This window comes from Vigna angularis, chromosome 3, assembly GCF_016808095.1.
Source record: "Vigna angularis cultivar LongXiaoDou No.4 chromosome 3, ASM1680809v1, whole genome shotgun sequence".
Taxonomy (NCBI): domain Eukaryota; kingdom Viridiplantae; phylum Streptophyta; class Magnoliopsida; order Fabales; family Fabaceae; genus Vigna; species Vigna angularis.
The window spans coordinates 8712172-8820184 of record NC_068972.1 but is presented as its reverse complement, the minus strand read 5'-3'; the positions used below and the strand labels follow the sequence as shown (position 1 = coordinate 8820184).

Here is a 108013-nt window from a genome sequence, read left to right as displayed (position 1 = left end):
TGTCTCATAATTTAACAAAGAATTCTTAATAAGATATAAAAAAGTTCATCATATACACCACATCTCAAACACTCATTTGAAAAAGACAAACCTATGTTGTAAAAACTGGAAAGGGGGATAGATGCTTGAAATTTAAGGTGAGTTAGAAGTCTCACACTGAATAAATTTAGGTAATATGACCAATATATAAGTAGGAGTACAAACATTTTGTCTTGCGGTTTTTAGTTGAAAGTGGTGTTCTAATATTTTATATGAATTTGTTCACTATTCATTAATAGTGAATACTAATTTTATCTTTATTTTTTGAGTTTTTTAATGTTACCGTAGTTTAATCAAGTTTCAGTTTTCATTAATTTTTTTCAATTTAGTCCTTTTTTCTAACACCTTCTAAATATTTAATGGCATGTAAATAACGTATTTATGTGATTTTTTATTTTATTTTTTTGTAATTTTTTCTTAACTTTTAAAAAATGGTCCACATATATTGTGTCACATGTTAGTGTTGGTGTCACGTGGTAATATTAGTGTCTTATATCTAATTTACTCTCAATTTTCGTTAATTTTTCAATTCAATCCTAATTTTTTAAAAATTAAACAATTTTATTCCTTTACAAATTAAGACCAAAATTAATTTGTATATAAATGTTATACTGGAATTTTTATTAAATACTTTTGAATTGTTATTCAACCAACTTTAATTATATTATCATAATATAATTATTATATTTATATTTGATATTTTCTACATGTAAAAAGAATATGATTACAGTTTGTTTAAAAATAATGAAAAATTTTCCTTCTATTTTTAAACTAGCTATAACCCTATTTTACAACTTCTAATGAAGAGTTGTAACTTTGTCTACTACAAAAGTTGAGTACATGACAACTATTGAAACTTGTAAAGTTATTTGGATTTCAAGGTTGATGGGAGAACTCAGACACAAGTAGAAAAAACTTGTTGTATATTGTAATAGTTAGAGTGTCTTGCACATTGTAAGAAATATTGTCTTTCATTATAGGACTACATAAGTTAACACCACCACTTTGTCTCAGAAATAATAGAAGATGGAAGTGTGGATATACAAAAGACTCACACTAATAAAATCTAACAAATATTATGACAAGGCCAATTAGCATGGTCAAGTTTATATGAATTTGATCATACTACAATCCATCAAAAGAATAAACAACACGATGGCAAAGAATAAAACATCATGTGAAAATTTGATTAATTCATACAAATTTTCAAGTATGAGAACATGTTACATTAAGAAAAACTTACCTTAATTTTTACTTTTTATGTTATAAAAGAAACACGCTATTTTCTTAAGAAGACGTTGTAAAATCTCTTCCCTTTCTTTTATATTACTTTAGTGATCAATAGAAAAACTTAAAAAAAGAAATTAGTTTCTCCTTTAAGGTTCTCAATATAATTGTTTTTCTTATTTCTAAGGAGAGAGTGTTATTATTTCTCCTTTGAGCTAGAGAGGATAGTAAGTACTTTTCTTTTCTTTTAATAAGACTACATCATTGTCTATTGTGTGATTTATTTTTTTTCTGTCTCTTATTTTAGTTGAGTATTTGTATTGCTATTCTAATATCAAACACTAGTATCAAAGTTAGAGAGTTAGAAGTCTCGCGTTGGATAAAATGAATAATATGAACACTATATAAGTAGAAGAACTATAAACTTATTGTTTTAAAATTTGAAGTTAAAAGTGATGTTCTAATCTCTTATATGAATTTGTTCATGATTCATTAATACTATTTTTTTAGAGTTAATAACTTCAATTTCTTTTGACATACATGTGTATTATATATGCCTGAGAATATCTCGGCCACTTAGACTAAGATGTACTCGGTCTAAGTATACTCAGTCAAGGTGAAGTCATATTGACCATATCATTAATATTGACAAAATGATATTAAGTTAAGACAACCTAAAACATATTAGCATGGTATTAGACAAGTTAATCGAGGTAATTAGTTATTGTTAAGACAATATCATATAGGATCTCTTTATTTTTTAAGTTTAACATAAGAGTTTAATGAAATAGTGCCTATAAAAATGACCATCCAGGATAACAAGCTAAACATTATATATGATTAAACAATATCCTCAATGCAATATTTATCATAAACGCTAAAGAGAATAGTCTAGCATAAACGACCTATATTACTTTAAATGCAATGATTTGATAAACAGACTAACATAAACACTATAGTACATGGACCATGGTAAACACTATAATGAGCGCATAATGTTTTAAATCCAAATGTACGAATAATATTTTTTTGTCTATTATGTTGTTTCTCTTTATTTATACAGATACACAAAGGACAAATATTTTATTCAAATGTACTATGCTGATTCAGAAGAACATTAAGATATATGAAGACATTCTAAGATTGTTTCTTCAATGTCTTTTATCTGCCTAACCCATACAAGCAACACAATTACATTCGCAAAAGCAAAGTAGCATCTGATCTAGTACAAAAGGCTACAACACCTACATTAATGTCAATGTTTTTTAGTGACGAATCTTTATTCACATGAAAAGAAAAGAAAACAAATTTTGCATATACTCTTGCGCTTTCTTTCTCTTGTGTCGTTTAGCTCTTTGAAAAAAAAAACTTTATAACAAGTTTGATAAGTTTTACCAATAAACTTTGTATTGACAAATATCATCTATAAGAGAGTGTTTCTATTTATACTTGTTTAAAAAATAATTTGTTGTTTTTGGATAATCATAAGTGATTTAAAACATTTGGTTGTTTAACTTAGAAGGACTATTTTATATTAGGAATGGTTATTCTCGTTGTAAACTATGAGTGATAAAACTCACTGTATCTTTCCAAAGAAGGTGGAACCCTTTAAAAGTGTTTAAAGCAGTATAGAACGAGTTCGAGTGAACCAGTATAAAACAAGTATTTTTCTATTATCTTTTAATGGCTTTCTGAACACTTTTTAAAAATTCTTAAATATTCAATATTGTATGTAAACCATCTAACTCCTGCAAACAAGGTCTAGCACTAAATTGAGAACAAAAAATTAAACTTTAATTGAGAACAAAAAATTAAACTTTATTCAAAACTCTCTTCCCCTTTATAGAGTTCACCGTGTCAACACTATCTTTTACATGTACACTCTCTTTTTGACTTTGAAAAAACAAAAACCTAATACACCCCAACTTAAAGAGATGAAGTTAACATTTGGAGTACCAATGAATAATTTACAAAAATGTTTTTAAGTTTTGTAACTTTCATTTATTATCAACATACAAAATCATTAATATATATATGTTTATACAATTTACCATCTTTATGTCATTCGTCAAACAGAAAAGATAGGTCAAATTTTAAGAAAATAACCATCCCAAAACTCCTCCAAATTTTATAGATCTAGCAATGAAAAAATTTTGTGCAAGCTATCTTTATTTTTCAAACGGGACAGGAGAAGAAAACATAGCATTAGATGTAGACTAATTAATTTTGATATATATATATATATATATATATATATATATATATATATATATATATATATATATATATATATATATATATATATATATATATATATTATGTAGTAAGATATTTATTATATAAAATATCTTAGATATTATATTTATTACATAAAATATCTTAAACGGTTAAGATATTTATAAGTAACTCACCACATTTTTAGCTAAGGTGGTTATTTTTATTTTGCTTATAAATACAATGACAGGGCAAAAGCAGGTACATTCTCTTTATGTCTAGAGACCCTAAATAATATTTCAGAGCAGTATCATAATCACTCTCTTGAGAGTTGAGGCTCCATAACTCACATCTGACTTGAGCGTCGGAGTATCTTTGCAGGTACCTCCCCCTCCTTTGGCAAGTATGAACAACAACAATTGGAGAAGAGCAAGCGTCCCAGACAGCCAGGAGCAACAAAGACACACTGGAAAACATCTACACCGAAACATTTTGGCGCCCACCGTGGGGCCGAGTGCCAACCCAAAGAAGCCACAAGAGGAGTCTCGGCCTCGATGAATCATTTCTTCGGATAAAGCTACTCCATCACCGCCAGAAGTCTCCTCCGCGAGCCATTGACGCCAGCACGAGCACCTCTGCGAAATCGCGCCAGTGAGCACATCAGCGAAATCACACCCCTTGAAATCACACCCCTTTGTGGGTCAGATCCAGCGCAAAAACATGCTTAAACTCATCATTCACCTCCCTCAACAATGGTGGACAAATGAGAGAAAACTTCTTTCACTGCCTCTTTTAATCTCGACGTCGTCACCCCAGTTTTTCCTTCCATTTGGAGGAAACAACAATGTCACGATCCAATTATTCAAGAACGAGTTGAAGATTGTTGCAGGGACCGTGACGCTTCGGAACAATATCTAGTTTCACCGTCTCCTTTGTCGGTAAACACGGGAAATCCTCGTCGGAGAGGGCTGCCGCCTTCATCGTCGCCGTTGCGAAGATCGAAACCACAATTCCAATCAATGAAAATCCAATTACAACAGAAATCCCTAATTTCCCAATTTCCACAAACCCCAATCCCCAAAATCGGAGAACAACAGGAACCCTAAACCCAAAGCTCAATGTCGCCGCCGCTTTTTCCAATCACGGCGTCGCTGCCCTCCGCCAAGAAGCTTAACCAGGAGGACCTCTCCCATTATGGCTTCTCCTCCGTCCCCATTCCGCCCAACCCCAACCCCCCGTCCTCGCGGCTACGTTTCCAACCCTCCTCCAAAGAGAGGATCCGGGCTGCCACTTCTGCAGCTAGGCGGCAGGAGGAGTGCCACCACAAATCCGCCAGTCCATCCCAAGCCTGGGGACTCCATGGTCTTCCATCACCTTGGATCGCGGTTTCCGTCGACGACAACCTCAGGATCGGCCGGTCCACAGTATGGCTGATTCTAGGGATTTTTGGGGCAGAAAGGGATTTTACAGAGAGGCGAGAAGAAGACGGTTGTCACCCAGGGTAAACCCTTTCGGTGTCTTGTCAGACCCATTCTCCACGTCTTCCGCAACCCTCGCGCAATCCACGCGTCGTTCGGTTCTGCCTCCACGTCATCCAACCCAATTTCTATTCCCCAAACTTCAAACTCCGAACGACCTTCGACCATTTCCGGGTCGACCATCAAGAATGAGCCGCCACCAAGGTCGTCCACCTTGGTCGACCGACAAGACCGAGTGTCGACCGTGACCGATCGACAAAAACTTCTTCATTGCCGTTCGACCATTTCCTGGTCGACCATCAAGAATAAGCCGCCACCTAAGTCGTCCACCTTGGTCAACAGCAAGACCGAGTGTCGACCGTGACCGATCGACAAAACCTTCCTCATCACCGTTCGATAATGTCCAGATCGACCATCAAGAACGAGCCGCACTCCAAGGTCGTCCATCTAGGTCGACCGACAAGGGCGAGTGTATATCACGACCATTCTGTGGCCACAAGCGTTCCACTACTCGTCCGTCCGGCCTCAACTTTTGTCGGTTCTTCATCCTCAAATACTCCAGCATGCGGACGCTCGGCTCAATCAGCGTTCGGTCATTCGACCAAAATGATGCTCGGTTATTGAGCGTCCCTGACGTTCGTCCACTCGGTCCCCAACGTTCGGCCACCCGTGGCCTCAACCATTCGGCCACCCGCCTCAATAACGTTCGTCCACTCGGTCCCCAACGTTCGGCCATCCGTGGCCTCAACCATTCGGCCACCCGCCTTAATAACGTTCGCCCATTAGTCCTCCCTGACGTTCGGCAGCTTGGCCTCAACCGTTCGGCCACCCGTCTCAATGACGTCCGGACACTTGGACTCAACCGTTCAATCATCCGTCTCATCGGCGTTCGGCAGCTTGGCCTTGACCGTTCGGCCTTTCGTATTGACGTTCGGTTTCTACCGCTCGACCATACACCCACACGAGCGCTCCAACATTCGGCCATACTCACGATCGGCCTCCTGACGTTCAGCACCTGGACCTTAACCATTCGACACTTCGGCCTCCCTGGCCATTAGCCATTCGGCCTCCCTGGCGATCAACCATCCGGCCTCCCTGGCGATCAACCATCCGGCCTCCCGAGCGCTCAACCTTTCGGTCATTCGGTCTCATGTGTTCAAACATTCAACCTCGAACGTTCCTGCTTTCGGCCACTCAGCCTCATTGACTCTCGGTCTTTCGGCCTCTACCGCTCGACCATACATCTACACGAGCACTCAAGCATTGGGCCATTCGACCCCACTGATGATCAGCCAGTCGGACTCAATAAATGTTCGTCCGCTTGCCTCAGTCGTTCAGCTGTAGGTCTCAATGACGTTCGGCCGCCTGGCCTCCACCCTTCGCCTCAGTCGTTCGGCGATTTGCGTCTCAAGCATTCCAGCATTCGTTTTCACGAACGCTCGGCCTAAAGCGTCCAACACTCAGCCTCACTGACGTTCGACAACTCAGCATCTACAGCTCGACCATCTAGCGACACGACCGCTCCACCATGCGATCCTATTGACGTTCGACCGCCAGGTTTAAAACGCTCTATATTCTTATATATATATTATATATCTTATGCAGGTCAACCGAAAACCGAGCGTTCAAGCATTTGGTCGTTCAGACTCAAAGGAATTTGCCCTTTGATTTCAAGCGCTCGACAATCCATGTCCACGAGCGTTCTACGGGATACACTCCCTCTGGTAGTTGTTCGCCCAAGAACACCCAGAACATCAACCGCTCGACAATCCATGTCCACGAGCGTTCTACGGGATACACTCCCTCTGGTATCTCACCCATTTCTCACTGTACCTTTCATTTTACATATTTGTCTTTCATTTATTAAATCATTTATTAAAATCAAATAAAAATTAATGATGAGTTAATGATTTTGTAACTACCAGCAACCCTGCATCTCATTTTGTTGTCCTACATGCACTCACTTCCCTCTTCTTGTTTTTTGACTTTAAAATAAAATAACAAACAAATCAAAAAATAAAAAGATATTCCAAAAACATATTTAATAAAATATAATATGATTTAATCATAAAAATAAAATTTACAAAATATATAAATATAAAATATTAACAAAAAAACTATATAAAATATTAACCAAAATAAATTAAATATACTAACATAATATTTCATACATATATTTTTTAAACAAATTTAATACTATAAATAAATATCAAAAATATTAAATAATAAATAATATAAAGAAATACAATTTATAAATTTTAAACAAATTTAATTAAATATAATAAAAGAAAATAAAGTAATAAAAAACCCTAAAAAAGCAAGTGGCGCAGTTCCAAGTGCGGCCACCGTAAACCGCAGGTCGAAGTGCGGCTGGCCTCATCCGCAGTTCTAAGTGCAGCTGCACGCAAAAGTGTCGAACGCCAACCGCAGGTCCAACTGCGGCGACCCGTCAACCGCAACTCTAAGTGCGGTTCTCATCCCTCCCAACCGCACTTCCATGTGCGGCGACGCCTGATCCGCAATTCCAAGTGCGGTTAAGGTCCCATAGATCAAATACGAAACAAAGAGATAAAAACGAAACAAGCACAAATTTTATCACACTCAATGCATGACCTTAAGGAAATCTATCCTTGAAGTTAACTCTCTGAGAAGAAGAAAATCTACACCGTTGCACCAGAATAACTTAAAAACAAATGAAGTTGATGATGAGAGAGGAGGAGAAGAGTGAGGGAGGAAAAAAAATGTGAGCTTGAAATAAAATGCGACAAGGAGAGTCAAGGAGGAGGAAGGGGTGTAAGGTTTACAAAATAATCTGAAATACAGTAAAGTTAAACTCAGTTAGGAAGAGATGTAAGGTTGCTGCTTCAATTTAATCATTAAATGGGTCAATTTTTTTTAAAGTAAAATATTTTTTCTGAGAAAAATAAAATTATAAATAAAAAAAAAAAAAAAGAGGTGCAAGATGATGTTGGTGAGGTGCGTATAGAACCTCTCTACATACAATATAGCAGGAACATATTTGGAAACTGTGATAAGAATCCCAAAATTTTCCTAACAAAACATTAATGGCAGGATAAAGTTTTTCCTTGAAAATAAGAAAAAGATGGAGAGAGAAGGTCTCCTGTCCAATACCCTTGATAGGGTTAGAATCATGTAATTTGGATTCCAACTAATAAATGAACAATAAGAGTCTGCACAGTAAAATACTACTTGTTTAAAATTATCACACTTAATTTAAATATTTGTGAATTTTCAAATGAAAGTATAAACAAAAATTAAGATGTTAATTATTGTTATAAAATAAAAAAATTTAAGTCTTGTCAAGAAACTAAAAATATGGAAATTGAAATATATATTTTTGTCTTTCTAATATTTTATAATTTTGTTAAAAAAGTAATATTAATTAAAATGTTTAGGCATTTGTGTACGTAAAAGATAAAAAAAAATGAGAAAAAATAAACTCAAGAAAGGAATGAATCCAAAGACCCTTGAAGCATATGCCGAACAAGATTTAACACGTCAGCCCTAATATGCAGAGTCACGCGCTCTGACACGACGGTGCGATCAAGCAGTTCATCGTCCCAAAAGACCCTTTGATTTTGCCTTATTTGCAAATATGTTAGGCTGTAAAAAAGTGATAAAATAAAAAGAAACAAATTGGAATAATTCTTTGTTGTTGGTGAATAGGTTTTGATAAAATGAATAAGATTATGATGTTTAAAAATTATAAAATAAAAAAAATGTAATTAATAAGATAAAATGTAACTTTCTTTTTATTATATTCATCAAATATAATAAAGTAAATAAAATATAATATTATTTTATTTTATTTTCTTCTTATCTTTTTCATCTTTAACAACTACACTAAATAATAAAATTATATGAAAATATTTTAAAAAATATTTTTTATAAAATATTTTAATGTAAGTTGTAACAAATATTATGCAAATAATTAAAAAAAAGTTATTCTAAATAAATTGTAAATGAGAAAAATAATAACAAGAAACTATGCAAGACTTAGGGTAAAAATAAAATATATAGATATCATCAAAATTAAAATTAAAAAATGCAAAAAGTCAACGGAGTTATTTGAACTTTACCTGCTTAATGAGTTCAGAACTTGTAATGTTATTAACTTATTTTTAAAATACACTAATTTTACTATACAAATATATTAAACTTAATATAATTTTAAAAATATAATAGGAAAACAGTTAAATAAAATAAAATCCAAATTTTACTTTCAACTCAATTTTTTCAATAATATGTTTGTGATGTATCAGTATATTCTTAAGACTACAAAAATAAAAATGTAAGCACAGTAATTGAGTAGAGTGACAAGTGATTGTGAGGATCTGTCAAAAAAAAGTGTTACTAAATTTAAAATCATTTTTAATGAGAATTATTTTCTTAATAAAAAGTATTCTAATATAATTTTTATAATATAAGTCTTTTAAAATTAATATATATAAGTAATTTTTTAATTTTAAAAAATAATATTTTATTGTTGTTAGACAGGGAAGAACATGTATCTAAATTTGGTGAATGAAAATTCAATGTGGAATACGGAGTTAACGAGAGTGCATTCCTCCACTGGAGTTGATATTTATGTAAGAATGACATATTTTGGCATGTTTAGTATAACATTAAGAGGATTCTAGGGTTTACATGTTAATAATTTCAGACAACTCAGTTGATACTGTGTTCTTTTTATTTATTATTATGTTATGAAAACTCAAAATTTGACAAACATGTCGTGTTATAAATGATAGAAAAAAAAATAGATAGAAAAGTTCACTAAATTATAATTTTATTTGACATAATGTTCTCTGAATATGCTAACTTTCTTAAGACTTCATTGTATAAGAGAATGTTTTCATATTTAGTTAACTATATGTTAATTTATTATTATTATTATTATTATATATATATATATATATTCAGCAAATATTTATCATTGTCTAAACGTCCATATGACTTCAAATTAATCAAAATTTATTTGTGGTAAAAAGAGGAAGAAAGTTTTGCATTACCTCTTCTAAACTTAAAGTATTAATTGGAATATAAAAAAATAATTAACTATTTTACAACTGTGTACATTTTTTCTTAAAACACCAAAATATACTTAGCATTTTAAAAGCCTGAGTTTAGATTTGAGTGAAAAAAATTTAAATTATTAATACTAAAAACAAGTCAGAATTAATCTATCAACATATCCTAAATCCTCTATTTTAACTCAAACTTTTAACTTTAGAATTTCACTAGTAAAAACTCTAAAAATAATAAAAAATCATACAAACTCAACTTATTAACTATCAATCAGTTCACATCATATTTTACTTAACTTAAAACTTAAATAAGTTTCAAATGATTATAAAACAGATTTAAAAACACAATTTTCCTATTTGATCATTATTTCAACTTTTCACCTGTACAAAAAAAAAAACAGCATAAATGAAAAAAAAAACGAATAAATAACAAAAAAAAACTAAAATCTCAAATAGAATAAACTAATCATATATAGACAAAAGGAAAAAGTGTCATTAAAATACATATTTTTGCATAATATTAATTATTTGATTTTTAAGCCTAACACGTATTTATTGTGTATATAACTTTTTATACAAATATACATGCTAAAACTATCTTTTTCTACACTAAAATATACATTATTTTAAATAAATTAATGAAAACACATACTTTATATTATATGTGTTGTTTTTTTTATAATAAAAAATAACTTTTTTATTAATTTTATTGTTATTATTATAATTATGAAATTAAATATAAATCATTTGTATAATTTTATTACAAATAAAGTTTTTTATTTTATGAGTAATTTTATAATTAAAAAACGTTTAAATTTAGAAAAAAAAGATTAAATTAAGAAAACACAGTTAAATTTTAAAAACAGTAAAACTTTATTTAAAAGATAAATTTTAAAAAAAATATATGAACAAAATATACGCTTTATATGTACAGGTATAAGCATTTAAATAAATTATCCTATAACGTATATTTTAAAATAAAAAATTGAAATATATATTATTATAACAAACGTCTCTTAATATAGTACCCTATTAAAAAGAAAAGAAAAATTATAATTGAATTAAAATACACATTAATTTCTGCCTATAAATGTTTAAAATTACCAGTTTATAAACATATTTTAAAATAGAAATTTAGAATTAATTAATGTAATATTATCTTGTTCCAGTTAAAATCCAACGGTTTGTAAAATGTAACGTCACATATTATATATAAATATATAATATAGCAGTCTACATTTTTAATATAAGAGAACAATTAAAATAAGACCGTAAAATAGAGTATTAAGATTACAATCATCTAAAAGAAGTCATAATTTAAAACTTAAACACATTAGAGTATTTCAAAATGATAGGAAACAACTAAGAGTCCTAACTAGACTAAGCTCCAGCATAATCTCCCTCCAAAGCCTGCTTCAAAGGCACCTCATCCACCTTTGCTCACATCCAAGTGGATGATCATTGCAACAGAAACACGACACAAACAACAAACAAACACAAGGAGAAAGATGAGCTAGATATACAAAAATCATGTTATAACAATCACACACAACATGCAAGTTTAATTCAAAGTTAATGAATCATACAACATCACTTGTTACACTTTACACTTGACTCGTCCGGACTTAGAATGATTGTCGAGCTATGGTGGGTCATGCACTCGTGGTAGCCTCTACTACTTTGCAAAGTCATTGCCAATGAGTTTCACCCTACCACACTCACGAGGTTAGTCCGTTATCACTCACCTTGGGCCATATTGGAAGCACCCAAGACTAGGACCTCTTGCTACTACTCACGACATGATTCAATCCTCTCTACTTGAGAATGATTGACCATTGTAGTTTCAGGATAACCCCAAGACTGAGCTACCATGCAAATCATTCTAAAACATACCAAGGGCACCACCATGAATCCTCTCCTTGAGGAGCATGGAATTACGTCGAATAACCACACTTTGTTACATTCAACCACCAAACATGTCTTATACATTCACATACTTTCAATATAATACATTACCACCAGCATACTATGCATTCCAATCATTCCACACACTTAATTCAACCAAAGCAAGAGCAAAAGAGAAATATGGACTCAAAGGATTCGTAGAACGCATCCTACTCGCAAGGCGAGACAAGAGAATCTCGCACAGCGCACCCCTTAATTCGCTATGCGAATTAACTCGCTGAGGCTACAAGCCTCAGGTCTTCTCGCATAGCGCACCCATGTCGCTAAGCGAGAGCTTAAAACATAGAGCACACCCCCAAACCTCTTCGTTTTGCGCCCTTCTCGCCTTTCAAATTAAAATGGCAGTGACTCCAGGACACCACCAGTCGCACAGCGACTAGATTCGTTATGCGAATCACCAGACAGAGAGCGACACTCTCTAGTCATTCGCACAGCGCACCAGCTCGCACAGTGAATGACCCAGACAATGAGCACTCTCTACAGGGACTTGCTATACGAGACAACTCGCATAGCGACTCTGCATTATCTCCAGAACGCAAATTTTGTAGAATCATGCACTCACACCAACCCTTACCATTTCTAGGTCTTTTCTCCAAATTCTAACACCCTTAATTCTTGTTTTACACTTAATTAAACCTGTCCAGATGATTATAAACGTTCCTACTACAATTCTAAGGTGATTTGGACTCAATTTCTACTATAGAACACCAAAATCAACAACTTATTGACCCAAATTAAATTTTACCACTTGGAACTCGTTTTAGACCAGTTTGATGTTCCTAACAAGTCAAAATTGACCTATTTGAACTACCCAAACAGCCCAAACACAAACAAGATCTCTAATGCCCAAAAATGCTACCACTACCTCCAATTTGCCCTAAAACACTACAGTTTCACTTGACCCCTTATCTAATAACCTTCATAACATCTATACCTCACCAATGAACTCAATCACGGCAATACATTTTCCACAGATCAATTTACAACATCAATTCACAGTTCCTCGTTTGCTCATACAGATGCATACAAAACAAGGTCACTCTAAACACAAACTTGTTCATCAAACAGCAGAATATTACAGATTTCAGCACATGCATTGTTCATACAACCCATAGAAAAAGTATATAGCTCCCCTAACCTTGGAGTTGAACAACACAACTCATTGGAATGCCCTAACAGTACCTCGAGTTGTGAGAAACGTAGACAACACCCTACACACCACCGCGTAGTGATTAAGAACAACTCTTAGAGCTAGAGTTTGACAGAAACAGGAAGAAGTACATTTATAGTCACATGCAACCAGCAGAGATTGCATGTGCTAGGTTCAAGAACGAAGAAGAGGCTGCATGCAGGGACTTACTAGCCTAAAACCCGAAATGAATCGGTCCGTTTCGAAGCCCTCTACGTTGCGAACGTTTGGGCGCCACCTAATCGGAGATCCAATGGCTCAGTAAAGAAGAATGAAAAAGAGAAGACAGAGAAAAAAGGAAAAGCTAAGTTCTATAGAGATAGTGAAAGTAGCTAATGAACCAGGTTGTTCAAAAATCTATTTTGTACTAAAATAAAAACCTGATTCTATTAGTCTAATACACTAACACCTTCTTTTAAATCCCAAATGTTGGGTTCTCACATAAAACATTATTTAAAATATAACTTTAAATGTATTATTACATTACATGTCTCTAATTTCCATGTTTGTGTTCTTTAAAAGCGTTTTAAGGTATCTGATTTTAATTAAAAATCAATATAATTTATTTTTACATGTTGAAACTTAAATTTTATACCATTTTAAATTGTACGATTTGACACATTATTTGTTTAGGTAATGATATCTTTGTTTTAAATCAAAATTTGATAATATTTAATGTTAGACATTAATATATTTTGATCGTGTTGTTTTTAAAACATAAAAATATTTTATTGTTATAACATCTCATTTTAACAAATTATTACCATAAAATAATATTATAAAATTAATAAAACAAAAATAAATTATATATATATATATATTAAAGATAATTTTGTTAACTACTAGAAACTAAAGAATACTACTCTGCATCATCATCGTCTTTCATATACACTCATCTACAAAACACTATAAATACAAAAATAAACATGTTTACACTCATCTACAAAATACAATAAATACAAAAACAAAAAACAAAAGTGTAAGTTGGTGTATAAGAGAAATATCCTAAAACATTTAAATCATATCAAATATAAACTAAGCATGAATTAAATACAATAAATCATATAAATAGTTGACATGAGACTCAATTATCACAATACATGTTTTTGACATAGTAACTCACTCGAGGTGTGTACTACTAGTGGTTTCTAAGCTCCATAGAGCCATAGCCTCAAATGGCTACCACTCAACCACACACAGGGTTAATTTCCTTTACGCCTAAAATAAGATAAAATCAATAAAATGTGATCTTCTACTACTCTTCACCACGTAACACATTATACTTTATTTGAGTGTGAATGATTATTAGAACATTAGAATATCTTCTTACTGATCTCATGTATCAATGAATACACTATCACGACAAAGAATTTCTCCTTGAAGTCGTCTTCAACAACATCACCATACATGTCCACAATCATATTATCACATCAATTGATAATACACAATATTATAACATACATATCACAAATCTATCTCAAACAACCAAAGAAGAAAACATGTCCAATCATAAAAACTAACACACAGATTTGGCGCTTAGCGTCAAAGCTTTAGCAAACAGTGGTGCTTACCGACATTACTAATGCTCAATACCATTCTTCTTGCAAAGTTTTCACTCAGCGCACTTTCTAGCACTCTGATTCAGACGTGTAATACAAAGATGACGTTCAATAGTGTTCTACTACCACTCAACACCAAAACATTCACAAGAAGTGGCGTTCAATGGTATAGTCTGCCACTTAGTGCCCTAGAGCTAAAATACTCACAAACTTGCAACACAAATTGACACTCAACACTAATTGGGTTTTATGATTTTAAGCAAACTTTAACCTAATTAGTTGCTCAAATTGGTATTCTTTTCTTGCATTGATTCAAAACAATTTTAAACATAAAAACTTTCAATCACACAAACCCAAACACAAAATCATGAACCAATCACTAAATTTAAAATAATTATACATAGCAATCAAATTCATCATCATGCAAATCATCAAATTATCAAACTCATGTACACCAAAACAATTAGCATCCCTTACTTGATCAATAACTTACAAGATTCTAAACACTAAAACTCTTCCAAACTTGCAAGATGTTTTATCTACACATAAAAACATCACAAAAAGAATAAAGACATATTGTTATAATCATTAATCAGTAGAAACTCATATATATGACTAAAACAATGCATGAAAGTGGAAAAACACTCACCGTATATCATATAATAGAAAAATACCGAAAAAGAAATTCAACTTATGCGAACTAAAAGACTAATCCGTCCAAATTAAAAAGCTTATAAGAGATATCAATCTTATATTCTCGATTTTTCAATCAAGCTATCAAAGAAAAAATACTAGTAGAATTAAGTTAAAAAAAAGTGATTTTTATAAATATGGTTCGGTTTAAAATAATAAAAGTTATTTGTAATACAATTATTTATATTAAAAAAAATAATATAAAATTATTTTTAAACCATTATGATTTCTAAAATATTATTTTCTAATTGTTTATTATATATATATATATATATATATATATATAAAAGCAAGCATAATGATTTAAACACATGATTTTTTTTAACAAATTTAAACACATTGATTTAAGTTATAATAGAAAATTATATTTAAAAATAATAGAAATTGAAAATTGACTATAATTTTGAAGACTTTTTGTTGACATTTTGTTGAATGAGAGTGCAAGTATGATTATAATTATTACATAGGAGAAGGGTAAAACGGTAAAGTGGGAAGGGCGTTTACTGCTGGCGTAAATAACGGCCGAAAAATGGGCACTTTGATTACCCGAGAGGCCCATACAGAAAAGCTGATTGACGAAAAATAAAAAAATAAATAAAAAAGTGAAAGATACGAAAAAAGAATAAAAAAAAACAAAAGGAAATATTATATGGGCGGAATCGAAAGGAGTTTGAAATATGGTTTTATGAGAAACGCTGAGATCCGGTTCCACACTTTCTCTCTCTATCTCTATCACCTTCTCTCTCTTCCCCCTCTCTCTCTCAAGGTTCTCTTTGTCCCTTATCACCTCACGTTCTCACTTTCTTGCCCCCATACAGGTTTTCCACCAGCCAAGAAACGGATAGGAAATTTTCAGAGGCACCACCGTTCAGAGAGCACATCAGAACAAGACTCTCTTTCTCTCTCTGTCTTTCTCTCACTCTCAGCTACATGGCCTCACTCTTCGATCTGAATCCACGTCTCTGAACTCATTCCGTCGCCGTTTAATCCCTTTAACCTCTCCAATCTACGCTTTCTTTATATTACCGTGTACGAGCTCCGCGGAAGCCCTAAATTGCTGTGCGGCGCGCCGATTAGGCTGCCGCGTTTGATATCGTGTTCGATCTCGCCGAACGGCGTCGTGTGGCTCAGCCCTGTGAACCCTAGGTCGTTGGATCTGGAGGCGGAGGTCGCGTTCGCGGCGCTGCGGTTTGCTTTACGGTGAACCCTAGGTTTTTTTTTCTGTGGCTGCCCATGCTATTGGGTTGGTTTTGATGCCGCCTGAACCATTGCCTTGGGATCGAAAGGACTTCTTCAAGGAGAGGAAGCACGAGAGGTCTGAGTCACTTGGGTCAGTCGCCAGATGGAGGGATTCCTCGCACCACCGCGACTTCAATCGCTGGGGATCCGCCGAGTTTCGCAGACCGCCAGGTGAGTTTTCAATCCATCTTTTCAATCGTTCCTAATTTCTTTTTGAGTTAAGGTCTTCTACCCCGGAACACGCCGGAATAGGCGCTCCTCGGTGTTTTGTTTAGGTTTTGTTGTTTTCTTTCTTGGTGGGAGTTTCTGAGTGGTTTATGATTTTGAGGGATTGTTCATTTTGCATATTTGGTGCGTTGTTGAGGGTGAACCTTGGTTTATTTTTTGAAGATCTGTGCCTGCTGTTATTGGAATATTTTAGTCAAGCTTTTAATAGGGTTTTCTTTTTTCGCTAGTTTTCTGTGTTCGTTTTTCTCTGTCTATGGCTTTCTGGGTGCGATAATATATACTTTGCTTGTTTTGATTTTTTTTGTATTTTTCTTTTTTTGTTTGAATATTTTCTGAAGGGCATGGTAAGCAGGGCGGTTGGCACCTGTTTTCTGAGGACTCAGGTCATGGGTATGCAATTTCTCGGTCAAGCAGTGACAAGATCCTGGAGGAAGATAGTCGGCCCTCGATTTCACGAGGTGATGGGAAGTACGGCAGGAGCAGCAGGGAAAATAGAGGACCCTTTGGTCAGAGAGATTGGAGAGGGCATTCGTGGGAACCCTCCAATGGTACCGTGAATTTACCCAGAAGGCCGCAGGATATGAACAATGATCAGAGGGCTGTGGACGACGCCCTAGGATACTCTTCTCATCCACATTCCGATTTCGTGAACTCTTGGGATCCGCATCATCTTAAAGACCAGCATGAGAAGATAGGTAGTGTCAATGGGTTGGGAACTGGCTCCAGAAGTGACAGAGAGAACTCTCTGGGTGACTGGAAGCCGCTTAAATGGACCCGTTCTGGAAGCTTGTCTTCTCGAGGCTCGGGTTTTAGCCACTCAAGTAGCTCAAGGAGCATGGGAGCAGCGGATTCGCTTGAAGAGAAGGCTGAGTTGCAACAGAAAAGTGCAGCTGCTAATGAGTCACATTCAGGGGAAGCCGCTGCTTGTGCGACATCTTCTGTGCCATCTGAAGATACGGCTTCTAGAAAAAAGCCAAGGCTGAATTGGGGCGAGGGACTTGCAAAGTATGAGAAGAAAAAAGTCGAGGTGCCTGATGCAAGTGCAAACAAAGATGGTCCTGTCTTGTCTGCTAGTATCACCGAACCTTGTAATTTCCTCAGTACCAGCTTGGTTGACAAAAGTCCAAAAGTTACAGGATTTTCTGAATGTGCATCTCCTGCAACTCCATCTTCTGTCGCCTGCAGTTCCTCTCCTGGTATGTTGCTAGACGTTGTCTTTTTTCTATTCTAAATCCTGCTTTGAATGATGTATTTGAAAATTGCAAATTGATGAAGGGCTTACTATTTGCATTGCAGTAACATGCGTTATATCTATGTATATAGAATTACAGTGATGTGTACTGTGATAATATGAGGTTTGAATTGGTATTTCATACAGACTTGTGGCGGAATAGTAGTCAGATATCTGGCTAGACAATTCTCTATGTTTCATTTTTGTTTACTACATGTGTTTCTCTGTCGATTAGGTTTCTCCTTTTACAAGTATTTCCCCTGACTCTATCTTTTTATTGTGCGTAATATCTCGCATATATGTTCCTTTATGAGATCCATTTTCTATTGAGTGTCCCCTTGACACTCTTAGGTACTCCAGTCCTTTAGTGCATGTGCTTTTTTGTTCATTGTTTGCTAATTTAGATGGTTTTTTTACTAAAAAGTTTTATGTACAGAAAATACCGTCAGGTACTATTTTGAAAACGTTTGTAAAGTGTAATGTTTCTTGACAAACTTGATTGTTACTGAGTAGGGCCTAAAAGTTACTTAAAACATAAAATGTCTGTAAAATGTCGGTTTATCAATGTAGGTAAGAATCAACATTTCAGCAGTTGCATGCTGCTCGAGGTTTTTTTACTATATTTGAGACCATGTTTCTTGAACATTTGTGTTCCGGCTTTTGTTTTCCTTACTGTTTTTTTAACATTTTCCTCTTAGCTTAGATGAAAAATGCCAACTAGGATATTCCCCTCGTTTTTCTTGTAGTACTGTAATTGTTGTATTTTATTTGTACATATTTCCCTTGTGTAGAAAGCTAACCTCAATCTTTTTACCAGGTATGGATGATAAATTATTTGGAAAGACTACAAATGTAGACAATGATGTTAGTAATTTGACTTGTTCACCCGCCCCTTTGTCGGAAAATAATTTGCAGAGGTTTTCCTTTAACTTAGAGAAATTTGATATGGGCTCCTTGAATAATTTGGGTTCTTCAATTATTGAGCTGGTACAATCTGATGATCCAACTTCTGTAGATTCTGGTCCAATGAGGTCCAATGCAATTAATAAGTTACTGATATGGAAAGCTGACATTTCAAAGGTGTTGGAGAAGACCGAATCTGAAATAGATTTACTTGAAAATGAACTGAAGTTGCTGAAATCTGAATCTGGTGTTACATGTCCATTTGCGGTATCCCTGGGCTCCCAGATGGTAGGTAGTGGTGAAAAATCCTTTGAAGGACATGTTGGAGTCTCTGATCAGGTCACCCGGCCGGTACCGTTGAATATTGTTGATGATGCCAATACAGAGAAAGTGCCATTCTCAACTAATTTACACAGTGTTCATGAAAATGTAAAGGAAGAGGATATTGATAGTCCTGGAACAGCTACTTCTAAATTTGTTGAGCCTCTGCCTGTTTCTTGTGGTACTGGAGGAGGATATGTTAATTTCTCCCAGGACTTGGATTCTGTTCCATCTGCAGCTGTGAAATACTTAATTCCCTGTACTGCTAGGAAAGATGTTATTGTACCTTGTGTTGATGGCAAGACTTCTTTGGAGGTAAATGATAGCATGGATATTTTATGTGGTACAATTATTTCTTCCAATAAAGAATGTGCCAACAAAGCTAGTGAGGTGTTTGATAATTTATTGCCCAAAGATTGTTGTAAGATTGGGAGGATGGGAACCAGCAGTGACACATGCAATCAGACCTTGATTAGGGAAAAGTTTGTTGAGAAAAAGCGACTTGCTAGGTTTAAGGAGAGAGTTATTGCACTTAAGTTCAGAGCTTTGCATCACTTGTGGAAAGAAGATATGCGTTTACTTTCTATCAGGAAATGCCGACCAAAATCTCACAAAAAGAATGAACTAAGTGTTCGAACTACCTGTAATGGTAACCAGAAGAACCGATCATCCATTCGATCACGTTTTCCCTTTCCTGGTATGAATATTTTCAAGTTTTTTTGTTTGTCCCAGTGATTTTGTGGTCTTTCTAAGCTTGATTGATTAGTAAAATATATATTTTTTATATCGGAATAAGCTTTGCTAATGTTTCAAGAAGGTGGTTAGTTTTCTATTGTAGTTTGGATTTTTTGAAAAAGAAAAAAATGTTAATTTTGATGCTATTAATCCGCTGTATTTTTGCCGCTTACTTGCTTGGTTTTATATATTCCCGTGTTCAGAAGTAGAATAGTAACCCCCAGTCCGATGTTTCTTGGCTGTTTGTAAAGTAAGTCGGAAGGTTTAAGCTCAGGCAAAATGAGTGGCTTTTGGTTTGGATAGCTTCACTAATTTTTGTTGGTCTGATTAGTTAGTGAAATTAACTATATCCATGCATAGGGTTTAGACTACTTTTCTGGCAGTTCGCACATGTCATACCGTCTAGTATCTTGTTAGTCATGACTAATTTGAAAAGTCGAAATTAATTGTGGCTAGTAAGCAATCTAAACATGCATACCTGAAAAGTCTGATTGTAGATATGGTGATTTATTTTGTGGATTAAAATTAATAATTGAATAAAAATCTTTTCCAGTGTATTCAATTATATGACTTCTTGTTTAGAACATATTTTGTCTTGATAGGGATTGACTTGTACATGTGAAGTGAAGGGCATCTGTTCAGTGTATTATTTTATATTTATCACCAAACATTCAGGATTATTTAGTGATCGTGCTGTAACACAAGTTATCTTCAATGTTTAATTGTGTTATCTGTGATAGTTTTAACTTGCGCACGACATCTTATAGTTTGTTCATTTCTTAATTTATTTGCCTTTATGTTTTGATAATGATCATGCTTTCTTTTTTTCCTCCTTTCTTCTGTCGGCAGCAGGAAATCATCTGAGCTTGGTTCCAACATCAGAGATTATTAATTTTACAAGCAAACTGCTTTCAGAATCTCAAGTTAAAGTGCAGAGGAACACTTTGAAGATGCCGGCATTAATTTTGGATGAAAAAGAGAAGACGATTTCAAAGTTTGTAACTAGTAATGGGCTGGTTGAAGATCCATTGGCTATTGAGAAGGAAAGGTCTTTGATTAATCCTTGGACACCACAAGAGAGAGAAATTTTCTTGGAGAAATTTGCTGTCTTTGGAAAAAATTTTAGGAAAATTGCTTCTTTTCTTGACCACAAGACAACTGCTGACTGTGTTGAATTCTACTACAAAAATCATAAATCTGATTGTTTTGAGAAACTTAAGAAGCAAGATGTTGGTAAGCTGGGGAAGACATATTCAGCTAAAACTGACTTGGTGGCATCAGGTAAAAAATGGAATCGTGAATTGAATGCTGCTTCCCTTGAAATTTTGAGTGCAGCTTCGCTGATGGCAGGTGGCATTGCAGGTAATAAAAAAATCCGTGCAGGAAGCTCACTTTTGGGTGGATATGGTAAAGTAAAGACGTCGAGGGTTGAAGACTTCATTGAGAAATCAGGCAGTTTTGACATTCTTGGGGATGAAAGAGAGACTGCTGCTGCAGCTGATGTATTGGCAGGTATATGTGGTTCTCTTTCATCCGAGGCTATTGGTTCCTGCATAACAAGTTCTGTCGATGCAGTAGAAGGTAGCAGGGATAGGAAGTTCCTGAAAGTAAACCCTTTATACAAGCTGCCCTTGACACCAGATGTAACTCAGGATGTTGATGATGAGACTTGTTCGGATGAGAGCTGTGGTGAAATGGATGCTACAGACTGGACTGATGATGAGAAGGCTGCCTTTCTTCAGGCTGTATCTTCTTTTGGGAAAGATTTTGCCAAAATAGCTCGATGTGTTGGGACAAGGTCCCAAGAACAGTGCAAAGTTTTCTTCAGCAAAGGCCGCAAATGTCTTGGATTAGATCTCATGCGCCCAATACCTGAAAATGTTGGATCCCCAGTGAACGATGATGCAAATGGGGGTGAGAGTGACACTGATGATGCATGTGTCGTGGAGACAGGCTCAATGGTTGAAACTGAAAAGTCTGGCACTAAAACAGATGAGGACCTGCCTTTTTATGGAACAAAAACATTCAATGACGATTCCAATCCTGTGCAAGCTAGGAACATGTCTGCAGAATTAGATGAATCAAAGGGGACTGATGGGACTGAAGTAGATATTGAAGATGCAAATGTGGTTTCTGATGCATGTGCAATTGATATTGATTCTAAACTGGGCTGTGATGTTAGTAAATTTGCCTTGTGTGGTTCTGTCAGTGGACAAACAACTGTAATCATGTCGAATAGCACAGAAATTAGAAGAGATAAAGCTAATAAATTGAAATCTGTTCCAGATACAAGTAGTGAACCATGCGAGATTAATTCTTTTGTTGAGGATAGAATGGTGGTTTCCGAGGTGTCTTCGGGAAGACCTGGTAATGAATTGGAGAGGCAGAGAGTGTCTTCACCCCGATGTCATGATGATAGAGATAGTAAACAAGAAGCTGATTCGGGTGTCATAGTTGATTTGAAAAGCCCTGTGCACATTCTAAGCACTATGGTAAATGCTCCCGTCTCGTCATTTGGAAATTCCTGTTCAGGATTGACTTCTAGTACTGAAAATAAGCACGTAGCCATTGGACAGCCTCATACCTCCCCGTTGTCTGTGGACGAACATCAAGCATCTTCAAATTCATTTTTACAAAATACTGTTGCTTCTGATATTCAGTGTGAGAAAACAGCTAGCCAAGATAGACTATCTTCTACCTGTGATATTCAGGTTAGCACGGATGAGCAGCCCCCTATTACTGGGATTTCATCAGACCATGTTGATACCGGAAGTATTCTCCAGGGCTATCCCATGCAAGCTCCCATTAAGAAGGAGATGAATGATGATATGAACTGTAGCAGTTCAGCAGCAGAATTGCATCTTTTGTCCCAGAAGATTGAACAGCCTGATGATCAAACCAAAAAATTACAGTCGTTGGATTCAGATAAAACATCCAGAAATGGTGATGTCAAACTTTTTGGGAAGATACTAACCAATCCTTCATCAGCACAAAAACATAATGTGGGTGCTAAAGGTAGTGAAGAAAATGGTACCCACAGTCATAAGTTCAGCAAACCTTCTGGTGTGAAATTTACCGGACATAATGCAGATGGGAATTTGAAAATTTTGAAGTTTGACTGTAATGATTATGTTGGCCTTGAAAATGTTCCCATGAGGAGTTATGGTTATTGGGATGGGAACAGAATACAGACTGGACTCTCTTCTTTGCCAGATTCTGCTATCTTGCTAGCAAAGTATCCTGCAGCCTTCAGTAATTATCCCACCACACCTTCTGCCAAATTGGAGCAACCGTCATTGCAAACATTTTCCAAGAATAATAATGAACAGCTCCTAAATGGCAGTAATGCTGCCGTGATTGATTATCAGATGTTTAGAAGGGATGGTCCGAAAGTGCAGCCATTTATGGTAGATGTGAAGCACTGCCAGGATGTATTCTCTGAGATGCAGAGAAGAAATGGTTTTGAAGCAATCTCAAGTTTACAGCAGCAGAGCAGGGGAGTGATGGGAATGAATGGGGTTGGAAGACCGGGGATTCTTGTGGGAGGATCGTGCAGTGGTGTCTCAGATCCTGTGGCAGCAATCAAAATGCATTATTCCAATTCTGACAAGTATGGTGGTCAGTCTGGGAGTATTGCGAGAGAAGATGAATCATGGGGAGGGAAGGGGGACTGAGCGGCAAACACCTCTTTTTGCCGCCCTCTGTATTATAGTTTTTGTTATTGCTTAATACAGTGTAGGGCGATTTAATGGTTCTCAAGCCCGTCTTTTTGGTAAAATATTTAGGTGCTTGTAATATGGCAGCAGCTTTGTATTTGTTGTATTGGATGAAAATACAGAAATAATCTCTGAAAAGGTTAGGAGGGGCGATTGCCATTACCATTGCCAAATTCTGGATCCTTGCCGTCTCACTACTCATTTTGACGATCTTTTCGAGCTTCTGGATCCTTCCAGAGATGGCCTTTACAGATCAGATGCTTTATTTCAACTCTGCCCGTAGTTACTTTATTTCGGTAGGCATTGACTCTGCGGCGTTTCTAATTGTAGAATTAGGGAATTCGGTATAAATAAGTGTTGAGTTACTGGTTATTCAGCTTCATCCAATCATGCAGAAATTTTTTGACACTGTTTCGGACAAATTCTGCAATCAATTCCATCCACCTTCAATCAGTTTCTAATCAAATAGTAAGTCTCACATAAATTTTAACAAATATGTTGAGCAATTGGAGGTCATTATCATACAGTGAAACAATTTCGTGAAGAAAATGAGGATTTGTTGAGATATCAAGTAGTTGTGTTTGATAGAACTTTTGAATACAAATGTTGGCAAGGAAGATAACACGTCGTTACTTTGGCTTCATACATCTTTCACTTAAACATCTTGAAAAGTCTGCTCCATACTAGCAATTTCCTTTGCCTCTTCAGGTGTCTGGAGGGTAGAAGGAAGCGGTGCAGTGATTTCAATTATCTGCAAGAACCCAGAGTTAAATTTGCAACCGAAACGAAGAATTATTACACCCAAATATCAACTAAGTATAAAAAGCCATATTACTAATAGCGGAATTATTTTACAGGAAGGCATCCACGTATAGATAACAACATCCTGAAGAAACCTCTGTTTTGAAGGGCATGACTGTAAATTAAACTGCTTCCTGAGCTGTTTTTCAAATAATATACACAAATGGAAAATGCATAACATAAGTGTAAATTTTGACACTTCAATCAACTGATTATAATAGTTTCAAAAATCCAATTTATTTCAATAATCAGCCAAAAAATTATGTCATAAATTTTTAGATTCACAGAAATGATTCCATATAAAACAGCAAATAATTTTCGATGTACCTCGTTAGTTAATGGATGAGACAGAACCAATTTATGTGCATGCAAGTTATACCCACAATCTCCAGGAACTGCTTTTATAGGCCTTTGATAACCCCTACACAAGGAACAGCCGAAAGAATTTAAGGAGTACAGGGGCAATCTGGAATTGAATAATTGAGACTAAAACTAAGTATCATATCTAAAATTGAATGTCAAACACACTTTTAAGTTTGGTCGCATAATATAAACACAGTTCTATTTAAATATCACAATGCCGACACAGAAGCAAATCCCCTAGCATACATATACTTGTATTTAAGAGGGAAGCAGTCTATATTCCAGAACACTGCACTTAGAAGTTACTTGGATTCATTGTAAGTTTCTTCTGTTAGAGTTCGATATACAAGTAAGATGAAGGAAAGTTCATTTCCCAAAAAATTGATATTATTTAATACCGTTGGAAAATCGTGTTAAGTGAATGATTCTCGGAAACCTATAAAGCATTTACCCATCTTCAGCAAAACTCTCATCTATAGAGTCACAATCTAAGCATTTAGGTTTCCCGCCGACATCATACAGGGGATCACCTGCAAATAAACCAAAGGAAAAATATAATGTAGTCAGACAAGACTAACGAGAAGAATGGCTATGCCCCAATAAAAACATGTTACACAGAAGTTGGAACGTGCATCAAATTGAAACCTCAACAAATAATCATTTCATTCTCCATATTAAGTTGGCGTTGGCTTTGCTAAATTTAAAGTTTGAAAGCAAAAATGAAATATTTCCAGAAAACATATTTACTAGAGGGGTAGAAATTGAAATTTATTTATTTATTTTTTAAATTTTATTTTAGTGGTGTACATCGTATATGAATTCTAGCTTTATTATTTTACGTGGAGCACCATGAACAATTTAGCATTAAATATTTACCTAACAGAGGATGCCCCATGAAAGAAAGATGAATACGGATTTGATGTGGCCGTCCAGACTGAATCTTAACCTGACAAACAAGCCAACCAGAAGATGTTAAAGAGTCTGGATTTCTGATTTAATGTAGCATTTCTCTTTCTTTTATTGCCTCTTGAAAGGGATTCACAATGGGCTGAGTATAAGTAAAACTTTGGGCAGCAAAACGATTACATGTTGGAATACAAGCAAATAATTTTTGAATGACTATTCCCAGAGTAAATTTGATGTGACATCAGTGAACATTGAATAATATCTATGAACAGAGCAATGCTGCAATTTTGTTAATTAAACCCACTCTAACGCATACTATTTTTTACCTTTTTTTCAGAGATTTAGTTTCATTGTTTTTGTATACATACATTGTACCCTAACATTGTAAAACCATCGAAAAAATATTATCTATCAGAAATAATATTTTACTTTTCTTCTATTTAAAAAATTACCAACATTTTATATGATGTTTATCAATGCTCAAGTATTAAAATAATGGTATTTTTTGTTAATGTTTTTACTGATAAAAGTGTCTTACAAAGTAATTTAATTTAATTTTAATTTAACTTTACAAAATCGATTTGTTAAATGAAAATTGTTTTTATTTATATACTTAATTTTGATACTATTTTCAGTGGATGTGAGTCTTGGGTGGGTCATTTCTAGGATCCCAGGTTCACTTGGTTGTCATAAATGAAGTGGTCCTGAGCATGAAATTCAGCTACCTGGACCAATGTGCTGTTTTCTTGTACGTTTCTCTCCAGAATGCTCACCACACTGAGTGCTGGTTTTCCTGGTCCAATGAAAACAACTAGACATGATTAGATGATCAATATTTAGAGGGAAGTCTTAGAAAGAAGAGAAATGGAAACATCATAACCAAATCAGATTAGTGGAAATCAATAAGCATAAGCATGGTTTCCTCTGGAACTCATCCATCTGAAACAAAATAGAGATTGAAAATAACCTGATTCAGAGGCAACGTATAACCCTTTAGCAACACATGGATATTTAACTACTCCAATTGGTTGATTGATAGTCACCTGTAAAGCAAAACAACCTTCAAGTTATACATGCAAAATTTCCCAAACTACAGACTCAGCATCAAATTATTCCATATAAGCACAAAATAACAACTAAATAGTCCCTTGATCTTGATAATAAACACAAGGCAAACGGATTAGTCATGATAGATATTCAAGGAACAATAACAAACCATGCTTACTCAAACGGTTACCATTTTTTTGAACAATTCAGAATTTACTAAAAGTGAAAAAGAAAGCAATAGGCAATATACAATGGAAAATCAGTTATAAAAAGATCATGACAATGTTGAAAAGATGAAGCATCGTTAGCTCATCTGGATTCTATAACAAAAAATAATCAAAATTTTAGAAAGTTGAATCATGGGTTCTAGACATCTCTAATTTTCCAAACTGTCAGTCTTTTTCTCCAGAAATTAACAGTCAAAAGAATTCAGTCCCCATGCAACTTCACTAAAGGTTAATATAGCTTCTAACGTGAGCCTCTGCTTTCTGCTGACTCACCTTGCTACTTATACAGCTGTTAGGCAGCTAGAAGGTTAATTTCAGTTAGCTGTCAACGGCCTCACTAGAAATGTATCACACATTCTCTCTTGTGGTTAAGTTTATTCAATTACCATTCTAATTACGGAATTTTATAGCTTCAGTTTCTCTCTAAACATTTTCTTACTTGATCAATGTCATTGCCTTTGTCAAAATGCCAAATTGTGTACATTCCAGCTCATTCATTTTTTCTTTTCATTTCAAAAGGCATATATGATTGTAAGAATATAATATCTCCTGCGGTATAAATTAAATTAGAATATTACTGAGAGTTCTTGCAGCTGTTTTTAACATTCACTATGAAAAGGAAAAACGAAATATTCCATGCTTTCTTAATCTGGTACACCATTTCTGATCATTTTACTTTTACTCGGGTGGTGGGTGGGTTGGATGCAGCTTAAAAGCACTTGTTAATATTGACAAGGGGGAGTCATGTCATGTCACTTGTTAACAGTGCCTATAAAGAGAAGGGAAAAACTATGTCACCATCACCTGGTCATTCTCCACTATCCCACTCGCAAGTCCTCGGTATATCTTTGCAATCTTCCCAATTTCCGGGTTTGTATCTCTGCTTCCATAACAGCAGTGTACACAACAGCAAACAATGAGCAAACAAGGTAACTGAGTATGAAGTGCACAATTTCAACTTAAAATTTTTAACCATTTTTTTCCGTGCTCTACTTAAGTGTCTTCAACTTAAGATAAATAACAGGCTAGAAGGTAAAGCATTTCACAAGTGAATTATAAAATGCAAAAAACAAAAAAGGTAGTCCTTTCCTAACCTTTTTCCTTCAATGTGAGAAGTTCCATCAGCAAAATAAGACGCAAGACGAACTCTGGCTAGTTTTGTCTTTGCACATAACAAAATTCCTATGATGCAATCAATCAAAATCCAAAACAATTGAAAGTATCATGGGCTAATTATTCCTAACATTAGAAGGGTATTAAGCAAAGGATCTAGTCATACTTGTATAACATTTCTGGTAAGTAATGAATATAAAAATACCACTAACACTTGTAGTTAAACAATCAACTGAGCAAACGGTAATTAAGTAAACTTTTGACAACAGACAACTATGTTTTAGACAATATTAAGATAAAACCAGTTTCCTGTCAGAGTTCAAACAAGTTTTGTGATAATTAAATTTTAAACTATGCAACATATTACAGACAGAATCTACCAATTTCACTTTTCAACCAAAATATTCCGTATAACCTGAAGTTCCCCTCCCTAGACGATGTACTGGGACAGGATGAGGCTTTTTGTGCAAGTTGGCTTTCCACTGAAGCTGTGTCAAAACTGTCCTTTGCTGGAAGAGCCCTCCTGGCAGAACTTGCAAGCCAGAAGGTTTATTTAGAGCAATCTGAATTTACACCAACACCCCAATCAAAAGATTTATATTTAAGACATTCTTACTAGAATAATATGTTTTAGTAGGGGTAACAGAAACTCTGTAGTCTAAATAGCTTCCTCTAAAGATCCTCACAACTCATTTTAAACACTCATCGGAAGCAATCAGCCAGACAAACATTGTTAATTTACTTAGGAGACAGTTTCCATCTTATGTTTCCATCTTTCTCATGAACCAAACATATTTGAATTTTATTACATTAATATAAGTATAATCTCAATTGGATTTTGTAATTTGCATTCTAAAGCACCACTAGCAAAGAAAATAATTTCATATATTTGATTTACATATTTAATATAATTTATCAGAATAACAATCATATTGAACAAGTAGAGATATAAAAAGTGGTGCATATAAAGCAACACTAACCATGTCATCATCTTCATACAATACTTCAATCATATGTGGTGCATCAGGTTCCTTCCATGGAAGTCTATGATAGACTAGCTTTGAGCCAACTCTAATATGAAGATAGGAAATATCATAAACAGAACAAACCACGCATTAGAAAGGATAACAAATTTCTATCAAAGAACCTGAGGACTGCGTTGGAATCAGTAACAACTCTTCCATCAAATGTTATCTGTTGATGACACACTAATTAATATGACAAACAGCCCAGATGGAACATTCCTTGTAGTCAACTATTTCAGATTCGTTGATGATCAAACCTGCCCACTTTTTATACGCTGCAACCAACTGTTAAAAAAATCAGTACGTACGATTCCCAAGAGTAATAATGTTACCAAATCGAAAAAAAAAAACACAAGAGAATCAACAATTTTGCCAAAACCAAAAATTGCTTTGGGAAAGAGAAATGCACGAAAATAGCTCTCCAATACCTCGGCAAATCTAACAAAAATTAACCCCATTACCAAAGCTAATAGAAGCAAAAGACCATTCAAATTTCCATCCCCAACAAATGCAGCGGAAGATACTGCTGACTAAGAACTCATAACCCAGGTTCAATTGTTTCATAGTTGGCAACACCAAATTTGTATTCCTATCGTATTAACTATCAGCTTAATGCATTCCATTCCCCCTCAGCTCTTAGGGACAATTCAAAATTTCAGTTAACAACATTTGGCTAGGTCATGTTTGTTTTTCATCAATGCCAACCCTTTATTAAATTCTCAAAACAGAATCTCAAATTCAGTAAAAAACGAAAATAATTAAAACGTAACTTGGCAGTTGAGGGGTTAACTTACCCTTGTAAGGGAGCAGAACTTTTGTACTTGGTAGAGTAAAACTCTATCAGAGTCAACCCTGAAAATTGATAGGGCGTAAAATAGAACTGAGTTGCAATATGATTAGAAAAAAAATGAAAGGGGAAGGAGGAAGAAGCATTGAGAAGGAGCACTGAACCGGAATCAGAGGTTCGAACGACGTCGTCGTAGGAGAGACCGTCGTTGCATTCAGGCCAAGGAATTCCAAATTTCCTACGGCACGCCATGGAAAAAAAAAAACTGAAAGGCTGAATTTGAAAACCAAAACGACGTGAATTATCTGTTTGATTGAGAGATTAATTTGAGGTATGCTTTATTAAATTGATTTCCCCCCTCATAATTAAAAATAAATTTTCAATAATAATAAGTGTTTCGAATATGGGACAGAGGTCAACAATTTGGCAAAATCATTCCATAAATTGGAACGTTACCTGCATGATACTCGAATCTTTAAGTGAGTAAAGATTGTGTTATATTTAATATAATTATTTATCTCCTTATTTCTTACTTATATTTATATTTATAGATTTTAAAATAAATTTTTATTAATCACAGTCTAATTATGATTTAATTAGTGATAATTATATTTTATTTTAAATTGATGAGTATTAATATTAAGTTTTTTTGTTGTCCGATGTTTAATCTTAGTCTTGTGAAAAAATTATTCAATCCATGTCATGGACTAGATCATTATATGGTACAGTAAATATTATAAAATAAAACTTGATTGAGATTGAATAAATATGAAGTATATTAATGTCAAATTTAACCATTTTAAAGCAGGATTTTTTAGATAATTAAATATTTTAAAATTCCTAAAATTTTGCAGTCATAAATGGAGAGGAGAAAAAAAAAGTGTAGTTCGAGGGTTAAAATGACTTATCACAGTCGTTTTTTTATACTTCTAACGTCAATATTTTTCTCTGTAAAATAGTTTGGGAGAAATCGAAGTTTTTTTTTTAAATGTACCATATGGTTGAGTTATTCTAGGTAGATTATGAAATAATTTTATTGTTTGAATTTTAGAAATTTGTTTATAATATATTGAAGGTGAAAGAAATTATACGTAGATGATCTAAAATCTGAAAGTAACATGGTTATTAAATTTTGATATTTATGTATAAATTATTGTTGATTCGAAATTTGTTTAAATGCTTAACGTTGGTGTTGTTGGAATGATGGTATAAAATATTTTGATAAACAAAAACAACATTCTCACTTAATCTCAATTTCTATCAAAAATAGCTCAAACGAGAAAAGTTTTACTTAGTGTCATTTCTTTCACTACCTTTACCGCTCCTATTAGGTTTTTGATCAAAATATTTGCTCTTTAATTGATTGATTATTTATGTTTTTATAAATGCCAAATGAACATTTACTTTTTCATTGATGAAATTGTATGGTATAGGATTATATGTTTGGGATTGTGTTAATCATTGTTTGAATTATTATTAAATATCGATATTTATGTTATAACACATATGATTTAAGCTGCACAAACTAAGATATCAGGTGATGAAGTTTAAGGGAAAGTTTTTACATACTATAACATATGAAGTTGTAATACTCTTGAGTTTGCTTGTAAATTTTAGTCTTGAATTGGATCATATGTTAGTATATAATAAAACATATTTAATATTAATTTTTTAAAAGGTGTAATTGATATTTCATTTATTAAATATCCACGTCTAGATTCATGTATGATATATATACTTGTTGTACGTTTGTTTTAGTCTTTGTTTGGTATTTTTCTATAATGCATTTGACAATTGTTATGTATTTTTATATATCTTTATGATACACAATTTTTCAACATAAATAACATTGATGTTATCAACATCTCCCTTATTTTTAAGTGTATGCTCTCTCCTCTTTTCTCTTCTTATTAATAATAACAACTTTTAATATTTTCTATAATAACTCATTGATTTTGTTCGTTTAACCTTTGCCCTATCTATTATTAGGAAAAACATACAATTTTAAATAAAAGGTGTATTTTAATTCATTGGCTACTACCTTAAAGATATTAGATTACAAAAAAATAGACTAATTATACAAGATTGCATAATGATTCGGTACTTTAAATTTACATGAAATTTTTTTATTTAATCTTATTTTTTGGATTATGAAAAGTTGTGTTGCTAACAAATTCAGTTTGAAAAAAAAAACTATTTTATTTTAGTGAAATGCAAAAACTAATGTTAATGGCTTGTGATTGAAATATCTACAAATGTCTTTCTCGGGACTCTGTATTTTTTACGATGTGTTTAAATAAATAAGGTGATTTTTATTTTTGTTTGTTTTTGTTTAATCTGTTAATTTAAAAAAAGTAATATTTTTGTTTTGTAAGAAACAAAATCTATCTACCTCTTAAATAAGTGATTTTTCTTAAAAAAGACTTATTTTACGTTTAAATAATATGATTAAAAAAATTAATTAAATTTTCATGTAAGGTAACTCTTATGATGGAGGTGTTGAGTCGAAATTAGAATAATACCCTATCCAAATTTACTGTTAACCCGAATTATTGTGGGTTTGTATGAACGTTTGATACCAACAATCTACAAGAGACATTGAAAATGCTTAAGTCGGTAAATATTCTACTAGAGTAAATATCATTTAACACAAGCTAAAATCTCAAGAAAATAAGATACTCATGCTGAGAGCATAAAAATAAAATTTGGTGCAACAATAAAAAAAAAACATGAAATTGATTTTGAAAATTCATTGCATAATCTGAAAATTTGTCTCATGAAAAATACGAGTCCAACTAATTCTACTACAGCAATTTAATCACATAAATGCGTATTTGTAGGAATTTAGATTAGTTTGATTTCTTAATTTGGAACTTTTAGTAAGATAGAACAGTTATCAATCGTTAAGCTAATTTAATATCACATATATTAATCTATTAATCACTCAATTTCCTGCCAGTTTCAAATTCATTACTCTCTACATGTAAATAAATACATATTACTTAACAAATAATTCTGGACGTGTGTTAACCTCAAGTGAGATATCACTTCACTAAATATCATATAAGAGACAAAGGAGAAGAATTGTGTTGGACTTTGTTACAGAAAACACGTTCATACACAGAACATGAATAATTATAACAGATTTTATTGTCTCTATGTTTGAGCATACTTGAGGAAAATCCATATGAGAAAACATCAATACTTTTATTATTGCCAACTGAGGCATTCAGAGTGATATGGGAGGACCGAATAAGTAGTAACAAATTACACACATAACAAATAAATCATCAGCAGAATACATCAGTTGACGAAGTTGCTGCCAGCTGCAGAGAAACAGCATTCCAATCCGCAGCATCACCGCAGTGCTTGTCTACTGTTTTGGGCAGTGGTGGATGGTGAGGACCAACACCAGAAGTTTCTGCTATAGACACCTTTCCAGCAGCAACTGCCTTCAGCCTGTATCTCTCAGCCCTTGAACCAATTACTTGGCCTAACACTGATGCTGCAATAGTAAATGCCATTGCTGATTTAGGCATCAAGATAGACTTCCTCAGCATTGCTATGAATGGAACAGCCGCATGAACTGCAGCAAACCATGCTGGTGAAAATTTCTTAGTATGTTCTCTCCATATACCCAAGGGAACATTAGCCGCCATGCCCAGCATTCCAATCACAAGAACCTTTGTAGGCAGGGACTGAGGGCGGAGGTTCTTAGCAAATGCAGTGCGTGCTATGGCTGCCCGCGCTGCAACTACAGCTGGTGGGCACTTGTATTTCATGCCTGGAGGAGGCTGAATAACCTTTGCAACAAGTGGAAGGACATTACTAACTGCACGGTATGACTTTGCTATTGGGCAGTTCCCATTTTGCAACCAATCATTGCCTGCCTCATGCTTTGAACCATCCTGAAATCAGTTAAAATGCACGTCAGAAGCAAATATCACAGTTATTCTCTTCAAGTACAGGATCTTGTAACCCTCCCCGTTCCGATCCAGAAAATGGAATGTGAAAATATCAAGGTAGGAGGCCAAAACTTGTGATTCATAAAGCCTTGCTAAAAAAGTTCTTAAGGAAATCTTTCTAGTAAATAGACAGCTGATTGAATGTAATGTATACCTGTGAAGATGGTTCGTTCTTTGATGATTTTGATTTTTTTTTCTGGTTGTTCCATTTCTCAGAAAATGAATCAAAACCAAAAGGCCCGCCAAATCCAAATGATGACAAACTAATAGTTGCTGCCTTTGCAGCTAAAGGATTGAATTGGGATTTGGGAGGCTCTGGCTGTACTTTCTTCTCTGAATGACGGAAAGATCTGTCTGATAAAGGTACTACACCATCACTCCCATGGAAAAGCCTAAATGCCAAATCAAAATTGGGGCCATCTTCGAAAATTGGACCTTTAGCTCCACGAACCTGAGTAAGAGGTGGAAATTTGTAAGTGTGATGGTAAATGGTGTGCTTGAAAGATGAAGTCCTAGCATTCAATATTGCATGTAAGATTTAAATTTAAAAGGAACAGACATCCAGCTTAAAAAAACACATAATTTGTTCCATAAGACATAAACTTTTGTTCAAAGCTATATCTCTTGGCCTGATTCAGTAGATAGATCTAAGAAGAGAAAGATCTGACAGGAATCTTAAGCATTCCCACTAAACAAGGTCAGACCTGCTCAACGGATCCAATAAGTAATAGGCATCATTCACATTAAAACAAGCTATAGGACAGCAAAACCCATACATGCAGGATAAAGTAAAAGACCATATGAGAATTATGTCAACTACGGAGGAAAACTTACAGGCATCGGTAAAGCCAAAGGTGAAAAGAATGAGAAATTAGTAGGCTCATTGATGTTCCTCAAGAATGGACATCTAAGCATAGAGTCCTCATTTATGTCTCTAGTAAAGAAGTCCATTCTCCTGCTTCAAATCAAACTGCAAAATGAAGGTAGACATACATAAGCATACTTCGTGTATTTAGACTAAAAGGCACAAACGGGGAGGACTCAGTGAGTTCGATTCTAAGAATTCTGACAAATAAAATTAAATGAATCCTGGAAAGTACATAAAAGGTTAAAACCTTTAAAATCAATCTAAACTTCTGAAATTTATCTACTAAAGGAAACTAATGACATGTCCACACGCCCGCAAAGTTAACACCAAGATTGAAAACCTAACACAACACTAAATCCTTATGATACCATGGAGCAACAACAAACGATTTCAATCTTCTTCTTTTCATGATTTTTGCAGTCCAGGTAAAGAGAAAATCTACATTAAATATCCATTACGAAGTATTTAAGCAAGTTGAGCATTCCCACTACCCAGCTTGCAACGATTCAGAACCCCAGTGCATCAGATTTATCTGATACCCAAAAGTCAACTCAAGACAAATCCAATGAAGTTTTACGATTCAACCTCCACATCAGAACCCATATTAAAAAATTTTCAACCAAGCGAAAAACTGAGCATGATAACTCAAACCCATCCAAAAAGTCGCCGGATTATTCGGAAATGGATGAAAACAAAATCAAAACTTTCCGACAATCGTAACTCACAACAACAACAAAAAAACACAATAGAAAGAGGGAAAAAAGTAGGGTTGCATCACCCAAATTAAAGATGAAATTTTTATCCAACTATCCTCACCGCAGAAACTGGGAAAGAATGAGCAGCAGCAGCAACAACACAAAATAAAATAAAAGAAATTAAAGATAAAAAAAAAAAAAAAATTAAAGCATCTATTATGGGAATAATACCTTTGGGGGATTGCAAGAGACACACGCCAATTGAAGAATGAAGCAAAAGAAGAAAAGAATGCAAAGAAGGTGTTAGGTGAAAGAGATTGAAAATGCAAATGCCAATAGTGCTCAAGGCCAAAGAAGAACTTGTTTTATTTCTCTCTCTTCTCCTCCTCCAAGATTATTATTGCAATTTGATTTTGCAGAATAATAATAAAAATAATATCAAAAGAAGGAAGGATGCATTATTAATTAAATAAATAGAGTCAATTATGGCTGTGGTGTCCACACGCCATCAGAATAGAAACTACCAAAGTTGAATTTTATGCTTTTTCTGTCATATAAATTAGGTGGAAAATATAGATTAATCTTTTCAGCTATTATTTTATTTATTTATTCAACCATTTTTATTATTGAGAATCTGATCATAGTATCCAAAATAATTTTGTATACGCAGATTATTAATCATTAGATCAATTTCTTTTTCATATTTTAAAATGACAAATCATTTCAACCAGAAAAATATTTTAAAAATTGAAAAATAAAACAAAATTGAGGGAATATCTCCCAAAATAAAATTTGATACAGATTTAAACTATAAAATTGTATTATAAAATAAATAGTGGGATTTTAACCTTTTCTGGTATTTTTTAATAATTTTCTTCCTCCCTTGTTTAAATGTATATTTCATATATATATATTTTTTCATAATTTATGTTGTGTACATTACTCATGCAACTAATTAAAAAAAGAAAATCTTTCAACTATTTGAAGAAATCTTTATTACTGATAATCTTCTTTAAAAACCTATTCCTTATCTTATTTCTATCCCTAAATTAAACTTTAATATTTATAAAAAGGATATCAATAAATTAAAAGTAACTCTATATCTCAGTTTGTAGGATTTATTATCCATTGTAATGGTTTGAGAAAATATTTATTGTATAGAAAGTTGAACCTATCATTCAATACATTGACTGGGTAATGAAATTGAAAATTTAGATATTAATGATTGTTGTTTTGGTTTGGTTTGGTTTGTGAATTTGGAAATGAAGATGATGGTGGGGTGAGATTGGACTTGGTATTCTGCTTTTGGTAGGCACACTTCTCAAAATTAATATTTAATTATCTATTCTCTTCAACCACTTATTCTTAAGCTTCTGTCTCTTCACTTTACATTATTTATATTTTAGTTTATTAAAAAAAATAGTTTAACTGTGTTCATATTTTGGAATATTGTGTTTTATTTATTTTTTAAATAGATTTGAAAAACAGGATCTCACTATTGTTAATAAAATGACTTCTTAATCTATTTTAGAATAAGTTTGTGTACAGAGATTCATGAGATCTTATACTAATGTGGAAATTGTATTTATTTCATTGGATAAGAAGGGTTAGGTTGCCTACAGAGACATTGTTAGTAAAAGTAATAAATGCATTAGTTAATGAACAATAAATTATCTATTGAAAAAATACAATGTTATTTTATATTATTTTTATAAGTTTTTATCTAGATGATTGAAATCATTTAGGTTACCTCTTATACATAATGTATACTTTTTTTTTTCAATTTTAAAATGGATCAGTTTAAAAATACTGTCTTTATTAATTTGTTGTTTCGAAAAGGATAAAATCACTAATTTTTCTTGTTAAATAATATCTTTTAGTTTACATCATGTTCTACTAGTATTAAATTTTGTTTTGGAAGCAATTACTTTTCACATCTAGGATAGCACAAATTTTTTTACACTTTTTTTTATTGGTGAGGTACTGTGAAATAACTCGGTTAATTGCCAAAAAAAATAATTATCTTCACTAAACTTTATAATAATGTATAATAAAATTTTGTTTTTAATTTTATGTAAGTATTTTACAGTTTCATTTTATTTTTAATCGTGTTTTAAAATTTATAACTATATAATGAATAAATTTAATAATTTTATTTTACTCTTATTTATATTTTAAAATTAAAAAGTAATATAAACTACATTTTCCCACTAATATCAATAAAACAATTTAACTTTAAAGACTTTAAAATTGAAAAAATAAAAAATTAAAATCTTACTTATCTAATCTATAAAGATTTTTAAATTATTTAAAAACTTAAAAGCTTATTTTTCAAAGCATACTTTTAACTATAAATCCAATATAGAACACATGTATAGGATGTAGACTTGAAATTATGCTTATCAAAAGCTACATTTTTTAGTGAATAAACCAAAAATAAAACATCCATGGTGTAAACTTAAGATGAGACTGATCCCAAAACATACTTTTGTCATCAAAACAATAGATAGAATGCATGTGTAACATTCTCTAAAAATGGAATTGTTCATTATTGTCATTTATGTGGACAATTGATGTTTTTATATGGTGTAAAGTAACATCCATGTTTTTACATTTATATAGTTAAATAGCTTTTTATAGCATAAGAAATTAACAATTTACCATTAAATTATAATTTTTCCTAAAGTTAAATAAGCTTATTTGGGCAAAGTTTCTTGCACTTCGAAGTCTTTGTTTAATTTAGTTTTCATATTATGCAAATTTTATAGTGTATACATTTATATTGTATTTGATGAAAAGTTTTAAAAATGTTAAATAATTTGAAATGTTTGAAGTAAAGACTTTATATTATTATTATCTTATATGACTTTATAGTAAATTTGTATTGAGTCATATGGACACATTATATAATATATCCATCTTACATAAAAAAAAATCATTAATATGAAATTCTATTTAGAAAAGATACAAATATATATATATATATATATATATATATATATATATATATATATATATATATAATTGAATAATTTAAGTATTATTAATTGTTGTTTTGGTTTGGTGAATTCTAAAAGCATGATGATGGTTGGGTGAGGTTGGACTAGGTATTGTGCTTTTGGTAGACACACTTCTCTGATTTCATCGACAATAATATTTAATTATCTATTCTCTCCACACCTCTTCACTTTACATTATTTATATTTTAATTTATTTGTTTGGTTGGACACATGAGTCACACAAGTATTTTAACTGTTCATATTTTCGGATCATTGTGTTTTTTTTCTCAATTGACACAATTACCATTTGAACATGGAATTGTGGGTTTAATTATACACTTTTTATAGTTTTTTTTTTCTGTAAGTTTTCTCTTGTATAAACAATTAGTGGAAACATATTTTAGTTGTGGACACGTGTACATGTTTGTATTAATATTTTAAAAAATATAAAAAATAAAAAAATGTTGTAGACATCAAAACGAAAGATCTATACAGTTATTCTTGGATTAAGTAATTAGAAAAATATTGGTAGATTGAGAGGTTGTGTGCTATATATTTTATTAAATAGTAAAATTATTTAATTAGATGAAATAGTATAATTAAATGACATGAAAGATTGTTAAAAAAAATAGGATCTATTACTATTGTTAATAAAATAATAAAATGACTTGTCCATGGATTGTAGAATGTATTTTTTTTTCAATTTTAAAAGACATCAGTTTTAAAATACTTCTTTAATTCATTTGTTATTTTAAAAAAGATAAGAACACTGTTTTGTTTTTTTAATCGTGCAACACACTGTAGTATAAAATAATGAAAGTGACTAATGACAGTTTGTATAAATAAACAAACTAACAACAGCTGTATCCAACTACTTAAAGACCTATAGAATTATATAAGACTTATTTTTTAAGTGACAACTTAATTTTTGAGTTTTTTTTTATAACCATTAGTATCTTAGTTACTGTATAATCTTATTTGTTCAATCATATTAACATATAGTATCTATATACAATAAGCTATTTTATTACATAATTATGAGTTTTTTTAAGTTCTATGCATTGTTTAACTCAATTATTTAGAAAAATGTACGAGCAATAAATTGTTTAAACAATATTTACAATCACTATCTTATTTAAATAGCTTTCTTTTTAAATTAATCAATTTCTAATTTAACTTATTTAAATTATTTAACCAAGAAAAATATTTTTTAAAATTTGAGACATATTTGCCAAATAAATTTATTTTATCTATTCTTCACTCAAAATAACAATCATAGTGTAATATTAAATATGATATATTTAACCATTTTAACCATTGATAATTGTAATAAGAAAGTCAGTAAAAATTGTAAATTGTTTTCAATATTTAAACTTACATTTACTATACTTTATATTTAATTTATATTCCTCATTGTATTGGGAATGTCACATGTAAGTATTTATAATTAATTTAAATTATTTACATGGTTAAATACTAATTTCAGAAAGTTAGGGTTTCACAATAAAAGAGTAAATAATAATACATTCATTGCAATATCTGTAATGAGATATACAATATGCAAGTGATAACCTCATTCCTAATTATATTCCAAATCCAATAAAAATAGACGAGGAAAGAAAAAAAAGGTTGCATAATCTTCACCACCACATCAAAAGAATTCATACATCTTGGTTCAGAGATAAAAGCAAGGGATGGCAAGGTGCTCATGTGAGGCCAGATTGAGATCAAAGTATGTTCAGATAGGTCCGACACCCTCTTTGGAGTGCATGGCAAATTGGCAAATTTTAAAAATTATAGCACTCTAACACAAAATTAATCTAAAATAAAAATAAAAAATAAACCACGACCTTGAAGGGATTAAATACAAAAAACACAAAATTACTCTGGTAAAAGTGATTAAATACAAAAAATATTTAATTACTCTGGTATTCAAAATAGTATCAATAAAAAGTTGTAGAAAATGAAAGTGTAAAAAATATAAAATTACAATTACAAACATTGAAGTGTTTATTCAATATCTGATATAAAGACATCTAACATAGTTCTCATACTATTTGGCTACTGTTTACAAGTGTTCGTACTTAAGATCCTCAGAGGCAACAATATTCACGTTTTTGCATAGAAGACAAAGGGCTTGCCATGAGTTATCACACTTCTAAATTATCTGGAACTCAGAACGATGATATTTCTTAAAAGTGTAAAATAACCAACCTGATACTTCTACTGATTTTTCTTAGCAGAACTGGGTGTTGAAAAGGATGATCTTGATTTTTGACTGAATTTTTTTGTTCTGTTGGTATCTGCATTTGAACTTCTAATAATGAAAAGGAAAGTTTCAACAAACATGGCACCAACCAACCCCAGAATTCCTCCAGCAGCATTCTGGAAATAGAGACAACACAGGAAGGAAGGAAGGAAAGAAAGGAATTAAGAGATGATGAAAGCTCAAAACTAAAACACTAATCGACGATAATGACAATGAAAAGCATATTTAGACAGTACCATGGCAGGACTGTGATTAAACAAGGCTCTAAATGCAGCATATCCTAGAAGATAGCCAGTAAACATGGTAACCACAACATGTAAACCTGGAAAATTAAAAAAAAATATATCAAATAGAGCTTACTTCAGAGCACAAACATTATATAAATGTGACAAAAGAGATACTAAATGTGTCAAATCACATCCCTAGAAAATACAGGAGGAAAAAAGACTAAAGATTTCTGTCATCTAATTTTAATTTCTCTATATCTTTGTGAGAGTACAAGAGGATAACTTTCAATTAACACCACTACTCCGATAATAGCCAAAGAAAAGTCTTCCAGCATAAGAAAATTGAAGGTATTATATTACTTACTAACCGCCACCAGCAGAAAAAATCAGTATATGTTATCATAAGGATTACAAGTTACCTTGGGAAAGGTAAATATAAAAATGAACTACCTAAAGCACAACTGAAGCATATGTACACAGCTCTTCAGTTTTATTTTCAACCATCAAAACTGTAGATTCATAAAAACTACATGTAGGATAAAAAATTTTCCGCTTTTGTAATAACAAAAAAAATCATATCCAGAGTAATTTCTAATTGGATGACAACATAAATCCCTTTATACTAACAAAAAGATTGAAATCAAATTCTGTTACTATTATACAAATAAAGAGCAGATCAAACATAATCAAGAAAATCTAGATTATATATGTACAATTACAGGATATTAAATCTCCTATATTAATTTTATTTATTCTTTGTCTAAAAAACACACTGTTTCAACTTAATGTCTCTCTCTTTCCTATATTTAACAAACTCAAGTATGAATACCTTGTGACTATGTATACAATAAGTGTCGCAGTCTGTAGTATGTACATATAAGTAACGTAATCATTAATCCATCAGTACCATCAATAGCCTATCCAAACAGAAATCAATTCCACTGAAGACAGGAAAAGAGGCAGAGAAGATCTCAGTATCAATGCCAGAAGAATATTTCTTCACGTGTGGTTAACATTAACAAGCATTGGAAAAGAAAGGCCGGAGGCAACATCTATGCATGAAGTGTCATATATTCAATAATGCATAACAAAAGATGAAGATCAATAAAATGTAATATCTCCTTTTCACTTCCCTATGCGTTTCTCTTTACTACTTTCATACAAACATTATTTCTTCCACTGTCCAGTTCAATTGGGAAACATAAAGAAATAAACATATTACCATGGATGTACATAAAACAAGCAATTACACCCAATATTAGACTGCATTCAAGTTACATTTTGCAGCAATACAAATAATTTTGTAAAAATTATAAGAACTTCGAAGCCAATCTGAATTACAATGTTTGAGATAACTTGGTTCAGCAACAAAACCTGGTACTGTGAAATGAGATTGTAAAGCAAAATAAGCTACCCAATCTAGCAAAGGGTGTTCAAACTAAATGAGAAAAATAAGGGACAAAACCTGGTACTGTCAAATGAGATCATAAAGCAAAATAACCTACCCAATCTAGCAAAGGGTGTTCAAACTAAATGAGCAAATTAAGCATCAAAGTTTCAACAAGTAACGGCCATTAGTTTAATTTTCATTCGATACATAGCAAAGATTTTACGTTGCCAACAAATTAGAAACTGCTCCAGATATAGCTTGTAAATTTGTTAGGACAAAAGTCGATATCTTAACATCAAGAGTGATTAATGCACTATAATTATGATGAAAGTCAATATGTTAACGTCAACAGTGATCAGTGCATTGAAATTATGGTAAAAGTCAATATCTTAACATCCACAGTGATTAGTGCATTGTAATTAAAATTCATTTCTTACATGTATCAACATGGTAAACTAAAGTGAAGAAGAATTTACCAAACCCTAATTGATCCTTGTAAGAAGAAAATGGTTCCGGAACATCCTTAGGCGGTGCAATATCCTTCACAAGTTCTTGATACGCTTTCCGCTCCGCTAAATCTTCCAGCTTTCTCAGCCTCGCTTTCAATTCTTCACTCTTCACACCAATAACAATGTTAAACATAAAATTGAATCGATCAACAAATTTTGGAGCCACCGAAACAAGACGTAATCATAATTGAAGAGAATTAGAAATTGGGAAATTGAAACAGAGAGTAGGAATAGAAAACTAACCTTCTCCCTGGGCTTAGGGCTGGAGAAGATGAAACGGGTGCCCGAAAAAAGTCGGGTCAAGTCGGGTCTGGTGGATGGATCAGAGGACATCCACACAGCACGAAGTGCGGCGTAGGGTACCTCCGATTGGAGGAGCAGGTCGGAGGATGCTTGTCGAAGTTCATCGGAAAGACTCGCGTCTTTTGACGCATCGGAGAGGAAACCCCGAATCAAGGGTGTGGTGGATATAATCAACCCGACCCGGTTTGGCTTGTCGGTACCCATTGCTGGATTCTCTGCTACTACTGTTTCCAGCACTCCATTCACCAGCTAAATACTATCTTCACTGCAGACGCAGAGTGGCTGCTTTCCTCGCGTAGAGGGTACTTTTTCTTTCTTGTTTTATGAAAAATAAGAAAAAAAAGAAACTTGCAAGTTTTCTGAACTCTGGCTGATAATAACATCATCTAAATTTAATATTTGTTTATTTAATTTTGTTAATAATACAAGTTACATCTACTCCTTAGTCAAAATTAAAATGTACTGAGACTAAAAATAATCCTCATCATTTATATAGATTGTGCAATTTAGAAATACTTTTTTGTTCTAAAATAAAACTTATAAATTTCACAATTTGAAAGTTAATTCCTCATTGAAAAAACTTATGAATTGGGTAATTTGATAATATTTTCTAGATTACATAATTCAAAAATAATTTCTTTCTCGCATTAAAAAATTTAGATTGCGTAATTTAAAAAGTTATTCTTGATGTCATAAGAAGGGGTCATATGTTACCTTTTCTAGATAGAGAAAGAAAGCTTCAAAGATAGAAAGTTTAAAACCAAAAGAAAACATCACTAGAGAGACAGCGAGAGAAAGAAACGAGAAAAATCCAACGACAACTTATACAGAGATGATAGAATTTAAGGATATTTTTGTCTTTTACCACTTTGGCAACTACAAATGACAATAATGGATAACTTTTTATTTATTTATGTACAAATTTTCATATAGTATAACTTTCGTTAAAAACTTGAAGTCTAATTACTTTTAGAATGTTCGTATTATAAAGTCCTATCTCATAAAAGAAAGTTTGGGTAAATTGTTTTCTTCAAAATTAAGGTTAGTTTTATAAATGCACGTTAAATTAATTAAAAACACTAATAAACATTATAAAACATTCATAATTAGTAGTTGACAAATAAAATGTCACATTTAGAAAGTAAATTTCATTGATTAAAAAAATCCTGAATTGTTTCATACTATGAATAACTCCATATATTAAAAAACATTTAATCCTGAATTGATTCATACTATGAATATTATAATCTGACAGATCAGCATTCACAGATCAATCCCAAACCTAAAAAAGAAACATTTGAATTAACTTGTATCAATATTAGCTAAAGAATGTGGGTAAATATAATTATTTTGGGTCTCAGTAGAAGTTTTCATTTAAAAAACACTATCAGGTTTTGAGAGAGAAGTATTGAGCACAGGAGTGAGAGACCATGAAAAGCAAGAAATGACAAGGAGCAAACAAAGCAAGAATGAATGCCAAGATCAACAACGACATTTCACCCTGTTTCAAATCTTGAAATGGATAAGAAATGGATAAAAAATAACAACATAGCAAAAATAATCATATTCATGTAACTGCATGCCAATTCCCTGTCAAACCAAAGCCATGTCACTGTAAAACGTAGTATTAGAAAATACATTTCCGTCCAGAAGTTATCATCTATTTTTAGATGCTAGGAAATAGGAACCAACTCTTCATGTTTGAACTGAGCTATTGCTCTTGTTCTCGGAAGAATTTTGCTTCCTTTCTGCTTGCAGAGACCGGCATAATGATTCAAGTTTTTCTTTCTGATTTTTTGTTTTCTCCAATTGTTTCTTCAAGCGCTCACGCTGCTCAGACAACAAGACGTTGTAAATAAATTAAGAAATTTATTTTATGGAAAAACAGGAAGTAATAATATGAGCAATGAAAATGCCAAAAAATAAATGTCCAAAGCTTAATGAAATATCAATGAAATTTGAAAAGAAACAATAGAAAATTGAGAAGCCTAAAGTCAATATATACATTTTGAAAAAAGCATCACCAAGAAACATTCTATCTGTAGAAATTCTTCAGGAGCTTACTTAACCTAGCACTATTTTTTCTTTAATCATTTCGATATATGAAATGTTGGAAGCTTTCATCCTGTGAAAAACAAAGGGCTCAGAGGTGGATTACCAATTTGATATCGATTAGTTTTACATATATTCCCTCAAAGAAGCCTTAGCAGGGAACTAAAGCATTGTCGGTGTTAATAAACTGAGCAAGATTCATATCTATGCGTCAGCTTAAAGGAGAGTGCTACAGAAAATGGCATGTAATAAATGTTTGAAACATGCAAAGGTACTTGAGCATCTTGGGTATCTTATAATTTCTCCGGGTAAAATGGTTTGTATAGCACAATGAGGCCAATTAATCTCTTTATCTATGTCTCTTTCTTAATTCTTATAACATGCTAAAATGGTCAATGATCAAGAACAGGAAACAAACTATATACCTCATCAACTAACTCTATGAGTGTAACATCAGACTTCTCAGATTTACTCTTCAAGAATTGATTCTCCTTCTTGAGTTCCTTGATTGATTTTGCCATCTGGTTGTTAACCACAATAAAGGAAAAGACTGGACTTTAGAATTACACTCATCCGATATATGATTCAGGAAAAAATACTCCTCCTGAACAAATAAAAACTGCAACGGAAATTAAGTTTACCTTCTCAATCTCTTGTTTGAATGTTTCAAAAATCTCATTGCTCTTTGACAATGCTTCCTGAAATTCAATGCATGCGTTAAGCATGTGTGATCAGAACAGTGTATGAATGGAGAGATCAGCCTCAGAACATTCTAAAAGAGGACTTGAGCAAGAAGCAAAGCCAAAGCCAGAAAAAGCAACGAAAAAGAGGAGCCAAGTTGTACAGTTTAGTAAACTTCTCTATGAGCACTTAAAAAAGAAGAAAATAAATTAAGCTAACCCTGTAAGCAAAATTAGTTTATAACAAATTAAAATCAGCTTTTAGGCTTGTTATCCGAACAGGGACCAGATGTACTTAGAAAACAAGTTATCAATTACATGCCTAAAAGCAAATAGTTGAAAGGAGGGTCAAGTTAGTCAAATAAAGATAAAAAAATATCATGTGCGAAAACAAGAAAGTTCAGTTAGCTTGGACCAGTTAACTGAAAGAGAATGAAAGATACAGAATTTGTGTTAAGATATTAAAAATTACTAATATCTTGGGAAACAAAACCCAGCACAAATAATTACAAGTATATAATCTTAATTTGTGTTCAATTGTCATAAAAATAAAGTATTGAGGATGTGAAACCATATCACAATTAGAGTAAGACGTTTATGAATCCAACCACAAATTGTTTATCTCCACATCATATTGTTACAAATTATAAATATTTAGTAAACCAGACCTTTATGCAAACAGTGAGCACATTGTAGCCAAAGAGGCCATATATTCAAATTGTGCAAATAAAAAAGAGAATAAAAACAAAACCTGAAATTGTTGGAATTTTTCTCCATCAGTTGTCAACTGCAATCTTAAACTCTTTTCAGTTGCTAATAACTGAGATACTTGTTCTGCATATAATTTTATCTGTGACTGTTCCTGAATCAATTTTTCTTCGTGCTGCTTAATTTTTAAATCAGAAAGCTGGAGTTCCAAAGACTTTTGCTTCAACTGTTGAACAAATACAACATTAAAGTGAATAAGTAACAAAACTTTATAAACACAACCATATTACCAATGTAAACCACAAGAAAAGAAAAAGCATCACCTTCTGTGCATATTGTTGCTCAGAGAGTTCATACTGTTCAGCAAGCTGCTTTAGCTTGTTTCTTAACCTGTATTGAGATTTAAGGCAACTTATTTTGTGTTCATCCAGAAACAATTAGAGGATGAGGAGGAATCAAAATAGTACGGGCACAATTTTTACCAAAAGTTACACCGATCATATTTTCTATTGAATAATGTTTTTATATTTTTCTCAAAGTTCACTGTTAGATTGAAAATTCCTTTTACAAAGATTATAGATACAAAATTTATATTACTATAAAATTGTTTTATACTTCCTTTATATAGATAAAAATTGACATAATATACTATTCAAAATATAATAAAATATGAATAATTTGTTATTGTTGTTATTTTTTAACAAAAATTGACATGGATAATCATGATGATATGAAAATATAACTTAACGGTTGGATATGCAATATTTTTTATATAAAGTTATTGACAATGTAATATTTACCAAAAGTTACATTAATGTAATATTTGATCTTCCACCTTAGAGGATTCTTCTATAAACAAACATTGCCTACATTAGTTATTTTTTTAAACAGAGTAAATGTTTAATGGCTATTATGGGAGTTATATATTTTTAATTTAGATTGAAAGTTCCTTTCACATAGATCATAGTTACAAAATTATTTGATGTCTCATTTAAATATACATACATAAAAAAATATGTTGTGAAAATAGGATTTAGGAGTACCAAAGTAAAAATTTACAGTGACATTACCATCTATAGTGATGAACCAAAAATATCAAACCAAACACAAATAGAAATGAAGATTTAGCTTGGTAAGGAAAGGGCAGTCAATAAACTGTATTAAAGATTACCATATGCAAAAGGCGGCAGGCAATAAAACACATGAAGTCAACCCAAGTTCATTGAGAAATAGCAAGAAGCAAAGCAATAATACACGTGGGAAAAATAATGCACCCCCAGCAAATTAATAACCAAAATAATAAGACTTGCATTCTACACTAAAGCATAGCAGAGAAATTGATAACCTATAACCCACAAAAAAATACCATATGGCAAAATAAAATACTCAAGCATGAACATGTGTTATATGTATAGCTGAAACATATACATTTGCTGATACATTATGGAAAGCTATAAATTCTATATTCACAACTTGTCAGGGTCTTACATGTCGTTCTCTTTAAGCTGAGAAAGGCATTCATCCTTGCGTTCTTCAAGTTTATTGCTGACATCCTGTAGCAGAGGGAAACTAGCATTAAGTGGAGGAAAAAACAAGAAAATTGAAGCATGTGATGTAATCGCAAAAATCATCTCAGAAGAAAACAAGCATAAGTTTCTGAGGTTATAATAAACACTGAAACATATTCCACCAACTTGAAGCATAACTCAAATAATTATTGAAGGAAAAACAACAGATACAGTAATTTATGGTAGTTTTTAGCTCATTTCAGTAAGAATTGATAGACTATGCTATAGGACCAGCTAGATGAGATATTTCTTGTATTCTGAGATAAAATTCACCAAATTTCAAACCACAATGAAAACATTTAGATTTCCAGATAAGTGTCCAGTATCACTTGCTTTTCCATATAACTTCTCAATAGCTATAGCAGCATTCCATTTATACCTGTTGGCTACTGGCCAACGTATAGAATGCAAATTTTTATATAGTCAAAAAGATATTATAATAAGCATGAACAAAGGGTACCAAAAAGAGGCAGATAGGGTGTAAACAATAACTAAGTACTGTACAAAGAAAATACAGCCAAGTCAATGTTTTAAGTCCATACAGTGCAACTGCCTCTGCATATCTGACAAGAGATACTGATCTAAAGAAGTCACCCACACAACACCAAAAAACATAGCAAGAAAAGAACCTTATTAGATGGCAAGTCTAAAACATGGAAGCCCCCTCCTTCAAAGAAAAGATTTAATTCCAACCAAAGTTTCAGCCTATTTGTTGAGTATTAATACAATACAAGTAATTAGAAATAAAATGACTGTTTTCATAACCACTTAAAACCACATTCCACTAATTAAATTTAAATGATGAAAGCACACCCAATGCACACTGATCAGAATATCATACATTCTAAATTCTAAACAAGACAATGTTCGAACCTTGATTGCATCCTGAAACTTGGTTGACAAGTCCAACCTTAAATTTTGCCCCTCAGTTGATACACGTTTGCATTCTTCCTGAAAATGATCGATAAATCTTGTTCTTTTTGTTAAAAAGCATCAAGATGTACTTTTTGAAGTAAGATGAATCAGATCCCAACCATACTATTTCATGATAGTTAGAAACAGATCAAAAAATAAAATATAATGAACTGGAGAAAAAAAATCAGGTGGAGCCATTTTCTAATAGATTATAATCAAAAAGAATTAGAGTGTAGACCCAATGAGAGTCCTATGGATCATAATCAAAAAGTTAATGGCTAATCGAGGTGATGTTGATTGGCCAAGTTGTCCTATATAGCATTATGTATCTGTTGGAGGAAATCTTATTTTTTGGAGGAGCAAGAAACAAAATGTCATTATCCGATCAAGTGTCCACAATATGGCTTTGATTACATGTGTAAACTTGTGTGGATGAAACAACTTCTACAAGAGTTGAAATTTTGTGAAGTCCAACAAATGAAATAATATTGTGATAATTAGGCAGACCTTCATATAGTTTCCAATTTAGTTTTTCATGACAAACAAAAGCATATTGAGATTGTCATTTTATTCAAGAAAAGTAGTTATCCAAAGAGATCAGTATTGAATTTATCAACTTTATTGATCAACTTGCAGATATTTTGTCTAAATCCCTTAGAGGGCTCCAAATTCAATTCATATGTTCCAAGCTAGGTACATAGAATTTATATGCTCTAGCTTAAAGAATGTAAATATGAAAAAAAATCCTAAGAGAGCTTAATTATCCCTTAGCTGATCCATTCATTTATATGGATTCTTACATCAGAAAAAAGCAATGGAGATTTGATGATCTACACATAAGTGTCAGATAGTTAATACAAAAGATGAGTTAACCTATTCTAACAAGTTAACCCCTTCACATAAGTTAAGAACTTCTGACAAAGGGGTATTGAATAATGATTATCTTCTATTGTGTAACTTTTATGAAGTTGCTTTTGTTTGTATCTAGTATGTCAAGGTCTAGCCTTTATTTCTGATTTCTCAGAGTTGTACTTTCAGTTATTCAAAATTGCATATATAAATATACATACAGGAGAGCAAGAGAACACAATTATTTTCCAAAACCTAAAACTCGGAACTCTTTCTTAAAGGAATGTTATCCAGCAGACTAAAGTTTTTACTATTTTTTAGAATAGATAGAACTTCTTTTATTGAAAAACTTAGTTCCAATCAGGAAAAATTTAGCCTCCCAGCAAAATTTGCATAAATCAGTACATCTCAATTGCATATAAGAAAGACAACATGTTGAGGTATATCAATTCCACATCTAGGACTACTTATATATTATAAATCAGTTTAACAGGTAACAGTCCAATAAAAAATACCATCAGCATTTTATTTTGACGTTGTAATTCTCTACATAGTGACTCAAGCTTATCTCGGACGGCAAGAGCTGCAAAAAGAAAGGCAAAATTTGACAAACAAGAACTACCATCAATGTGGCTATAGATTAGATGCTGCCATATACTTAAGATTCCAGAAAAGAAAAGAGTCATAGATATAGTGTTTTAATTGATACTATTTCAATAAACAATGTGTAAACAACTCAAAAGTCTACCCAACCCTCCAGCAACCTAACCCACACTATTAAAAGAAAAAGTTGTTAACGTGTTTAAATGGTCATTTGAGAGAAACAACCTGCAGAGTACACTTATTAGTACAAGAGAAATGATACACGTAAAATAAAAGGAAAGCCAATACAGAATAATACAATACCAATAGAAGATATTATTTGATTGCTCAATTACAGAGATATTGATGAATATTCCTTAAATGCCAAGGTATTACTTTACACTAGCATAAATAAGAACTCCAAAAATTTGATCAGAAACTTCACAAATGCTTTCCATTTCCAACTTTATAAAACAGCATTGAACATATTCATTGCAACATACCTGCATCTCTTTCTGCCAACACTTGTTGATAATTGAGTGTAAATTCTAAAAGCTCCTTCTCTGATTTAAGAGTACGCTTTGCACTTTTTCGCTTTTCACCAGTTTCCTGACAAATTAAGAAGCTCAACTATTCAGTCTTTCCTAGATGTAGTTTCATATACTCATAGTGACATGACAAAAGAATGAAGGGAATTTGGTTCATGTTGATCAAAATGAGATAAATACAGTTCGTTCTATACCATTTGTAATTCAAATATTATATGCAAAATCATCCTTTTATAGTTACTGAGACATTGAAACGAATGAGGTGAATCACATTAATGACTCGGCTCATTTTATAATATGAAAGAGGGTTTTCTACAAAGGTTCCTGAATATTGACCTAGCATAATACTGGTGTGCATCAAAAGTATATTACACTCTATTCAACCAGTGATCGCACAAAACTAGTAGTGACACAACCGATGTTTTTGTTTGATTTTGATGTACTCACTGACCTCAACATGACCCTAACTGTCAAAAATTATGAACTCAACATGACCTAAATTGTTTGCTGTGGAACAATTGTGATGGTCCATCCAAATTTCCAATTCAATAGAGCCTAATCAAACAACTAGCCCCAATTATATTTACAATCAGAGTATATTAACTTACCTTCTTTACAAATATACTGCTATAAACAAATTAAACAGTTAAAGCATTACAAACTGCCAACAATTCAGAAACCATGATCGATCCCGTTTATGAATTCCAAGCTATAACTTGTCAACCAAACAAGGATAACCTAACACTTCCAATAACATTCTTCAAAATCCCCTACAAACTTGTCCATACTGTTCTGACAGAGATAACCTAACAACACCATAATCAATCAGCCCAGCCTCATTACTATTCTTGAACTGGGTGAAAGTACATTATACTTGCAAGCTCACAGCTTAACATAAAAAATGTTAAATTTCTTTTTTATTATAAAGCAAAGAGTATTGCTCTGCCTATTTCCAGTAAACTTGATCTAGACCAAGTTAATGTCCTACCAAACCCAATGCCCAAAAGGCTAGTTGTGGATCAAATATGTTATGTCAGTTGAACATACAAGGACATTTTTAATCAACTGTTACCAGAATTTAAGAGCTAGAGGGAACACAGACTGAGAAATATATAGCAGAAAATACATGCAATAATTCATGTGCACAGTAGAAATTAACACAGATAACTGACTAACCGATTTTTTGTTTTTTGAAGAATCAACAGTCTCTGATGAACACACATTCTTTACAGGCAATGCTTTTGCCTCCAAAGGTACAACAGTTGCTGCAAAAGCAATTAGCAACAACACAACCACCACGTCAAATACTCAGAGAAATAAGTAGAAGGCATCGGTAATTCAACATAGAGATCCAAAAGCTTGCATTTTAATGGGTTTGTAGTCATGTCTAAGCATGCAAGGTAGTCCATTGATTATGTAAGTTTAGATATTCCAACCATTTAGTACATGACTAGGAATAGTATCAATAAAAGTAACCAGCAATGCAAGAGAAAAAAAAATGTAACTTTAAGAGGTCATTTCATCTTTCCAACAGACAAATTCTTAAAATCATGTATTTTCAATTTTCTTTTGCATGGAAATATTTTTAATCCTAAAAAAGGAGTTGCTTGATCGATAAACAGACATATAATATGTATAGTTCAAAAAAAGAAAAAAAAAATTACCTATTATGCTAAGAACTCACACCAGCTGTATATGGTCAAAGTAATCCTTCTAATAATAACAAGGGCAAGTTGACCCCCACCCCCTGAGCTAGATTTTAAGATGAAGCAAACCTTGTATGCTATTAATTCTAATATATTATGGTATTAGGTCCTATCCCAAACCTAATATTTCAGTCACCCACAATTCAGAAGTGTTCAATACTGCCAATTTCACACTTCAGGTGTCCAATCTTGAGTATAAGGGGAGTGTTACAATCCCATGATGGGTAGAAATATAAAGTACTACTTACAATGATATAGACAATCCTCCTACGATCTTGCTTTTACAATCAAGTTATGCCCAGTCTGTTCTTAAATTTAACAAGGACAGTATAAACTTTGGGGTCCATAACAATAGAAATACCTAATCCACATAATATGGAGACTGTTCAATGTTTGAACTAGAAAACTAAAGACAAGGAAGGATTACAAGGTTTTCCAGTGACATCCACCATACACACACAAACACCAATAAGGAAGCCTCCAATTTTGAAATTTGTGTATACATGATGACAAGTTGCCCCATAGAATACAGAGGCATTCTAGAAATCATTAGGCAACCAGGGACTATTAGTTCCATTTAAAGGAAAATACATATGCAGAGAAGAAAATTTTGCATAGGTATGCCAATAGTATCTATAGGTGAATGAAGGAGAGTTATACTCAATAGTAAGGAGTCACACAAAAACGAAACCTGTCTGTAGTCAAGATCAATCCATTACTTGTGTAATTCCCATGAAACTAAACAAATATTAGCATGTAGTTACTAGCTCCAAAATCTACAAAAAGGGAGATAAAGGCTTAGGATAATTACATCCATCTGAACTTTGGCATTCTCCTTGTTGTGGCTCCTTTACCTCGCAGCATCTGGATGGTGGAGACTCGGGAACAGATACAGCTACAGGAGGTGTAATCTGTACACCTTCATTCTGCTGCATACAGCTACTAGAGGAAATCTCCACCGAGCAGTCTAAGGCATCAAAACTAAGTGCTTTAGATAGTGGAACATGAAAAGGTTTTTATCGCTGACTGATCTTGCTTACCATGATTGGTTTGAAACTCTTTCGCTCCAATGTCGTTTGATAGTTCATTAGAATGAATAAGGTCGGATGAATCATCATCCTTGTAACTATTCAGAGGCTTCTCTTGCTCAGGAGTTGGAGTTGCAGGAGCAAGAGGCTCTGTAGTACTCTCAACAAACCCATCTGGCAACGAATCAACTTCAGGAAGCTGATTTGCATCTGAATTCTGCATTTCGCCTGCATCTCAAGCACCCTTTCTTAGAATAATTTAACTACAATTAAATGTTAAATTGTTTAAAGAAATACTGGGAGGATAAGTAAATCACAGTCACAAGAGCTCTTAAAATTATACTAGCATCTACAATTACATTGCAGAATTGTCATTATAATTATAACAAGCAAGGATATTTTCTGTCAGAATCACCTGAACTAATTTTAAACTTTATCAAGGATTGACAACATTATTTCTACGAAACTCAATTATAAATTATTTTTTCAATAAAATTATAGCAAGTACAAAAACAATATTCCATGAATCTCAAATCGAATTCCTTATTGTATCAAACAGAGAAATGCCCTAGACAGACCCAAAAAAGTTGTTGAAAATATATTTAAAAATGAGGAGAGGAATAACTTCACCCACGTCATTCTTTTATAAAATAACGAAAACATTTTCCACTACGACACTGAATAAAACACGCTCATCATCGTTTGAACTAACAAATTGAAGATTGAAGAAAGTGGGCGTATGCAGGACAAATAGCTCATGTGGAACATTGAATGATGGGGATGATTAAGAATTATAGTAAAAATGGAAACTTTAAAAGAAGGAATTGAATTGGGAAAGGGGAAATCGAAGGGAGTACCTAGTAGGAGGCAGAAAATAGAAGTAGAAAAAGATGAAGTGAGAAAATGTATCGTCTGAGAAGCAGAGGAAGGATCCAACAGTGGGTGTGGTAGTGGAGCTCCAGCAAACACTTTCAAACCACCTGCTCTTCGCTTTCTCACACCAAATTTCTCTGTTATTTCTTCTTCTATAAATTTGTACCTAGGTATACTTACGAAGCCACTTTTTGTTTGAGTGTTTGTCTCAAAATTTCAAAATGTCAGATTTAAATGTTTGGATAGTTATTTTTACCATAGAAATTGTATTTTCAAAATATGCTTGTTAATATTATAAAATTGATTTTATTCTTTAGAATTTAAGATATAATATAATATCTCATTTTTAATTTTAAGGCTTTCATCATATTATATTAACATTAATCTTTTATAAACTTTGGATCTAAGTTTAAAGCACTCATTAGAACATGTGTACTAAAGATCTTGTAAAAAATTAATCACCTGATTCTTATGATTGATAAGTTAAAATTATATATTAACTACTAAACAATATATATATATATATATATATATATATATATATATATATTTTAAAGAAAGTGATATTGCTTTAAAAATTACTCTTGTATTAAAATCAACAAATTTAAGTGCATGAATTAGCTTTAGTAATACTTTTTTGGCTGTATTCCTTTTTAACTACATGACTGGTCATTGCTATCTAGAGCACACTCTTGTCATTCAAACAATTAATAGAAATTGTTGCTTGTTTAGGAGTTTAAAAGGTGAACAAGGATAAATCTGTAAAACAAAGAAAAAAAATAACACTAAATGAAATCTTTCAACTATTATTAGAGATAGTTGTCATCTTAATTAAAAACATTGAAATGTTGTTTAAGATAAGAATGTTTTTTTTCTAAGATGAATACTCTTATATCCTTCAATCATCAAGTCCATTTGGTACGTGTAGATATGATCATTTGTGTGGGTTATAGGTAAACACTCCATTATTTAATCAAGTCCCTAATTAGTTCATGCAACAAACAAAATAAATTACTTTTAATCTCGCAAAACAAATCTAAAGAAAGTTTAGTTATGTTTTTACTATTTTTTATGTTCTAAGCTTTTAATTTCAAAAATACACATATTACACCAATGACATGATTCCTTTAAAAAAATATTCACGTTCTGAGATTTCTCATCCAATAGCAAGAACATACGCTATACTTTCAATATAACAACATTCAAATTCGAAATGCTACCTATGTTTTCATCCAAGATGATGGCTGCAAAGTAACTTCAACTGCACGAATGATCCACCAAAAATTTAAAATAAGAATACAATGATATAAAGTTGACATTCAAAATCACACCTGCATCATAGGACAAATCCTAAGACTCGTTGTACCTCCAGAGATACAATTATTCTCAAAGACACAAACACATCATAATAGAAACAAAGCAAAAAAGTAGAAAAAGGAAATAAACTTTGCCACCGTCGATCAAGAACCCAGTTCTGAGAACAATAGTTGCGGGATGACGGAGCAAAACTGACACTGACACATGATATGATAAACAAGTTCCCGACATGAAGAAAAGTACTACTACGAAGAAGACAACATTTATCATAGTCATGGTAATAGAGATTCCTTAATAGACCATCCGGCACTAGTCATTTGCCCTTCTTCTGTGCAGCCTTGGTGACCTTAGCTCCAGTAGGGTCCTTCTTCTCCACGCTCTTGATGACACCAACAGCCACAGTCTGACGCATGTCTCTCACAGCAAAACGACCAAGTGGAGGATATTCAGAGAAGGTTTCAACCACCATGGGCTTTGTGGGAATCATCTTCACAAAACCAGCATCTCCGTTCTTCAGGAATTTAGGCTCCTTCTCCAGCTCTTTACCAGACCGCCTGTCAATCTTGGTCACGAGTTCGGCAAACTTCACGGCAATGTGGGAGGTGTGGCAGTCAAGAACAGGTGCATAGCCATTTCCAATCTGCCCAGGATGATTCATGATGATAACTTGGGACGTGAAATTTGCAGCCTCCTTCGCAGGGTCATCCTTGGAGTTTGAGGCAACGAAACCACGTTTCAGATCCTTCACAGCAACATTCTTCACGTTGAATCCCACATTGTCACCGGGAAGAGCCTCAGTGAGTGCTTCGTGGTGCATCTCCACGGACTTAACTTCAGTTGTCAGTCCAGTGGGTGCAAAGGTAACAACCATTCCAGGTTTCAAGACACCAGTTTCAACACGTCCGACAGGCACAGTTCCAATTCCTCCAATCTTGTACACATCCTGGAGGGGCAACCTAAGAGGCTTGTCTGATGGCCTCTTTGGCTCATTGATCTGATCAAGAGCCTCCAGAAGAGTTGGACCCTTGTACCAGTCAAGGTTGGTAGACCTCTCAATCATGTTATCTCCCTCAAAACCAGAGATGGGACAAAAGGGATCTTGTCAGGGTTGTAACCGACCTTCTTCATGTAAGAAGAAACTTCCTTCACAATTTCATCATACCTTGCCTTGGAGTACTTAGGCGTAGTAGCATCCATCTACTCAAGAGAGCCAGAGACAAAGAATTGAGAATTTCAAAAGTTAACTAAAGAAATCAACAACAACTAAAGATACTGCTCTGACATTAAAGACCCAACACAATTTTCACCAAATATTGTCCTCACAACAGTGTAAAATATCTAAATGCTACATCAAATAGGTTGTGTGCATGTCTTTCAAAGTGCATGAGATGAAGGTGAAGATTATAGTTTACTGTACCTTGTTACAGCAGCAAATCATCTGCCTCACACCAAGAGTGAAAGCAAGGAGAGCATGTTCACGGGTCTGTCCATCCTTAGAAATACCAGCTTCAAAACCACCAGTGGTGGAATCAATAATAAGAACAGCACAATCAGCTTGGGATGTCCCAGTAATCATATTCTTAATGAAATCCCTGTGTCCGGGGGCATCAATGACTGTGCAGTAGTACTTGGTGGTCTCAAATTTCCAGAGAGCAATGTCAATGGTGATTCCTCTTTCACGCTCAGCCTTGAGCTTGTCAAGAACCCAGGCATACTTGAATGACCTCTTGTTCATCTCAGCAGCTTCTTTCTCGAATCTCTCTATCACACGTTTGTCAATACCTCCAAGCTTGTAGATGAGGTGACCCGTGGTAGTGGACTTTCCAGAGTCCACATGGCCAATCACCACAATGTTGATATGAACCTTCTCTTTACCCATTACTGCTACAACCTAAAACAAACAGTTATCATTTTGTGTTGCATACACTAAAACATTGATTTATACAACCACTACAGATACATTAATCATTGAATAAAAATACTACTTACAACTACTCTGTAAAAAAAATCAACACCTACATACATATATGTACAACAACAATAGCAACACCCAAAAGGAAACAAAATTTACACGATTTTCTCACGATCAGGGTTTGTAGCAGGCACAGAAAGTCATAAATCCCAGATCAAAACCGTTAAAAGACAGAAGAGAACTGGTTATACCAACATAGTAAATTTTATACCCTAAACTGAGTTGACAAGTCTATGAATCAGTAATATATTAACAATCCATCAATAAGAAGACAGAATTGAGATAATAACCTGTCAAGAAGAGAAAGAGTGTGCGTGTAGCAGAGAAAAGTGCTTTTTTGAGAGGGGTTAGAGGGGTTTGTTTATAAACAATATCTAGCCTTGCGTACCAAGTTATATATACATAAAAAGACCATTCTTTTTTCAGAAAAAGTCATAAACAATATCTAACCTTGTCTGGCAAGTAAATAGAATATTTAAATTCCACATTTTTTATCACAAAAATAATATTAAACAAAACCGATGTCAACCCACTAACATTATTTTAAGTGAGTATTAACTTTTCAAAACATGTTCGTTAAACACGAAAACGCGTTAAAATTGTTACTAATTTTATAGTTTTGCACAGGTAGTTTGTTTCATTAACCTTGAATGCCTGCTAGCAATCTTTGTTTTATATTAGAAATTTATAGTCAGTAATATAATATGTTTGATATACTGAGAACTTTAGTTCTTGGATCAAGACCATGAAGATGGCTCTTATTGGCAAAAACAAGTTTCTGTAATGGTTCCATTGCTGAACGTGATTCAACATACTCATGTGGAATGGCAACTCATTAACAAGATGAATATGTCAAGGCTTCTCAATTCTCTCACGCAAAATTCGAATCTGTTTGGAAGATTTTCACTAAAACTACAATCTGCACAATGTGGAGGAGGCACTCAATCTTGAACTGAGTTTCACAATATGGAATTTGTGATATTATTTCTAATGGGACTAAACGAAGCATTTTCTTTTATTTTAAACTTAGCTAAATTACTGATAAAGAACGTGTCTTTACCAAATTTAGATTGACGAAGAGTTTCTGAGATGAAAGTACGAGGTCTTCAGGGTCGAACTATATTTTCAGTTGCAAATGACTTCTCAACGTTCACAAGTAAAAGTTTAGAAAGTAATATAATAATATATTGAATGGTGAAAAAAAAAATTGAGTATGGATGTGTATTTATAGGTTTTGAATCCTTGAAAAAATACTTAAAATATAATTAAGATAAGTATAAAATATAATTAGTTATTGAGTACATGTAATAGAATATTATAACCAATATCTCATATCAATAAATATATATATATATATATATATATATATATATATATATATATATATATATATATATATATGTGTGTGTGGGTGTGTTAAATTGTGTACGTTTTTTTTGTCAGTTGATATATTTTAGTAACGGGTACCGAGTTTTAGTAGATAAAAATACTCTCATATATTATGGATTATAAGTTTTAAGACCAAGGGTATTTGAATAATTTTCATTCTCAAAACAACACAAAAAACAAGAAACTCTCAAATTCTTACTGACCTCCTTTATTCCTCTCAACCTTTTCTCTTTCATCTCTCTCACTCCAACCTTTCCTCTATCATCCTTATTCTAGCCCCAACTGAAAAAATCAAAAACACTCATTCAATCCCAATTCACCTTCCTCACTTATCTAATTCGTTTCTCTGTCATCTCTATACTTTCTCTCTCACACACAACAATCCGCGACACCACAATTTGTCGTTCTTGCTCTGTTCGTTCATTTGTTTTTCACTTTAATAATAAAATAGTCAAATAAACGAATAGAACAAAAACAACAAATTGTAGTGTCACGGATTCCTTTTAATTAAGTTATAACTCTTTTCAGATTTGAATCTAAGAAAAAGATTAAACAACTAAGATAAAAAAGAAGAATTCGAAAGATTTCGTTCCAATTTAATTGAATCTAGTACAAAAAGAATACATGGATGTGAAACTATATTTCGTTTCAAATTGCCATTATTTTAGTTTTTTTTTTAAGTATTTTTTATGATATTGTTGTCCCAACCTATCCATGAATCTAAGAAATAGTGAGAATTCTTGATTTCTCTCAATATCTCTCTCAATGTGAAAATCCAAGATTTGAATTGATATCCTTTCTATTAGAAAGATTTCACTTCAATTGGAATTGTGTGCATGAAAGAGAGAGTATGGAGATGAGAAAAAACAAATTGAATAAATGAGGAAGATAGATTAAGATTAAACGAATGTTTCTGATTTTTTTCAGTTAAAACTACAGAAAAAAAATTCACCGGTACATATTCCTATATATATATATATATATATATATATATATATATATATATATATATATATATATATATATATATATATATATATATATATATATATATATATATATATATATATCAAAGTTTTGTTATTTAGTTTTATAAATCTGTTTTCCAAATATCAATAACACTAAAAATAAATAAAATATTTTGTTATTTCTCTTGTCTAAATTATTTTTTATAATATTTTAATATAAGTCGGTCCAAATGAATTGAGTCGATCTCTTTAACCAAAGTATTAAATTTAGCTTTTGCGACTAAGAAACACGTGATTGAAAAAATGTCATGAAAAATAATTAACTAAATGTATTACGATAAAAATGATAGATAAATTTATCAAAAGAAAAGGATCAACAAAACAACTACTTGTAAAAGAATAAATTTTAGGATCAAAAGGTATATTTCATCGGTCTCTTTGCAAAACCGAAAGAAGAATTAAAATAAAATTACAATCTTATTACTACTCTGGGTGGGATACTGTTTAAAAATTAATGAAGATAAAAATATCAATTTATACTTTTTTTTTCTCAGAAAAGCTAAAATTCGAGTTATAAAGTCTATCCCATAAATGTCATCGAGTTACAACCGCTAATTCAAGTTATTGATACATTTATTAAATTTAAATAACTAAAATATATTTCCACATTAAGGAAAAAAAACGTTAAAGTAAAATAATTAGTATAAAAATTTAAATGATTATCAAATTATCACACAAATTTAGTTCCTGTCGATCAACGTAAAGTGCGTCTTCAGTTGTAAATCAAACTAAAATTTTATAAATATAAATTATATTTTAAAACCAGAACAAGTATACCCATTATGCATCATGCCAGGTTACCATATGAAATACCAAATGAGTCGCATCGAACTAATATAAAAATAAGAACAAAATATAAGCCGACATTCAAAACCCAAACTTGCAATATATAGTCCTAAATCTCACTGTATCTAAAAAAACTATAACCGTTCTCATAAAAACACATTACAACATACCGCATAGAAAAAGAAAAAGTCTAAATCCTAACACCATCGATCAAGAAACCAGTTCTGAGATCAAAATTTGAGAGATGAGGGAGAAAACCTCAAACGGAATCCGCAAAACAATATCCCGACACGAAAAATAGCAGCGTCTACAACAAGACACCATTTAACACAGGCATAAAAACAGATTTCCTGATAGACCATCCTGCGCAATTTACTTCTTCTTCTGTGCAGCCTTGGTAACCTTAGCTCCAGTAGGGTCCTTCTTCTCCACGCTCTTGATGACACCAACAGCCACAGTCTGACGCATGTCTCTCACAGCAAAACGACCAAGTGGAGGATATTCAGAGAAGGTTTCAACCACCATGGGCTTTGTGGGAATCATCTTCACAAAACCAGCATCTCCGTTCTTCAGGAATTTAGGCTCCTTCTCCAGCTCTTTACCAGACCGCCTGTCAATCTTGGTCACGAGTTCGGCAAACTTCACGGCAATGTGGGAGGTGTGGCAATCAAGAACAGGTGCGTAGCCATTTCCAATCTGCCCAGGATGATTCATGATGATAACTTGGGACGTGAAATTTGCAGCCTCCTTCGCAGGGTCATCCTTGGAGTTTGAGGCAACGAAACCACGTTTCAAATCCTTCACAGCAACATTCTTCACGTTGAATCCCACATTGTCACCGGGAAGAGCCTCAGTGAGTGTTTCGTGGTGCATCTCCACGGACTTAACTTCAGTTGTCAGTCCAGTGGGTGCAAAGGTAACAACCATTCCAGGTTTCAAGACACCAGTTTCAACACGTCCGACAGGCACAGTTCCAATTCCTCCAATCTTGTACACATCCTGAAGGGGCAACCTAAGAGGCTTGTCTGATGGCCTCTTTGGCTCATTGATCTGATCAAGAGCCTCCAGTAGAGTTGGACCCTTGTACCAGTCAAGGTTGGTAGACCTCTCAATCATGTTATCTCCCTCAAAACCAGAGATGGGAACAAAAGGGATCTTGTCAGGGTTGTAACCGACCTTCTTCAAATACGAAGAAACTTCCTTCACAATTTCATCATACCTTGCCTTGGAGTACTTAGGTGTAGTGGCATCCATCTATTCATAGATACCAAATATGAAAGCGTTAATAAATTAATTTTAACACAATTAAGTAACTAAATTAACTTTTAATCGCAGCGAGATAAAGGTACCAAGTTATATACCTTGTTACAGCAGCAAATCATCTGCTTAACACCAAGAGTGAAAGCAAGAAGAGCATGTTCACGAGTCTGTCCATCCTTCGAGATACCAGCTTCGAAACCACCAGTTGTGGAATCAATGATAAGAACAGCACAATCAGCTTGAGATGTCCCAGTAATCATATTCTTAATGAAATCCCTGTGACCGGGGGCATCAATGACTGTGCAATAGTACTTGGTGGTCTCAAATTTCCAGAGAGCAATGTCAATGGTGATTCCTCTTTCACGCTCAGCCTTGAGCTTGTCAAGAACCCAGGCATACTTGAATGACCTCTTGTTCATCTCAGCAGCCTCTTTCTCGAATCTCTCAATCACACGCTTGTCAATACCTCCAAGCTTGTAAATGAGGTGACCAGTGGTAGTGGACTTTCCAGAGTCCACATGGCCAATCACCACAATGTTAATATGAACCTTTTCTTTACCCATTCGTCCTCTAAATTGAAACAATTAAGATCTGCCCATTCAAATCAACAGTCAATCATCCAAGAACAGAACAAAATCTGCAAAAAGTACTTTCCCAGAATCCTTAACCCTAATTCTCAAAGAGAAAATAAAATGAGATGATCCATACAGCAACGACATCACGGGGTTGACAAAATAAAACAGTTTTCGAATCGGTAAGATATGTCTAAGAAAAAGGAACCCCACGGATTAAAGATTGAGTAAAAGCTAGATATAGACTTCACCACAATACGAAGTACATAATGGCTTTAAACTAAAATAACATTACGATATGAAAATGGATATCCACACCATCACGTGAGACCCCAAGCTCTAGGTAAAAACATTGATTGAAACCAACATCTATATATTGGAATGACCAAGAAAATAAATAATTCGAATTGACACGATAATCGCACTGTTTGGATTGGTAATTTCGATTTAGCAGGCAGATAAAGCAGAACCAAAATCAAATCAAATAACAGCAATTATTTCAGTAAATGGAGAGGAATTAACTAATATAAAGGCTAACACATGAAGGAAGCAACGAAAAGAAAGTGAGTAACAAGAAATAACCTTGAAGAAAGAAGCTGCTCTTAAACCCTAGCCGCGAGAAGAGAGTGTAGCAAAGAAGAATGTTGTGTTAAGAGGGACTGAGAATTTATACACTGCAAGTTGTTCATTTTTGTTGGCGTTACTACCCTTAACTTTATTTCTAGTTGTATCCCTGCTCTTTTGACGTGGCGTCAACGGAAAATCCAACCTCACGCCAAACCAGATCCTCTGCGGCCGATTGTTTTGTCTAAACCATTGCATAGCCGAATCTCAACCGTCAACAAGATAATTTAGAAATAGAGTGTAATTAATGGTTTAGATATTCGTATGTGTAGAATATGTGCTGCAGAAATCGTAGAAGATCATGTCACTTCTTACGCCAATTCCTAGTTGCCTTATTTTCTCTGGCGGCACAAGATACAAAGAAGAATTAGGGTGGTTAGTAATGATACAAAACCTTACGTATTTAAATGAGTGATTCTTTTTTATTTTAGATGCTTTGAAAATTTATTTATAGAGTATTTTAGTCATTAAAAAAAATTAAAAAGAAAGAGAAAAATTAAAGAATAAAATAATAAATGTAAACTGTGTGTAAAAGTTTATTGGGTGGCAAAATAATAATACCTATTCAAATATTTGTAACATCCCAAAAATATAGCTGCAAACTATATTCAAGAGTACTTATATTTACAATAAAAATAGAACAGAGTTACAGTTATCCTAAAATAATCATAAATTAAAAACTTTACAGAAACCTACACTGATACAACTCAAAAGGGGTCATACAAGAAGTGTATTAACCGAACGGTCCTATACTAAATACCAAAACAAAGTCAAGTCCGAACGGTCTTACTCTTAGCGGAGACCATCCTCTTCTATCAGCGCCTGCTCCAGAGAAGCTTCTACACCTTTTGCTCACACCCACAGGGTGATCATCGCAAAGACAAGGACGACCGAACGGACAACATGACAATACAGGAAAATAAGGGTAAGCTAGTGTAATTTAATTAACTATCTAAACAGATAACTCACATAAATCTGAAATAAATCAATAAGTCCATCACGCAACAACCAATCATACATTTCCAACCATAACCATACAACAATGCATGCAATGACTGTTCACTTTACTCTGACTGTTCGGACTGTATGAATTATGTAGCTACGACGTTCTTGACTCGTGGAAAGGTAATATGGAAAACCATCAGAATTACCATAGCTGGAAACCCAAGCCGCCACACGAGGTTAGCCCTTCATCATTCACTGTAGCTGGAAACCCAAGCCTACACATGAGTTTAGTCCGATAGTTGGAACTCCAAGCTATACGCAACCATGCCTCCTGCTATTCTCACCACATGCGCCACCATTCTCTACTTGAGACTCGGTGACCATTAAAATGTCAGGATGAACGACAGCTTAGTCTGACCATATTCATACTTTACAATTTCATAACCATTTATGAGATATTCCTCCTTGGAACACTCGTTCATATCCATATAATACAAATCACATCATACTTCTTCATATTCATACTATTTCATTCATATCACATTTTAAATATCATACCTCATTAACAACATATTTCCTCATCCATCACATCTTTAAATAAATATCACACATAACAATAAAACAATAATCCCACCTTTGAACAAGACCTAACGTGAAAGATCAACATAACCTATGAATAAGACCGAACGAGAGAGCATTCCCAATATAAGAACATGATCGAGCGGTCATTTAAAGAATAAGACTCAAGCACGAGTCGAACACTTGAACTATATCATATACTTATGACTTAGAACGAACAATATTGGCTTAGACCGAACACTACTAACTTAGTACGAGTACGGTATTGAGCACTGGCATGAGAACGAGTGCTCATAAGAGACCACACAACTCAATAATATCGATCGCTAACACTATCATAAATATTAGTACAAAATTGAGTACTATATCGAACGAGCGTTGGTCCAAGACCAAGCACTTACTAAGAATGAGCGCTAGTACAAGACTGAGCACGACCAAGACAGTACATGACCGAGCGCTATCACTAACATAACGGCTAGTATAAGACCGAGCACTATCACTAGCCTAACGGCTAGTACAAGACCGAGCGCTATCACTAGCCTACCGGCTAGTACAAGACCGAGTGCTTAGTGCATCACCGAGCACTACTAAGACCGAGTGTTGGCATCTGACCGAGCACTACCGAGACTGAGCGGTCAATAACAGTTACAGCCTATGACAGACCGAACGCTATATTAAATAAGAAAAATCAACACTAGACCGAGCGGTCATAACTGAGAATACACAATAGCAAAACTCAGTTAAGACCTAGCACCAAAGAGAAACCGAACGGTCAATTAAAGACCTTCAACAAACTACCTAATTTTGCAGAATATCTGCAGAATTATAATCAACACCCAACCCTTACCAATTTTACTCAGCCACTGAACCATAATCATACAGAAACCCCAAACCTCATGAACATATCATATAACAGTCCACACCTAAAATTACCGAACATCAAACAATTCAATTTCACATACATGAAACATCATCAAACAACCGTTCATACATCAAAACTAAGTAACTAAATTATCTAGCTTTCCTTACCTCTTAACCGGACCGAACAACTCTACCACTTCAGAAATTTGCTCCTAACACCAGAATTCTCAAGAACCTACAGTTCACTGATTTTCGATAACGGGCCAACCCAAAATACCAGAAAAAATGATTAGAAATAAGAAGAAGAAGCTGATGAACACATGCAACCAGGAGCTTGGCTTGCATGTGCCCGAAAATAAATTTCTAAGAAGAGGATGAACTTACCAACTCTAAGCTTGATTTTGATCGGTGGAAAACAATGATCTTGACTCTTAGTTTGCTTAAACAGTGGCTGGTTGAAGAAAAGAATGAAAGGGGATGAAGAATTTCTAGAGAGAAGGAGGAGAAAATGTAAAGGTTTTAGTTTTAGAGAGATGCAGATTCTGAGAAAATGGGATGAGCTGTGCTTTGAGAAAATTCTATAAAATGCTCAAACTCTTTTAGTAGAGACATCTGTCCCTCTCTTCCAGGTGTCATTTTCAGGGTTTTACAATATTAGTCCTAAAATGATAATAATACCAAATCAATTCATTTCAATGTTAAGACTGGATTGAAAAATGAATAAGAACTTTTAAATCATCAAAACTAAAAAGTATTACATCAAAATTAATATTCGTTTCTTACGTTGGATGAATAATTTCCATTTGACTAATGCGACATCTTAATAGAAAGTAAGATGTGTTGTCTTATATTTGAGATGACATAACATGGTAGAAACTAATTTGAAAACAACAAACCAATTCACAACTTCTTTCATTAATTCTCTCTTTTTTTTTAAGAATTGTTGTAAGTAATGTTTTTTTCTTCGTACTCAACTTTTTTATATACATAATTAATTTTTTTTTGCCAAGGGTAATTTTCAACTTCTTCCTTTGATTCTCACGAGTTTACGTAAACTCTCGAATTTGATAACTTTGATAGAGATAATATATTATCCGACTTTGATTTGTTCAATATAGCAGTGCATAGAGCTGTAGGACTTCTTCCTTTGAAATACTGTGAAGGTGCTCAACTTTTATATATACATAATTAATTTTTTTTTTCCTAGGTAATTTTCAAAAGCATTTTGTCCATAAATGTAAAAAATTCTTATTAATGAGAGTGTATGTGACCATCTCATTGTCTTTTACACTCTCCAAGGGCAAAAAAGTATACATTGAAGTTGTTGTATTCAGGCACGGCTTCAGTGCAACTCCATCTTTTACCAAAAATCGCTTCCTACATGAACGACTTCAGTGAGTTTTTTTTTTCACAAGTCACTTCCTATATGCACAACTTCGGTGTAAATTATTTTCGCATAAATCGCCAAACGTTTGGCGACTTTAGTTATAGATTATCTTGAAATATATCATCCATGACTACCACGACTTTGTTTTTTTGTTGAAGCTGTCCACCCGTACCACAACTTCTGCTTAATTACGAGATTAATTAAATTTAATTCTGTTTGAAAATACTTCAATAATATTTCAGAAGTAGTGTCTTTCACGACCTTTTTACAACATATTCGTGCAAACAAAACACAATTTAGTCATCTTTGTAATATTTTTAAACATTTTTTTTTTTGTAAAACATACATATTTTATTTTACATTAAGTATGTTTTAATATCTATAAACGTGATATCATATAACCAAAATTTTTATTAACTCTTTTAATAATCGTAACCGAATAATTTAAAGTGAGTATTGAATTTTAAAATAATGTAAGTTAACGATAAAAAAAGCGCTGAAAAAAAATTGTACTGATTAAATTTATATTTATGCATGGTTAAAGTAAATATTACAATTAAATATTCCAAAATTTTATCTGAAATCGTATTGCTTATTCATCGCCTTTTAATTCCTTAAGCAAACACGATGACACTGTCCGTCACCCTCTCCTATTTTATTATTGGAATTTTCGGTGCTACTTTACGACTTTATATTTATTGAAGTTAGAAATAAAAAAAAATCTTATTTTTTATATACCTTACAATAAATAAAATAAAATATTAACTTTTTCATTCTAGTTAAAAAACATGAAATTGTTGAATTTTGACTTTAAACCAGGAAGTAAGCAACAACATAAAAAGAATTAAAACATTTTTTTTCTTTCCTGATTTTTTTTTTACAAAATCATTCATACATTATTTATCTTTAAAAAAATATATTATTTATTAGTATAATAAAAAATTAGACACGTTTCCGTTAGTCATAGACGGCAAGAAGTAGTGGGTTAGATAGGGTGTAATTCTTAAGTTCCACACGGATTGAAAAAAGTTGTTATAATAAGTTATTAGTTACAAATAATGTGATTAAACGAAATTAACCTCCATCATTTCATCTATTGAAATAATGGTAAAACATGTACATTTAGATGTTATAAAAAGGATCAATTCAGTTCTAAAATTCGTCTTTCATTACCACTATAAAAACTTAACTAGGGTGGCATATATTCGTCTACTTTTAAATTAAAATAAAATACTAACAATTATTATCTCATGAGTTATATGTATGATGTTGAAAAAATTGAGAAATATTTCATGAAATGAAGATTGGATAAAAAGAGACAAAAAAAGTTTGTATACTTTTTTACGTTTTTAAAAGAATAAAATAAAATTATACAATATAATTTGAAGTTTTTTAGAGATAAATTAAATATAGATAAAAATGAAAAGGCTTAATACCCTATTTTGTCCCCAGTTTCGTTCGAAAATGTCAAATTAGTCCATTCTTTTAAAAATGCGTCAATTACGTCCTCACTTAATAAAATTTGCATCAATTAAATCCCTTCCGTTAAATCCGTACAAACGGCGTTAATTATTTTTCTCTTTCTTCTGCTTTTTCTGCGTTTTCTGCTTTTTCTGTGCAAGCAGCAGCTTTATATTTAACTATTAATGAAACTAAGATTTTATATAAATTTTCACTCTAGGTGAACAATTCTCTCTGCATCCTTAAAAGAGAACGGATACTTTCACAAACAGAAAATTATTATACTTATTTTACATTATTTTAATTCAGTTTACAAATATAAAAGTTTATATTTTTTCCATATTAATAATATCTTATAAAATAAATATCATAAGTGTAAAACCAGTGTAAAAATTTATTAGTATGTTTCTGGTAATTAGACAATGTAGAAGATAGTTACTGTTAGAGTTTGTATCTTTGTCCAAGAAGAGAAAAACGACCTCAACAGAAAGTCAAGGTGAGGACAGTGCAGTATGTATAATTCCAGACACAAGACAATCCTCGTTGGAACATGGAAATTATTAGCCACCAAAGTCCACACAAAGCGTAGGTTGTTTCCATAGTTTTGCTTCGCAATGTTATAGTTCCGTTGCAACCACAGATGTTAAATACACAACCCTTTTTCACCAACAATCACCACTCTCTCCGATGCCTCTTTCCAGAAAATCTCTTTCCACCAGAGCCCACCCCAACGATGTCGGACCCGATGACTGCACTCCATCGTGGCGGTTGACCAGGCAGAGGAAGCTCCGCCACCTCAGCGACCATGATATTGGCTTCTCCTTCTTCCACTCCACCGACTCTTTTTCTGCCTTGCCGGAGCCCCGCTACCACTCCGCTTCCGAACACCGCTCCCTCTCTAGTCTGCCGCAGCCGCTACCTCTCCCAGAAGCGTCGTTGACCCGTCGAGCCAAGTCAGTCAGCTCTGGTTCCATACATCCTCCCCTCTCTGCTTCCGTAGAACATCCTAATTTTTCTTCTTCCGAGTAAACTTTGCTTTGTACTCTAATTCAATGTACAAAATTGAAAACAAGCATGCAAGTGCAGTAACGGCTTTGAATTCAAAAGCCTGCAACAGTAAATTCAGAAGATATTCACACTATGTAATATGGTTGAAAAGAAGTGCAAAATTGAATATTACTTGGGAAAAAAAGACATAAAGAAATAAAATTAGTTTATGTTTTGTAGGTTATATGATTCTTGCATGTCTCGTGCTAATCTATTCCTGGAGATAAAAAGATAAGATAGATTAGTTAATAACACATGCATACCTGGACAGAAATCAAACCAGTGTATTTTTGTTGGTTAGAAGAATGATTCCTGCATAGCATGTGCCAATCTTTGCCTAGAGATAAAGAGAGAAAAACTGTAAACTTCATAGGTAGTTTTATGTGATAAAGAAAAAAAAAACAGTTTCAATTAAGTATGTGTATCGTGAGAACTTTCGTATATTAATATCATAACCAAAAGGAAAAGAATGTTCGTAATTCCTTTTACTTTTATTTTTCCTATCCTAATGGATCCCAGAATCGGCTAGAGTTTGAAAAACTGTTTCCTTTTTACTGCCAGGGTATCATGTGTATACCAATTTTATTGCTTATATAATAATCAGTCTGTAGATTAATTGAGTCTTTGATAAGAAATGTTGTGAAATGGGTGGAGTGATTAATCAAGGAAAAGTTATTGTGAAATAATGTTTTAAGGCAATGTAAGAATGTGTATGCTGTCAATCATAATTAAAAGGTTGATGAAAGTTCAAAATTTAATGCTTGGAATTTAGCAGAGAGAAGAAGAATAGTAGAAAAGAGAAAAAAAAGCTGTTACTTGCACAGAAAAAGCAGAAAATGCAGAAAAAGCAGAAGAAAGAGAAAAATAATTAACGCCGTTTGTACGGATTTAACGGAAGGGATTTAATTGATGTAAATTTTATTAAGTGAGGACGTAATTGACGCATTTTTTAAAGAATGAACTAATTTGACATTTTCAAGCGAAACTAGGGACAAAATAGAGTATTAAACCAAATGAAAATAATTATCAATATTTAAAAGACGTTCGTTTTTTATTTGATTGAAATTATATTTCTCTAAAACTCCAATTTCTCTAAGTTTTCTCTGAGAAGGTGATAGTTTGTACATGAAGATAATCAATCAGATTATTCTATCAGAGAAAGTGTTAGTTCACTACTACGTATTTAACTTTTATTTCTTAATTTCTTTGAATTTTTTGCAATTTGTTTTATCAGGGTTTTATGAAAATTCTATATAACACACTAAATACTTGTTAGTATTCATTTACAAAGATTTATTAGATATTTACTGATGATGAAAAAAAATATTAGTATAAGTTTTAAGAGAATTATTGTTAAATTCGATCAATTTATACACAATTATTTATAATTGGACGAGAGTGTGAAACTGCTGTATATAGTTTTCTTATTTTTTCCCTTTTTTTTAAGAGGGAGATTTATATTTTACTGGGTGAAAGAGATTTAATGTTTGTAATAAATACACGTACCAGGTGATTTATAGTACGAAGTTTCCTTTAATCTCATTTAACTGACTTTTTCTTGAAAAATATAAATTCATCATAAAAAAAGGTCAAAACTTAACTAACTTTTATATATTTAAAATTCATCACTGTTCAAACTCAACAGAGGACGAGTCAACACACTGTTCTTTACAAAAATAAAAATAAAATCATTCAAGTCCTTTGACTTAGGAACGTTCCCATAAATTAATTGGACACGGTTTGAAAATAATTATATAAAAAATAATTCTAGAAGAATATATATATGTTTCCATAAAAATCTCATATGATAAACATTACCAACTTTAATTAACTTCTGAAAATCTTAACAAAATTCGCTCATACCGAAGAAGATGAATGCACCACTAAATGTTTTTCATGTTTTCATTTGCTACACAATAATCCTCACTCAATTAATCCACCAAATTATTGAGTAATTAACAATACACTAGATAGAAAACCTAAAAGGGCACTCTGAATTCTTCACCATGTTTCAGAAGTTTCAAAAGGTTATTAATTATTGCAAAGGAAAAGCAAACAGCCTTCCCAATTCTCTGCATGTTTTGCTTAAGTTTCAAACCCTAAATATTTAGGCCATGTATATAAAAATGTATATAGATAGCAATCAATCATAGATTAAATGAAAACCAGTGTTTTGTCCCCATAAAACAACAAAAAACAAGTCAATTTCAATGCACAGCATTGAGTGTAAGCAAAAAAGCGAAAAGGACAGAAGAGTGTTTATACTGCTTTGCTGAACATGCCGGCTCCACAAACATCAACAGTGCCCAACTGCACATAGATTAAGTGTATCTTATATGGTACCTTGCTAGTAGCCAAACACAAGCTTAACTCAGACATGTGGACACAGCTAAAGCAGCCTCCATTAAAGTAATAACAAAATTCTCGAATCAGAGATCCATGCATATAATGTACAGTTTCATCTAGAAGCACTCTGAATAATAATCAATATTATAAAACCTCCTTTTTAGTACTTTGAGCCTGCTCTTCTAGATGGTTATTCAATAATCTGTTAAATTTCTAGTACCTTTTATTCTTATTTTTTTTATTTCTTTTCATCTAGATGATATCGACTTTATGTCGGTATCATTACTTTTAAATTCTCTCTCCTCTCTAAATCTATTCCATATATAATAGAGAAGATTGAACAGATCAAGACACTCATTAGCAGCAAACAAAACCCTTAGAAAAAATATTCTTCACTCTCTGTGTTCATATATTCCCTTTTGTTTCTTTCCTACAGAAAATACGTACCGATGGCGGTTAAAGAGTTTCACTCGGATCAAGAAGCAGGAAATGAAGAAAGCACCCTACTGCAGGTAGATCCATACGAAGAGGAAGAAGAAACCCTCTCTCTTTGTGACCTTCCTATTTACAGTGCCTCCAGTTCAGATAAATGGCGTGGTGATTTCTCGAAAGAAGATGAAAAAAGCTTTGGTGATGACGGCGATGATGAAGATAACCTGTTCGAGTTCTTCAGTGAAGAATTCAACTCTTCAAGTAACATTGCAGCTGCAGAGAACATAATCTTCTGCGGAAAACTAATTCCCTTCAAGGATATTCCTCCGCGTGTTGATGAATGCAATAGCACTGCACGCATGAGCGTGCAAAAGGGTATTGCAAAACGCGGTTCAAAGGGTTCAAAGAGTTTTTCGTGTGACTACACGTCGACGGGGAAGGTTTCTCTGGTGAGGTGCACCACCAAGTCTCGGTGGTTTTTGTTTATGTTCGGGATGTCCAAGTTGTCTGGCACTACCGAGATGGAACTGAGAGATATCAGAAACAGACAGAGCCGGAGGGGACCGGCGACAATGTTTCCGGCGACTGAAGACGGCGAAGAAGATTCCGTGAAGGGAAAGAAGAGAAGCTGCAAGGGGATGTGGAAGATTTTGAAGTCAATTACTATGGTCTTAGGCTGCCGCAGTAGCAAGCTTGCAAACGACGTCGTAAAGGCTGCTTTGGTGTGAATTTTCAACATCTCACACCTGCCTCTACAACATGCACTCGCCTCTACCATTATTATATATTTAATGAGATTTTATTTTTTTCTCATTATAGAAATAGAAATGTGTGGTAAAATGACAGTGTTTTGTTAAAGTGCTATTTGTGTAAGAATAGTTGTGCATATGAATTAAACTCAAAGATGCAGTTAATTAGACACTCTATACGTAAGATTTTATTTTATTTTTTACATTCATAATTTCTAAAACAATGGTATATTTGATGACTGGTTTATAGTAATAAAACATTATATTCAAATAAAAATAAAAAGAAAAATGATTTTTTTGAAATTAAATGAATATATTTAATTGTGTTAATGGGTAACTGGTGACTGTAGCCATCACGGAAAGAGAAAAGAATGAACTTTCTTTTTCTCGTGCTTTCATGCAGTCACCGAAGACTTTTATTATTCTTCTGTTTGGTCTCACAACATTAACTCAAAGGTCAAAACATGCGCGGATCAAGATTCATGGTTATCCCTTTTTGTCGTGACATATGTTTTATTATTAAAAGATTATTAAAAAAAATTGTTAAAAAATTATTAATATATGATAATCTTATATAAAAAGTTAAAAACGAATTATGTACATTTTCTTGATGAAAAAGAAATGAAGAGATTGATAGATTATATAAAAATATTTATATATCAATTAAAAAGTATTAGAAAAGTTGTTAAAAGAAATATTATGAAAAAATTATTAAAAAAAAGTTATTAACGTCTACCTAAAAAGTTAAAAACGGATTATGTACTTGGTAAAAAAGAAATGAAGAGATTGGTAGATTATATGGAAAATATTTTTATAGCAATTAAAAAATATTATTTATTATTTTTTACGTTATACAAATTACTAGTTTCTTAAAGATAAAACTAAAACATTTATGGTAGAGTTTTTAAAGAATGCTTCCTTTATAAAGAAAGGCAACCAATCTTAATGATCAACATAGGTAACTTTGATGTACTTTATTTACATCTAACTCACCAAAATTTTAATTTGTTTCTTTTTCATTGGAATCATCGCCGGTTTTTATTTAAACAAACAACGGCTGGGTTATTAAGGAATTTTTAAATAAATTTATCCAGAAACATCTATACTATTTTTATACCATAATTCTCAAATTTGCTTTTAAATATCTTATTAGTGATTTTATTTTTTAAATTTAATCATTTTTTTTATTTGCACTTATGTTGTTTATATGATATTAACTTTTTTATGTGCATGAAATATGTATGGATATTTATGCAATTTGATTTAAAATATTAAACACAATTGATGCCCTATAAACTACAATTTTCTATAAACAGTTTATTAACAAATTGTTACTCAATAAAAAATGGATTTAATTTTTTTTAAATAAAAGAATAGTAACGATATATTAGAACAAATTGTGAAATATGAATAAATGAAAAAAAAGGACAAATATAAAAAAAAATATAAAACATAAAGGAAGAGGAGACATGCTTATTTTATATACTTCTTCATAGTTTAATCTTCTTTTTTTTATATTGTTTTTACCGCTGCTGAATGAGTTAAATTATTCCTATTGAACTCTTTTATGGTTTTTTACCTTGATAACATATTACATACAAAATAAATAAATATATATATATATATTAGTGTTGTCAAAATGTGTTGTAACCTGCGAGCTAATTCAGTTCACTACATGTTTGAGCTAAGTTGGGTTTAAAAAAAATAGTTTTCAACCCGACTCACCCGGATTGAATCCGTGGTGAGTCGGATTGAATCCGTGGTGAGATGGATTGACTCAACGACTCACTTAATTTAATTTAATTTAATTATTTATTATTTTGTGTTTCAATATTATTAGTTAACATCTTTTTTATATTTTATGTAGATGGAGATAAAAAAATATGTTTAAAGAGAGAAAAATATTATAGATTTATCTATTCCACTCTAATATTATAAATGGACAAGTGATACAAAAATTATCAATATTAAAAACTTATTTATTCGCTTTTAGTGCTTGTTTTTGGATTATTATTATATTGTATGACATATATATATATATATATATATATATATATATATATATATATATATATATATATATATATATATTATTTTGAATTGTCTTTGGAGTTTAACATTATTTTAGAGTTAAATTTATTTAGAATTGAATTAAAAAATATATAATTTTTTTATTTAAAAAAAACTTATAATTAAGTGAGCCAATGAGCCAACCCGTTTAATCCACCAATCTGTGGGTCGAGTCGGATTTGAATATTTTCAGCTCACTAGTAGGTGAACCGAATTGAATTAGCTCATTGACTCACCTGGGTGGAGCCGGGTTATCCATTTTGATAGTTCTAAATGTGATAACTGAAGCATATATTTCTTAAAAATTGTTATTTTTTCATGAAAGATGAGATATAAACCTAATACATCTCATTATTGTTAATTAATCTAAAATATTAATTTAAACTTGAATAAAAGACTTCAATAAAAAAAATTCTTTATATTTAATCTCAAAGTAAATTAATCTCTCTTCTCTATGTGCATATAAACTTGTATAGTCTATTATTTATTTTTTCCATTCCTCTTCATCATTCTTTTTATTTTGTCTTCATCTTTTATATTTTTCGCAATTAGATGTAGATGATGGCAGAATACAAAACACTTTAAAAATAATAATCAAGAGTTAGTAATTGGTTCTCAGCTGTAAAAGGGAAGCTCAAAATAGTTATATTTTTTTTTAATTTTCTTACGATAAATTATATGTCTTATTAAAAATTGATATCCATAAACTTTATTGTGATTTTAGATGAATTCTAAATTGCACGTATTTATTAAACAGTGTCTTTTATGATATATAGTACCGGTTATCGGCATCCATAAATAGTTAAAATAATATTTTTCTTCCTTTCTTTTTAATTGTCTTTTATAGTTCTCTGGGATACATTTTTTACGTAAAAGAATGCAATACATTTTATTTATAACAACAATAAATATTTGTTAAACTTTTAATTTTATTCCTTTAACTTCTATATCACAACAAAATACGTATACGAATTAATTAAAATTTATTGGTAAAAAGAAAATAATATTATTTAAACTTTGAAAATGATTATTATATAAAAGTAAAAGTGTTTGAAAAGTTAGACAATGAAAAGGAAGAAGGAAGATAAGTAGATACATGATAGACATGTGGAATAATTTATTTTGATATATATGACTCAAATTTGTTTTACAGAGGTGGACAGTTGAATACAAAAAGAAGAAGAAGAAGACGTATTGTTGAAATATATGGCTTAAAAATGATTGTTATTATAAAATAAAGAAAGAAAAATTACATTTAGTATATATAATATATTATTAATAATATTTAACTCGAAGGATATCTGGGAATATACTCTTTATGAAGGGTGGACCAAACCAAATGTAGAAAGAGACACGTATACTTAATCTAGAAATTTGGTCATTTTCATCAAATGGAAAAAAAAAATTCAATCTTTTCCGTCATTTTAATATATGACCACCGGATTATTGATATTGGTTAATAGGTCAGAAGTAACTGTTTATTATTGAAGAAAATAGGAAGATGTAAAATGAATGCGAGTTGAATTTTCTAGATGTTTTTCTTTAGGAAATGTAATACCAAAATTCTAAGACCATGAAAAAGTGAAAGAAAAAAGACAGCGAGAGTTTGTTATTTGTTGCATGGATTTTAGTCGTTGTTGTTTTTTTGTTTGGGTACGCTGTTATTATGAACGTTAAAATTAGGAATTTCACAATTTGTGTAAAGGCCCCACTTATCCTGACACCCAATCCTTGCTGTAATTGATTCCTTCGTCGTTGAAGTTTTCTCCTTTTCCTCCTTTTTGTCCCTTCTTCCCTTCACAGGGCATGTAAGTACCTTAATTTGCAGAGACATTTGTGATTCTTATACTAAGGTGTTTAGAACGTGAAGCGTTTCGGTTTTGTCCCCTTTATTGTGCTTTTTGTTCCTTCTGATCCTTGTTTTTGTACCTTTTGAATCATGTTATGTTATGGCTTTGCTGGTTTTTGAATTCTGCTATATGGGTTCTTCTCATTCTCCATTTTTTATCTTCCAGTTTTATGTTCTGTTAGTTTCTAATGGAACTTATGGCGCTTTTGACTTTGATTTGGAAGTTCTGATGGCTTATTGAATGCTGTTTTTGGCTTCATCCTTGTTTGATCATTCCATTGCATTAATGAATCCAAAGAAGCTCATTGCTATATCTTTGGAAAGACAATTTCTTTTATTATTATGTCTGGGTTTCTTGTCCTTTTCATTAATGGGGTTTGAAAGACTTTTGTATAATACATCAGTTAAAATTTGCTTTCAGCATGAAATTCTATCTTTCTTTTACAATTCCTGTTTGAATTCAGCATGCATTACATTGAAACACATGGAACTTACTCACTTCTTCATAACTTTTTTTCATCTATTTCTTTTTTGTTATGATAGATGTTTGGTCATTTTATGTTATTAATTCAAAATCCATTTCTCTTTGTTTTGCTAGATAAAGGAATTGCACATGGGGAGGAAAGGGTGGTTTTATTCAGTGAAGAAAGTTTTCTTTTCTGATTCCAAAAAGGAACAGGTACGTGAATAACTCCTATTGTTGCCTCTGACATGAAAATAAAAGAAACAACATTTCCTTGAAATGGGATAATATTCTCATGCAAAACAATTTTGTTTGCGCATAAAAAACAGAAACATTCTCAGCAACAACATCATCCTAAGCCACCAAAGTTAGGATGTTTTGGGGCTTATCACCCAGATGATCTAGAAGGAGCACCAATTGCTGTTGTTCCCTCACTTCCACCAAGAAAAGACACCACACCAAGAAGTGTGCCAGAGAATGAACAGAACAACCAAGCCTTTTCTTTGGTTTTGGCTACTGCCGTGGCTGCAGGGGCTGCTGTAGCTGCTGCTGCAGAGGTTTCTCGTCTCTCAACCACGAGTCGTCAAAATGTAAAATTGAATGAAGACATGGCTGCTACCACCATTCAAACAGCTTACCGTGGATATTTGGTATGGATTTTTATCAATCCTATTTATTGGGAGCAAACAATGTTACAGAAATGAAATAACCAATGAAATGGAAGGCTCATCTTATTTAAAAAATCATTTCTTTTGCTTTGTTATGGGGAGAATTTGTATCTGTGCTGCAACAACATTGAACTGTGAGAGACTTTTATGTGTAATATCGTTCTATTCTATGTTATGTGGGTTTCAGGCAAGAAGATCCTTGCGAGGCTTGAGAGGTTTGGCGAGGTTGAGAACATTGGTGCAAGGGCAATCTGTTCAAAGGCAAGCAGCTACTACCTTGCAATGCATGCAAACTCTTTCACGGTTGCAGTCTCAGATTCGTGCAAGGAAGGTCAGAATGTCTGAGGAGAATCAGACTCTTAACCGGCAACTGCTGCAGAAACGTGAAAAGGAATTGGACAAGTTGCAAGCTAACGTGAGTAATGTGTATGTTATGTTGAAATTTATGTTATAGGGAGGACATCAATGAGTTATGCAATACAATTGAGATGTATATTTGTCTCAGAATGTGTCTGGTACAATAATATTACTAGTGAATGTGTGTCTTATTTTCTGATTTATCTTATGACAAATTGTTAAGTGTTTCCCCTTTTTTGGTCATTACCTTTTTCAAAACATGAAAATATAATTATTGTTATGCTAATGTTCTAAAGTGGCAAATACTTATTCAGCAAATTGGAGAAAAATGGGACGATAGCTCGAAATCAAAGGAGCAAGTTGAGGCAAAGCTGTTGAACAGGCAAATAGCAGCTATGAGAAGACAAAAGGCCCTGGCATATGCATCAACACATCAGGTAAGAAGATATTGCCTTCTAGATTTTAATGGAACAAGAGAAACGAGTTTTTGATCCAGTTACATTTTTTATGCATACTATCTAAGCCCATGCACGAAGGAGTCCATTTTATTATACTGCACTAATCAATCTCTTCAACAGCAAACAAGGAGGAACTCTTCAAAATCTGCCACAAATGCTACATTTATGGATCCAAACAATCCCCACTGGGGCTGGAACTGGCTAGAGCGATGGATGGCTACTAGGCCATGGGAAGATCAAAACACTACCTACCACATTGGTCATGCATCTGCCAAGAGTGCTGCAAGAAACACCATGTCAGTTGGTGAAATCACAAAATTGTACTCTCTCCGTGACCAGAACAATGATGTCAAAACAACCCCAGAAAACCAAAATCCAAAATCCCCTCAAAAAAGAGCCCGAAGGGTCTCGCTAACCAATGTAACAAGGCCAAAGGGACCAAGTGGTTCATGGGGTGGTGAAGGTGATTCAAAATCCATGTTCTACAAAGTCCATGAAAACAATCGCAGGCATAGCATTGGAGTGTCACCACTGAATGATGACGAGATCCCTTCAAGCTCTTCACCTGCTTTCCCAAGTCACACAACACCATCCACCCAGGTTGCAAAGGCCAAGCCATCATCCAAAGGGAGAAGTGCATCACAAAGAAATACAACACCCGAAAAAGTAGCTTCTGCTCCTTTAAAGAAGAGACTCTCTTTCCCTTCTTCTCCAGCCGGTGCAAGAAGGTATTCTGTTTCAACCAGGCCTGGAAATGTGGCTTCCAACAAGAGTGTTGCTAATGGTTCCACCCCTGAAGAGAAAATGAGAGTGAGAAGGTAGAGATGCATCATGCATGCCATTGGTGTACTTAGAATAGAAACATGAACAAAGATTATTCAAATTACAAAAGGTGGCACCAATATCTTTTATAGTAGTCTCTATCAACTTTTTCTTCACAAGCCATGTTGTTGGTGCAATGGAAGGAGATGCAATAAAATTTGACTGATCAAGTATTCATTTGATCCCCACAGTTGTCTTTATAACCAATGCAGACAACTTTTTCTTTTACTTTAACTGACTGTAGTAGTTCCATGTTATATATGTAACAAGATTAATGCTTTTGGGGGCGATATTTAAATATACATTATGTAAACATGTGCTGTACTACATTGTTTATCCCCTTTGTAAAGTACTCATGAATTCAAGACCATATGGTTCAAGATCATGTTGTATCTACTCTTCATTCCATGTTATGTTTTTGAGAATCATATGTTTGGAATTCAAAAATGTATTTTTTATTTTGAATTGATAAAAAATATATATATATTTTAATTATAATAAATTTTTATTAAACTGAAAAAGTAAAGAATGAACCAAATTTAAAATTTTTAATTGAAATTTAAGGTGAGAAAAAATGAGGTGATGTGAAGAGTGGACGTGACAATGATGCGGTGGCAGTGGTGGTCAAAGGATACCAACAGCGACCCATTGGATTGGAGATGGCGGTTTTAAGAGTGCTAAACCAACGGTGATCTTGGTAAAGGTTTTAGGTGACATGAACTTTGTAACTATGATTGTTGGAGTGTTTAAAGGTAATGGTTTTCAGAATATTAATGACATTATTCTTGCAACAAAATTGCTTTTTCATGGATTCTCCATCACCATGTCATCGAGCATTTTCACTGATTTTATTTTCTTATGTTAAATTAGAGTTCAAGATTGAGTAAAGTAAAACTTTTTCTTTTTGTGAGTTTCATTTTGTTAATTATCTGCATAATATCTTTTACACTAAATAATAACTGTTAAAAAAGCGTCTTTGCCCTGTTTTATTTGTTTCGATAAAAAAAGTTAATTAAAGTTTAAATTTAATATTTTTTTTATAAAGTAAAGCTAAAATTATCATTTTTAATTAGAAAAACCACCCAAGAGAGAATTAAGACGTGGAAAAGGAGAAGAGAAAAAATTATTGAAACAAATTTCATCTAGTTTTTCCTTCTTTTTTTTTTCTGTAAAAATTATCTTCGTTTAAAAATATTTTATTAAAATTCACTAATGCTGAACAAATACTACTGTGCATTTGGATTCAAGAAGATAGAATTAAGAGATATCTCCTGTTCGGATGGCCTGATTTGAAAGTAAAAACACGAAAAGATTTGAGAGATTGTCATCTTCTCTCGTCTCAGCATGTTAGGAAGGATTTAGAGGAATTTAACACTTTTACTATATTAACCTTACACTTTTTAAATAACTTCATTGTGATGTTTTTTTCTTTGTTTAATAAAATAATAATAATAATAATAATAATTATTTTATATTACTTTTATATTTATGGATATTTTAATAATTTTTAACTTTTACCAATTAAACAATTATTTATTTATTTATTATATCCTCAAATTTTGCATTAATTTTTATAAATTTTACTTCCAAATCCATTCTCAAACCCTTTTATTCACTCTTTCAAATTAATTCTTTAAAATAAACACATCCTAAAAAAGTAAAATAAACATAAACCAAATATTATCAAAAAGATATAATTTCTCTTGTCAAGTTACAGTAATGATATATATATATATATATATATATATATATATATATATATATATATATATATATATATATATATATATATATATATATATATATATATATGTACATATTTAAATTTGATTCAATTCCACCTATATCTTTTTACTCCAACAAAAGGTATGAAGGAAACCCCACTAAAATTATTAGCTTGACAGGATTGGTGATGATTTGATTTTCTAAAAATGGTTCAAGGTATTATCAACAATTTACATAAAAAAATGTTAGGCTAAATAAATATAATATTTCAATACATAAGCCACGAAAAAAAAAATGATTGCTAACAATCTTCAGCCACAAAAGAATAAATTTTTAGGAAAAATATTTTTATTAGTATCTCGTAAAAGATAATTTTTTATTTGTATTTAAAATTCTTACAATTTGAAAATTTAGCACCGTATATGCAACCATCGAAAGAAACTCTCTAGTGGGTTTTAATGTGTGGTTAACTGCAGAAGAGATAAAGACTCAAAATTTGCAATTGTCCAATCAAAACTCGAATGTGTGATGACTATTGGCAAATACAAAACCACTTGGCATGAACTTGGCCATTAAATTTTTTCTCAACATAGTGTATAATTAATAATAATAATAATAAATAAATAAATAAATAAATAAATAAATAAATATAATATATTTGAACAAGTCATCCATACAAGTTGTGCTTTCAAATAAGCATCTTGGTGTGTATATGTGTATGTGTCTTTTGCCTTGTTGTTTTGCACCTGTTCAGGCTCTGCAATTACTGTTCATTCTGCCATGAAAAACAAGCATGAGTTGAACCATTTCACTTCAAATTTCATTTCATTTCATAAAGTAAGTTTTATATAATGCATCGTCAATAACAAGAAGGGTCACAACCCTTCAGTGGTGTCCCCAATTCTCACTCCTACATGGCCTTGCGTCAGCTATTATCCATTCATCGGCATTCATTATTCATTATCCAAAACACAATAAAAAACCTTTGAAAATTTCAGCCCAGGTGTTATTAGTACAGTCTATATAGAAATGTTTTTTTTTCTTTGGTAAGAAAGGGATACATATTTATTTTGGTCATACATGGCCATATGGATACTCTTTTAATGTTTTAACTACAAAGCTTAGAGTAGAGTAGTGATGATGTAGTGTTGTACACAAATAACAAAAGAATAAAATGTTGCTAACACATTTTGCATAACGGCCCATAATAGTATAAGAATACCGTGTTAATGTTAGGAAACACACTTTCTTCTATTTATTGGAAGTTATAAATAAGATTTATTAAACATAAAATAAGACTTCAAAAATTTATAATTCTTAATGGATTCCTGATAATAATAATAATAATAATAATAATAATAATAATAGTAAATAACTTGTTTATAAAAAAGAAGTGCATGTAAATTATGCATTTGATTTTTGTTGCATTAAATGGTCTTAATTTTTCTGTGAAAAAAAGCAAAAAAAAAAGGAAAATAAACTTGCAGTTTCTGTTCTTTGATTCTCATTGTGCTTCTTGCTTACTTAATGCGCTTCTTCCTCTGCCACCCATATCAGTTTTTTGCGCAAACTTTGTCCTAAACCAGGGCTTGATGCTCTTTGTCCCTTGTCTCAATCTTATCCAAATTCTTCCCTTCAATTTTTTTCACTCTTTCCTTTCTTCACCACATCATCTTTCTTCTCTCTACCAAAATGGGTATAATCTTGAACCGAAATGTGCAATCTTTATTGGTCCCGTCTTAAGAGTGGATTCTTTTCCATCTATATGCTCGATTGGGTCATCGTTTTAACAGCTTGACATTTCTCTGTTGATTTTAGTTCTTTTTGTAATTTTTTTGCACTTTCAAGTTTTCTTTCTGATAAGGGTGTAGAAAAAGGCTGCGACTTTTTCAAGGGGTTGATTAGAAATGGTGTCAGGGGGCGACCCAGTTGAGTCTTTTTTCAATTCCGTTCAGGTTGTGAAGGAATCGCTGTTGCCACTGGAAGTGGGTTTTCGGAAGGCGGCGAAGGATCTTGAGCATTGTTTGGCAGGGCCAAAGAACAAGGTCAATGGTGTTTGTTTGATTGCCCCACTGAGGGAAAGTTGTGAATTTCAGATCTGTGATGTGAAGAAGAAGAAGGGGTTGTCAATGAAGGTTCCTATGAAGGCTTTCTGGGGCATGTTTTCACAGAATTCAGGGAATGGTGGTGGTGGTAATAGAGCTCAAGTGGGTAAAGAAGACGGGCCTTCGTGCACCAATTGTTTGCAGTTTGCCGTGACTTGGTCTTTATTGCTTAATGGGTTCCTTCAGTCTCTGCCACTTCCTTTCAAATCTGGAAAGAAGAAGTGTCATAAAGTGTGTGATGAAGATAAGCCGAATTCTTGCATGAGGTCCACTGTTTCATCATGTGATTTGAAGCAGGATGAATCCAAGGGGGTTCAGTTTGGTAGAGCCCTTTGGGAGAAGGGTGTGAAGAGGAAGGATGGGAAGCACGTTTCACTTGATTGCGTTATAGGTTTTATTTTTGATCAGTTATCTCAGACTATTCAGAGTCTTGATCATGGGGTGCAAGAAAATCACGATGACCTTGACTCTGGGAAACCATGTCTGCCCCAACCTTCTTTTCCTCATTTTGGTAATGTGAATGCACTTACAGGTTTCTTGGAGGAGCACAAAGTATATGTCAATGGTTTCTTGGGGAATTTGAGGTTTGCAAAGGTGGGTGGTGTACCATCAACCGTGCCTGGAGAAGAAAGCCCTTCCACGAACGGGGAGGGAGATAATAGCAATAGTAATAATAGTTATGGTAATGGTAGCGGTAATAATGAAAACAAGGATGAAAACGGAGGAAATTCGCCACAGAAGGTTGCCAGCAACATATTCAGTATTCCCCTCTCAAATGTGGAACGTCTAAAGTCTACACTTTCCACAGTTTCATTGACAGAATTGGTTGAACTGCTACCACAACTGGGAAAAACTTCTAAAGACCATCCTGATAAGAAGAAACTAATCTCGGTGCAAGATTTTTTTAGATACACAGAGTCTGAAGGTATGTCATATTACATCGGATAGGAATTTTATTATTTTCCAAATTTGCTTGCATAAGATACCAGCATACTCTTCTAAATAACTGCAGTTAACGATTGTTAAAACATGGAGTCGATTGGAATTAGGATTATGGTGTAATCAATTATTTAAAATTGTGAATTCATTTATTAGAATATACATGTACATAGTAATAGTATAGAACATGCTGGTATGCATGGACGGGGAGGGATAGGTTAGGTACATTTTTAATCGTTAAAGGAACTGACATGAATTCTCTGATTCATGTAAAAGATATTGCCAATTTGCTCTTACTTTCTGTTCCTAGGTATGGCAGGGATGTAATATTATTGAGGGGTATAATATAATTTGAGTAAACAGTAATGTAAGTTAGTTTAATAAATCTGCTTATGGTTTTCAAATGCAGGGCTTTGATTATCTTTGTTTTTATTAGATTTGATTTTTGGAAACGTGAAGGAGTGAAGATTACTTAGGAATCATAGGAATGAAATATGGAATGCTAGGGTTGTGTTGTGGCCTAGGGTAGACTAATTCATAGATGAGAAGCAATATTGTGAATGTCAATAGAGAAGACCTTGCGAACATTTTAAAAAATGTTTTCAAAATTTTATCATCAGCGTTTCATTTCGTTTTTACCCCCTTATCAGGTTTTAAACATTATATTACAAAATAGCTTTATAAAACAAAAACCTAAAACCACAATCAAACAGGAACTTATTTTTTCTGGACTAGTGTTTGGGCATTGCGGTAATAAATCTCTGTATGATCAATATTGCAATGAGAAAACATGTAAGACTATACAATAAACGAATGCAGTAAACAACTTTATTGGCTCTGAATCCTATCAATTGTGATCTTTTATCCTTTTTGTAAGATATGCTTAAGCTAGTCTGTTTCTGACATCTTTTCTTGAAGTATTTAGTTAAGATTGTTAGAAAGGATCTTAGACATAGAAAAGGAGAACTTGAGATCTATTTTGTTATTAATTTATTATTCAGTTATTCTATTTTATTACATAGTTCTTTCTCTCGAGGAGGTTAATGGTTCCAATTAAAAACCGTTACATAACATATATGATTGCCAACTTTTGGGAGTTGGTCAACGGATAGAGAAGATAGGCTAGCTACAACACCAGTTACTATACTATATAGAGACTTGGGTATTTTATTTATTTATCGTGTATGCTGATTTCTTTGTGGTATTTTCTGGAAATAAAAAAAAATTGACTTTTCACTTTCATTATCCTCGTACAGGGAGGAGGTTCTTTGAGGAGTTGGATAGGGATGGTGATGGCCAAGTAACTCTGGAAGATCTAGAAGTAGAAATGAGAAAACGAAAGCTGCCGCGAAGATATGCTAAAGAATTTTTGAGCCGTGCAAGAAGTCACTTGTTTTCCAGATCTTTTGGTTTGAAGCAGTTCTTATCATTAATGGAACAGAAGGAGCCAACAATTCTTCGTGCATATACTTCTCTTTGTCTAAGCAAGTCAGGGACACTGAAGAAGAGTGAAATATTGGAATCACTAAAGAACGCAGGACTCCCTGCAAATGAAGACAATGCTGTTGCTATGATGCGATTTCTGAATGCAGATACAGAAGAATCTATTTCATATGGACATTTCCGCAATTTCATGCTTCTGCTTCCGTCTGATCGTCTTCAAGAGGATCCAAGGTGAGAGAAATATGATCAATTAGTTGATTTTTTTTTTTATATTTATCCATGATAAGCATTAAACATAAAGTGCATCACTAATCCTTTATATATTTTTGGAGTAGGAGGAGGGTGGATAAGTGCCATCACTATACTGTTAAAAAGCCTTGCTTATGAGGATATTTACTAATGATAGAAAAAATGAATATATGGAGAAAAATAGAAAATAATATACCTTTCAAAACAGACTTAAGAAAAAGGGGAGCTATAAGCAACAAAGGTCAAAATAAACCATGGAGAATAACCTGGTCAAATATTTCTTAAACTTTAGCTTTTAACCTTGTCAAATAACATTGTTTATTCGTATAGCTGACCTCACCTAGTAGGATAAGGCTTCATTGTTGATTGTCAGGCCTATGGTCTAACGCCCAGTTCCAAACTTTGTAAAATAGGAGGACTGTGTTACTTCATCAGCAGCCAACATAAAACTTCTCAAAATCTGAAACATGGATTACTCACTGTAGATTATGGCCTTGTCTGAAAGCTCTTTGTTATGAAACTTATAAGAGTGGAAGCTCTTTGTTATGAAACTTTGATAAAAGAACTTCCAATGATTTTAAGAAGTGGGGGGAACAACTGATCACTTATAGGAGTGGAAGCTCTTTGGTACAAAACTTTGATAAAAGAACTTCCAATGATTGTAAGATGATTCTATTCTTACTAAAAAAATACAGGGTCTTGATCTTTTATATTTGTTTTAATAGCTGTAATCAGAAAATATGGCAAGCAGTCAGTGGTTAAGATTCAATTAATAATTTAATTTCGTCAATGTTCAACTACTACCAGCAGTCAATGATTAATGATCCTCTATATTCATGACTATTTTTGTTATACTTTCAGGAGCATTTGGTTTGAAGCTGCAACTGTAGTTGCTGTTCCACCACCTGTTGAAATTCCTGCCGGAAGTGTGCTAAGATCTGCACTGGCAGGTGGCCTTTCCTGTGCCCTGTCTTGTGCCTTACTGCATCCAGTTGATACAATTAAGGCATGTTCTTGAACTTTGATGAACAATTCCCTATTCCTCTCATAGCCATTTGATTGTTTTGGCTCCTTTTAGAGGCCTCATCGTTGTCTTATTTGGTATATTAGACTCGAGTACAAGCATCAACCATGTCCTTCCCTGAAATTATTTCTAAGCTGCCAGAGATTGGAAGGCGGGGTTTATACAGGGGGTCAATCCCTGCAATTCTTGGACAGTTTTCAAGGTTGTTCATTCAATCTCTTTTCAATGTTTCTCTCTCACTTTCCTGTGTTTTGAAATTCAAGCTTATGCCACCTTTGATATTGCAGCCATGGCTTGCGAACTGGGATATTTGAAGCAAGTAAATTGGTGTTGATAAATGTTGCTCCAACACTGCCAGAACTCCAGGTAATTTGTAAAGCTTATATGATGTTATTTATAGCCTGGGCTACTACTGAATATGTCTTCCTTGTATTAGTTAAAGCCGTTACGTCAAAAGATTTGTCCTGCACTTTGATTGTCCTTTAAATGTGAATTTTACATTTGGAGGTTGATAATAAGTTCATTATGTTGTTTAATAGGGTCTTCTTTGTTGTGTCACTTAACTAAATCCAAAAGTTTTAAATACGAACCCTTTTGTAGGTACAATCAATAGCATCATTCTGTAGCACATTTTTAGGAACAGCTGTGCGGATCCCCTGTGAGGTGTTGAAGCAAAGGTTACAGGCTGGTCTTTTTGACAATGTGGGTCAGGCTTTTGTTGCAACTTGGGAGCAGGATGGTCTTAGGGGCTTCTTTCGTGGAACCGGAGCTACCCTGTGCCGTGAGGTTCCATTTTATGTCGCTGGCATGGGGCTTTATGCTGAATCTAAAAAGGTGTGTAACTTCCATGATTCAGCATATCAATGGTATTTTCATTTTAAATGAATGTTTATATTCACCCAAAAGAAGATAAACTGAGTGTTGTGGTGTTGGCCTTTGATTTTAGGTTGTTGAACGTCTACTAGAGCGGGAACTGGGTCCCCTGGAAACAATAGCTGTTGGAGCTTTATCTGGCGGCTTGGCGGCTGTGGTCACAACACCGTTTGATGTGATGAAAACTAGAATGATGACTGCGCAAGGGCGGTCTGTGTCAATGTCCTTGATAGCCTTCTCTATATTGAAACATGAGGGACCCCTTGGCTTGTTCAAAGGAGCAGTTCCAAGGTTCTTTTGGATTGCACCTCTTGGTGCTATGAACTTTGCAGGTTATGAGTTGGCAAAGAAGGCTATGAACAAAAATGAGGAGGGCAAGGCAGGGAATTCAGATTAACATCTTCAGTAGTTTACCTGGGATTTTGTGTTACAGCAGCCAAATGTCTGGTAGAATTTTTGAGTTTACTGCAGTGATCAATGGAATAAGGTCATTGATTCTGCTCTCAAATACACATTTTGTTTCCTTTCTTCATTTTCTACTTTTATAAGATTGCCTTTTGTAGCAGCAGAATCAAAAAGTATATTCTTCGTATATTTGCAAACTAAAGGTTCAATTTTATTTCTTCCTCTACTGTACAGATTTTGGTCCTTTGTATCTTTCATCAGCTCTCATTTTATATTTTTTTGTTTGATCAGTTTGTCACCACAATTTTTAGTTTTTATTGCAAGTCTTCCATTTTTTTGGAATATAATTCTTGCGGTTGAGAATGGAACAAAAAGCTTGTTTGGATATAAATTTACGTACACACTAAGATCACATGACTGCATGAAATTAGTTCATGATGCAATAATTTTGTTTTGTTTTTCTGTTAGACATGGTTACGAGATTAGTTCTTCATGTAAGTAACTGTCTAAAATTTCAAACTTCAGACATTACTCATGAATTTTGTATAAATTTGGTTTGGCTGATTCCATGGCGAGAATATTTAGCAAATATCCAAGTTTTACTTTTGAAAAATAATATTTAACTTAATTTAGATTTAGTCCTAAAATTGTGTACTCTAGTGTGAAGCTAAAATAAATACATATTTTTGGTGACGTGTTATTCGACGTCGTTTGGAACAAAAATTTCTGATTTATTCTTGTATATTAATTCCTTAAATTATTAATGACTGACTAGTTTTTGTTTTCTTTATGCTTATTTGATAAAGGAGAAAAATGAGTAAAACCGAAATAGGTTGAGGTATTTCTGAACGAGTGCTTTTCATAAGTCTTGAAAAAAATAAAGAAAAAAGACTAATTCCTTCATAAAACTAATATGTTTTATGAAGTTTACAAAATATTTTTTATACATAAACTAAATTTATGAAAAACATAGCTAAAGTTTTTTCTCTTATTTTTTCTCTAAGAAAATGTCTGTGAAAAAATTGGTCCAAATATACTCTTGATAAGCTGGGAATAAATAAGAATAAAATCAAAATAAAAATTATTTAATTGAATAGAAATAGAAAAAATATAAAAAAGATAAAGAGATAAAGAGAAATATATGAAAAATACAAATTTTTTTATATTTTAAATAGTACAGTGAATCCCTTTTTTAAAAATTATTTATATAGTCCTTATCTGCTGCAGACTCCCTATATTAGTTCTATCTTCACCCATCCCTCTATAATAATTCCCAAAATACTAAATGACAGTGAGAAAAAAAAGGGAGATATAAAGTGTTAAAAATAATTAATACTCATCAATCTTCTCTCTGTTTATTTTTTTTTATCTTTTAAAACAGATTACATTTACTATTTTTTTAGAATTTTCAAAAGACTCTTAACACTTTTTTTTCTAAATTTAAACTATCATTCACTTACCTTATTTTAATGAATTGATACACCCCTTTATTTAGTTTAATAAGTGACATACGTGCAAGATAAAAAATGTGCTCTGTTTTAATGAAAGACAACAGGACTCTTTACACTCCCCATCCTATGATTGTAAGAAAAAAACATCTCAACGTTATAGAAAAGAATTGCGCAATTCGATTTTGTTTTTTCTATATGTATGTTGAAAGTCATCGACTAGAGATAAGACCAAATTATAATATATAAGTGAGGTGCAAACCTCACTTTATAAGCTGATTTTGTGGAGTTGAGTTAGACTTAAACCCACTTTCTAATATGGTATTAGAGTCATGAGTTGAGTTAGACTTAAAAACTCTTTTGTGGAGATGAGTTAGACTTAAAAACTCACTTTCTAATAATGTATTATGTGTTTCTTCTTTATGCTTCTCTCGAGATTTTATGTTTTTGTGATTTTGGAGAAGAGATTGTTGTATTGAAGTTACATTCTGATGTTCTGCGAAAAGCATGTAGAGTTTCTTTAATACACTTTAGAAAGTACAGGTATCGTTTGAGAGCTGAAAAAATAATTAGTACAATCAATTGTATGAAAAATAAACTTGATAAGAACTTTTCTATGAATATTTGATCCTGTATTTGAAAAATAAAGGAGAAAATGTAAGGTTAAGAGAGAGAAGAAACAAAACGTGAAAGTGCTGTATCTGTGAATATATGAAAACAGAAGAGGATATGACAGAGTTGAATGGCGTATGTAAACGATGGAGAACCATGCAACAGAAGAAACGATCCTATACTAACAGAAAATAGAAAGGTAACGCATAGACATTCCTTAAGTGAGAAAATAAAAATACAAACGAAGTGAAACACCACCTAATCTATATTCATAAAGATGAGTTACTTTTAATAGTTAATGAGGCGAATGTTTTCTCTTCTGTTTCAGCAATCAATGGGTCACCTTCGTTCAAAATTAAATATATGCATGATAGAACAAATTATATTCTGCTGGTCATTCCGATAGATGGAGTATTGGCATTTCACATTACCAAACTATACCTATTTAACTATCATTCTTATCAACAGTACAAATCCCATGTAACATTTTAACCCGAATCTGTCGACCTATGGAATATCGAGCTGAAGTGTAATGCTTGATTTGATGATCCATCAAACCTTTAACATAAATTAAAATCTCTTTACCGGGCAGACATATTTATAACGACAATCGCAGAGTAGCGTTTTCTTGACATTGTCTCGGAACGGAAACGACAAGATATCAGTTTCTTTGGACAACCAAAGCTGCACTTTAAGGTGAAATCGTATGTGATTAACTACAGTACCACAAAAAATTCGACACTGTATATCAAAAACCTTTTAACTGAAAAAGGGAACCGAGTTACAAAGAAATAGATGTAGTTGTTTTTATTGAACCAGCAAGGAAAACATCAAATTCTGACGTTTTGCTAATTGAAAATCAATAGCCCCAGTTATCATTCCTGATCTCATCATCGAACTTCTTTCTCAGCTCGGGATGCTTTTCGAAGTACTCATCGGCCGTCATGGTACTGAGCTTTTTCTGGGAAAAAAAAGAAAAAAAAGTGAGAATTTTATTAAAAATCCTATAAAACTGTGAAATCTATGAGGCTATCTATTACCTTCAACTCTTGTACATCAGCAATTTCCTTTTCCAAACGTTCAGACTCCTTCAGAGATTTCTCTTCTGCTTCTTTAAGCTCAATCAACTGCAGCCAAACAACAGCAAACATAATAAATCAGGAAATTATAATTGTAAATGTAATGTATGAGTAAAAATGTTTTTTAGGACGTAAGAAATTTAAACAAAATAATAACTAACAATTTGACTAAGTTCTTACCAGGGAGTCAAATTTAGCCTTATACTGAGGAGTTACTGTGTCAACAAACTTGGGGACCTCAATGCCTGCAAAACAGGGGCAAGGGCATCAAACCAAACAATAAAATTTGAATTAATGGTAGGTAAAAGAGTAAATTTATAAAATATTGGTTGTGAACACGCACATATATGGGGCATATCAAATTAATTTAGACCATCCAAAGCAAGGTAGAATTGTCATGATTACTATTAAGAAAGTGAAATTAAGCCTAATTTACACACACACACACACACACACACACACACACACACACACACACATATATATATATATATATATATATATATATATATATATATATATATAATCATGATTCAACCTTATATCTAGTCTATGTAGGCTCTTCAACTTACTCCCAAATGCCAAGGGTTCGACATCTCGGGCGTGGGACAAAGGCGAATACAATATATCCAACAAACTTAACTAGGATAATTTGGCATTATTTTTAATCAATGCAGGCTCTTCAACAATTACATTAACCTCTCAAACTATCTCACTTGATAGACTACTTATATAGAGACACACACATACAGGAATTCAGTGAGATTTTCAATAAAAAAAAAATCAAATGCATGATCCATTCCACAATAGCTAATAATATAAGGAAACTACAGGGCAAGGCTTATGCGTATTTTGAATAGTGGCTACAAGAATTAGAAATTGATGAGATATTATATCAAAATCAAACTGCATCCATTTTCCAAATCCAAGTCCCTAGTACATAGGTATATTTAAATGTGAAAGGGGAGGCAAAATATCGCCACAGCTGAGTAGCATGTTGTTTCGTATGCTCTTCCTTTTACAAATTGTGATTCAAACAAAAAAATAACCAGTCCCATAATCTCTATACTACACTTTGAACACTAGATTCTATGTATCACTAGAATATAGGTTTTAACACGCATTGGAAAGTACATTATAACATGAGGAAATTGGTTAACAAAAGAATGTTATGGAAGTTTGGAGGATGTCTAGTCAACTACCTATTTGAATTTTTCCAAATTTCTATCCAATATTATTTGCGAAATTTTGTCTATATAGAGTTTCTACAATCATTTCTTTTTACAAAAAAGAAATAAATTGAAAAAGAGAGAGAAAGACGGAATAAGATGACTAAGAATAAAAGAGAGTAGAATAGTTTACCATATATGCACTGACTTGCAAATAAAAATGTAAACCAGTGTAGAACAAGGAGCACTTTTTTGCAACCCATGATGGAAACTGGTGTGCACATAACACAGGAAGAAATGGAGAAGTAAAAAATGTTTCATTGGGGTTGAGCCAGACTCTAGAGTCTTGGTTCATGGAGGAGAGTAAGTGCATGACAAAAAACTAAATTTACAAACCTTAAATTCAATGATGTCATCATCGCCACTAAGAATCAGTCAAGCACACTACCCGGCACTGGTATCGTTAATAAATCTAAATGTATACATATTAATAGCATTGGCCATGGAATTCATAAACATACTCTCGTAATGCTCCTTGTACATGTCTACCAAACGAGGGCCAATGCCTTTCCTGTAATAATCCCAGTCGATGGGCTCAGGTTCCTGCAGAATGTAATAAACAACTAAGCAATGCCTGAAAATGATAACTTAAAAAAACGAAAAAAATAATCAACTACAACAAGCATCTAACTAGTTAGTTTATCACACGATCAATGGGAATCGCAAAGCGCTCTCGTTCAAAACACGACGCAGAAGCGCTTGACCAAACATTCACATAACAGGGACCTTAATGTTCATAAAAATAATCCAAAAATCATTACTACAACTATTCGGAAGAAGAGACAGTATATGTTTATTTGGATTAGCTTATTAGGTTAAACGTGTATATTTAAAACAGAAAGCGAAATGAAATATAATCGCTGCAAATCAATTACGAGCCCTAATTATCCAATCGATCTAACATCTCAGAATTAACACAGAAATTCGCATCCCAAATCCACTGCATAATGTAATGAGAGCGAGAGCGAGAGAGAGAGATCGGAAAGAGAGGCGACCTGACTGAACTTGGTTTGTAGTTGGGAGTTAACCTCGTCGAAAGCGCGACGAAGATTCGAGAACTCCCTGCGAGCCTCATCGGAGACGAGAAGCTTCGCCATTCCATCCCAATCAATGTTTTTTCCCACCTTAAACGCCACATCGGTAACTTTCTTCACCGTTCCGCTCATTTTTTTCCCTGCGATGTTCTTCTCCCCAAACACGATTCCAATTCCCCTTCTCGTTGCTGTGCTCGCTGTTCTCCCTTTCACACCCTCCTCCTATCATTCATTACCTTGCTTCCTCGTCTGGGCCGGGTTCTATAGGGCCGGCCCACTATGTCATAGAAATACAGTTGTTGGTCCTCTTATTCTCACCCACTTACTACTAAGTTCATCCCCTCCTTTTAAGCTTTTCAAATGACTAAATTAACCCCTATTCTACTGTCTTATGTTCGACCTCGATATCAATCCGAGTTTGCTAAATTGAACTTTTTTATAACTAATTATTTTGATTAAATCATCATTAAACCTTATAATTATTGAACTTTCAATCTTAATATGTCATGCAGTAAAATCAACGAGTATTCACAAACTAGGGAGAAACACTCATGACACTATTAATGTAAGAGAAGGAGGAGAATGTAAGATAGAGTAGCTGAGTAAATACCTCGTTATTTTCACTCGCATAGTAAGAGAGACTGAGGCAAACACATATTTATCAAGTTTGATTAAATTGGTTCTAACTTGTGAACTTTCAAATACAAAATATTACCACTTGTAATGTTTGGTGCTTGAAAACAGTTTAGGAGTTATCAAAAAGGGTCTTGCACAAGAGACAACATTTGTGGTCGTTTGAACAAGTGTGAAAATTAGAGCAGGAGGGTGTGAAAAGAAAAGAAGTGTTGAAAGGCCCAAAGCAATGATGAAGCAATAAATAAAAGACATGGAGACAAAGGATACGAAAAGAGAGTGTGCTTTTAGGCGTGCGAGAGTGGTATCTAGGTTTAGATTTTCTTTCTAAAGCAACGTAAGCAAGCATGTGCATTTTGGGTGTCTTTTAGTTGTACATTCTTGTATCGCTGCATTGGGCCTGGATGTACCATTGCTTCTTTTCCTCTTTATTGCTTTTGCAAGACCCTACTTGGGACCAACAACAAAATAAATACAACAACAACCTTTAATTATTATCATTGTCTTCTCACACACGTAGAAAGTGAATAACCACAACCCTACACTGCTCTTTCAGAATATCAGTTCGTTGAGAAGGTTATTTTGAGTTATGAGCTTTTGTCGGCTTATGAGACAGATACAAATCACTTTCCAACACCGCTTACTGTTGCTATGTATTTATTAAGTACTTAGTTCTTTCCGAAAACGTTACGTAGATATTATGATTAGTCCATGATCATGTAACATGTCTTCTCCACTCAACATTAATTATTAATTCTTTTTTAATGTTGTATGACCTGGTTGAGTACAAGAACATGCTCTTGACTCCATGTCTAAGTTACCAACTTGAACAAGTACCGTTACTAGTCATACTTTTCTTGACGGGGTAGACCATGACAAGTATATAAGAAAAAATAATACATGGGCAATGAGAAGTGGTGGAGATATAACTAACACAAATAATATCTCCGAAATCATCATGCCACCTTAGAGAAGTTATTTGATCTTCATTTTTATATATTAAATATTAATTTGTTTCAATATGAAATTTGTTGAGTGACATCGTTAAGATTAATCATACATTTGAGTTATTGTCTTTTTTAAAGATTATTTTCTGTTACAGTTTTATTTTTAAAAGACATCTCAAAAGGTGGAATGAGTATTTAAATTGTCTTAAGCATTAATTTTTAAGCGATATAAAACTATTGGAGGAGAAGGTTTGTCTTAGAATCCCGTTATTGACTATGGTTAGGATGACAACAGATCGGGTCGGGTACGGATAGTGCCTATCCGCAACCCGACCCAACCAAAAAAAATCCACCAGTTATCCGACCCGCTACCCACACGGATATCCGCTTAAAAGATACCCGCGAATATTTTAAAACCCGCAGATATCTGTGGATACCCGCGGATACCCGTAAATATTTAAAAAAGTATATTTTTATAAAATATTATAATAAAACTTAAATAAAAATACAAAAAATATATAAAATATAATATATATTAAATTAAATATAAATTAAAATTTAATTTTAATTATATTTAACCTTATAAAATATAAATTAATGTTAATTTTAATTAAATTTAACTTAAAAAAATATAAATTAAATTTTTTATTTTAATTTTTGCGGGTAGCAGATATCCGCGGATACAGATAGTATAATACCCGCACCTGACCCGTTTATAAGCGGGTATTAAAAAACCTGCTACCAACAACCCGCGGATAGTAAATATCCGCGGGTACCAACTATCCGTCGCGGATTTTATCTACGGATATCCGTGAGCGCGGATTTTGTTGTCATCCCTACTCATGGTGGATGCTAAAGTTTTGATCCCAAGTCCACAAAGTAATATCGTTAGGGTCAATCACCATACATCTAATATATTATCTGCTTTGAAATATGGAACTTGTCACAGTCTTATCCTTAAAAGACGTCTCGGAGGATAGTATTTAAATTGTCTTAAACATTGACTCCTAAACGATATGAGACTATTAGATGTGAGAGTTTGTCTTAGAACCTCGTTATCAGCTCACGGTGGATATCAATATTTCAAACTCAAGTTCACAAAATGTTATTGTTAGGATCAATCATCACACATTTAAGATATTATCACTTTGGAGTGTGAAACTATTTATCTTTAAAAAGGCTTCTCAGAAAATGAAATGAAAAAATAGTATTTAAATGGTCTTTTATATATATATATATCCAAAATTATATGAATATATAAATATAAATAAAAAATAACAATGCCCTGACCTCTTCTCCCAAATTCAAGGTTTTCACACAATAAGAAGTTGCATATAGATACTAATTGGAGATGAGGATGGAAAAAACCATGACGATGAAGGCTGCTAATTAACGGCATATGCATTGTTGCAGGTCAAGTTTTGCTAACTTGAGTGGTCAATTCGTGTTTTTTAGTTTCTAGATACCTCATATTTCCATTTGCTAGCATTCGTTTGACGATGGGTGTTCGTGCTACCGTGCTCGGGGGGAAGCACAGGACCAAGAAATACTCAAATTAGTATATGCGTTATGGACTTGGACAAGGAGACATGTGAAGTGATTCTAACAAGACAACCGAGGAATACGAGATTACGTAAATGATTCATCCTACGACACCAACAATTAATGTAGTTTGATCCACTGAAATATGAATATACACTGATTCCATGCGCTTTGTTCAGGAATCAACATAAGATTAGTCAAGATATGGAAATGTTCATAAAAAACATCATGGTTCATTGATTCTACTTAGGAAAACATATATACGCAACTGATGAGTTGTTTTTCAGATGCAAGATTCATGACAAATATAGAAGAAAAGCTGTGGTTTTTCTGGAAGTTAAGATTAACTTTCGTAGTAAATTTGTCTTGCGTTATTCGGGTAGTACTATCATGAGTGTTGGAATAAATATAGACTAAGAACATACGTTATATATTTGATTTTACATTTTAAAGTTAAAAATATATGAAATTCAAGATACGAATTGGTCGCTGTTATTTACGTAAATACTTCATTAATTTAATCCACTTTAAATTAGCACTAATTTTCTTTTTTACTTCAGCTAAAGGTAATGACAAATATTAAACCTAACACGAGTTTAAATATATTTTTTTATCGTTTTTATATTTTTTACGGTAAAAAAGGTAACATTTATTTTTTAACATTAACATGTATTGATTATCAATCTCAATAACTTAATTATAAATTGATATGGAAAACCATAGGAAGTTATTGATGATTTGATATATAAATGCAAATTGACATAGGAAAAAAACAGGAAGTTATAAGAAAATGATTTTATTAGAGTCACTTTTATCATAGAATCTGATCTTTTTAGAGACTCACCAATAAAAATAAATTCTTTATTATATTTCTTTTATCTTTAAAATTACATAGCTATTTTATTTCTATTTGCTGCAATGTTCTTTCCAACTTCTGGGATTATTGTCAAACCTATCTTTGTTTCATTCTCTATTTAGCCCAGAAAGCATATATCTCCTTTCATACACTATTTTTTAAGCATGATCCACTCTTCATGCTCATGCAATGTAACACGCTAACATTTTAATTATTCATAAAAATGGAATGATGCATGACTTTAGAAAACAATAATAAGAAAATGACAGCATATCATTCTTGTCAATAAATCACGATTAAGAAGTTATTTAATGTTATTAAGATAATTATTATAACAATAAATAAATCTATTTATTATGATAGTTTGTGGTTACATATCAGTATAGTTTTTTTAAAAACTTCTAAACAAACAATCTCATTAAACAAAAAAAGTGTCAATTATAACTTGCCTTAAATGATAACAAATTATTCATTATGCATAACATTATCTAGTAAAATACGAGTTTGGAATTTTTCTTCTTGTACTATTATAATTATATATTTAAAAAAAATCTTCCATACAAGACTGCTAATCACAACAGTGAGTTTGAACTTTATTGCATTTTTTAAACGGAATGTTTAAGTAATATGTTTCAAAACAATATTTTTGTTGTTGATAGAAATATGTATAAATTTATAATAGAGTACTTGAAATATTCTAAACTTTATACACAATATTTACAAGATTTCTCAAATACATATATGATAGGTCTTTTGAAGTTTGTACTTTAAAACCAGTATCATCTTGAAAATAGATTTTTAAATTAATGTAAGCATTCCAATTTATTTTTCAAACTCTTTAAGTTGAAAGATACCTGTAACGTCCCGGCAATTCACAGGGACCATCGACTGCCCCCACAGATCACCACGAGACTTTCCAGTGTGCTTTGTACTCACTCGCACACTTTCTGGGAAAACTTCCCAGAAGGTCACCCATCCCAGAATTACTCCAGGCTAAGCACACTTAATCATGGAGTTCTTATGAGTTAGGCTACCAAAAAGCAAATGCATTTGGTGATATGAGTAGCCAAATCAATCCCTTTAAGATATCCTTCAACCGTATAGTCCCATACCTATACAGTCTCCAGATCCCTCTCATTCCGGTGTATGTTCGATTCGTCCATGTACCCCTTCCACCCGAAGCTGCCAGGAGCCGCTCCTTATCTGTGCCCCCTACACCATGCCTCTTGCACCGGCGTCACTCCCCGCCCTCGTCAGTGCTCAGATGTCACATGCCCACCAGCTTCCGTCTGGTTCGTCCTCGAACCACACTGTACTGGGAGAGGCTAGGCTCTGATACCATCTGTAACGTCCCCGGAAGGTGTGCGAGTGAGGACAAAGTACACTAAAAAGCCTCGTGGTGATCTGTGGAGGCAGTCGATGGTCCTTGTGAGTTGCCGGGATGTTACAATACCTATATTACATATATGTGAATTTTCCGTTGTTTAATATCTCTTTGTTTATATTAAGACTTAAAATAAATTTAGATAATAGAAGCTTATTCAAACTTGAACTAACAAAATTAGCTCCAATTAAAACTCAATTTGAAATAGGTTGAATTTGAGTCAACTCAAATTTACAAATAGTAAGCTCCTTAACTCAAGGTAGAGAATTAAAACTATAATAATTTTTATTTAGTGATTTATTTTATAGAAAGAAAATTATTTCATTTGAACTTTTCGGTCCCTGCCTAACCGAAACTTTTCAACAAATGAGTAGTAGAAAAAAAACTTATGTTGTCATTACATAGGGTATAATATCATATAATAAAATAATAATTGGTGATATTATATATGTTGTTATTATGAGTGAAAAAAATTTATATATGAGAATTTTTTACATCAAAAGTCCTTTTTAATGAAAACCATCACCCTTAGAAGACATTGAAAATGCAATGTGAATTTAAATACTTGAGTAATATGTTTTAGTTGATAAATAAAAAGTGTGAAAAATAAAAGAAATTTATTTGAAAAATGTTTTGTTTTTGAATGTATATTGATGTCATTGAGAAAGATGTTGGTGGCGTAGGAGTGAGATTTGAAAAATATAAAGCAACAGCGTAATTAGGGTAGAATACTAAAATGAATAGATACATATACACGGTGTTTGAACTAATTAATGTCTACATCTTGACTTTGAATTATGTCATCTAAAATTTGGAGTTAGCAGTAAGTTCTGGAATAAAACAATTTTGCTAACAGTTTTTTTTCCAGAAGGGGTCACCAGAATAGAGCGATGGCGGTCACTCTGGTTTCTTAGGTCTTTGTCTCTCCTCCAATGGATATATTTTCTTTTTTTCATTTACATTATTTTAAAACAATTATTATTTTTTACTTCTTCTGTTTCATTGGCATTTAATATTCCATTTACATTGTTAACATATTACAACTTACTAATATGTTAGCATTCCTAAAGATTATGTGACTGAGAATGAATTCTATTAATTAATAAGATTGTGGTAACATTTGACCTTTAGTTTATTGTCTTTAAAGAAGTTGGATTAAAAGTAATCCCATGGACACTCTTGACTCGTTCCTATAGACAGCTAGATAAGGCCATTTTCAATGGAGAATTTTATAACATTTAGAAAAAAGTAATATTATATAATATTTATTTCATATACTATAAATAAATATATATTTTTATTCATTACATATGCTTATGAGAAGCACCATGTAAAAAGATGCTTTGGGGATGACCTAGTAGCAATTTAGATCACTATGTTCGTATATGACACGTTGTTGATAATTTTCTAATATATATATACGCTTCTTTTCTTTTCTTTGAGAATTTATATTATCAATAATTGACTTTATATCTTTCATTTCATTATCCCTTCAATCATATAATAAAAGTGGATAGCTCTAACCTACTTTTCTCATCTTTCTTCATGTTATTCTTTATTCAACATACTTTTTCACTTCTAACATTATTTTCTTTTTTCCTAATTATTATTATATTTTGGGTAATTATTTATTTTATTTACAATAGTGACAATGATTTGAGTTAAATAGATACAATGAATGTAGTGAGGTAAGTAAGTGATAATGGTGAAATGTGCATGAATTTTTTAGGGTTTGACTATGATCTTTCAATTTCAGTATCACCTTGTTTGGTGGATATGTGATGAGATGGGAGTACCCTCAATTGGCACATGGGTGTCAAAACAACATATTCCTTTTTGGCGTAAAATGTAAACAATGAGATGATAATACGCGATAATTAAAGCTATACTCAATTTCTTCACAAACTTTATACAAAACAATGTTATAAGTTAAAATTTATTTATTTATAAGTTAAAATTTAAAAAACTACATGAACTTTTTCATATAATAATTGAGTTACGAAAAAGTTAATTTTAATTTTTTTTCATCAAGAAACTTTAAAATGTTATTAGTTTGTGTTTCTTTTTGAGAAGTCATGGGTGAGTGAGTGTTGCACGTGAGAGATGACAGATGGTGAGATACAACGACGCAATGAGAGTTTGGAAACGCGTTTTTTTGGGCAACGAGAAAAATCATGAAAAGGTTTAGGATGAAAATAAAAGATTAAAGATAACGCGGTTTTAACTTAACCGAATGATTAAATGTTCCATCTACCAAATCATTTTCCAAATAAAAAAAATACTGTTCACTCTCTGTTCTATTACTAAGTCATTATTCATCCACCAGATAAACTTCTATACTATTAAATAGCCAATAAATTTTATCACAACCTGATTAACATTTGGATCTTGGGAAAACTTTTGGATAATAATTATTTCCCTCATAATATAAATTAACATTTATAACTCGTTTATTTAAACCATACACAATTGTTTTTGGTAGAAGAAAAGTGTTACAGAAAAAAAAATAAGTAAATTGAATATAGCTAAAAGAAAAATTCAGAATAAATAAATAACAGCATATTTAAATATGCTTTGTTTTGTAATATGAAAGTTTATGTTACACGTTAAATCGATTTTCATTCTTAAATATTATTTGTTTTCAAAACCATTAGTTACTCAAGTTTTTAAGCATTTCATTACCATCATACCATGTCAAACAACTATCGATTTGCAATTGTGAAATTAGTCTTTTACATTATACGTTTTATGTCAGACTTGTGATAATATTTTATTTAAAAATAATTGAAACTTGTTTATATTAAATCTTAATGACATAAGATTGTTTAAATTAAAATTGTTAACCTATTTTTTCCTTTTCTTTTCTCATTTTGTTCTTTGGTACTGGTAGCTTAATTTGTTATTTAGTTTTGTAATTCGTTGGCTTAGTTTATTTGGGTCTCCTATGTTTATGTTCAATTTAATCTTTTACTTTAAAAAAAAAGTTTAATATGTCACATGTGAAAATTTAAATTTTTTAATTATTTTTTTAATTTAAAAAATATCACGTGTTAGATTATGGTTATGCTACATGACATAGGCACAGTGTTATGCCACATGATAGTATTTATTTTCAGCTTAATCCCTCTATTTAAAAGATTAATTCAATTTAGTCCATCTAATCTTTAAAATTATATAATTTTACCCTCTCAAATTTGAAACAAAATTAGTAATTAAATTTAATTACAACTTATATATACATATTAAAATAATTATTTAGAATTTATACATCAAATTACTCTACCTAAAAAATTACATGTAAACAAATATAAAAAATAAAATAATTTGAGTATTAAGGTGTATACATAAAATACAAGTTTAATTATATTACATGTTAAAATATTAATGTATAAATTTTAAAAAACTATTTTAACACACACACACACACACATATATATATATATATATATATATATAAAAGTTGTAATTAAGTTTAATTACTAATTTGGTCTCAAATTAGATAAAAAATACTAAATTGAATCAAAATTTTAAATAGAGATATTGAATTGAAAACATTTATTGTCATGTCACAATAACACTGACATGTGGCATTACTACTGTCACGTGACTAGGGATGACAACGGATCGGATTGGGCACAAATAGTGTCTACTTGCAACCCAACACGAAAAAAAAAATTTCTCGCTATCTGGATACCCGTTTAAAAAATATCTGTAGGTATTTTAAAATCCGCACATATCCGTGGATATCCGTGAATACTTGCAAACTTTTAAAAAATTATATTTTTATTAATTATTAAAATAAAATTAAAAAAAATTACAAAATATATATAAAATATAATATAAATTAAATTAAATATAAATATAATATAATATAAATTAAATTAAATATAAATATAATATAAATTAAATTAAATATAAATATAAATTAAATTAAATTAAATATAATATAAATTAAATTAAATATAAATATAAATATAATTTTAATTAAATTTATTATTATAAAATATAAAATAATTTTAATGTTAATTAAATTTAACTTAATAAAATATAAATTATATTTTTATTTTTATATTTTGCGGATAACAAATATTCACAGTGGATAGTATAATACTTACACCCAATCCGTTTATAATATTAAAATACTTGTTACTCACAATCTGTGGGTAATAAATATTCGCAGGTACCAACTATCGATGCAGATTTTATGCGTAAATATGCACATATATGAATTTTTTTGTCATCCCTATACATGACACGACACGACTATGACTTAATACCGGGTAGTTTAGATTTTTTTTAAATTAAATTTAATTTTTTTTAAAATTACAAATTGACACTTTTTATGTACAGACACAACGTTAAAGTCAACAGAAATGACCAAATTAATTTTGTTTTTTAAATTAGAGGATTAAACTAACTTAAAAAATAATAAAGAGACCAAAATGAATCAAACTAACAAATAAGAGGACTAAAACACTCATTAAACATAATTGTGGTTGTGTAAATGTTTTGAAAGTCGTTTTAATTTAAATTGATGGTTGTGGGTGTTTCATGATTGTTAACACTTTTTTCAATTACATTGAAGATTTTGTAGGTATAAGTATGTCACAAAGTTCATTGCAGTAGTGATTGAAACTATAATTGCTTGTTATCATCTCAACCAAAATAATGCATGAATTTCTTTATTGATTTTGTGTTTTTAATTTATTGTTGTTTTGTTTATTGTTTACTATCTTGTCTTTTTATATTCAGTTTTTGTATCTTGATTTTTCTAAATCTATTTTGTTATATTTTTTGTAATTTTACTATTCATCCATGTATGAAAATGGAAGCAACACAAATTTAACTTTTTCATCTATTTTGAAGCATGATATCAATTATATGATTGTTTAATTAGATGAATCCCTTCTTAAGTTTAACAAATCATAAGTGATAAGTTTTATATTAATTATTTAGAATACGATTAAAAAAATATCCTTAAATATATAATATCTAATAAGTTAAATAGATGAAAATATAAGAGTTTATTTAAATTTTAGTCTATATCAAATACAATATTTTTGTTAGGAGAGGTAAAAGTTTTAGTTGTGATTCTATTATTGATGGAGTTCAATAGAATTTGAAGGAAGAATGTATGATTTCTTCTATCGTTGTATTTATACTAAATTATATATTTATTTTTGTTATATCAGTGACAATTTAAGTATATAAAATTTGTGTATATTATTTTGGTTCTCCTTAAATTATTGGTCGATATTTACCATTGAGTAAATGTGTCTCGGTATTGTATAACAACTATATAAGAAAGTCATCATTGAAGTACTTTTGATTAAAAATGTTTCTTTTTAAGGAGGAATGTATCAATATAAAAAAAATCACCAGAAATAAATTATTAGAGATATAAGTTTCACATTAAATATAAATAAAAAAGTTAAGTATCATATTATAATAAAGATACGTAAATTTATTGTGTTAGTATTTTGTATTTACTATTATTATTTATGTATCTTTCTTAAGAATCTCTTCCAATAATTCGTCAAATATGAAAACACTGGTAGATTTTAAAATTTTGGTGATGCATAATTCTTAACTTGTAATAAAAATTAGAATTTATAATTTTTGTAGACACTGGCAATGGAAGTTAGATTTTAGTGAATGAGAATATGCGTTGTGGTGTAGAAGAGTGTTGGAATGATTTGGTGGAAATAGGTGAAGATGCTAAAGGTGGCATGGTACTACAAGCAGAAAGCAAAAATTTTAGATTGGATGTTATTAGATGGCTAGAAAAGGCACTTTCACATTGTCCACGGTTGGTGTGACACGAAAAGCTCAATTTTTATTTATTTATTTATAATTAAGAAAAGGAAAAAGAAAAATGAGAAGGTCCAAAGAAACAGTTGCAAAGATGTTTCAAGAGTATGCTGACTCAGACCAAAACAGCTATCCCTTGTACTGATTTTCTTCTTCTGTTGCACTTTTCTTTCCTGAGTCATTATATTGGAGAGGACCGCCATCAATTATATTTTTCTTCTTCTTCTTCTTCTTCTTCTTATTCCCCTTTTTTTTTGTTTCTTTTATTTTATTTTTCTGCATTGTCAAAGGTTTGGCTTGTGAAATGACTAATGAGGAAGCAAACACGATGACGCATATCTACCATATAACTAATTAATGACTTTATTGAAAATGGATTCCCTCAGTATAATTTTCATTATCTCTTCCTCCACTTGGGAGGTTGAAAACTTCACCAGTTACTATAGAACAAATTAATCTCTCTCTAATGGAAATTTCTAAGATACATATATAGCATTCATTAACTTCATGTCCAAAGAGGCTCCCAAGCAGTTCCAAAACTGTTGTCCTCTATGAAGCAGCTCATGTCAATGTGAGGTTGAGGCTGCACCATGTGCTGCTCCTGCGTTTCACTCATTTCCATGCAGATTAGAGCCACCAAATTCGCTTGTTGGCACTGTATGTTCACTACCTCAGCTTGTGCTTTTGCCAACTGTGCTTGAAGCTCGCTCACTTGCTTCTGAAGTTGGCATATTGCTCCTGCACACCCGTAAACTGGGTCTCTGATCCTAGCATTTGCCTCATAAACCATGCTGCTCACAGCATCTGCTCTCTGGGACTCTGGTAACTCCTGAAAATCAATCAATGCATGTTCCTTCTCGTTAACACAAATTCACCTCTTGCTTATCAAAATTGGAGAAAATAAAAACAATTGCTGCTATGCCATCACAGTTCAATGCTTTCTTCCCCTGTGCCCAAATGTGGACACCAGAGTTTTGACACCGACATTCTAAATTTTAGTTTTTTACAATCTGACATCGTGAAAAATCGCAAACAAAGTTAGAAAATGTTGTTTGACTTGGGCATTCTTTTCGCTAAAAGATTAAAAAGAAAGCAGTGGTTGCCAGAGTCGAAAGAAGAGGGAATTATGCACAGTTTTGTTAGGAAGTTAGAAAACAAAACCCATCATGGCCATCAATTAGGTATGCCCCCGCTAGCTTTTCCTCTCACTTTTGACCAATACCCATGATTTTGTTTCTCTGAAATGACCAGAGACAATTTAGCTAATTTTGTGTTGTCTTCCAAGAAAAATGGCATGCCATGAAGTGTGGACTTCTCAAACAAAAAGCAAGAAAGAGGAAAAATAAAAAATCAAAAACCAGTAGCAAGGATTGGTGAATGCCGGGTGTGTATGGTACCTGCAAGAACTTGATGATGTTGCTTGCTCCAAAGACTCTGTGAGCAATGGTGAATTTGAGGGGATCGGTGGGAGGGAAATAGGGAGCCAGGACACACTTCTCGACGCACCTGCGGCGGAGAATCTTGCAGGCAGCACAGGGGCTAACGACCACAGGCGGCGGCGGAGAAGGCGGAGCAGGAGCTGGAGATCCCTGAGAGGGTGAAGGGAAAGGTGTGGGAGAGTGTGAGGGAGGGGAAGAAGATGAAGATGGAGGAGAGTTTGAGAGCATAGTGGGAAGATTGATTGGGATTGGTGAAGAAGTTGTTGTTGTTGGTGTTGTTGTGGTGGTGGTTTTGAGTTTGTAGTACATGATGGTGTTTTGAGACAGAGGAAAGAAAACAGAGGAAACAGGATTGTTGAGATTTTTTGGCTTTGTTGCATATGATAAAAACTAAGGCTGAGTGTGCTATATTTATAGACCAAAGCCGAAGGCGACAAAGAGGGCGACTCATCTACGTATTCAAGAGGCAAACATGACGAAGTATATTTCTCATAAAGCCGTATAAAATTTCCAACTTCAGAAAAGGGCTTTCATTATGAAAACATGTGTTAACTAAAGTGAGATAAGATGTTACATTTAATTAAATAATAATAATCTTCTTAATTTCATGTCATTTCTTAAACATGATTATTGTTTGGTGTGAAAGAATATATAACAGTATGTAAAAAGGGGTTTTTGCTGTTAATCATTGCACGGTCAAGCAGTGGTCAACCAATTTACCTCCTCTGTCAGTTTTTGGGTGCTAATTCGATGAAGCACAAAACATATTTTTTATATGATTTTTTAACAAAAAAATATTTTCCTATCAAACACAAATATTTAAAATAATATTTAACGAATAATAATATATCAATGTAATCTGTCTAATTATTCTTTCCGTTGTTTTCTTTTGACGCGGAAATTGAGAATAACGGATTTTTTTTTAAGATCGAGAAAAATGTTTGTAACGTGAAAAATATAAATAGTTGGGAAGAAATTGAAATAAATGAGAACACATGATTTTATT

At 32.5% G+C, this 108013-nt stretch overlaps 11 protein-coding genes and 1 pseudogene across 21 annotated transcripts; 4 read left to right on the top strand and 8 right to left on the bottom strand.

The window, feature by feature from the left end:
- The first annotated feature begins 16094 nt into the window (after nucleotides 1-16094).
- On the top strand, nucleotides 16095-23958 carry LOC108325798 (uncharacterized). Of its 5 annotated transcripts, none has more exons than XM_052874946.1 (5): nucleotides 16095-16822; nucleotides 17218-18075; nucleotides 18928-20031; nucleotides 20922-21350; nucleotides 21432-23958. In XM_052874946.1, exons 1-5 carry the CDS (start codon nucleotides 16666-16668, stop codon nucleotides 23741-23743), a joined length of 4860 nt encoding a protein of 1619 aa, XP_052730906.1. In that variant the 5' UTR covers nucleotides 16095-16665; the 3' UTR covers nucleotides 23744-23958. The 5 variants fall into 5 exon arrangements, with proteins under 5 accessions (XP_052730906.1, XP_017414367.1, XP_052730907.1 ...); XM_017558878.2 differs by having other exon boundaries at nucleotides 20919-21350; XM_052874947.1 differs by having other exon boundaries at nucleotides 19126-20031; nucleotides 20919-23958.
- LOC108325799 (RNA pseudouridine synthase 5) lies at nucleotides 23850-30445 on the bottom strand. Of its 3 annotated transcripts, none has more exons than XR_001831874.2 (15): nucleotides 30219-30434; nucleotides 30062-30119; nucleotides 29525-29552; nucleotides 29390-29436; nucleotides 29223-29313; nucleotides 28658-28805; nucleotides 28224-28311; nucleotides 27934-28009; nucleotides 26823-26898; nucleotides 26581-26648; nucleotides 25826-25895; nucleotides 25401-25479; nucleotides 24914-25007; nucleotides 24311-24536; nucleotides 23850-24209 (listed from the first exon to the last, which is right to left on the bottom strand). XR_001831874.2 is itself a non-coding variant. In XM_017558881.2 (15 exons), exons 1-15 carry the CDS (start codon nucleotides 30304-30306, stop codon nucleotides 24529-24531), a joined length of 1104 nt encoding a protein of 367 aa, XP_017414370.1. In that variant the 5' UTR covers nucleotides 30307-30445; the 3' UTR covers nucleotides 24268-24528. The 3 variants fall into 3 exon arrangements, 2 of the variants coding, with proteins under 2 accessions (XP_017414370.1, XP_017414369.1); XM_017558881.2 differs by lacking the exon at nucleotides 23850-24209 and adding an exon at nucleotides 24641-24725 and having other exon boundaries at nucleotides 24268-24536; nucleotides 30219-30445; XM_017558880.2 differs by lacking the exon at nucleotides 23850-24209 and having other exon boundaries at nucleotides 24268-24536.
- Nucleotides 30446-33182: 2737 nt separating this feature from the next.
- On the bottom strand, nucleotides 33183-36017 carry LOC108324109 (uncharacterized). Of its 3 annotated transcripts, none has more exons than XM_017556939.2 (4): nucleotides 35814-36017; nucleotides 34854-34989; nucleotides 34174-34470; nucleotides 33183-33962 (listed from the first exon to the last, which is right to left on the bottom strand). In XM_017556939.2, exons 2-4 carry the CDS (start codon nucleotides 34968-34970, stop codon nucleotides 33345-33347), a joined length of 1032 nt encoding a protein of 343 aa, XP_017412428.1. In that variant the 5' UTR covers nucleotides 34971-34989; nucleotides 35814-36017; the 3' UTR covers nucleotides 33183-33344. The 3 variants fall into 3 exon arrangements, with proteins under 3 accessions (XP_017412428.1, XP_017412430.1, XP_017412429.1); XM_017556941.2 differs by having other exon boundaries at nucleotides 35704-35817; XM_017556940.2 differs by lacking the exon at nucleotides 35814-36017 and adding an exon at nucleotides 35666-35785.
- A 4463-nt stretch (nucleotides 36018-40480) lies between these two features.
- Nucleotides 40481-43626, bottom strand: LOC108324256 (uncharacterized). Its single transcript, XM_017557153.2, has 4 exons — nucleotides 43220-43626; nucleotides 42944-43082; nucleotides 41087-41172; nucleotides 40481-40966 (listed from the first exon to the last, which is right to left on the bottom strand). The coding sequence occupies exons 1-4, from the start codon at nucleotides 43481-43483 to the stop codon at nucleotides 40805-40807; spliced, it is 651 nt and encodes a 216-aa protein (XP_017412642.1). The 5' UTR covers nucleotides 43484-43626; the 3' UTR covers nucleotides 40481-40804.
- Nucleotides 43627-44828: 1202 nt separating this feature from the next.
- LOC108324092 (uncharacterized) lies at nucleotides 44829-54992 on the bottom strand. Its single transcript, XM_017556911.2, has 13 exons — nucleotides 54773-54992; nucleotides 53928-54143; nucleotides 53699-53854; nucleotides 52358-52446; nucleotides 51137-51242; nucleotides 50567-50634; nucleotides 49161-49238; nucleotides 48208-48272; nucleotides 47043-47109; nucleotides 46763-46945; nucleotides 45973-46029; nucleotides 45757-45852; nucleotides 44829-45109 (listed from the first exon to the last, which is right to left on the bottom strand). The coding sequence occupies exons 2-13, from the start codon at nucleotides 54136-54138 to the stop codon at nucleotides 44975-44977; spliced, it is 1311 nt and encodes a 436-aa protein (XP_017412400.1). The 5' UTR covers nucleotides 54139-54143; nucleotides 54773-54992; the 3' UTR covers nucleotides 44829-44974.
- A 1034-nt stretch (nucleotides 54993-56026) lies between these two features.
- LOC108325894 (elongation factor 1-alpha-like) lies at nucleotides 56027-58317 on the bottom strand (annotated as a pseudogene).
- A 3043-nt stretch (nucleotides 58318-61360) lies between these two features.
- LOC108325895 (elongation factor 1-alpha) lies at nucleotides 61361-64110 on the bottom strand. The gene is made up of 3 exons (XM_017559022.2): nucleotides 63695-64110; nucleotides 62642-63131; nucleotides 61361-62534 (listed from the first exon to the last, which is right to left on the bottom strand). Exons 2-3 carry the CDS (start codon nucleotides 63101-63103, stop codon nucleotides 61653-61655), a joined length of 1344 nt encoding a protein of 447 aa, XP_017414511.1. The 5' UTR covers nucleotides 63104-63131; nucleotides 63695-64110; the 3' UTR covers nucleotides 61361-61652.
- Nucleotides 64111-72622: 8512 nt separating this feature from the next.
- LOC128195924 (uncharacterized) lies at nucleotides 72623-73711 on the top strand. The gene has a single exon (XM_052874945.1). It carries the CDS (start codon nucleotides 72812-72814, stop codon nucleotides 73520-73522), a length of 711 nt encoding a protein of 236 aa, XP_052730905.1. The 5' UTR covers nucleotides 72623-72811; the 3' UTR covers nucleotides 73523-73711.
- A 3641-nt stretch (nucleotides 73712-77352) lies between these two features.
- On the top strand, nucleotides 77353-80624 carry LOC108325105 (protein IQ-DOMAIN 3). 3 transcript variants are annotated; one of them, XM_017558116.2, is made up of 6 exons: nucleotides 77353-77421; nucleotides 78061-78141; nucleotides 78255-78575; nucleotides 78781-79008; nucleotides 79265-79387; nucleotides 79529-80624. In XM_017558116.2, exons 2-6 carry the CDS (start codon nucleotides 78076-78078, stop codon nucleotides 80228-80230), a joined length of 1440 nt encoding a protein of 479 aa, XP_017413605.2. In that variant the 5' UTR covers nucleotides 77353-77421; nucleotides 78061-78075; the 3' UTR covers nucleotides 80231-80624. The 3 variants fall into 3 exon arrangements, with proteins under 3 accessions (XP_017413605.2, XP_052730904.1, XP_052730903.1); XM_052874944.1 differs by lacking the exon at nucleotides 77353-77421 and adding an exon at nucleotides 77448-77466; XM_052874943.1 differs by lacking the exon at nucleotides 77353-77421 and adding an exon at nucleotides 77469-77490.
- Nucleotides 80625-83412: 2788 nt separating this feature from the next.
- Nucleotides 83413-89207, top strand: LOC108325938 (uncharacterized). The gene is made up of 7 exons (XM_017559098.2): nucleotides 83413-84985; nucleotides 86256-86673; nucleotides 87553-87697; nucleotides 87802-87917; nucleotides 88003-88081; nucleotides 88316-88549; nucleotides 88662-89207. Exons 1-7 carry the CDS (start codon nucleotides 83863-83865, stop codon nucleotides 88983-88985), a joined length of 2439 nt encoding a protein of 812 aa, XP_017414587.1. The 5' UTR covers nucleotides 83413-83862; the 3' UTR covers nucleotides 88986-89207.
- Nucleotides 89208-91650: 2443 nt separating this feature from the next.
- On the bottom strand, nucleotides 91651-94607 carry LOC108325939 (ATP synthase subunit d, mitochondrial). The gene is made up of 5 exons (XM_017559099.2): nucleotides 94357-94607; nucleotides 93823-93904; nucleotides 92313-92377; nucleotides 92094-92180; nucleotides 91651-92014 (listed from the first exon to the last, which is right to left on the bottom strand). Exons 1-5 carry the CDS (start codon nucleotides 94525-94527, stop codon nucleotides 91913-91915), a joined length of 507 nt encoding a protein of 168 aa, XP_017414588.1. The 5' UTR covers nucleotides 94528-94607; the 3' UTR covers nucleotides 91651-91912.
- An 11308-nt stretch (nucleotides 94608-105915) lies between these two features.
- On the bottom strand, nucleotides 105916-107393 carry LOC108325564 (LOB domain-containing protein 1). Its single transcript, XM_017558662.2, has 2 exons — nucleotides 106966-107393; nucleotides 105916-106397 (listed from the first exon to the last, which is right to left on the bottom strand). Exons 1-2 carry the CDS (start codon nucleotides 107314-107316, stop codon nucleotides 106074-106076), a joined length of 675 nt encoding a protein of 224 aa, XP_017414151.1. The 5' UTR covers nucleotides 107317-107393; the 3' UTR covers nucleotides 105916-106073.
- Between the last annotated feature and the right edge of the window lie 620 nt (nucleotides 107394-108013).

Bases quoted from the DNA above. Each gene is read 5' to 3' on its own strand.
- LOC108325798 (XM_017558876.2), top strand. From the start codon at position 16,666: ATGCCGCCTGAACCATTGCCTTGGGATCGAAAGGACTTCTTCAAGGAG. The intron at 16,823-17,217 runs GTGAGTTTTCAA...TATTTTCTGAAG, and splicing joins CGAGTTTCGCAGACCGCCAG to GGCATGGTAAGCAGGGCGGT. The intron at 20,032-20,918 runs GTATGAATATTT...TTCTGTCGGCAG, and splicing joins ATCACGTTTTCCCTTTCCTG to CAGGAAATCATCTGAGCTTG.
- LOC108325799 (XM_017558880.2), bottom strand. From the start codon at position 30,306: ATGGCGTGCCGTAGGAAATTTGGAATTCCTTGGCCTGAATGCAACGAC. The intron at 29,553-30,061 runs GTAAGTTAACCC...TTTTTTTAACAG, and splicing joins AGTTCTGCTCCCTTACAAGG to TTGGTTGCAGCGTATAAAAA. The intron at 28,806-29,222 runs GTTAGTGTTGCT...GTGTAAATTCAG, and splicing joins TGTATGAAGATGATGACATG to ATTGCTCTAAATAAACCTTC.
- LOC108324109 (XM_017556939.2), bottom strand. From the start codon at position 34,970: ATGGACTTCTTTACTAGAGACATAAATGAGGACTCTATGCTTAGATGT. The intron at 34,471-34,853 runs GTAAGTTTTCCT...CCTCTTACTCAG, and splicing joins CTTTGGCTTTACCGATGCCT to GTTCGTGGAGCTAAAGGTCC. The intron at 33,963-34,173 runs GTATACATTACA...AACTGATTTCAG, and splicing joins AGAACGAACCATCTTCACAG to GATGGTTCAAAGCATGAGGC.
- LOC108324256 (XM_017557153.2), bottom strand. From the start codon at position 43,483: ATGGGTACCGACAAGCCAAACCGGGTCGGGTTGATTATATCCACCACA. The intron at 41,173-42,943 runs GTAAATTCTTCT...TTAATTTTCCAG, and splicing joins CAAGGATCAATTAGGGTTTG to GTTTACATGTTGTGGTTACC. The intron at 40,967-41,086 runs GTACTGTCTAAA...CTCTATTTCCAG, and splicing joins TTAATCACAGTCCTGCCATG to AATGCTGCTGGAGGAATTCT.
- LOC108324092 (XM_017556911.2), bottom strand. From the start codon at position 54,138: ATGCAGAATTCAGATGCAAATCAGCTTCCTGAAGTTGATTCGTTGCCA. The intron at 53,855-53,927 runs GTAAGCAAGATC...TTGATGCCTTAG, and splicing joins AGAGTTTCAAACCAATCATG to ACTGCTCGGTGGAGATTTCC. The intron at 52,447-53,698 runs GTAATTATCCTA...TTGCTTTTGCAG, and splicing joins ATGCCAAAGTTCAGATGGAT to CAACTGTTGTACCTTTGGAG.
- LOC108325895 (XM_017559022.2), bottom strand. From the start codon at position 63,103: ATGGGTAAAGAAAAGGTTCATATTAACATTGTGGTGATTGGCCATGTG. The intron at 62,535-62,641 runs GTATATAACTTG...ATCTATGAATAG, and splicing joins TGATTTGCTGCTGTAACAAG to ATGGATGCCACTACACCTAA.
- LOC128195924 (XM_052874945.1), top strand. From the start codon at position 72,812: ATGGCGGTTAAAGAGTTTCACTCGGATCAAGAAGCAGGAAATGAAGAA.
- LOC108325105 (XM_017558116.2), top strand. From the start codon at position 78,076: ATGGGGAGGAAAGGGTGGTTTTATTCAGTGAAGAAAGTTTTCTTTTCT. The intron at 78,142-78,254 runs GTACGTGAATAA...CATAAAAAACAG, and splicing joins CTGATTCCAAAAAGGAACAG to AAACATTCTCAGCAACAACA. The intron at 78,576-78,780 runs GTATGGATTTTT...TGTGGGTTTCAG, and splicing joins CAGCTTACCGTGGATATTTG to GCAAGAAGATCCTTGCGAGG.
- LOC108325938 (XM_017559098.2), top strand. From the start codon at position 83,863: ATGGTGTCAGGGGGCGACCCAGTTGAGTCTTTTTTCAATTCCGTTCAG. The intron at 86,674-87,552 runs GTGAGAGAAATA...TTATACTTTCAG, and splicing joins CGTCTTCAAGAGGATCCAAG to GAGCATTTGGTTTGAAGCTG. The intron at 87,698-87,801 runs GCATGTTCTTGA...TTGGTATATTAG, and splicing joins ATCCAGTTGATACAATTAAG to ACTCGAGTACAAGCATCAAC.
- LOC108325939 (XM_017559099.2), bottom strand. From the start codon at position 94,527: ATGAGCGGAACGGTGAAGAAAGTTACCGATGTGGCGTTTAAGGTGGGA. The intron at 92,378-93,822 runs GTATGTTTATGA...CCTGTTTTGCAG, and splicing joins GTACAAGGAGCATTACGAGA to GCATTGAGGTCCCCAAGTTT. The intron at 92,015-92,093 runs GTAATAGATAGC...TTTTTTTCCCAG, and splicing joins CTGATGTACAAGAGTTGAAG to AAAAAGCTCAGTACCATGAC.
- LOC108325564 (XM_017558662.2), bottom strand. From the start codon at position 107,316: ATGTACTACAAACTCAAAACCACCACCACAACAACACCAACAACAACA. The intron at 106,398-106,965 runs GTACCATACACA...ATTGATTTTCAG, and splicing joins ACATCATCAAGTTCTTGCAG to GAGTTACCAGAGTCCCAGAG.